Raw genomic sequence first — 115,823 nt, forward strand, 5'->3', positions numbered from 1 at the left:
TGGGAGCATGGGGTAAGGATTTTACCTTGAGCCACATCTAGTTTGTTAAGATTTAGTTACTAGAAAGCATTTTATCTTTATTTCTCTTGTAACCATTTCTGACTTTAGTGCCTTATGTACTCACCTAAAATCTCTTTGTAGTTAAATAAACTTGCTTTATTCTTTAATCAAAACTAATCCAGTGTTGTGTTTAAATGGAATTGCTTGGTGACTCCAATTAAGATAGCAAACTGGCATATTGATCCCTTCCAGGGGCAACGGACCTCTAATATCTGAACTGCCCAGGAGAGGGCCGGACAGTGCAGAACACAAGTTTTGTTGAAAATTCAGGACTAAGAGTATGTTGGGGTCATAGGCGCCAACACCCTGGGTGCTCCAGCCCTGGAGCACCCACAAAAAAACCCCAGTGGATACTCAGCACCCACTGGCAGCCCTGCAGGTCGGCACCTCCCCCTCTCTCCCAGCGCCTCAGGAAGAGGTGGGGTGGGGGCAGAAAGAGGCGAGGGGTATAGCCCCACGTGGGCTGCAGCCCACCCACTTAGCATCCAACAAGGCCCAACCAAGTCAGGGCCAGAGCCACCCAAATCCACAGGTTGAGACTTCCAACCCTGGCTCGGTGTCTGTCTGCCTGGCTACGTCCTCCTCCTGCCAGCACTGCATGCTGCTGCCCCGGTCTGCAGCCCCAGCACTGAGTGTGTGCCTTGTGGGGGTGGGATGGGGGCTTGGAAGAAGGGGTGGAGTGGGGTGGGGTCTGGGCGGAGCAGGGGCAGGGCCTGAGGCGGGAAGAGGACTTGGAGGAAGGGGTGGAGTGGGGGCAGGGCTGAGGGGTGGAGCAGGGTTCCAGCACCTCCTGGACTCCTAGGTCAGTGCCTATGGTTGGGGTCACCCTGCAAGTAGTAACGAAGGCTGATGGAAGCCAGAGTGTGGCTGGTGCATTGCTGACAGGCTGCTGGGGTCAGTGTTGCTGTACCAGGGTTGTAGCTATACACACTCAGGGTGTGACCTGCATGCTCTCTGGCTGTTTGTGGGCAGTCCAGAATGGGAGTTAGAACAACAAAGCATTGTGAGGCACCCAGGTTGCAGGGAGAAGATGGTGACACCACCCCTCACGAGTCTGGATTGCACCCCAGAATGTGATAGATGAATTCATTTCCAATCCGCCTCACCCACTTGCCTCCCCAAGCCTCGATATGGCCTTCCCCGGAGCTGCTCACTCAGGAGATCTGGGGCTAGGGGTGTCATAAATATAAAGGGAAGGGTAAACACCTTTAAAATCCCTCCTTGCCAGAGGAAAAACCCTTTCACCTGTAAAGGGTTAAGAAGCTAGGATAACCTCGCTGGCACCTGACCAAAATGACCAATGAGGAGACAAGATACTTTCAAAGCTGGAAGGGGGGGAGAAACAAAGGCTCTCTCTGTCTGTGCGGTTTTTGCCGGGAACAGAAAAGGAATGGAGTCTTAGAACTCAGTAAGTAATCTAGCTAGATATGCGTTAGATTCTGTTTTGTTTAAATGGCTGATAAAATAAGCTGTGCTGAATGGAATGGATATTCCTGTTTTTGTGTCTTTTTGTAACTTAAGGTTTTGCCTAGAGAGATTCTCTATGTTTTGAATCTGATTACCCTGTAAGGTATTTACCATCCTGATTTTACAGAGGTGATTCTTTTTACTTTAATTAAAATTCTCCTTTTAAGAATCTGATTGCTTTTTCATTGTTCTTAAGATCCAAGGGTTTGGGTCTGTGTTCACCTATGCAAATTGGTGAGGATTTTTATCAAGCCTTCCCCAGGAAAGGGGGTGTAGGGTTTGGGGAGGATTTTGGGGGGAAAGATGTTTCCAAGTGGGCTCTTTCCCTGTTATATATTTGTTAGACGCTTGGTGGTGGCAGCAATAAAGTCAAAGGGCAAAAGGTAAAATAGTTTGTACCTTGGGGAAGTTTTAATCTAAGCTGGTAAAAATAAGCTTAGGGGGTTTTCATGCAGGTCCCCACATCTGTACCCTAGAGTTGAGAGTGGGGAAGGAACCTTGACAAGGGGCAATGTGAGCACCTGGGGAGCAAGCCTGTGCAAGATGCAGTTTCCTTCCCGCACCTTGCAGAGCACCTGCTCTGAGCCTGTCAATATAATTAATGCAGGGCAGGCCTGAGCGTCTGGCTACACTGCAGCTGCCTTGGGCTCACAGAGTTGTTTAATTGCAGTGTAGATATTCTGGCTCAGTCTGCAGCCTGAGCTCTGAGACCCTCCCACATCACAGGATCCTAGAGCCTGGGCCCCAGCCTGAGTGTCTATACCACAATTAAACAGCCCCACAAGCCCGAGTCAGCTGGCATGGGCCAGCTGTGGGGTTTTGTTTGCAGTGTAGACATATGCTAAGTGTCCTGACTCTTTTAGGACTAGTTAACCCTTTGGGGCATGGGCTCAGGGTGTCCACAACACAACAGCAAATGTGTAGAGCAAGTAGTTTGCATGCAGTGCTGGGTTTACAATGGCCCCAGCTGGCCCCATGCTCAGAAGGGGCCCCAGCCTGCACTGCACTGAGCCCCAAGACCCCACTCCCCCCGCCCACCAAATGCTCCTCTTGGCCTGCCTGCCGGCTGGGTGGGAGCTCCTCTCTGGCCCCACTCCCCTGCTCCTCTCTGCCGGACCCCAGTGCACATCCAGCTCCAGGCAGTCTCTGCTTCCCACCACCTGTGGGGCCCCGCCTGTCTCCCTGGAGCTGAGCCGCCTGGGACTGGTGCAGAAGCCTGGACAGTCTCAGCCAGTGGGGGGCAGGAACAGAGTGTAGGGGGCTTAGTTCGGTCCCTCCAGGCAAGTGGTCTTGAGGGAGCCCAGCCGAGGCAAGCCCTGGTCTGGCTGATCTTGCCTCAGTTGCCTCCCAGCAGGGCGGGTGACTGCCGCCAGGAGGCAGAGTGTGGGGGAGTTTCTTGGTGGGGGGGTGGGTACTGGGCTGTGAGAGGGCAGGGAAGATGTGTGTGTTGGGGCACTAGGGAGTGGGGGTGGGGTGCCGGGCAGTTGTGGTGGGGCTGTGGGCAGGGGTGGTGTTGTGCAGGGTGCTGTGCATTTGTGAGGAGGGGATCTGGTGGGGCGCTGGGCATAGTGGGTCAAGCGGGGGCTCTGGTCATAGGGAGTCGGGGGGGTGTTGGGCAGGGGGGCTGCGTGGCCCAAGCTGCGTGCTGCCAGCATGCCTCAAGGGGAAGGGGCATGCTGGTAGCACAGGGTCGGGCGGACCACTGGCTCTGGCAACTGCCAGTGTATAAATAGTGCCCTCGCACTGGGCTGGGGCCGTCCCTGCCATGCCTTGCCCCTGGCTGGCCCCTCGCTCTGGGGACTGACCTCTCCCCGCCATGCTCCATTGCCTCCATGGGGGCCCACAAATAGGTTTGGCGCTGGGCCCACAAAAGTTTAATCCGGCCCTGTTTGTATGGGATGTTTGGAAAGTCCCGATACTAGTAGTTCATGCTGGTGCCGTAGGGTTAAAACTTGCCCTGACAGCCTTTGAGGCTCGTCTCGCTAATTTCAGCTGATCCTGCCTGTGCTCCTCTCCCTTAAACCTCACTGCAAATGGTGGCTGCATTCCTGTCACAGATCAATTCCAACTTAAAGCTGGCTGGCCTGGGATGTGAGAAGCCAAGCAGCAGCCTGTCACTTCAGTCTGTCCTAGACAGCAAAGCCCACAGCTTCAAAGATAGTTAGACACCTAACTCCCTTTGAAATCAAGGAGCATTCGGTGCCTAGGTACCTTTGTGGATCTGAGCCCTTTACTCCTTTATGAAGGAAATGCAGGTTCTCTCTTCAAAAACTGAAAAATCCCATGAAGTTTTTACCTCTTTCAGGAATGTAGTGCCACTCCAGCCCTATCCGGGTGCTCTCTTAGTATAGTGCAGGCAGAGATCTCACGTGCTCCTTGGACTCCTTTTTGAATGGTTCAAAAACAACACAGGACAATTGTAAAGCAAATGCCATGAATTTATTTGGTGTTGAAATAAATTACAACTGTAAAGCATAATTTATTGCATTAAAAATGATCTGCTTTTAAAGGGCATTAAACCAAATGTAAACAGAACAAAGACAACATTGATTGAGCAATTCATTCATTTTAATCTTTATAAACATTCTATACCCTATATTGTTGAAACCTCTGGACATAAGTTTATAAAAAGACTTGCACATGCACAAAGATAAATTTGAGTTTACCGAAAGGATATTATAGAATTCTAATCATTTTAGTGGCTTTAGGGAGGAAGTTACTATTGCAAATTCTCCAGTCCTGCTTTCCTTGTGCAGACACAACTCCCTTTGATTTTAATGGAGTTTGATCTATGAGAATAGAATCCAACCCTAAATGATGAAATTAGCATAGAACCAAAACTGATCAGTAAAGCAAACATTCATTACAGTTACAGTGTTACTAGCCAGAGAGCAGAGACTGTTTTTAAACATGTTTAAAACAAAAAAAACCCCCTGACCTTCAATGAATTAGTTTTGCTGGATAATTTGTATTTTAAATTTTTTTCCAGATAATATAATCTCAGGAATGGGGAAAGGTGTTAATTCTGCTCAAGGCCTTTTCTCCTGTAGTAGTCAGATCCTGTGAAGTGCTGAGTACCCTGAGTTTCCATTAATTTGAACAGAGTTTGAGGGTGTTCACAGCCCACCCAGAAGTGCTCTGCACAATCCAGCATCTGGCCCTGGTTCCATTATGATTTTAGCACATTAAATTCCTTAAACCAATGAGCTCAGCTGTGGCTAGCTCTGCATGGGCGTGCAAGGGGAAAAATAGGCAAAAGGGCCCGGTCCCTTGAAGATATGTAGGCTCCCACCTTCCAGAGAAATTAATGGAAGTTAGGAGCCTAAACACCTTTTGAGAATGTGGGACAAGGAGGGGTCTTCTGCACACCCTGGTGCTGAGACTAGACACTCATGGCGTGAAATGACTCTGAAAGGGCAGTGCCCATAGAGGCAGAGACAAGGGGTGGGGGGTCATGTATCATTCCTGCCTCCTGAGCTAGCTGGCTGGCTGATCTCGCTGAGGGTTCAATTCCCTGCTTATCCCACCCTTCCTTTGGGACCTTGAACAAGTCACACTGTCTTTTTGTACAATGCACTTGTCCCCTGCACAGGGTGTTGTGAGGCTAAGGATATTACAGATTGTGAGTGGCTCAGATGCTGCAATCTCTAGGTACAGATAAATGTCTGTTAGGTGGCTGCGTTGCCACAAAACAACAGCCTCTCTTGAACTGTGAAAAGTGGGTGGCGCTTACCAGAAATGGGGCACAGTCAGGATGGCGCTGGAGTCCTCTGTGGAGCACTAGCAGGAATGTCTCCTCCTGACAGAAACCTCAGCTAAGGGCAGTGGCAAACTGCTGGCGTTTTGGAGTCTTTTCTAGCACAAGCGTATTGAGCTTCCGTCTCTGCGACTAATGTCAATGCAACTCCAGTCTGAAGTACCCCATGGAAGAGCTAGCAGTGAGTACAGCTAAGCTAATGGCCTAAACCCTCCCTGAGCCTTAATACATCGCCTGTGTTTTGCAACGGAGCTTTGTCAGCCTGCAAAGCACCGGTCACACAGCAATCCCCTAACAATTAATTGTTTTTCTTTTAAAACAGACCCACCAAACTTCAGATCCAATTTCTCTCTGCTTAGCCTCTCTTGCTTCCTCAAAGCAAACTAAACACTTTCAAAAGCCGTCCCTTCCTATTCTACCTTCCAGAGCTGTCCATTATGAGTGGCCTGTTGTACCAGAGGGGGAAGGGATCATTGCACATTTCTGGACTTCACTCTCTCTTCATCCTGTCTCATCTGCCCTTGTGCTGCTGTCAAGTAAAATATGGATGCAGCAAACCTTTTATCTGGAAGGTCAGAGGCACTGTGTTCTCGAGGAACTGGAACTTGAGAGCGCTTCAAATCTATTCCTGTCTCTCACCCTGACTCACTGCATGTTTGGCCTTGAGCGAGGTACTAAGAAGGTCAATGTTTCCAGAAGCATGCTGCATTTGAGGCACCTTTAGGCTGACTGTCAAGGGGTTCAGAACAACCACAGCTCCCACTGAGGTAAAAAACAGGTGCACATACAATTAGAGACTTCTGAAAACATGGCTGCAAACTTGTGTGTTCTCCCATTTGTAAGTGAGGATAGCAATGTTTACTCACCTTTCTGAGGGGCTGTGGGCATTAACTGATGGTTACACAGGGCTGTAACATTTTAAAGAACTCTAATTGCTGGGCATTTTTATTATCAGGGTGGTAGCTCATGAAAACTAAAGGGTGCATTAATAAAAAGACCTGGATCTTAGATAGGTCTTTTCATCCATCGATCACAAAGTGCCTTACACTGGTGGGTTGTCTTATCCTCTTTTTATAGATAGGGAAATGAGGCAGAGAGGGGTAGTGACTTGCTCGAGGTCACAGCAGGTCAGTGGCAGAGCCAGGAACAGAACCTGAGTCTCCTGACTCAGGATCCAATGCCTTGCCTACCAGAGTATACTGTATAATGGGCATTCGCATTCATAATCCCTTGAAAGGTTACTAGGAATTAATGTACATGTCCTGAGGAAAAAAGGCTTCTTAAATTATGCATTGTGGCACTCTGTACTCTACATGTGTATTATCTGTCTTGTTAAAGCCCTGTTAATTGGTTGAAAGGACAGTTGGATGGCTGCTGTTATGACAGTTATTTTCTGGGCTGCCTGTCATGTTGTTATTTCCTAGGGAAATGCAACTAACAACATGCATACAGCTCAGCTGAGGAACAGATCAGTTTCACATAGACAGGAAAATGTTTCCTTGTACCCAAACTAGATTTTTGCATGCATGTGCATACTCACCCAAAGCCTGCCTTGCATTGCTCCATGCCGCCAGATTTGCTTTGTTTAGCAGGCATATCATATGCACAGGGCATTCTGTCATGAGAGCACATTCTGCCCATCAACTCCCAAGCAAGAATTCACCAAGCACATCTAACTGTGCTGGTAACAAAGGTGAATTGGGCTTTCACTAGGAATTACTGTAAGCTCTCATGACTAATCTTGTACACAGTGCATTTGCTGATCTACTTTTCAGGGTTCAAACTACTTTCTTCCTTAATACCAAAATGCTAAAATCTTATAAAGCCCTATTTTTTGCTGACTACGTTTTTCTATGCTCTAAGCCTACCACAATGCATGCAAACAAGTGTTGTTAAATTTATAAAGCTTTTAACTAAAAATAATTAAAAATATCAAACATAAATTAAGATATTTATTCCTCTTTATCCATTGTTTTAAGCACTGAATCTTCTCCCAAGATTTTGCAAAGTTCATTCAGTCTCTGCTGCATTTCAGGAATTCCTGCAAGCTGGGATTCTAGTCTTTGTTTTTCCTCATTGAGTGATAAGCGGATAGCAGTGTCCAATTGTTCTAAACGCCAGCCTCCTTCTCCATCAAACTGTAACAAGTGAGTATGGTACTTCCTGCAGAAGAATTTAAAATATTAGTAATGGCTTTAGGGACATTTTTGTAAGTAAGGTTTGAGATTCCTGGGTGTTAAGTGCCTTAAGGCAGACTTTGAGCAAAGCACTTTTGTATAAAACATCTTCACACTGCAATACCACCATGGCTGAGAATGGGCTGTTTTTACAGTCACTGGGAAAAGCTTTTAAAAGCAAGTATGTGACTTGGAAGCCTAAGTCCCATTTTCAAAAAGACTTCAGCACTTTGTAGCCTAAGTCTCTTTGAAAGTCACTGGGACGTACCCTAAGGCCTTGCCTACACAGGGATTCAGCAGTTGCTGGTCAGCAGTCTACGTAGCTGCACTGGTGCTGACCCCTGAGTGTAGACAAAGACAAGCCACGGTTTGCAGCAATTGAGCCCCCCGCCCTCTCAGAGCTCCCTGCTGAGGTGGTGCTGGTGGGCGCCCTCAACTGGGTTATTAGGGGTGCCACCCCAGGGCCTTTGGCTTCAGGGGGTGGAGGTGGCTGTCCCCCACTTCCTGGCTGCCCAACAAGGAATGGCAATGGCGGCTGAGGCTGTGCTGCCCTAACAGCAGCTGCCAGGCAAAGCCCTGTTTCTTCAGATACTGTAACAGCAGCAGCATCTGGGGCTCTGTCCATAGGGGAATGGCAGCAGGGAGCCCCCTTTCCTGGCTGCACTCACCAAAGCAGCTGAGACCTCTACACCTCCTCAACCAGCCAAGGAAAATCCTTCTCTCCTGCCCACTCACCCGAAGAGAATCGGCAGCTGCTCTCTATGTGCACTTACCTGAGCAGAATGCCTCATGCTGCAGGGAGTCCCCTTCACACAAGGACATCACAACTCCACAGCTATGGGACCTCTACACAAGCCCAAGCCCCCATGTATACAAAATGACCCCTTCCACTCCACAGAATGGAGAGAGCATATAGACCATTTAATTTTATTTATGTTACTTTCTATGTGATATACCTTCCTACCAGAAAGTCCACAGGTCCCAATATTTTGCAGGACTGGGTGCATCAGAATGCTATTGGTGCGACTGTATTTATTTTATGTTGCATGTCATTTTTCCTGAATTTCAAGCCCTGACTGTAAGCTTTGCCTGTCCAAACGCTTCAGTTCTCCAGTGTTCCTTGATTTGCAAGTAGTGGGAAAAAAAACAACAACCCAGCACAGGTGTCATAGATCTTTCAATCAGCAGCAGGGCGTGTGCTCAAAGAAATATTACAAGATTTGCACATTGACTTTTTCAAGACACTTAAGAACATGGGGGGGCGGGGTTTCCAGCAGATGCGCTGTTATGAGCTGGGTAATTGAAAGTGAAGTTTATTGATGTTGAACTACATCACAAAGTGGTGATTATCAAAGTCATGTAATTCCATAAAGGAGATTTGATAAATTAATAAACTTCCGCAGTTTGACATAATCAGCAGATGAGATATAATTGTATCATTATAATGACCACTTCACATGCATTTTTCTGTATAGCACAGATTGTTTAACCAATCCTCTTATACCCACTCCCAAAAGTCACAAATTAGAAAGAAGACACTGTCCTGAGAAGAAAATTGGCTGCTCTCCCAGACAGCATTAATCAGCCATCTCAGACTATCTGCTGCATGAAACATAAAATAACTGGTATTGTCCAGTGTTATCCTTGAGGAAGAGAGAACAGTTCATAATCTGATCTTCTGTCTCTGCATGGCAATACCCTGGGAAGCATAGCTGAGTTGAAGATGTTTTAAGTCTAAATCTCAGAATTTGGTACTTCCTTCTTCCCATTCAAGACCAATACACACAGTGTATATTCCCCACAAGTCTATGAAATGGATGTATTAAAATTTGTCTCTCTTGCTATCAAACGATCAGATCAGTTGATAATTTTGACAAACAAATGGAGATTACAAGAGGAACTGGAAACCTGCCTGACCAGCAATAATTATCTGAAAACAAGTAAAAACAGTGGGGACGTAGACCTCCAAAGACCTTCAGTCCAAACCGATACATAGAAGCTCCCTCTGGAGTCTCACTCTCTTGTAGGCTAGACACCTCTCCCCCATTCCCATATTTAACTAGATACTTGCTTTCTTATCCAGTGATTTTAAAATAAGCTTGCCCCTTTTTATATTTAAATCGTTTTTTTATTTTTAATGTAATCTAATCTCTTTTAGAAATAAGTGGAATATGGGAGCTGAGCTTGTGGGTGGCAAACATCTATTTTTCCAGATTTCCTGTCATTTGCGTTTTTTTCATAATTTAGGCCCCAATCCTACACATGCTTTACTTTCTGCTCTGTGACTAGTCTCACTGGCTAGGGAGGAATATGGCGGAAGCAATCCTTTTCTCAGAGAAGCTAAGGGAATGGGACAGTAATACAGCATATTTCAACTGTGAGGTCAAGAGGGCACAAAGCCTTTTGTCACAGGATAAAAAAAGGTGGCAGTGGAGAACTTGGACTTGAGACTTAACGGTTCCCATTTAGTAACAGATTTCCTGCTTGGGGGTGCACTGAGAGGTAAAAAATATTGCAGGATTAGAATGCATAATTGATGCTAAAAATGATGGGTCTATTCCTCCTTGTGAATAGGGTGACCAGACAGCAAGTGTGAAAAATCGGGACAGGGGTGGAGGGTGATAGGAGCCTATATAAGAAAAAGACCCAAAAATCGGGACTGTCCCTAAAAAAATAGGGACATCTGGTCACCCTACTTGTGAAAGACAAAGGAGGAGATTATTTTGGTGACATATTGGCCATCTTCTTCCAAGCAATGGACAACATGCCTGAGAAGTAGCCATTCTATTTATCTTTTCCCTTCGTGTTTACAGAATAATATGGTGATATTTGCTGCAGCTGTGACATGATATATTAATTAATTGGCTCTTTCGCTATCTGCATGTTGCTATTAAGAGTGAAAAATTCAAATGCATTAAAAAAAGGAAATAAATAGGTGTACATAAAAGGGAGAAAATCAATGCTAAATGCAGTTCCATGTCTATTGTAGTCAAGTTATCTTAAAAGGAGCATAGATATTGATTTAACAAGTGTACTGGAGCACAGAAGAAAAGTGAGTCTATCATCTGGTAGAAAGCTAAAAATAACCCCCCATTGTAAGTACTTGGATATACTCACCAAAGAGAAGGTCTGTGTGTGATAGAAAGCAAGGATATCCCAGAACCTTTTGCAGCTTGGAATATCTTTCCTTCAACATCAATGCTTACAGCACTCGTACATTCATCCAACAATGCATATTTTGGTCTTTCAAAAGAAAAGAAAATGTGTTCCTTGTTTAGTTTTTGCACAACATTCCTATACACTGCATACAATGCTTAATTTAAAGAACAGAGATGATGCTTGTTGGGTGAGATAACTGGTTTTCAGAGACCACTGTGACTCATCTAGTACTGTAAGCTAGTATGCAACAGCACAATGGCCCCACTCCTCAAACCCTTACTCAGGTAAAACTGCCTTGGTCTTTAATTATAACCCACTAGTGCATGGGAGTAGAGTAGAGGCTTCACTCTACATGCAGCAGATTAGTGAGAAGTTTGCAAATGCTGTACAATATCATAGAAGCTCCAAAGTTCTAATAAAAATACATTAAAAGCCCTTACCTAGGAGCCCAGCTTGGTGGATCAGTGATAAAGCATTGCTCTGCCATTCGAGAGATCTAGGCTCAATCCCAGATCACACTCTCTTACCCCCCAGGCCACAATGGAAGAATACAGCACCTGAGGGAAGGGAATGCTTTACGCTGCTTACAGGTAGCCATTCTGGCTGACAAAAGAATATAGTGGGCAGCTACTCAAAATAGGTTGATATTAAATTACACACATGAGGCTTATACCCTAGAACTACTACACTACTGCCTTTGGAATGGAATAGACAGACTACCATCGAACAAAATCATCAGAGACAGAGATGAACATGATAGGTTGGGGGAAGAGTCAACACAGCTTGTGTAAAGGGAAATCATGTCTCACCAATCTGTTAGAATTCTCTGAAGGAGTCAAACAAACATGTGGACAAGGGTGATCCAGCTAATATAGTGTACTTGTACTTTCAGAAAGCCTATGACAAGGTCCTATGTCAAAGGCTCTTAAACAAAGTAAGGTAAGAGGGAAGGTCCTCTCATGGATCAGTAACTGGTTAAAAGATGGGAAACAGATAGTAGGAATAAATAGTCAGTTTTCACAATGGAGAAAGGTAAATAGTGGAGTAACCCAAGGATCTGTACTGGAAGCTGTGCCGTTCAACATATTCATAAGTGATCTGGAAAAGAGGGTGAACAGAGAAGTGGCAACATTTGCAGATGACACAAAATTACTCAAGATAGTTAAGTGCAAAGCTGACTGTGAAGAGTCACAAAGGGATCTCACTAAACCCAGTCATCCACTGAGTGACAAAACAGCAGACAAAATTCAGTGTTAATAAATGCAAAGTAATGCACATTGGAAAAAATAATCCCAACTATACATACAAAATGATGTGGTTTAAATTAGCTGTTGCCAATCAAAGAGATCTTGGCATCATTGATAGTTCTCTAAAAACATTCGCTCAATGTGCAGTGGCACTCCAAAAAGTGAGCAGAATATTAGGAACCATCAGGAAAGGGATAGATAAGAAGACAGTAAATATCATATTGCCAGTATATAAATGCATAGTATGCCTACACTTGGAATACTGCATGCAGATCTGGTTGACCCATCTTAAAATATATACACACATACTAGAATTGGAAAAGGTGCAGAGAAGGGCAATCAAAATGACTAGGGGTTTGGAAAAACTTCCATCGGAGGAGAGATTAAAAAGACTGGGACTGTTCAGATTAGAAAAGAGATGACAAAGGGGGATATGACAGAGGTCTATAAAATCATGACTGGTGCGGAGAAAAAGTGTTATTTACCCCTTTGCAAAAGGGAGGTAGAGGTCACCTGATTAAATGATCAGGCAGCAGGTTTAAAACAAACAAAAGGAAAGGCTTCTTCACATAACACACAATCAGCCTGTGGAACTCATTACCATGGGATGTTCTGAAGGCCAAAGATTAACTGGGTTCAAAAAAGAATTATATAAATCCATGGAGGATAGGTCCAGCCTGACTAATAGCAACCCCATGTGCCGCTGTCCCTGAACTTCCAACTGCCAAAAGCTGGGACTGGATAAGAGGGGATGGATTATTCAAAACTGCTCTTTTCTGTTCATTCCCTTTGCAGCATCTGGCACTGGCCACTATCAGAGAGAGGGGACTGGACTAGATAGGCCACTGATCTGACCCAGTGTGGCCATTCTTATGTTCTGATTAGATAAAATACCCAACAGGGAATCTAGGTTTGAATCCCACGCTGGGACTGTTATTTGGTATCGGTGTGTACAGCACCTAGCACAGTGAGGCCCATACCTGTCTGGCTTCTAGGCAGTACTGCAATATAAGTGTTAATGGCTTTCGCTTCCTGATCTTGCTCTGTGCATGGTGGTGGAACTTCTGGGTGCAGGGCTGACCTTGTATTACTCAGCAGTGTTAATGTATCAGAAAGTAACTAAAGAGCAACTCAAGATGCTTCTATCCCTCCAGGTGCTGAGTGTGTTGCCTTTGCAGCGTTTCCAGCCTCAGGTGGTCTAAGAGTAAAGGTCCAAAGGATAGGTCTCAAACTCACATCCCCCGTATGACGATATTTCCCACGATATTTCTAGGATTTCTCCAATGTGATCATTTTTGTTCCTGATGCTAAGGAGAGTAATGTCTGGAAAACGCAATGCTTTTGGTGACAAATTAAAGCAGAAACAAGAAGCATCACCCAAACTAAAAAGCAGATCTCATACACACACCTCTTACAAACTGTGAAGTCTCTTTTCCTGTGCAACTGCCAATCAGTACTGTGGGGGGGTATAAAGACTATCACTGCTCAAACCATTTTTGCAAGCCTCCAAAGCTTGGCTGCCTGAAGAGCAAGTGAATACACTTACTTATGATAAAACATGCGAGCCATGCCCATCCTCTGCTTTTCTCCTCCTGATAAGACATCTCGCCAGTCCATCACAGCATCCCAGCCTTCAAAAAGATACAAACAAAACAGGGAACCACAGAAAATTAAGTTCCTGCAGAAACAAAATTCCCAGTGGTGTGGTAGAAGAGGTAGATCAAGGTGCTGGGTAAAATTTTCCAAAGTGCCTAAGACACTTATGATCCTAAATCCCATAGTCTTATTTGAAGTAGGCTCCTAAATCCCACTTCAATTTTGAAAATGAGATTTGGCTCCTAAGTCACTTATGCACTTCTGAAATGTTTACATGTCACCGCTGACAAATGTATTCTTTCAGCTGGGTAAATCTATTTCTTTTTTTTTTCCTGACATGTTACTTTCCCATGGGATAATGCGACACTTCCTTAAAAGTTGAATAAGAATTTCAAATTATCAACCTACAGGATAAAGAGAAAGGAAATTTAAGAAAATAAATGAGAATTCAATGAGTCAAAATATAAAACTATAACAGTTACAGAGTGACTCCCTTGCTATTTCAGGTGAGAATGATGTCCGCTCAGATTTTTGGTGACCCAGTTAGAAATGTCACCACATGCCTCTGCACTGTGAATGCAGACTGTATGCACAAATGGGCAGCTAACACAAACTGGGTACCTGTACAGCACGTGTGCGCACACAGATTTTTTTTTTGCATGCAAACCTCTCCACCCCTTTAATAAAAAGGTAACCCACAATTTCTATAACATTTGACACTGTTTATATAATTAGATTTTCCCATAAATCTTTTTACCATCTCTTCCTCATAGAAAAATCAGTAAAAAAACCCTATTCGAATGCATTTTATTTGCTATTCTTATTATTGTGGAATTGTGTTTATGTCAGCATTATGGCATACTCCTCACATTATACAGGCTACCTTATTAAAATTAAGATTTTAATAAAATTAAGCTTGATAGAACAGTGCAAAACAAGAAATTTTTAAAAGGGAGAAACTAGGGTAAGCACATTTCTCCCAATCAGTCATTTACAGAGGAGAGAGACAGACTGTCTGACAGGTGGGAGAGGGGGTGGAAGAGGAGGAGGATATATTTCCAGATCAACCCAACACCACTGAAACTAGAGGAATAAAGAGATCCACAAAGACCTTTTGCTGCTTCCGCTGCCTGATCAAAAATGAACAGTTGCCAGATAACACCATAAACAAGGTCAAGTAAGCAAGTTAGGCTGTGTCATTTCTTGGCTTTGGTCTATGGTTAGAAAAGTGCAGGCAGGGTTTTGCAAGGGTGCTGTAGGCTTCTGACTACACAATGGCATTGCTGGAATTGTGCCAGGGCCCACCAGGGCTGTGCCTTTGTAATTTAAGAAGCCTCAGTAAGTCTCCTGATGGGAAGTCAAGCTAAATGAAAATGGGAATCAGTAATGCTGTGAGCTGAATTCCTGGAATTTTCTCTCTACCCGATTGTAAAATATATAGTAACACAATGACATTATTCATATATGTACATGCACGTAAATGACAGAGAAATACAACTTTTTCAGTCCTAGGTTCTGTTATTTCTTAGAATTACATTGGACTCAAATCTGGAGGATCTATCTGGCTCTCAGTATATGGCGTGTATATTGCTTCCTATCAGCGGATTTCCTTTAAAGAAAGTTGCTTAATTGTCTCCCTCTTGAGTTACCATTTGGGTGAATTCTGCCACTGGTGATAACTGAATGTGGGGGATCTTTGTGACAGGGTGTCCCAGGTGCTACGACCGAGCACAGCACTGAGATGGAGTGCTATTCTGCAGACTCAGCCCAGATGCCATGGGTCTGGTGACCTCCAACCAAGGGGAACAGAAGTTTTGGTGTGTCTGTTTAAGACAAGGGGAACTGGGGTAGGGACAGAGAGTAGTAGCCATGCGAACAACTAAACTCAGGAAGTAACTGAGGCTGATGCTTATATTCTCTTTCCTTTTACATTAATAAAAAAGGGAACCCCAGGAACGTATTGGGATGGATGTTCTGGATCCAAAGTGGTCTCTGTGTGTTCGCATGTACTAAGAGAGGGGACTGTGCCCACCTACAGCCTATACCAGATATGGTACAAGAGTGGTGGAAGGCAAAAGAGAGGAAAGGTTGCTGGGAAATGGAGGGAACGTGCCCTGTTTAGTAAACTCCCCCTATGGTCCCCTCCAAAAAAAGATGTGACCTCCATTTATCAAGGCAAAATTGCCAGGTTTGATTCTGCTTTAACTTATACTTTAACTGTATACTAGTATTTTTGTTTGTTTCCGCTGCCCTATTCCCTCTAATGCCTTCCTCATCCATCCCCTCCACGAGACTTAGAAACGTAAGGATTTAATAATGGTTAGGGAACATAATATAAATGTTACCTGTTGGGTAAATTTAAAATTAATGCTAATTTCTAATGCTCTGATTTCTTCCTCTGAACAGTCAGTAGTGTAGCTTGCAATAAACCAACTTCACAGTTTATATCTGCAACAATTGCATGTGGATAAACCCTTTGCACTTACATAGCACCTTTCAGCAAAGGATCTCAGTGCTTTGGAGACTTCAATAAAGCTTACAACACCCGGTGACACAGGCAATTATCCCCATTTTACAGATGAGGAAACTAAGGCAGAGAGGTTAAGGACCAGATCCTTATAACTTCCCCTTAGTCTCTGATTGCACAACACAGGTGTAAAGAATATTGAATATTGTATATATATATTCATTTTAGAAATGGCAGGAAAACATCTCTCCAAAGTTGTTTGTGAAAGGAGAACTGTGGGATTTCAGAATGGATTTAGAGACATTTCACAGTTAAAAGGTTGGTTTAGTCACATGACAGAATATATGTAACAAAGCAATCAAGCAAAAAAAAATAACCAGACTATCAGAATGGCACATGTTTAATATGTTTAAGCCTGGGTGCTCTTGGCCAGAGTATCGTAAGTGGAAGCTCTTGTCAAAACTACTCTCAATTTGATTGCAAAACCAATTCAGTTCCTTATACAGGCTCCTGGATCATCCTCTCCCACTTTCAACAACAAAAAGTAGGCATTTGTTCTGAGCACATCTGGTAAAGTACATCCCATGAGTCCCGTCTACATGGAAAGGATTGTACATCCCATGAGTCCCGTCTACATGGACAGGATTGCACTCTGCTACCGCAAAATGGTCAATAGACAGTCACATGTTCTTCTGAAACACTGAAAAATAGGCAAATTGAGGATCGGGGTGGAGCAGCTTCATTGACAAAAGCATAAATAGAACTATAGTTATCAGACTGAAGTCTTTGGAGCATATGCCAGGTCTGTCTGTATGTCTATATAGTGCCGAGGCCTATGGGAACAAGTACTGAAAAGGCTCCTGGAGCTACCGTAATGCAAAATAATAATGCTGCAAAGTCATGAACTAGTTCCACCTGCTTAGTAGTTCATCAGTCCCTGAGCCGACAAAACTGGGCAAGCACTAGGCAGGTTACAACAGGTATCTGGGGATTTTATAATGTAATAAACTGATCAGTGTGCCCCAGGCTGCAGTGCTACTGACAGTTGCTAAATATGTACACATTTTGACCCAGGATGGGGAATTAAAGCTCTACAGATCCATATTTACTTTTTTTTTTTTAACTCTTTAATCTAGATTACTGGCCATGTCTTTTCAACATCAAATGTTAACCATGGCTTTATTTATTATTTTTAATATATTTTATGTTTCTATTCATTTATTTTATTGTAAAATTATTGGACAGCATCCTGAGCACCTTCACAGTGTTGTAGTGTGGGCTTTATAAATAAACACAACATTAGGTTCCCCTAGCTGAGTAGACACTGTCAGTGTCCTTTTTGTGGATCTGGTACCAAATCCAGCAGTAGTATAAATTAACTGGCTATTATAAGCTGGTTGGAAAAAATCTGATATGTGAGGCAAACCTGCAGCCAGGCCAGGGTAGCTCACTCTTTTTGTGGATACAGACTAACACGGCTGCTACTCTGAAACCTGTCAGCTGGTCCTGACTCACTGCTCCAACAGAACCTGCAGTGACTCACCACTCAGTATGCTGCAGCAGCCTATCCCTGAGCAAGACCCAGGTCAGATGACCCCCAGGCACAAGTATTTCACTGACCCTGCAGAGCTGCAAGTCAGTCTGTGCAACAGCACTTCCTGGTCAGGAACCCTTCTGCTGCTTTGCAATATTACTTGGGCCCTACCAAATGCATGGTCCATTTTGGTCAATTACATGGTCATAGGATTTTAAAAATGGTAAATTTCACAGTTTCATATATTTAAAACCTGAAATTTCACAGCAGGCTGGGGTGGAGGGGGGTGGTCGCAAGGCTGTTATAGGAAGGTCATGGTATTGCCACCCTTACTTCTGTGCTGCTGCCTTCAGAGCTGGGTGACATACCATACCAGGCTGTCCTCACTTCTGCATTGCTGTTGGTGGCTGTGCTGCCTTCACAGCTTGGCTACTGGCCAGCAGCTGCCGCTCTCCGGCCGCCTAGCTCTGTGAAATCTGGTCTCCCCTACAATAGCCAGATTTCATGGGGGCGATCAGATGTCACGGTCTAGGACATGTTTTTCACGGCCATGAATTTGGTAGGGCCCTAAGTACTACAGATTTCCTAGGCTTCCAGCCTGCTCTTGATCTGGCTCCTGTTCCTGCCCCCCAGCCTTATCCCAATCTACTTTAGCCTGGTTCATGCCTTGCCCTGACCCCGCTCCAGGTTTGCATTAGCCTCCTGACCCCCAGACCCTTGGACTGACTCCAATCTGGCATCAACTCGTTTTCTGACTGTGATCCTGATTTGGCTTGTCCATGGACTCTGACCCTAGTTCTGACCCACAGCCTGTCCATGGGCCACGGTTTCAAAGTGGCCCAATCCTAACCCCACGTCCAGCTACCATGTAGAACCCAGAGCCTGACAAGTTGGTGTGGAGAACAATGATATGGATAGCAAATTCAGCCCCTCGCTTAAGGGAATGCACCTCACACTGGGAGTTGTCTGCTGGCACCAGAGCTGAATTTGGGTTTAGGAATGTTCAGATTCGATCAGCATAAATTAATTTATTGGGGAGGAAAAGACCTGATTTTTCTTGTACCCGCTGGTTAGTTGAGTTTCCTGTTACATCCTGCTTCTGCCCCCATAGAGAGTAAGTTACATGTGGATAGTACATCTATTAAATGCCAAATCTGGGCAAGTTATTTTTCGTTCTCTTACACCCACTTTGACTCATTTTAGGCCAAATCTTAGACCCGGTGCAGTAAAATGGAATTTCTGCTATTGGCTATAATGGGAATAGGAATTGGCCTCTGGGAGGGAGTTTGTGTGCAGCAGAGGGTGCAGGCTACGAGCTTACATCACCACTGAATATGGTCCAGAGACTTCCACAGCAGTTGCACCCTCTGGGCCAGATTGTGATTATATTTATACTGATGTAAATCTGAAGTAACTCTACTGAAGACAATGGGATTATTCTGGTATAAATCAGATCAGAATCAGGCTTGCTTACTCTAGGCTGTATTTGGCTCTCAACCCTACCTCTAGGGAGTGGAGCACAAATCCTTACAGCACCTTATTATGTGTACCCAGCAATCAGACGATTAAAATATAGACAAACTGTAAACTCCTCAGGGCACAGCCCTAACAGAGACATAATACAGCAAGGGATGGGAAACAAAGGGAGTGGGATGTGAAAGACAACAGCAAACAATGAGAAATGCTGTTTGTTATAGATATACATCTTGCTCCTTTTCTTAAGAATAATAAAAACATGTAAATTGTTTAAATTGCTTGCAGATATTCCACAGATGTTGCTAGAAATTGGCTAAACTAATAATGGTTACATGAGGGCCTGTTGGGTAAAGTAATGTGTATTTTTAAAAAAGGTATATAATGTCTATTAACATGCACATATGCAAAATGTATGTAACGCATATAAAAGTACACATATTTTGATTGCCATCCTTCTCCTGCACCCTTTGTATGTTGCTTGTCTTGTGCAGAGGAAGGAAGTGGGGAAATGGAACAAACAAGCTGTGAGTTTATCATGCCTCTGACTTTTTTGCTGGTATGTTATAACCCGCTCCTGGTCCCTTTGTCTGCTTAGATTGCAAACTCTGGACAGGGACTTTTCTTACCATATGTTTGTGAAGCACCTTGTGTAGCGAGGCCCTGACCCTGTCTGGGGCCTCCGAGTACTCCTGCAATAAGACTAATTATAATATTGTCATTTGAATTATTTGTATAAAGCGTGTGTTCAAATCTGAGGATAGAAAGTCAGGCAGGAGAGCAGGAATAGAGGGCAGTGATGAAAGGCTGACTGAAAGCCCTCCAGCCTCAGAAGCAAGAGACCAAGACCTTGATTCTGGGTCTTCCACTTGGTAGTATATAGCACTATCGGTAATGGCTGCTCTTTAGGTGCAGCATGGTTACTGCTTTATTATGGTTTATTACAACAATCTGTAACTCCACTAGCCCTCCCCCCATTTTTTTTGGTCCTGTGACTGCAGAAGTGTTAATGGGCCACTCCATTTGAATAGTCCCTTAGAACAGTGGTTCTCAAACTTTAGCAACCAGAGGGCTCCCATTGTCATTTAAATTTTTTCAGGGACCCTTAAGCACCCCCACTCAGTCCTTGCCCTGCCCCAAGGCCCTGCCCCCTGCTCTCCCCCACCCTCACTCACTTTCACCAGGCTGGGGCAGGAGATTGGGGTGCAGGAGGGGGTGAGGGGTGCGAGCTCTGTGAGGGAGTTTGGATGCAGGGTGCAGGCTCTGGGCTGGGGCAGGGAGGGGGTTAGGGCTCCGGCTCCCAAAAGCAACCAGCACATCCCTCTCTCATCCCTAAGCATGGGGGACAGGAGGGTCTCCGTGCACTGCCCCTGCCCACAGGCACTGCTCTCGCAGCTCCCATGGGCTGCAGTTCCCAGCCAATGGGAGGCGTGGAGTTGGCACTCAGGGCGGGGGTAGCACATGGAGATCCCCTTTCACACCTGGGGCCTGAGGGATATGCCTTCGCCCTGTGCGCTGCGGACTTTTAGCGTGCAGGAGGTGCTGGGAGGGAGGGGGAGGAGTTGATCAGCGGGGCCCCAAGTTTGAGAAACGCTGCCTTAGAATATGCGCTAACTACCGATGCTAAACAATCTGTTCCACCTTGTATTTAGCTGTGAGGCTCTAAGTAACCTTCCCAGACCTGAAGAAGAGCTCTGTGTAGATCAAAAACTTGTCTCTCTCACCAATGGAACTTTGTCCAAGAAAAGATATTACCTCACCCAACTGGTCTCTAATTAGCTGCATGTGTTCAGATAGAGAGCAGCAGGCAATTCATACTGGTGCATGCAGAGATGATGCATGGGGGGGGGATGCGGGGGTGAAGTACCCCCCAGATTGGCCTGCCGGGAGCAGGGAGGGAGAGAGGCTCTGTCCTGATCTCCTTGCGCCTCCCCCTCTTCTGCTCCCCCTGGCATGTTTGGCTGCTCTCCCTGGCAGCCAGAACTGGGCGGGGAGCAGGACGGAGCCACTTCTATCTGAGAGAGCCTGGCTGGGAGGCAGTGGCAGCCTGTTCCCTGCCCGGACTCGGCTGCTGGGGACAGGGGCCGAGCATGCTGCGTGGAAGAGGGGGATCCAGCTTGCTCGGTCCCTGTCCCTGGCAGAAGGACCCGGATGGAGAGCCAGGCTCTCTCAGGCAGAAGCGGCTCTGTCCCACTCCCTGCCCAGCTGCCAGGTAATGTGGGGAGAGCATGGCGGCCCTGGGCTGGGCAGGGTGTGTGTGGGGTCACTGGGCAGAGGAGACTTATGGGACGGTCACATGTCCGCCCCTTTACATTGTGTCCCACCGCATACTGGGAGGCATGAGTCATCTATGGTTGAGGCCTTCTTTCTCTTCCACAGACCTCAGGAAAGCGTTGGCACCCTATGAACATACACCATGCGATGGCTTATTGCTATTATAGCACAGATGCTTGATATGAAATGTCTTTCTTTAGAAAATATTTCTAAAACTGCTATTTGGAAAAAATGTCTAACATATCCTTCCACTATGAAAAAGAGTTCATAGTGGAAAGATAGCATAAAAAAGCAGGGGAAAAACATAGATCCATCCTTCGTATTCAGCTCTGACTTTATTTATTGTGTTTTGGGTTTATTTTTAAATTACTTCCTCCCCACCTCATCCCCAGGGTCCATTCTGCTGCTGCCCATAACAGCCACAGCTTAGCTGCTTTCACTGCTTCGGTTTTTGGTCCCACCTTCCATTAAAGAAGGTAAACTGAGACTTAATATAGTTATAATTTTAAATTCTCAATTTAGTTAATTGGGCCCTCTGACTCTTCTGCATCTACCTCTGGCTAACAAGTTTTGTCTTCTGGTAAAATGTTTCATGCTGTGTGTTATATTAACAGATGTGAATGTTGAATGTGAATGGAGATGAAAGTAAATTTGATTTACTTTCATTTTATTTTCTCATATTTATCCAATCAGGGCAATGTCCCAAAAACCCAAAGGGCAGAACCATCATGGCTTTTAGGTCAGTAGGTCACACAATCATTAAATTCTTCACATGGGAAATGTTAACCTAGGTAAAAATATGAGTGCAGGATTGTGGATTGGGAAAAATGGGATAAGTACAGAAAATATTACACACATGGACATAAGTGATTACTAATGTTACACTCAGGAACTATTACTATCCACACTCCACAGTGCCACAGAAAGTCACCAATACAATGTTTTTCAGAAAGAAACCAATATCCTGGTCTTTTAGCAGAGTAATGGACTCCCAGGCAGGAATTGGAATTCAAAACTAGGCTTCAGTTTCCTACTGCCTGAGCCACTGGGGATGAACTACGCTGTGAGAATGATACAGTTGGTCTCCGAGAGCATGAATTACGGCACCTAAAGTACCTCCCCCTAAAGGAGCACCAACTATAGCTGCACAACCTGCTCTCGTACAGCCTCCTCCTGAGTATCCTTCTGCTTTTTTAAACGCTAGTAGTTCTGTCACAAATCAGTTACTAACGCACACTACAAAGGGAGTCAATTCAAACTACAAATAAGGGATCGGTGGGACCAGAACTATGAAAATAATCTATAAGAAAACACAACAGAACAAAAAACACATTGACACCAGTGCTCCAGCTCCCTAGATACAACAGGAGACATTAATATCTTGACATTTACTGCGCTGAGGTATTTACAGTGTCCCCTATTCTTAGAATGATGAATACTGGCAATACCATGGTAACTTATACTGCAAGTGGTAAACATGATGGTTCTAAGGGCACTCACTGTAGTTTAGTTACTTTTAACTAGGTCAGTCTGGGGATGCTTGTAGAAAATACTACTTAAAATATGCCTGCTTTGATCAAAGCCATATAGGAGATATAACTGATAGTTGACAATGAATTTAATTCTCCTTTCACTTGCATCTTGTGGAGTCAATGGTGCTGCAACGTTTTAAAACAGGCGTGAGAAGGAGAATTGGGCCCAATATTTTCATAATATTACACTAAAATCTATGCCTGCGAAATGTTCAATTATTTACTAAAATATAGGATTTACCTCCTTCTCTTTGAACTATGTGATACAGATGAACAATGTGCAGGATACATTCCAGATCCTGGTCTTGGTATCCTTTTTCATGCATGTCTTCCACTGAGTCCGGATAAATGACTTGATCACGTAGTGTTCCAATGGACATGTAGGGCCTGTAAAACAACAAAATGAAACTAGTAATCTACACCAAGTCACTTCTCTGCCCTGCTATTTAGTACATCTTGCTGACGTTCTGTGAGCAGGGTATAATGCTTTAAACACTGTTTCTAAAACTGTAATTATCTGTGTATACACTGTGGGTGTATGTTTCTCTAAACTCACTCTGGGGACAATGCACTGTTTACATAAAAACTGATTACAGTGCAGCAACATGCATAACATTAGCCTGAAAACAACATGATAGTTAAAGCAGAATAAACATTTCATGACCTAGTCTGAATCCATGTTTTAGGGGGCGGGGAAAGATACTTCACACTGTTTTGCATATGATTTGGTTTTAGATTTTAAAAGTTTAATTCAATATATATATCTCAAAAGGAAACTACAATAAAAACTTACCACAGGTGAGATTCTGTGCTGTATCTCTTAGAAGTGAAACACAGAATTCACAGGCCAGAGGAAAGGTGCCACAAAGTCATCTTTTCACCCTCTCTATCCTGAACTGGTTTTGAGGATGAGGAACAGCAGCCCCAGGCAGAGGCAATGGATTCTTCCTAAGAGTGGGGGGTCCACGAGACCTGCCCCCCACCCTTGCCCCTCTTCTTCCCCCCGAGGCCCAAGAACAGCCCCTGGCCCATGTTCTCTCCCCCCAGGTCACCCACCCAGGGCAGGTGGAGGGTCTGTGGCTCCTCAGAGTGGCCCACGCAGTTCTTACCCCAACCCAGCTCAGCCTGGGGGCGGGGCCTCAGTGGCCAAAGAGCCGCAGCCAGGCCATGGTAAGAGCTGTGGGAAGCCACAGACCTTCCATCTGCCCTGGGCAGAGGACACGGAGGGCAGGACATGGGCCAGGGGCTGCTCTTGGGTCCCCCCATCCTGGGCAGGTGGAGAGTCCATGGCTCCTCACAGCTACCCAGGCTGCTCTTTCCAGGGCCGGGCTCCAGCTTCTGGCCGGCTGGGGGTTGGAGCCTTGGGGGGGGGGGGGGGGAAGAGGAGGGGCAGGGGCCAGGGCCTGTGGAGAAAAGTGGATGGGCCAGGCCCGTCCACTTTCAAAAGTGGGAGGGCCGTGGCCCCTTGGCCCCCATAGCCCCAGGCGTAACTCAGACAGCTGTGGACACCTGAGCTAGTGCTGACTCTTTGGAGTGGCCTAGGGGCAGGTGCCCGTGCTGCCCAGAATCTCTGCAATGCTTTGGTCAAGGGTTGCCAACCCTCCCTGATTGGCTGGGAGTTTCCTGGAATTGGCATCAATCTCCAGGTGACTACTGAAAGCAATCTAGGAGATTTTAATAGGATATTTTAAGAAAATAAATTGATATAATGAATGCACATAATTCAGACAGAAATTTCATTCATTGTTAAAACATAACGGTGTCATCTCACTGTGTTTTTCCTTCCCTTGGCAGCGTAATGACATAATACGTAATGTAAACCGGTAGTACTACCATAACTGCGCACATGTACACTCTTAAAAGTTGCCTGTTTTTTCACTGCATTTCCCGACTGAGCACTAGAAAAATTACATTAGCTATTTAGCTAATAGTTCAAAGCAAAAACCCAAAACATAAATGACAGTGGTGAGGGGACAGTCGAACAGTGGCTCAGTGAAAAGAAAAAGTATTTTTGCTGTTTTAATGACCAATGGTGCAAAGAACATGCATTCAAAAACTGGCTTCACAAAATTGACATGGTTGCAGCAGAATGCATTCCGTGCTGGCAGCTTTAAGGTAAAATTTAATTATAATTAATTATTTAAGTATGAAGGTTTAAAGTTTCAAGCTATTCCTTGTTGTTGCTCTGTAGCTAGCCTGATATTGTGAATGGGTTAAACAGTACAATTAATGACATTACATCACGTTGGGAAAAAAATTCTCCCATAATAGCTTCAGTCAGAGTTGGCAAAGTGTGGCCCCACTGCTGATACACCACCACTCCCATTCCCCCCACACCCCTTAAGCTTGGATTTATACGGGGGTTCTCAGAGAACAGCCTTACAATTGTCTCTGCAGTGCCTATGTTGGGAGAATCCTCCCCTACATGGATTACTAGCGTTCAGGGCCCTTTTATGCTGCTCCTTCAATTTTATCTGGTGTAAAAGAGCTGGAGCAGGGGTGAGCATTTCACCCCATATCATGGGTGTAGCTATGGATGGGCTATGGCCCACCCAATTAGCACCCAGAGCCACCCAAATCTGAGCCTGTGGAAATGCCAAACTTAAGTAAATTTATTAACATGCTTTTAAAAGATGTATTTATTTTAACCATGCACCCTGAAGGCAGCAGCTCAGATATTGAACAAATATGCTATTTTAAAAATATGTAGTAGACTTTGGCCAATCAAAGACAAAATTACTGTGATGCAATATTTGGGTGGGATCTTCCCTCTTATACAACAAATTATGTGCAAGCAGCATTTCACTGAAAGGTTGTGGCCATGTGGTGCAAATCTGTTAGAAGTTCCAATTGTTTCCATATACCAACTTTATTTTACATGTACCAACTGAAGAAACTTAAGGTCTAATATAAATGATTTGCTCTGATTTCAGACCTTTATTCACTGCTTGTCCACTATAAGTAGGGGCCCACCCAAATTTCCATTTCTAGATATAACATTGCCACACATGTACAAATGCAACCATCAGATTTGTGTTTGGTATGTAATTGTTACAACAACATTTGAAGACTAAAGGAAAATTACATAACATGTTGAAAGGACAAGTATTTTCTTATGACTTGTTTATTTTTGATTCGTCACTGACAGTCTTAAAATACCCATTCTGTTTTTGGAGTGCTGCCCATTCTGATTAAGGAAAGTACTTATGCATGTGCCTAAGTTTAAGCACAAGGGTGGTATTCTTGACCTCAGTGGGACTGAGTCAGGTGCTTAAGTATCTTCCTGAATCAGGGCTATAATTGTTTATTGCAGCCATCTATACAAGTCCCATCACTGTACAATTTGGCTGCACTGATTGTTGCTTAGGAATGAGGCAAAACAATTCCCATTTGGAAGAAGTTGCCATACAGAAAACGAGAAGCAGAAAATATTGATTTTCCCCCCACTATAGTGACTTATGAAGAGCAAGCTGATATAGAACCTACTGCCCATTGGTATTTCCTCTCATAAGCACAGCGATGATAACAGTGCTGTTGGCACACTGCAAGGAACAGTTTGTTAGTTAACTAGAATTCCCCAAACAGCTGGGCTCATATGATGATCATATTATATCTACTCAGGTGGCTTAGGTCCAGTCCTGGATCCATTGGGCCAGATCCTCCAGTGCAGCCAAGCTGTGATCAATGCACACTGGGGCAGGTTAGTAAATATAATTTTGAGCCACCCTGCTTGCAGCCTAAAGGTTGTTCTTTGCTGAGCTGTCCACTGTCTCAAGGATTGCAGCAGTCAGGGATGCCTGGTGACAGGTCCATGCAGGCCAGGTCTCTTTGCTGGGGGACCAGGATAGGTGGCATCAGTTCTGTTCTGGGGAATCCTCAGCAGACTGTATCCACTGGGTTTGTGCTACCAGAGGATTGCAAAGCCCAAGATCTGACCCTTTGACTTCAATGGTACTCAGATTAAAAAACCTTTATTATTCTGTCTGTAATGAGTTTCTTCAGTTGGTTGCCTTAGTACTGAGGCAAGGCTCATCTACCTCTAGTTCATGGAACCAACCTGAGCTTCATTCAAAAACATTTACTGCCTTGTACAGACACTGGTACAGATTAGATTGATATTAATTGGGCCATATTGTCCTAGCAAATGCACTTGTAGAGGGCTGATATCCCCCTGCCTGCCTGCCTATCACCATCTTCTGCTCTCTGGGATGTTGTTGACGCACCCTGTGGGTGATCTATGAGATATTTGGGGGTGCAGGCAGGGTCTAGTGAGCTACAAAACACTGTCCCCTGCATTCTGTGTAGAAATCCTGAAGGAAGTTGTTATAGCTGGGAGCTATATTAAACTCCCTCTGGGTCCTCTTTAGCTGCTGCTGCTGATCTGCCAAAATCAGTACAGTTCCTGTTAGAGCTGTGGTGCCAGAGGCAAGAGGACCCAAAGGAGCAGTGAGGTGGGGCCAGCAGTAATGAGCTCCAAGTAAACATCCCTTGCCTCTGTGGATTGCTGTTAACTGTTAGTTTTACAGTGCCCAGAAGTGTGGGCAACCCCTTCTCTGCAGACTCCAGGATCTATGGGGCTGGCAAGTCTCACCCAGGCAAACTCAATGGACCCCACATGGCCTTTAAGGAGAAAGTTTACAGAAAGCTGCGAAGTTATTCTTTAAAAGTTTTTCTGTCTTCATGGCCTCCTCCCATGGGAGTCTTTTCAGTAGGGGGTGGTCTAACCCACTGATAGGATGACACTGATCAGACCACACTGCAGGGTAAAGGGAAAGAATTTTATGACACTAACAGTTATCGACTTCCAGGACTAAGGCCCTGTATAGTTTTACATTTATTAATGGTATTGGCCTAGGCCTCAGTTGCACTTTCTGTAACAGTGCTGGCAATGGTGTTGTCCTGTTTATACTAGTATAGCAGTTCCCAAACTGTGGGGCGCAATTCCAAATGGGGTCATGACCTCAGCAGATGGGGTCATGGCCATCCCTCATGTGTGGAGGATGCCAGTTTGCCTGTAACAGCGTGACCTTGTGTAACGCTGACAGACCCTAGTCATCGGCGGGCAGGTTTGAACCTTGGACCTCTGAAGCTTAGTGCATGAGCCTCTACTGCATGAGCTGAAAGCCAAATGGCTGTTAGCTAAGGCTATAGAGCACACTCATTCTTCTCTCTAAGTGGTCTCAGTACCACTAGCTGGGACAGAACACCACACCCAGAAGGTGCATGGGTTACACTTGCATGTACAGTGTATATGAGCTCACAATGCATGGAATATATCACTTAAAAATGGCAACCTCCACACGGCATGATCTCACATGCACTGTAGGTAAAGATCATGCTGAGAGGACACCACCATGTTGTAGAGCAAAATGGCTAAGTCACATGCGGGTCCCAATTTGGTAGGCCCCCTCAGTGGCATGACCTCACACACACCATATGTACGAGGTCACACTGCTCTTCAAAATGGCATCCTCTGTGCTGTCTGGAGTCATGGGAGGAAATAATTAAAATGGGGTTGTGTCAACAAAAATTTTGGGAACTGCTATACTAGCATTTAGTGAAAGTTAGTGTTTTCAGCACCAGCTTTTTGGAGTGGGGGAGGCAGGGAAATATGAATTGCTGACAACCACTTAGTCATTTTCCTACAAAACCATTGATGGTATTTTCATCCTCTGGATAGAGGACTTAAACTGCCTCATAGGTTTCCACCACAACTTCAACAAGCACCAACCGTCCATTAAACTCTCTCTGGAACACTCCCACACTCGCATCAACTTCCTGGACACGACAATCAGCTTCAACAATGGAACCCTACGGACAACGATATACAAGAAACCCATGGATCACCACACTTATCTTCATATATCCAGTAACCACCTCAAACACACCAAGAAATCTGTTGTCTACAGCCAGGCACTCAGATACCACAGAATTCACTCCAAGGAGAAAGGCCGGGATATACACTTTAACACACTCAAAGCCATGTTGACCAAACAAGGACACTCCACCAGAGAAGTGGCTTGTATCATGGAATGGGCAATCCAAATACTCTGAGAGAACCTGCTTCAATACAGAAAAAAAAGCCCCTAGCTGTCATCTACCACACCACACTACACTAGAACCCATATGGGGTATCAAACAACTACGACGTATACTTGATGGGGACCCCATCTTGAAAGAAATCTTTCCTGAATTCCCCACGTCTGGCCTTCACACAATCCCCAAGCTCTTCATCAGAAGCAAGCTCGCCACAGACCAAGGCACAAAAACTCAAAGCCAGCACCAGACCCTGCCAGAACAATAGACGTAAAACCTGCAGACAAATCTCCACTGTTAGTGATCAAAACCACCACAACACACCTTTCAAGATCCATGGGTCCTACACATGCCTTTCACAACATGTGGTGTACCTCATCCAGTGCACTACATGCCGAAATAGCAACCATGTGTGTGAAACCATACAATCACTATGCTCTCAAATGAGCTCACACAGGAAAATGATAAAAGACAAAAACACCATGTTAGGATATAGATATTCAGGCCTATCTGTAAAGGCCCATGCTCTAAGAATTTAGGTGTATTCTTATCACTTGGCTAGTTACAGAGATATAAAAGAAAGACTCAAAATCACTGTCTGCCGGTGTAAGGGCCTTCTCTTACCGTGACAGTCTGAGGCGCTGTGCTTAGGCTAAGGCCTTTGGCTAAGCAACAGAGGCAGCCATAAGCTGGGAAGCAACCGGTCACATCCTCACATTCCAAACTAGTCACATTGAAAGAAGGTGCTATTGGGCTGTTAGGAATACAATCCTGTCCTGATAATGCCTATCACCTCCAGAGAAAGGGAAGTGCCTAGAAAATGTAAAAGGAAACTTACTTTGATAGCATCTTGTCTGGCAAGAACTCACTTATCAATAGCTGGGATGTGAAATCCTCACTTCTGTATTGTTTTGTCATTATAGTTCCCACTTTGCTATTGTTTGTCTGTATAATCTCTGTCTGCTTCTGTGATTGTTTGTCTGCTGTATAATTAATTTTGCTGGGTGTAAACTAATTAAGGTGGTGGGATATAATTGGTTACATAATCATGTTACAATATGTTAGGATTGGTTAGTTAAATTTCAGGAAAATGATTGGTTAAGGTATAGCTAAGCAGAACTCAAGTTTTACTATATAGTCTGCAGTCAATCAGGAAGTGGGTGGGTGTGGGGAGGGCGGGAACAGGGAATGGGGGTGGGGAAATTGGAATCATGTTTGGCTAAGGGCAGGAATGGGAACAGGGACACAGGTGGTGTCAGAGCTGGGAAGGGGGACACTAAGGAAGGAAACTAGAATCATGCTTGCTGGAAGTTCACCGCAATAAACATCGAATCGTTTGCACCTTTGGACTTCGGGTATTGTTGCTCTCTGTTCATGCGAGAAGGACCAGGGAAGTAAGTGGGTGAAGGAATAAGCCCCCTAACACACCACATCACCTGTGGGTGAACACTTTTCACAAAGTGATCATCACTCTGTCTGACCTATCAGTTCTCATCCTCAAAAGGAAACCTGCACAACACTTTCAAAAGACTAGTCCGGGAGCTTAAATTCATTACTCTGCTAGACACCAAAAATCGTCAACTGAACAGACACTGGATTTATGGCTTATTACAACAATTGGTTACCCACTAACCAAAGGTGAAAGTAAGCCAGTATGGGCTGGTACAGCATACTGGTAAGAAAGTAGCCACCGGTAAGGGCCGGTACACAGCCGATGTTAAAGCGCTGCCATGGTGGGGGGGACATGGCGCTGATGGGGGGGCAAAAGGGGCAGCTGCCCCAGGACCCAGCAATTTAAAAGGGCCCAGGACTCCCAGCAGCGGCCGGAGCCCCAGGCCCTTTAAATCACTGCCAGAGCTCTGGGGTAGCAGTGACGGTGGCCGATAGCCCAGCGCTACGGCAGCGGTTTAAAGGGTCTGGGGCTCTTGGCTGCTGCCAGCACCCTGAGCCCTTTAAATCGCCACTGGAGCCCCAGGTGGCATAGGCCAGGCAGTGCTGAAGGGCTGGCTGGGGGAGTCTGGCCCCAGCCCTGCCCCTTCCATTCAAGGTTCCACCCCTTCCAGGAGCCCAGAGCCACCCCCACCCCCACCTTGCCCAGGACCCTGGCTGCCCTGTGTACCGGTAAGTACCGATGAAGTGAGCTGTAGCTCACGAAAGCTTATGCTCAAATAAATTTGTTAGTCTCTAAGGTGCCACAAGTACTCCTTTTCTTTAAGTTCTTTAAGTTACTTTCACCCCTGCCACTAACCCCCTCTTTTTGTCCTATAACTGCAGAGGTGTTAACAGGTCACTCTAGCTTGAATAGTCCATTATAATATGTGCTAACTACTGCTGAATTGGAATTAATTTGCAAACTGGATACAATTAACTTAGGCTTGAATAAAGACTGGGAGTGGATGGGTCATTACACAAAGTAAAACTATTTCCCCATGTTTATTCCTTCCCCCTCCCCCCACCCCCGCTGTTCCTCCCAGGTTCTTGTCAATTGCTGGAAATGGCCCACCTTGATTTTCCCCCTCCGCTCTCCTGCTGGTAATAGCTCACTTTACCCGATCACTCTCATTACAGTGTGCATGGTAACACCCATTGTTTCATGTTCTCTGTGTATATAAATCTCCCCACTGTATTTTCCGCTGAATGCATCAGATGAAGTGAGCTGTAGCTCACGAAAGCTTATGCTCAAATAAATTGGTTAGTCTCTAAGGTGCCACAAGTCCTCCTTTTCTTTTCACTTACACTAAATAATCTGTTCCAATTTGCATTTTCCTGTGAAGCTGGGAGTTCCTTTCTCAGACTTGAAGAGCTCTGTGTGACTCAAAAGCTTGTCTCTCACCAACAGAAGTGGGTCCAATAAAAGATATTACCTGACCCACCTTGTCTAATATCCTGGGACCGACACAGCTACAACTACATTGCATACAATGAAAGACGTAGTTAACTATATGCATTTATTTGACTATTATATAACAAATTAATTAAAACAATATATAAGTTTCCTAAGTAATATTGTGTTACACTTGTATTGCACCTTCCATCTCACCATCCCAAAGCAGTTCCTGGAATTATTTTACGCACTCCTGAAATGCAACCATCTCTGGGGTTGAACACATCAACAGTACCGGGGCACAGCAACAGAACCCTACAGTTTAGATCAAGAAGTGAACAAGAAAGTTAATTAATTAAAAGTGCAGGGAGGATTTAGGTAGGTAGAATGTAATTAGCCAAACTATATATATGGCTAGGACACTGGGGATAATACTCTAATCTTGCAAATAATGCCAAGGGATCTTTAATGACCACAAGTTCTCAGGGCTTCAGTTTCAACTCACACCTGAATGACTGCATTCCACACCAGGACACTGATCTCAAAACATCTAAAGTCTAAGTTTTACACTATGCATGAGGGTGATGAAATCTTAGAGAGGGGACAGGATGAGGAAGAACAAAAGATGCAGCAACATGATTACTCAGTTTAGACTTATCTTCATTTTTTTTTAAAAATACTGCTTGCATTACTGTTATGCACAGCTCAAAAAGACACTGTTTGTAATGGCTACTGATCTCTCCAATCACAGGGTTAGCATATAGCTGCTGTGTTACCAAAGGAGGAGTAATGCTGGTCCATAAGGTATGACAGGATAGAAAGGCTTTACTCCAGTCCGACTGTATTAGCATTTTCTAAGTCACTGTCTTGAAGTGTGGAGGGCCTTGTCAGCATAGGTGTTGTCAGGGTAGCAGGTAAAGAAAATCCATGTTTGGATGCCTGGAAATTCCTATTCCAAACCAGAAAAAAAACCAACCCATATCTTCAATACCACATTTAAAAATACTTCCTGAATGTATTCAGGTTTTTTGTTTTTGCTTTACATGGAAGTTCAAAACAGTTTAAGGTAAGATGTGCTTATAGAATGGATTAAGTATTCTAAACAACCACAATCTTACCATAGAAAATTGTGATTATTGATAATTTCTGAGATAATCTGAATGGTTCACAGTCCTAATTAAAAGCAGCATGCAGTAATTAATGCACTTAAAGTATATTTTAATTAAGTGGCTTGTACTGGAGTGTGACAGAGCTCATTCCAAATGAAAAGCTAGAGCATGCAGGAGACCTGATTTCAGAAGTGATCAAGATTACTTTACCTTTATTGGCAGGAGCTGCAACCGTCACAGAAATGCTCCGTCTTGTATGGGGAAGAGGCAAAAGCAGCACAATTTGCATCATTCTGTCACAACTCTGTGCAGCTAACTCAGATCGATATAATCTTGGATGCGTTGGCTAGCCATACGCCATCCATGAGTGATTGCAACTATGACATCAAATGCGGGCTGTTGCTCAGAAGGAAGGATTGGGTTATACAGGAAAAATAAAGGGGATGTAAAAGCCCAATAAACCCCGCCCGGATTGACGTAGGTTTAAAGTTTCTGCCTCAACATGGTAAGAGACCCCCTTAACATAGGGGTAGGGCAGGGAGAGACTATGCTGGGATCTCAATAAAAGAATTACGGGTGGGATTTTTCAACAGAGTTCAGCGTTGGCTTAACTCCACTCCCTAGTGAAATCTATTATAAAACTTCCACTGATTTCACTGGGAGGCCCAGACCCACAAAGGTACTTAGGCACCTAAACCCCAGACTCAGGTGCCTAAATCTCAGATTTAAATCTCTGAGATTTACTCATCTAAGCCCCAATTTGGGCTCCACTGCAATCCATAAAACTCCTGTTGAACTCTGTAGGTGCCTAAACTCACGCAGTGAGCAAGTTTTCCACAGTAAAAGTTCCCTCAGTGCCTATGCTCCTGCCTCTGGGCATGTGCACTGCTGCCTCCCTCTAGGCATCTGCCTGTGCCCCATAGTGAGCCACACACTGGGAGAAGACAGCTGTTCATCCTCCTAAGTCACACGCAGAGCCCAATCTGGTAGGCCTCCTCAGTGGCAGCCTACCAGATCAGATCTATTCAAAAGCAGGCTGGAAGAGGTGGTAGTGCTGCTGACCTTAGAACTTTATCCCAGGGATCTGAGTACTCGCCAGGAATGTGGAAGACCCATGTTCAATTTCCCCCTCATTCCCAGAGAGGGAGAAAGGATATGAATATGGGTCTCGCACCTCTCAGGAGGTTGCTCTCACCACCGAAATATTTTGACACGGGATTCCCTCGATCTCTCCTGTTGAAGGTGTTCTTCTGTGGATAAATAATGAAGCAGTAATTGGAGGAGGGGGACTGGCCCGAGGGTCTCCCACCTCCCAGGTGGGTGCTCTAACCACTGGACTACAGAGTCATTTTCTCTGTCTCTCTGGCCCGAAGACTCTAAGGGCCCAGTCCTCCTGCTCCATTCGCTGTTTATCCACAGTGGAATGGCTTCATCGAGAGAGACTGAAAGAGCGCCACATCAGAATTTCCCATGGCTCACTGGTGACAGCACACTCACGAGAAGTGGGAGACCCCTGTTCCAATCTCCCCCCTCGAGGGGTGGGGGAGAGGAATTGAACCTGGATCTCTCACATTCCAGGTGAATACTCTAACCACTGGGCTAAAACTTGTAAGGTGTGCATCACCTCCTCCTCCAGCTGTTTTGTGATTGCCACTTGTGAATCACTAAGCAGAGAGGAGCAGGGTTTAGCACACACCTCTGACATCAGTATCTCCCATTGGCTAGCTTAGGCAGCTCCCCACCAGAGTGCTGTCTTTTGTGGATTGCATTCTACGGTGCCTATCTCTCCCCATTCATTGTACAGGGAGCCCAGGTGCCTAACTCAGGCTTTGTGGGACACAGTGTTGTTCCTGTGATTTTATGGGTGCCTAAAGTTAAGCATTGTAGCACTAAGCATTACAGCATCTAAATCCCTTTGTGAATCTGGGCCAGAGCACATTAGAAAATCCCAGCCTACAGCTCTAAAGTAAGGTGATGTCTGTTCCTATTCAACTCTCTGCTGGGACTAATAAGGTGAACAAAGAACAATCACAGCAGCACAACACAACTAAGCTTTTATAAAGTTAGAGAGTCTTGAAAGAACATTAATTATGTTCCACTGCAGACACCAATCCTTGCATAGAAAAACCTGGCGCTATTTAAAAAGAAAGTAAGATAGCGGAAATGAAGATTAGTTAAATGGAGTGTTATTTAGAGAACAGTAGCCTTGGTTCATAATATATTTGATTCTACTGTATCTCGTTGAAGGGTTTAAGGGCCAGCTAAAGTTTCTACAACCCTTCTGAAGTTATAAATAATTGATCTGTGCTTAAAATATCCGACACTAAACTTTCCTCTCCACACATACAAAAGCTATCCAAGAACATCTTCTAAATATTTCAGGTAGATCAATTACCAAAGCTGAACGTAATTAGCTTACACCCACTAACTGTTTACAGGGTACGAAGTATAGAGCACAAAAGATATTTTCACTCTTGGCGCATATAATTAGAATCTTCTATCAAAGGCAGAAAAATCACAATAATGATTCTGTGCTCTCTCTATAGAAAGTGCAAGCACATTACAGTAGAAAAGAACCTGGGAAGAAATAGTAACCAGGATTGTAAATGCATGCCTTAATTATTACTGACTTGCTGCTACCAATTAGGGGTTTTCAAGCTTCATTGCACCATGACCCCCTTCTGACAACAACAACAATTACTACATGACACCAGGAGGGGGAACTGAAGCCTGAGCCCACCCAAGTCCTGCTGCCCTGAGTGGAGGGGCCAAAGACAAAGCCAAGGGCATCAGCTCCAGGCAGGAGGTATAACCTGAGCCCTGCTGCCCAGGGCTGGAACCTTCAGACTTCGGCTTCGGCCCCGGGCAGTGAGGCTCAGGCTTCGGCTTCAGATCCGGGCCCTAGCAAGTTTATGCCAGCCCTGGCAACACCGTTAAAACAGGGTCATGACCCACAGTTTTAGATACATTCTTTAACTACCAATTCACCATCACCAAGATCACTTACATTAAAACTAGCTATCATGAAATAGCATAAAGAACTTTCTGTTAACAATTCACCAAAACTATTTTTCCATTTGGCCTGTTCATGTATGTTTATGTAAATGTATACCACAAAAGCACCCAGGTCAACCTCTAGGTTCTTTAACCTAAAACACACCATATCCATATAAAATAAAGACAGGAAATGCAGCCTGAAATTACCCCAGCTTTACATGACAAGTCACATTAATCAAGCAGACAAATGAAAAAAATATCCCACTTCTCTTAAGCAAGCAGTCTTTCCATGCCTCTCCTCTCTCCCTAATAGTCCAGGAAAATAGATGTGCCTAGTCGTAGATCATGAAGGTGAACAAATATAAGGGGTACGGAGGAGCAAATTCCAAAGTTAAGGACCCTTCATGGATCAGTGTCATGTGAGCCATCCCCTCCCATTTTAAACAGGGATGCTCCAACTCAAGGGCCTCTGCTGCTCACTATGTGACACAAACAGTCACTCTGAGTTACGCAGGTCCCAGGATATTAGAGACACAAGATGGGTGAGGTAATACCTTTTATTGGACCAACTTCTGTTGGTGAGAGAGAGAAGCTTTCAAGCTTACACAAGATTGTTCTCATCATGCAACACAAAATGATTACTTGTTTCAGCTCACGAGAGTCTCCAGGGTATGAAGCAGGGTTAACTTAACTGCAGGTGAGGATCGATCAGCTCATATTCTGCAAGTCTATAAGCAATCTTCTAAATCCATTAATCACATGAAAGTTATCAACATAACACTAGACATTTTTCCTCATTTGACCGAATCTTGTCTTACTCCAATTCATATCTCCTCAACAAGGGGACCTTTGATTTATGCAAAGAACTTTAAAATATAAACCCCAGTGCAGCATACTGAGTGTGGTTTACAATCTGATTTCCATAGCTCTTTGCCTACACAAAATAAAGTGCTTGTAAGCCCTACACTAATTAGTAGACTCAGTGTCTGGGTGGTAGTCAAGGCACTTTGGACAGCTTGAGAGGAAATAACAGCTAATCCAGAAAGCCAATTTTCACTTCTGGAAATGAGCCCAGATAAATCTTACTCATTTTGCAAGTTACCTGCTGATCATCCGTGTTCAGAAACCATGTGCAAATTAAAATCCTTTGAAGTTCACAGTTCTAAGTGAATCCTTGATAGAACTGGGCAGATCTTCCACTGACTCAGACAGGCAAAGCCCTTAACACATACCATAAAGACAAGGCCTCTTCTGATCTAGATAAGACAAGATGGACCTTTCTTTCAGGAGGATGGGGTAGAGCAAAGCATCTCAACATAGAAGGTGTCCTCTATTAATTCAGATGAAGCATAACCTGGCCTGAACAGTGTCATTTGAGAACTCCTCAGAATCATGTTTCAGATGACATTGCGAAGGCTGTGTCCTAGTCGATGGACATAGCAACAGACCTAATGAACAAAATTTCTCATTTTTATAGGTCAGCAGAAGCCCTGTCTGACCTTAGTGTATTTGCTTCAGAAACTTTTTTTCCCCAAAGCAACATTCAAATAAACTAATAGCCAATTATCTACACTAAACCTAGTTTGAAAAGGCATGTGTCACTCAAAGGCTATTTCAATAACATTTAACAACAAGGCCACCATTAGTTTCAAATCAGACTACTTCCTCCTTGGCTTTAGAAATTCACCTATTTCTTTTTCAATATACACTAATAATGGCTGCTCAAATAAGGATGCTAATTTATATCAGCTGATCAATTACATTCCTTTGGTTTTCACATCTCTATTATGGATGATGACATTTAAGGACAGATATTCTTACAGAGAGTACTATGAACACAATGAAAATCAGCCTGATAAACAATGTCATTGATGAAAACTATGTTCAAAGGACTTAGTTTTGTGTATGAAGTGACCTGAAATAATGGCGAAAAGCTGGGAAAATAAAATAGGTGTGGTGGGACATCACTATTCACAAGTAGATGGGACAATGGATGATGTTAACATGGTGCTGGAATTCAGAAGAGAACACTACATGGAATAGTCAAAGCCAATGAACCAGTTAACTCTCTCTACCCACAAAATGAGTCACAGATTTAGCAGAAGATGTCAAGATTAGGTGACAGATGCTTTAGAATATTAAACACTAGTGAGTCAGATGCACTTTTCACTTGTTTGCAAGAACTACAGTATATAAAATAGTGGACCTGAAACGAGACAGTTTGTGTCAACATGATAATACATGCTATAAAAAAAACCTGACATTTTACATGTCCATACGCTAATGAAAGAGCAAAACAAGATTTGACTTATATAAAATAAAGAGGTAGATAACCCACACAGTTGCCCACTTTACAACTGTCTTCTTAAAGTTGTTACCTCATCATGACATTTTGTAATACTCTGATCCATTGCCACACAAAGAAAAGCAGATAATCCAATATCTGTCAAAATATAGTGAGGATGGACTGAAATGATTGTTTAGATAATTAAGAATTGTCTGTAAAATAGCCATATTTTACACTTACTGACTACCTGTATACGCAAGGTAACACTGGGTCTTGCATTATAATTCCATGCTTTTAACTTTCTGAAAAAGTTATCTTTTAAGTCTGAAATTGTCCTTGCTGAGTCTCATCCAGGAGGTGAAATTTGGAGCTATTTGAGGAAAAATCACTTCAGACATCTGGGTTACTCTTTCTTCTGTCCTAAACCCTTCAGTATCTCGGTAGTTGATGCAATTTTATTTAGTAGCCAAGGAGAATTTTAGAAGGAGAAACACCAGGGAACAAAGGCTTGTCATGGAAACCAAGATAACTCAGCAGAAACAGAAAAGCAGGAAGAAGGGACATAAAAGTTTCAAGAGGGCTCTATGGAACAGAATGGGCAAAATGTGCTATACTGATTTATAAGACAATAGCAAAATATAGGTATGTAAACCTGATGAAAGATGAAAGATAAGTAATGTGGACAATACTATCGGTGAATCTTTGGTTGTTTCCATTTTAAAGATTTACAAGCCTGGTGTTGAAGGAAAAGGCTTAACATTAGAACACAGATCAAATTTCTGATTATCGCCATCTTGCTAGAGAGGTACTGGAGGAAGGGAGAATTATGGAAGTGGACTCTGATGCCGATGGATATGAAAGTGGTCATGTAAAGTTTCTATATAATACCAGAAGACTGTGCACAGTGAAAGAGGGGATATATGTAGTAATGAAGAAACACATTCCTCATATAAAAAAGGCCTGATTTACACTGGAAACTACGCTGGATAGGAGACATAGTAGCACGGGATGTGAAAATCTGAGCCTAACTGATTAAGAGAGGTCACCAAAGGGTAGTCTACGTGCTCCTGGCTGGGTGTGGGGGACAAATGCTTATCTCGCTCTGGTTGGTCGTGTGCAGATTGAGTATTGTATTGATCACAATGAACATCCATTTACAATCTGAGTAAAATGCACTCTATCTCTCTATATGTATATAATTCGTCACATATTTTCTATACAAACATCTCACAATGATTACGCTGATCAGTGTGACATAGGCTTTCATTAGCGACCTTATGTGACATTGTTTTGGTGAACCCAAGGAATCCTTGTATCTCTATATACTCCTTGCCATCTGATGCTTGGCATTGAAGAAGTCCTTGTGTCACAATGTTAAATAATGTATCCATTTTTAAATGATAATACTTATACAAAAAGAAAAGGAGTACTTGTGGCACCTTAGAAACTAACAAATTTATTTGAGCATAAGCTTTCGTGAGCTACAGCTCACTTCATCGGACGCATTCATTCAGTGGACTTATACAGTTTATACTTCCACAGAAAAGGGATTTCTGAGTGCTAAATCTGTAATTTTTGGTCAGTTAACCTCTCTGCCTCAGCTGTTTTAATATTCTGTATTGTGGTAGCACCTAAGGTCCCCTCCGCTGATAGGGGTCAGTTGCGCTAGGTACTATACAAGCACATGGGAAAACATTAAACCCTGCCTTGAAGAGCTTACAGTCTAATTAATACAAGATGCAACAGATGACTACAACAAACAATTGGAGAGAAGGGAGGAAGAGGAAGATGGTAATAAATTCATGGCAACGTAGGCTCATATGGTTACTAAGACTTGATTTGTGGGCAGTTAGAAAACTTTTTTTAAAAAATTATCCTTTGAAAGTCCCCTATTTAAACCTGTGCTCTATCATTAACATTAGTGCCACCCTCCAGCACTGCTAACTTTGTTCTTAACATGTCTTCCTCCAACATCCAGGACCTTAACTCTCCTCTTCCCCAAATTCCCCTCCGCTTTGGGATTTTTTCCCCACTGGTGGGGCAGAAAGGTGTGAGGGGGCGGGGCAGGGAAGAGAAGTCTCCTCTTGTTTCCTCGGGTGTTCTTGGGGCTAGAAGAGTGTTTTTACCCCAGTGGCTCTATTCGACATTGGTGAGGCCTCATCTGGAGTACTGTGTCCAGTTTTGGACCCCATGCTATAAGAAGGATGTGGAAAAATTGGAAAACGTCCAGCGGAGGGCAACAGAAATCATTAGGGGACTGGAACACATGACTTATGAGGAGATGCTGAGGGAACTGGGATTGTTTAGTCTGCGGAAGAGAAGAATGAGGGGGGATTTGATAGCTGCTTTCAACTACCTGAAGGGGAGTTCCAAAGAGGATGGATCTAGACTGTTCTCAGTGGTAGCAGATGACAGAATGAGATGTAATGGTCTCAAGTTGCAGTGGGGGAGGTTTAGGTTGGATATTAGAAAAACTTTTTCACTAGGAGGGTGGTGAAACCCTGGAATGCGTTACCTAGGGAGGTGGTGGAATCTCCTTCCTTAGAAGTTTTTAAGGTCAGGCTTGACAAAGCCCTGGCTGGGATGATTTAATTGGGGATCGGTCCTGCTTTGAGCAGGGGGTTGGACTAGATGACCTCCTGAGATCCCTTCCAACCCTGATATTCTATGATTCTAAGAATGTGGTTCTGAGAGGTAGTTTGTGTAGTGGTCCCTTGCTCTTGAGTGGGGAGGGAAGCCACTCCGTCTCACTACAGGCAGACTGCAAGTCACGCTTTGTAGGGGAAACTCTGGCCCTCTGCAGCGGGCTAGGGTTGCCAACATTCTAATCATACAAAACTGAACACACCTGCCTGCCCTTCTCTGAAGCCCCACCCATGCCCTGCCCCTTCTCTGATGCCCCCCAACCTGTTCCATCCCCCCTCCCTCTGTTGCTCACTCTTCCCTACCCTCACTCACTTTCATTGGGCTGGGTCAGGGGACTTGAGTGCGGGAGGGGGTATGGGCTCTGGGCTGGGGGTGCAGGCTCTGGTATGGGGCTCAGTATGAGGGTTTTGAGGTGCAGGACGGGGCTCTGGGCTGGGCCAGGGAGTTGGGGTGAGGGGGGCTGCGGGGTCCCGGCAATGCTTACTGCAGCTCTGGGGAAACGACCGTCAGGTCCATGTGGCCTCTAGGCAGAGGCACGGCGCCTTCGCACCCGCAGGTACCACCCCTGCAACTCCCATTGGTTGCGGTTCCCGGCCAATGGGAATTGCAGAGCCAGTACTCGGGGCAAGGGCAGCATGCAGAGCCTCCCAGTCCCTGGCCGCGCCAGCGCCTAGGGGCCACAGGGACCTGAGAGCTGCTTCCAGGAGCGGTGTGGAGCCATGGCAGGTAAGGAGCCTGCCTTAGTCCCGAGCACCCGCTCCACCACCAACCAGATATTTAACGGCCTGGTCGGCGTTGCTGACCGGAGCCACCAGGGTCCCTTTTCAACCGGGCGTTCCAGTTGAAAACCAGACACCTGGCAACCCTAGATGGGGCAGAGCCACAGTGTATAGCCCAGCACCTTCTGGCTGGGGCTGACAGTAAGCAACAGTCTACAAGGGAAGCTCTGGCCCTCATGGCAGGGCAGAGCACAAACTGCCTAGGGCTCTGGCCTGCAGTCAGGGCACAGCAGCAAAGGAATCTATAAGCCCAGGCCTTAGGCAGGATGGGGCACCAAATGTCCTTATCTAGCAGGCCAACAAACTCAGGCCTCTGGGCCTAAAGGTGAGGAGGCTACCACCCCAGGGGTGGGGAGTAGGGGTAGGGGGGAACCCAGACCCACCAGACTCCACCGGGTCTCAGCCCAGGGGGCTAACAGTGGTGGAGTTTTCCACCACTGGCATCAGCAGGGAGTTCAACTGCAACACACTAACTCACACTCCGGCAGCTGAATTGGACCAGACTCTGGTTCCCCTGGGCTACTTCCTACCGCAGTCTGGGTGTAGGGCTCTGTAGTCCAAAGGTCCTCTGTTTTATCAGGGTACTCTGCCAGCCGCAGTTCCCACAGCTCTTCGGGGCATTCATCTGATGGCAGTCCTGGCAGCTCCACGGGGTACTCATCTGTCTCCTCAGACTGCAGGGCACAGCTCCACTCAGGGCCTAGTCCAGGATCCGGTTGAGATCCCAGCTCCCTGGAAGAGCAGTCTACTCCCTCTGGTGTTCCAGCCCCAACTGAGCTCTAGAGAACTCCTTTTATACTTCCTGTCCCACCCTGGAAGTTCTGGTGAGGGGGTGGGGCAGATTTAGCTCCACCCACTAGGGGGAGCATAGTGGTCCCTCACTCTAGCTCAGAGGGATGCCGCTCTGCCTCGCTACAATCTGTAAGAAAGCTAAAGGAGCTAATGCTGGATGTTTTAGGAATGTGCTGAACTAGGAAGATTGTGAAAAACTGGAATAGAAGGTCTGACTGATCAACATGGACTGAATGATAAATTGCCCAAAAACAATGAGATCCTGTTACTAGAAGCAGAGTATGGTGAATAATGAACATCAGTAACCCTAAGAACATTTATGCTGACATGAAAATCTACAGGCCGGAAATGTTCTAATGAATGACCCTGTGGCATTGTCAAGGTAACCCACTGGGATGTCGGTCTGGGTGAGAGAGAAAGAAGTCAGAAACAAGATGGTCTGAAGGAAGCTGTGTTTCTTTACAGCTGAAGAGGTTTGGAAATTGTTTGGAGGTTTTGGATAGAAAGTGAGGAGAAGAAGAGTGAGCACTAGGTTCATCAAAATAGGAATGGAATTCTAGAGTTCATTAGTTCAACAAAGAGCCAGAGCCAGAATATTCTCCCAAGACCAGGAGAGAACTGGGGGAGGGCAGACTGGGCAAGTCAGGTTACCCTGCGGCACAATTGGTATGCTTACACAGCCTGCGCCAGTGAGCCTCCCAGCCTGGGACAACAGCCTCAGGCTCATGGGGCTTGTGCTCCCATACTAAAAGTAGCTGTGTAGATGTTGTGGCTTGGGCTGGAGCTCAGGCTCTGAAGCCTAGGGATGGGGGTGGGCTTCAGAGCCCAATCCCCAGCCTGAGTCGCAACTTCAAAGAGCTGGCTACACAGCTATATTTAAAAAGCTACCACAAGCCCTGCACACCCAAGTCTGTCAACCTAGGCTGGGAGGCTTGCTGCCGCATGTTGTATACACACACCCAATGCTGTTTTAGTATGGAAGGAGTGAGATTGTTTCCTTAATTCTTTCAAGTCAAGGACGAGTTCCATTTTCATATATGTAGAGTTAATTCTCATGTTGTCCTGTGCAAGCTTTTTTGTTTTTTTAGTTTTTAAAAGTCTTTCTGGATTTTTTTAAACAAGATTTTCCATGTTCCCTTAAATGTTAAATGCATTCATCTTTTGCTTCACTACCCTCTTGACCATTGACATTCAATGAAAAGGGAATGTAAAAGGAATAAATAGACTAACTTTGATACACCCTTGAAAACAAGACACAGTTAGGCTTAGAGTGACCCTGGCCTTAGCAGAGGAAAAAGAGGAAGTGAAAGGAGCCTTTCCTTCCCTTCCCTTCCCCATTATACACCTACTGAAGCACGAGGACTGTTGCAGACCCTGTGCTTCATGGAGCACTTGAACTGCTCTCTCTATGGGCCCATGCGGGTGAAGACTGTCTGATTAGCATTAGTGAGAATTTTTGCTCGATTAAGGACTAAGCGCTGCAAGATTTAGCGCTGTATTTGGAAAAAAATTAATGGAAATCTCATAGTGATTTGGTAGACAGAGAACTTGGAAAAGAGAGATGTTGACAACAGCCTAATTAATATTAAGCAATCTAGGAGATAGAAACCAGGGAGTCTCAGGTGATGCACTGTTTTAAAATCTAGAAATCACTAAGTAAAGCTACTGAGAAGTGTTTCCACAGCAGCAGAAACTTGGTAATATAAAAGGAGATAAATTGACCTTTTTATAATGTGTACTTATGTGTTCAGCTTTGAATTCAACCAAGCCAGCTGACCATGCATTTTTGGGACTGGACATTACATACAAAATCAGCGATGAAACAGGTTTCAGAGTGGTAGCCGTCTTAGTCTATCAACAAAAACAACAAGGAGTCCTTGTCGCACCTTAGAGACTAACAAATTTATTTGGGCATAAGCTTTTGTGGGCTAGAACCCACTTCATCAGATGCATGCAGTGGAAAATACAGTAGCAGGTATAAATTTGTTAGTCTCTAAGGTGCCACAAGGACTCCTTGTTGTTTTAGCGATGAAACAGTAATCATTCCATTCAGCCCCTCTTTACTTTGGTGTTTTTGTGGTGGTTCATCTTTTGCCTGCCTAATATCAGCAGAGATTCTTTTTTTATTTCTTACTCAACAGTCTGATGCACAGCTGATGGTCTCACCTGTGAGAGCACTGACTATATTGGTCTGTGCCAAAAAAAAAAAAAAGCTGACAGAGAACCACATTCAGCCCTAAGCAAGCAAGTGTGGCTCCCATTGGTTTCAACAGGAATTGTGCCCATTTATTGAGGGCTCAATAGGACCCTGTGATGGGATATGCAAACCCTACTTCGGGCTGGAAGGTGTTCAAGGATAGTACTGGGCCCAGGTAGCCCCCAACCCTCCAGCCCTCAGAGCCTGTTCCAACTGGAAAAGGGGTTGAAAAGGTACCAACCCAGCTCAGAAGTAGGAGGTTGGGGAGAGGAGAGACCTGCCCTGAAGGCTCCTGACAAAGGTGTCAGAGAAGCGTCCCTGAGGGACTGTATGTTGAGCCTGGTTGGGGCTGATGGTTTGGTGGCTTCTACTTTTTCTGTTCACCTTATATTGGACTGGAAGCTGGGGGAGAACAGCAGATGGTAGGAAGTAACCCAGGGAGGGTAAGTTGGAGAGCACTTTTGGGGGCCAGACACTGTTGACCCTCCTAGGGCCCTGGGTCAGAATCTGGTGGAATGGACGGACCAAGGCTCCCCTACCACTGCCCAACTCACTGCATCCCTGGTTAAAAGAAGACTGGGACTGCAAGACCTGCCCACTGAGAGGCTTATTACAAGCCCATATTGAAATGGAGATATAAAAGAGATTCCAAGTATACTCTTGCGCTTCTTTAACATATTGTAATTTATGGGAGAGCTGTAATCTGATAAGCCACCCCATGTTTCATCCACTGAACTCACTGCACCACCAACATACAGCTGCTTGAGGGCATTCTGCTATGCAATGCATTTTTCTTATGTGAGCAAATGAAAATGGTGATCTAAATAAGCGAACCATAGTCATGCAGACCCTCTTTAGTGGCCTACAGCCTCCTTAAATCATCTAAGATTGATACGTAGTCATGTGTCTGACTTAAAGGAGTTTTATGGAAAACCTGACATCCCCTCTCCAACAGATCCTCTTCAGGAAATCAGGCAGGTGGACAGTGTGTTACCAAGTCTGCAATTTTTGAATTATTTAAACAAACAAATAAAAAGGTCACTCTGACCATGCAGCAAATTGTAACAGGCTAATAAGTCAACTGGTTCCCTCAGGCTAGATTTCCCAAGACAAGTAGTGATTTGCTTCAATTGCACAGTTCTAGCACAATTTAGAATCTGCCAGGGTTATTCTCTGCCTCTTATAGTCAGGAACAAGCTAAATATTTAAAACACAATATACAATTCATGTAGGAATACAAATACACACTACAAAAAAGGAAGGTTCAACAGCCTTCAAACCCAGCAAAGACTATTAAATTATTCCACCCTTAGCTATAGTCAGAGTCCCCTGAATACTTGGCTAGCATCCCACCTAGGAAGTAACACCATTCTACTGGCCATGTTCATTCCAGGGCTCTCAGAAGAGTAAAGTAAATCCTGTCAGGTTCATATGGACGCTGCTCTGAGATCTTGAAAAGATTTGACCATAAATGTGGTAAAATAACTTGATGGAGAGGAGAGGGGGAATTTTTACCCAACAACCTTCAAAAGTTTTAATCCCACAGTCCTTTTTACAAATACAAGCTACTTGTTGGCTGAGGGCCAAAGCTTCTCAGTTTTAAGGAATTAATATCCCAGAGAGCTGGACTTTCCCTTTCCTCAAAAAGAGGACTTTAAATCCTTCAACCAATAAGACAGAGAAGCTTTCTATTCAGACTTTAGAAGGGTCCTAAACTCCATCTCTCACTTTCATCCCATTCTGAAGTAGAAGACCTTAATGGGGCCACCTGAACTAAGATGGAACTTCATCAACTGAGAGCTCTGAAATGGACCTGGTAGCCAGGAAAGACAATAGTCTCATTGATGTGAAAATTCCCTCCTTCTGGGGCAAGAGACACCCCAGCACACTCCCATAAGAATACTAAGGGCAGCCTTAATTGGGCATATCCTAAATTTTGAATGCTTAACCTTATTATTATATATAGACTATCATTTGAGCTACTTGTGTGTTAAGCTTGAGAATCTATTTTGTAGTGTGTATGCAACGAGTAGTCTATTTTTCATAAGCAACATACTACAGTCAACCTGGTCCTGGCTCTCATGATTTTTGAAGATGGAAGAATAGGCAACAGTGCCCAAAGGCCCCCTGTCATGGTGTGAGACTCACCCCTGCGGTGCCTCCTGCTGGTCTCTCAGGGAATTAGCTCTTCCAGCCTCCGGAGCACCCTCTGCAGGCCGGTGTCCTGCTTGTTGCTGGCCCCTGTGTCCCTCCCGGACCCCTGTGCCCCTTTTACTCAGCATGCTGCCCCCTGGCAGTACCTCCCCAGTCTCTGGGTCTCCCCTCCCTGGGAAACCCCCACCCACTATCCCCACCTCACCTCAGTCTTTGGCTACTGCCAGTCACCATTGAGTCCCCACACACTGGGGCGGACTGCAGTGTATAAGCTTATTGTCACAGGCAAGGGGGAGCCTGGACCTGCTGCTTCTGCCTACCTTTGGGCTGCCCCCTGCAGCCCCAGTACCTATCCGGCCTTACCCTAGGCCTGTAGCCTGGGGGGTTTCCAGGCTGGAGCTCCCCAGTTCCCTTGGCCTTCCCCCAGCCCTGCTCCACCTCAGGTACTCTGGTACGCTCCTCAGCAGCCAGGCCCATCTCCCTCCACAGCTAGAGGAGACTCTGTGTGCTCCTGGCCCACTGCCCTCTTATAAGGGCGAGCTGAGCCCTGATTGGGGCATGGGACTGCTTGCTCCCAGCCACAGCCCTCTCCCAGGGCTGATTTCAAGCCCTTTAAGACCAGAGCAGGTGACCACCCGGCTACACCCCCATTTGTCCTACAACTACTCGTACGCTGAAGGAACAGTCTTATTTTGCAACAGTCATGGACTCTGTTGCCCTTGTTTTTACTGAACTCAGTTTGTTATAGAGTTTTGTTATGTTTTGTGACCAGGCTCTTTCATCAGTTCATTTATTTGTAACTATATAGAAAAAGATAATTATAGAGTAGCCAGCACGTTAAAACACCATGCTTTATGCCTTAATGCCAACATGCCTTGTGAAGTACATTAGACTATGCAGTATCTTTCTATATTACATTACATTTCTTGCTTAGACTTAACCATCATAAAATATTTATGCAAGCATATCTCAAAAGCAGAGATTTTTGATATGCTGCTTGGGGATTATAAATGAGAAAGGGCGAGAAGGGCTAGTAGTAAGATGATGATGAGACATATAAGCCCCTTTCTAGCACCTATCATATTCTAATTCTAGCAAAAGCTTGTTTATATGGTAGAGTTCAAAAAGCTCCTAGCAAAGAAATCTTTTACTTTGCAAGTAGTGAGAGATGTTGTGAACAGTGCAGGGGCAAAGGCATTAACGCTAAAAAAAAAGAGACCTCTTTAAAAGCAAGGAACATACAAATGTTCACCTTTCACCTCCGTGTCACAGTTACAATCAAGTGCTATGCAAGTAGTGACTGAAAGTGATAGTATCTGATGGCTACTTAGTGGCTTATCTGAAATGAACTGATGGCTTCAACTTACTTCCAAGAGGACATCTATGCACATCACAAAACCATAACCACAACTGGTACCTCTGTTTGCTATCTCAGCAAGGAGGGCAAGAATTCAGTGGCTAAGGAGCGTGAATTACTCTCTCCCCTTTAGAGGTGATCCCGTCAGGTCACAGCTAAGGATCACTTGCAGAGCAGTTTGTGGGAAGCCTTCTCCAAAGACAGAAAAAGAGACACTGAACACAGAAGTGGCTCCTCCAAGCGGAGTTTCAGCCTCACTAGTGTCTAAATCTCTAGCACAGTCAGAGGGAAGTTTAAGATGTAACCCTTCCTGACTCTTCTAAATGTTTCAGGTGGAGCCAGGAAGGAAATGGGGAGGGTGGCTTTTTCTTTAAAATTTGTTTTCCCCTTGCCTAAAAAAGTCCCCTACAGTTCCAAGTGCCATTTCCGTCATTGCTTCAGATCTCTGGTTCAAGGGGAGCTGGAGGATTGTGATCACAGGACCTTTATTACCAAGCAGGAAGACTACTAGCAGCCTTGGACAATGGGTGCTTCTTTTCCAAAATGGCCTATTTTCTTATTGCAGCTCTGCCTGGCTCCTGACAGAACTGTATTCACACTGGAGGATAATTATCCTTTGCTATTTCTGTTAAATAAGCTGATTCTTGAGTTGGCTTTTAAAATCTTAAATAGAACATTAGACTTGCCATGCTTATTCAGAGTAATGGCTTATCTAGTCTAATGCTGTGTTTCCCACAGTGGCAAGAACCAGATGCACTGGGTAAAGGTGCAAGAAACCCCTGAAGCGAGCAATTATAAAATAAACTCCCCATAAGAAAAGTTCTTCCTAGCCACATCTGTAACAGATTGAGTAACATGCCCTGAAGCATGACAGTTTATATCCCTTCCAAACGTCTTTTTTTTTTTTTTTTTTTTGCTTTTTTTAATCCTTACTAATGTAATGGTGGGTGCTCATTATCCATTTTTTTTTAATCCTGCTAAACTCTTGGTCCTTAATAATATCATGTGGCAGGGAGTCCCACAGGTTAATACTGTCATGTAAAAAGTAGCCTATTATCATTTTTAAATTTGCTGCCTTTCAGTTTCACTGAACGTCTTCTGTTACCCTTTCTCATAACAACAAGAACCAGAAGTGCCTGGCTTACATTCTTTATACTGCTCATCATTTAAACCTTTCTTTCCAGGTTAGAAATCAATGGTACACTCTCTAGTGATGTAACCGTTCCCCAGAAGTTCTGAGAAGTTCCTCTTGGTATTGTTCAACTCCTCACTGCCTTCTACTCAGTACTGAGCTTTAATGACACTATCTAGTTACAAAATACTCCTTTGCGTTATTTGCACGCATGCTTTTTATGTTGTTTTGAAGGCTCTGTTTAGTTGCAGAGAAAAATCTATCCGTCACTTAACAGCTTCCACCCTGCTTTATCACTGGTATTTTTTAAGCAGAAACACATTGTGAACATTTACTTTTACCCAATTATAGAGGGTGAACTACAAAAGGCAAGCAAAGATTTTCAGTGCTTGATTTAGCTTTTGCAAAAACATCCAAGTTAGAACTCTAAAGAGAAATATTGGAATGTACTGGATTGTATTGTTTTCTGGGAGGCCTGTAGATTACAAAGGAAACATTCAAAACACCATACTTTCCTTGGCAAAATGAACACAGATTTAAAAGCGATAATGTAAAAGTAATGCTGGATTTGGTTTTGGTTTAGTATTGAAAAATTTAGGTTTTTTAAATTGTAATTCAAATTTGGGGAAAAATAATGTTCCCCACATGTGATACTTTATTTCAAATGTATTTTAAAAACAAGCTCTATTTGGCCTATTTCAAGTTTTGCTTGACAGAAAAGGAAACTATGTCCCAAAGCCTAAACTGTCCCCCAGTGTTCTTCAGTCATCCAGCACTCTTTGGTGACTGGCAATGGGAGCTCTCCCCCTGCAACTGAATGTGGCAGCAATTCTTCTGCACTTTCCAGTAATAAGAGGTGAGGGTTACCATCTTCTAACCCAACTTTAGATGCCAGGGGTTTAGAAAATGGACCAAATCTCACAAAACTGGGGAAAAAGTATTTCCAATGTAGGCAAAGCACGTACCTTTGTGGGATATAGAACATGTGCTGGGGAGGTGGTTTGTAGAGAACACCATCATAGACTGGCCACAGACCACTTAAAATTCGGAAAAGAGAACTCTTTCCACAACCATTGGGACCAGTGATTAAAAGATGCATTCCTTCCTGTACCTAAAATAGTCATGAAAACGATAAAACAACCACCTTTCAAAATATATCACTTTTCACCATGAAGTCATGGTGTATAATGACACAATCTAGCACACCCCACAATGAAACCACCTAAGCATTTAGTTTAAGGAAGTACAAATTGTGAAACTGGCTACAACTCTTATTCAGTCTCTGTTTGAAAAACTGCATTTGCACAGAATATGTGGAGTCAAAGAGCAAAAGCAAAGGAACCAGAAGAAATCATATTTACTAGCTCCAAAGATGCAATTTAGATGTGTTTTTTCTAATTTAGGAAACAATCCAGATGGCTATGCTATTACTTACAAAAGGCTATTTTGTGGAGGGGCATGAGTCATTAGCACTGAAACCTTTTTTAATATTTGGGCACTTTGTGTCTTGGATAAAATCTAACTGCATTCATTTGAACATGTAGCAAAATTAGACCCTAGTCACAGAGAGTTGGGAAAAACATGCCCAAATACCATATGTCACTATCTATGATGAATCTTGATTTCAATATTCATTGTACTGCATCTACAAATCATATTTAGAGTCAAATATTCCCCTCAAGTACTTGAATGCACTGACTTCAATTTGAGGGAACTGTAAGGAGTTAAGGACACTCAGTACCTTACAAGCGTTAACATTCCTATAACTACACTAAACACCATCACAGTCTCATTAAACAGCGTATGGTATTTTTTATACAGGGGAATTAATTGCAAAGGGGTGAACTTGCAAAGCAGTGAATAGGGATGTGTGGCATGACCTTAAGTGAATGAATTGAAGCTGCATGAGCAAAGCCCAATGACTTGGAAAATAAACCTCAAAATTCCATTTTTGCTTATATAGTGTCATTTTTATGCATTTCTTTATTTATACACACACACACCTCTTTGTTTATTCACCCAATACACCCCTATACTTCCCCCCACCCACCCACACATTAGCACTGTTTGTGAATTCTCTCTATAAATCTACTAGGTAAAGTGTACAAACATACAGGTATCTCTGCCTGAATGTCAATCCATCATTTTATAGCGTTAAACGAAATACATTTAAAGTAGCTGGGAGTTTTGCCAAATTAAAGGCCCTATTCTGCCAGGTGCTGACTATTTCCTTAAAGATGCTCTCTCTCTCTCTGTCTCTCGCACACACCCAGTATACAAATACAGAGGTAACATAAGCAATTAGATGCATAAATGAGGTAGTGGAAGTTCTCATGCAACTTTCCAATGCTTTCACCTATTTCTATATAATTATTGCACTGACAGTCAGTATTGTGACATATTTTGGAGTCATTCAAAAAATGAAATGCATTAACAGTGTGATGCCAATAGGAATCAATTGCTATTTGCAATAAATCACTGAAAACAATGTGTGTTTTTACTGAGCAAAGATTGTAGGATTGGACCTGCAGATTATACTGTCAGCTGTTAGTTACTATTGCTCCTTGGAGTGGTCAAGTGAAGTTCCACAGACTCACTGTTTGCTCTAATGTTGTGGACTTGGATGATTTTTAAAGCATCCCAAAGGTGATAAGCACCTCAGTCCCCTAGAAATTCAATGGGAGTTGGATGCAGAACTCCCTTAAGCAATTTTGAAAATGCAGCTGTAGTTTTTAATCTGACAATGACACAAGTCAAACCATTCCTTCTCCTCTCTCTCCATTTAATTTGAGCAGGATACACTGTACATATCTGATGCATCCGATGAAGTGAGCTGTAGCTCACGAAAGCTTATGCTCAGATAAATTGGTTAGTCTCTAAGGTGCCACAAGTACTCCTTTTCTTTTTGCGAACACAGACTAACACGGCTGCTACTCTGAAACCTGTACATATCTGCCTCTAGTGAGCCGCTATGCCTACCTTTCTTGACTTCCCCTCTTCTCCAAGTATTTAACATAGGGTACATGAACTCTGTGTTGTTTTGTGTTAATGTGATGGCAACAATCAGAAGATTCTTGCATATCATCTTACTTTGAAGTTTAGTCTGGAAACCACCACATCTCCATTTGGGGTAATAATTGGAACATTTTCACAAACAATTCCATGATCAACATCAATAACTTTTCCTACAAGTTAAAAAAAAAAAAAGTTAGTGAAACATTCAGGGGGGCAGTGAGATCTAGTAGTCCAAGAACAGGGCTGAGAGACACGAATTTCTGGAGTTTATATGTCCCTTCATGCTTCGATCACCATTCCAGAGGACATGCATCCATGCTAATGATGGGTTCTGCTTGATAACGATCCAAAGCAGTGCGGTCCGACGCTCGTTCATTTTCATCATCTGTGTCAGATGCCACCAGCGAAGGTTAATTTTCTTTTTTGGTGGTTCGGGTTCTGTAGTTTCCGCATCAGACTGTTGCTCTTTTCAGGCTTCTGAAAGCATGTTCCACACCTAATCCCTCTCAGTTTTGGAACACACTTCAGATTCTTAAACTTTGAGTCGAGTGCTGTAGCTGTCTTTAGAAATCTCACATTCGTACCTTCTTTGCATTTTGTCAAATCTGCAGTGAAAGTGTTCTTAAAATGAACAACATGTGCTGGGTCATCATACGAGACTGCTATACCATGAATTATATGGCAGAATGTGGGTAAAACAGAGCAGGGGGCATACAAATGTCCCCCAAGGAGTTCAGTCACAAATTAAATTAATACATTATTTTTCTAACGAGCTTCATCAGCATGGAAGCATGTCCTCTGGAATGGTGGCAGAAGCATGAAGGGGCATGCGAATGTTTAGCATATCTGGCACGTAAATATCTTGCAACCCTAGCTACAAAAGTGCCATGTGAACTCCTGTTCTCACTTTCAGGTGACATTGTAAATAAAAAGTGGGCAGCATTATCTCCAGTAAATGTAAACAAATTTGTTTCTTTTAGTGACTAGCTGAACAAGAAGTAGGACTGCGTGGACTTGTAGGCTCTAAAGTTTTACATTGTATTGTTTTTAAACTATTTGTAATAAAAATAATAATATAAAGTGAGCACCATACACTTTGTATTCTGTGTTGTAATTGAAATCAATATATTTGAAAATGTAGAAAAACATCCAAAAATATTTAATAAATTTCAATTGGTATTCTATTGTTTAACAGTGCAATTAAAACTGTGATTAATCGCGATTTATTTTTTTGAGTTAATCGCATGAATTAACTGTGATTAATTGACAGCCCTACGTATTTTGTTAAATCTTAAACTAATCCAAATAAAGAAACAATTAAATACAGGATTGTTACAGGTAAATCTGGTAGCAGTGCCTATAATTAAGGTTGCCTTACGCTTTCCATTATAAGGCCCTGTTTTCAGTTGCTTATAACTTTACCAATCTGTAACTATTTGGGCTGAAATTTTCCATGTTGGGCATTTTCCTCAGGCTGAATTTTGCAAAGTTTCAGCTAAAATATTTTGGTGATTTCTGGGAATGAGATTAGGATTGTTCTTCTCATCTTAAAATAGTTCTTACAACCACTTAGCTGAGAAGCTCTGTTGCTTCCAAGCTCTGGAGCAGGGACTTGAAATTTGGCAGACAGGTCACCCCGATGTCAGGGATGTGCCTTATGCCATCTCCATGAAAATTCATCCAAATTTGGCCAAGTTATAAGCCTCTGAAAAAAATCTGAACATAAAGGGGTGTGAGAGTTTGGCAGCTACATTCTCTGAATATTCCATCTGTTGCCTGCCTCATTTGTCAGAGAAGTTGGAAAATGTGTAGTGAAGGAGGCAGGAGACCATCAGAAGAGAATATATAGTCTTACGGTTAGAGAATTAAAATGCTATCCTGGAGAACTAGATTCTACTCCTTGCCTCTGCCATATGATGCTGGACAAGCCATTTGAACTAAAATGATCACCATTGGCCACTAACTGTGCGTTCCTTATTTTCTAGGTGCCTGACCTCAGACAGCTGGGACCAGATTTTCAGGAGTGCTCATGACTGCAACAGAAGTCAAAGCTGCATTTTGGACACATAAGGTGTTATAAAAATGCTAAATAATCTGAAACACCTAGTCATCTCAAGTTGGGTACCTATGACATATTTGTCCTTAATTTCTCCATGTCTCAGTTCCCCAGCTAGAATACAGGGATAATAATACCCTCAAACCGACCTTGTGAAGATCAATTCATTAACAGCTGTAAAATATGCAGATATTGTGGTGAGAGTTGTCCAGGCAACATTAATTCTGGGATTTCCTAACATTTGAGTGCTTGACTTTGAGACCTTAAGGTTCTCTTAATGGAAGGGGGTGGGAGGTTGTTTGTTTTGTTTTGTAAGGTAATGAGGCATATAAATTGATAGTACTGCTACAAAAATAAAGTGATGATCCTTTTTATAATTCTGAATGATAAGATAAGGAATGACTATAGTAAAGTAATATATTATTGTTATTTGACTAAAGTATTTAAAAGGTTGTACGCAGGGTAGTTGTAGCCATGTCGGTCCCAGGATATTAGAGAGACAAGGTGCGTGAGGTAATAACTTTTATTGGACCAACTTCTACTGGTGAGAGACACCCGCTAAAGAGCAGCTCTGTGTGGCTCGAAAGTTTGTCTCTCTGACCAGTACAAGTTGGTCCAGTAAAACATATTACTTCACCCACCTTGTCTGTTTAACAGGTTGTCATTCTTTCTTGGCCTACGCCAGTACAGTTATGGGCTGTAGTAAATACAGAGGCTAATAGAACATTAGTTGGTGGCACAAGTTTATACTGACGATTAAAGAGGAAATAAGTGGTGTGGGGCAATGCAAAAAACTTGCCTTAAAAGACAGTTTAAAATATGGATTTTTCTTTTAATAATATGCACACTTACATGCGTGCACACATGTGCACAGATACCCACACACACACACATACCCCTCCACTGTTATAAATTCCTATGCAGGAATTTCTGAAATTATGAAGGCTGAAAGAAAGGAAGAAAATGTTATTCCAGTGGAACTTCTGATGGGAGAGCCTCCGAAAATGTGTTTCCACTACAGTTGCAGAGGCTACAAAGTCTTGGTATGGGCTGAAGGAAAAAGAATGGGATGCTATACCACATTGAAACGTCAGCAGGGTTCTCAGACCCAAGCTGCAGTCAGTCTTTAACATAACGAGGTAGCCATGCTAAAGAACAATGGCCTGTGGGCCAAGTACATTAATTTACTACTTTATGGACTAAAAAACCCTTTTCTCTACTACATTACAAAACAGAGTCTATTATAAAATGTGGTTTATTTTATTGGTAATCACACATTGTTGTGTCCTACAAGGTCAAGAAATCAGTTAATGCTTACAGTTAATGTTTTTGCCGCCTCAGGGTGTTTATTATGACCCTGTTGAGAAATCTGTGCTGAAGGGCAATAATGTTGTAAGAGAAGGAAAAAAAATGTTTCATATATTTAGCAGTTTAACTCCTTCACCTCTGAATAGCTACATTTTTTCCTGTGGGGGTGGGGAAGGGATTTGGTTTGTCAGCAGCAGCTGGGAAACAGGAAATGGAAGGTGTTCAATGTGGGTAATCAGGAAGAGTAAATGGCAAAAGGCCATGTGAGGGGACTGAGAAAGAAAATGGATGGGGGCGGGGGATAGAGACAGAAGGTGGTTAATGGGGCACAGTAAGAATTCAGTCACAGAGGACACATACACAGACCTTAGGTGGAGACAGAGGGGAAATGACAGAAGGTAGAGGGTAGGAGGAGCAAGGGGAAAGGCAGGCAGGAGGGTTGGAGCTGATCAGAAAATTTTTCAGCAGAAAATTGCCTTTTTGTTGAAAATATGAAAACTGAACATATTTTGGTTTTCAGTGCCTGAAGTTTTTTAGGCCAAATCCTACTAAAAACATCAACGTTTTTCTCTTTTCAGATGAAAAATTTCAGGTTTCAGTTTTCTAATGAAAACTAAAAAAATTTAAAGGAAAGCAGATTCTTTCTGGGGGAAAAAAGTAAAAAAAAACAAAAAACAATTTTCTGTGGAGGTTTTGATGGAGAATTTCCAGCCAGCCCTTGTGAGAGTACATTGGGAAGGAATCTCAGGGCTGTCTGCTGGGGGGCATAGAAAACTGCAAAGAAGTGGGCTAGGAATATGCAATGGGAGGGGAGTTGATCTGAAATAGCAGCAAGGGTTGTGTAAAGAAAGGCTTTGTTTATACCAGTAAAGTTGCATACTAGGCTGAAGGGTTTAACAGGGTTTAAAAGAAAACTGGATAAATTCATGGAGGTTAAGTCCATTAATGGTTATTAGCCAGGATGGGTAAGCAATGGTGTCCCTAGCCTTTGTTTGTCAGAGGATGGAGATGGATAGCAGGAAAGAGATCACTTGATCATTACCTGTTCTGTTCACTCCCTCTGTGGCACCTGGCATTGGCCACTGTCGGTAGACAGGATACTGGGCTGGATGGACCTTTGATCTGACCCAGTATGGCCATTCTTATGTTCTTATGAAGAGTTTATAGAGAAAAGTATCAAAATGTGAATTACCCACCCTTGATTTCTAAGGGGCCATCAATACGTAGTTCTGCTTTATCTTCATTCTTGCTGTTGGTTTCAATCTCTTGAACAACAGCAGTTCTTTTGTAAATGCCCCTTTTCACTTCATCAAAGACTGAAAACATATTGTACACTCGAGCTGTATAGCCTGCTAACTCGGTGACCTGAGAAACAACAAATAATCTGTTTAAATTACATAATCTGGAAACTGGAAATTATATACTTTCTCTAATAATTTATGGATAGCATTCCCAATCATTTTGACTCAGTACTACTTTGATTTCATTCTGGATTAAGAATAAAAGGAAATTTTTCCTCACCAATTAATTTTCTTTCTTTGAGATCTTCTCTGACAGTCCCCCCAGATGCACATGTATTGTTCCTATCCGCCAGCAGATGACGACATTATGTTGAGGGACAGATCCTAAACTGATGTAAATTGGCATAACTCGAATGAAGGCCTTAAGAATTTTTAGTGCTGTCATCACCAGCAAATAAGGGAGCTGCTGGCTCCCATCTGTCAGCTGAATCCCCTAAAGCAGTTCCTACCATTGCAATTTATTGTGCAAAATACACCAGATGCAATTTTTAGACCTTGGAGTCCTCGTATAAAACTTGTTGTTTGAAAAAGTCTGGAAATTTGCAGAAGATAGTGCTAAGCTCAAAGGGTGGAGGCCTGGGCTGGCAGAAGATATCAAAGAAAGAAAATTTAACACATAAGGAAAATTTTCCTCTCTTTGATTTTCTGTGCCAAGCCAGATGTTTGGCTACCTCCAAAAGCAAAGCAGTGCCATTCAGTAGGGACTGATTATACCTCATGAAAGCTGCCTTCAGCGCTCTCACCAAATGATGAATCAGCTCATGCTTGAAAATTACATTTGCTGAACACTACAGGTTAAATAGTGAAGGACATATACCCCAGGTGGCTGCCTTCCCTATCTCCTGTAGTTCTGTATACACCTTCCAGGCCACGATGCATTTAACTTTCTAATGCCACGCACTCTGAATGCTTCTGGGACTTCCTTGCTGGCACTGAAGCAACTTTCCCTGACTAGAAACTTCATTCTCTTGGAAGGAATGGATTTGGATGCTGCTCACTTTGTTTTTCTCTCTTTCTTCTGTGGCACTCATGCTGCTGTTGTGAGGCTCTGAACTGCTGAGCCTTTTTGCGAGATTCCTAACACCCATCCTGGGTCAATGGGGAGAAAAGCATGCCAGTGTACCATTCTATTTAATTGCTAGGCATCTGGCTGCTAGAATTCATATCTCTAGTCCTGCTGAAATACTTCTCTGCTGTTCTGTTGGACTCTGTGGCAATCTAGTCTGTTTAGGTCTTCTTCTATTGTGACAAATTCTCTCAAAAAACTCACTCCTCTTTTCCACTCTCCCTAGCATATTTAGGATCTGTTTGGCTAGTCTGCTCTGTTGCATACTCTGACTATGGGAATAACAAATAGGATGGCTAAGGAGGAATGGGGGGCTGCTTTCAATACCTGGTTTTCCTTGGCCATATCTTTGCTCCAGGTCGGTTTATTTGAGTGAGAGATGGTGGCTGTTCAGTGTACCCACACCAAAACATTTTTCAGCATGTGGTGAAAGTGCAGAGGAACAAGTCCAACTGTTCTCCTCTGGATATGACAGACAGTTTTCACTGACAGAAAGGTAGGAATCTACTACGGGATCATGGCGTACCCCAGGTGTACTCCCTTCTCTACACACTGGTATCTGTACTCAGGATTCCATGGGTAGGCTGAGGCCCCAGAGCAACTGAGACTCAAATGAGAGAGGTATCTAAAAATGCAGGGAAGGCTCTCCAGCAGACCCTGGCAAAGGTCCCATGAATCCTCCTTTGGATAAAGATCTGCTCTTCTGCCTGGACCTTGGACCCCCTGCAATTAAGGGGGCCGCTGGGGGACAGGGCTGACAGGGTCTTGAGGAAGGGTCTTGACCTGTTTTATTTTTACCTCATCATCCTCTAACTCAAAGGAGAGGAATCCTGTGGGGTAAATCTATTTTTTGTGTGAAAGCCAAGCAACATGGGCACTTCCTACTCCTGAAATGACTGCAGCAGTTAGCCATATAGTACTCATCTGAGGGCTAGCTCATTGCACTCCTCGCTGTCTATGCCTCTTATGGAGCCTCATATTGGTGCATAACTGGAAATCCTCCTAGACCTTTGATGCCTGCTCAAGGACTTTCTCCTTTGTTCAGGCCTGTCTCCACAGCCATTGAAGATACTGATCCTCAGCCTGCTGGAGACAGAAACAAATGAGCTCTAGGACCTGGTAAGCCCCTTATCTTGCAGGTGATGACCTCACCAAATAGTCTCAATGTACTGTTTGCATCTGCTGGCAGAGAGTAATTACACCCAAGCATCTGCAGTAGTATAGAACAGTGCTACTCAAAGTGGTGATCCGCGGACTGGTGCCGGTCTGCGAGCCATCGGCTGCTGGTCTGCACGCACATTGGAAAAAAAAATTGCCGGTCCCCCACATCAGATAGCTTGAGAAGCACTGGTATAGAAGACTGAAGGGAAAAGTATTATTCCTAATATAAACTGTATGATTCCCAGATTCAGAAAACACAAATTCTGATGTCGAAAGCTAGGAGAGAGGCAAAAATAGCAGGACAATTAGTATAAACGTGCGTCTAAACAGTATGCTTCTTTCTGCGGCATGCAGAGTACATACCGCGTAACCATCCTGCCCAGCACAGGTATAAATAGCACTGTAGACAGTCAGGCACGACTTAGGCAAGTAAAGTAAAGGGGGTGGGTATGTATCGAGTACAAACCCTACACAGCTCCAACTTGCCCAAGCCGTGTCTCCTCGTCTACACTGCTATTTCTAGCAGTATAGTGTCACACTAACTCCCCATGGCCGAAGCCTTTTCCTGCCGCAGGAAAAGACGCAACCAGGGGGGAGACAGAGGGGAAAGGTTTTGCCAGCTCCTCATTGCTGGAGTCCTTCCCTGCCGTAGGAAAAGACTCCAGTAGAGGGAAAGGCTCTGACAGAGGGGAGCTGCTAGAACCTTTCCCAGCTGCCTCCCCCACTGCCAGAGCCTTTCACTGACACATGTAGCAACACGCCACAGCGTGAATGCAGCATGCTTTTCACTGTAGCATGTAGCACACGTATCTTACACGCCACCAAAAGTGGTGTGTCATTTACACATAGCCTTAAAAAACAAACAAATTAGCTAGTTGTAGTAAAGCATTTAGAGGTAGCCAGATCCAAACCTGATGTTAGAAGACACCTCTGGTATAAGGAAGTGTAACTCTAGACAAGTCCCATAATTGCACAAAATTAAAGAACAGCTATTTGTTATGAATTACAAGGTCCTGCTCTCAGCCATGGTTTTATAAGCGTATAGGAGTTTATAAGGAGAACATTGCAAAACCCATGATAATTATCAAAGGTTTCAACTCCATGAGTAAGCCTAGACTGTCCTGCATTGGCAGTTTTTTGTCTCTAACACTTGTGAAAAGAGTTGTACTGACAGTATTTAAGACTGAAGATCTCCTGCTATCAGTACAGCAGGTGCAACGTGGACAGCAGCAGGACAGCCTTTCCACATTGTCTCACCAGTGTGCCCTCCATCCTGACCTGCAATGACCACTTCTAAAATATGACAATGTAATTCAGCCTCCAAGCCTATTCAAGGTCTGATCCAACTCCCACTGAAGTCATTGGGAAACTCTCCAGTGAATTCAGTGGGAGTTGAATCAAGGCCTCAATCCTTGGCCTCTGCTAAGACTTCAAACCAGCACTCCAAACAGTGTTCTCTGCTACAGTGATATTTGTGATACTGAACGCTGTACCCTATGAACAAACCTCAGAGCATCATCTCAACTCTCAGGCTGCAGGAAAGCTAACAGGTGGTAACAGTTTCCAAAGCATGAGCCTGTAGACTTACCCATCAAAACACTGAAAATCTGGATTTACACCAGTGGGCTACAGACAAAAAAAAAAGAAATCTCAAAAAGCCAAACATTGCCCATCTTACTAACGAGGTCAGTTCCGCTGACCGATACAGGGCTGCTCGTGTAAGAAAAGGAAGTGGGATTCTTACTTTATTACCATAAAATATTAAAGTTCACAGGAAGCATACTACCATTCTATGGCAATCACCTAAAAGGAACTTAGAATAAAATATGAAGTTGTGGTATCCCAATACTTCTTTGGCAAAATTTTAAGTATAAAATTAAGATGGAAGCTCAGCTCACTGGTCTTTTACTTCATACTCTCTGAATTAAAGTGTAATTGTGTTACAAGTCAAATCAGTTTGCTGTCTTTCACCTATTATTTAGTGGCTATTTTTTCTGTGTCATAAAGCAGCCATGTTTGCAAGGCGCCATGTAAATTTATAGCATTATACAAATGATTTTAACACTGAATGCGAATAGTAACACCTTCACATAATTGGTAACCAGGCATTCTCTCTACATTGTAGGCCAAGTATTGAAACAGATGAATCAAAAATCACTCAGTCTATTAGGAAAACTGCTTGAGAAGTCTGCACAGTATCTGGCTCTAGTCTAGTAAATGCTGTCATGGTTTATGCCAGGGGTAGGCAACCTATGGCATGCGTGCCAAAGGTGGCACATGAGCTGATTTTCAGTGGCACACTCACTGCCTGGGTCCTGGCCACTGGTCCAGGGGGCTCTGCATTTTAGTTTAATTTTAAATGAAGCTTCTTAAACATTTTATAAACCTTATTTACTTTACATACAACAATAATTTAGTTATATATTATAGACTTATAGAAAGAGACCTTCTAAAAATGTTAAAATGTATTACTGGCACGCAAAACCTTAAATTAGGGTGAATAAATGAAAACTCAGCACACCACTTCTGAAAGGTTGCCGACCTCTGGTTTATGCTCATGGGCCACAAATTATCCCCACATTAAAATACTAGCTGTACTTAAGTTACTAAGGGACAAATTCTGCAGTCTTCACTTCAGAAAAACTCCCATTGATTTAAGGACTGCAGAATCTGCCCCAATATCCTTACAAAAGAAATTTAAAAAAAAAATCTTACATTTGCAAATTCTGTTTTATTTTCATTTATTTCTCTTTTCAGTTGTATACTACAAATGACACACAATACCTCTTTGTAAGAAGACATAATCCTTTCAATGGCATCTGCTCCAGAGACCAACAGATTTCGTGAAGTAGTAAAGGCTTCTGTTCGCTCACTAACCATTGCTTGTTTATGGCCATCTTCTAACTCTAAAAGCAAAAAATGTTCTTCTGTTCAAATATTCTTCTGAAAAATATCTCTACAAATTAAATTATGGTTAAAATGTGAGCCATTATTAAAATAGATATTAAGTTAAGAACACTAACTCTATGAAGACAACTTTCTGAAAGGAATCAGAAAGGCAAGCAATTAGCATAAAACTTCTAGTAACAAAGAAAAAGTGGTAGTATGAGAAATTCTTCTTACACAAATCATCCTTTTTTCTTTTTAACACTCATCAGCCTCTTTTTCTTTTTAATATACCATTACTCAGTCTGAGTTTTACCACAACTGTAATGAGTCAAACCTAAGTAATGTTCTAAAACAGAATTTCAGTTTCATTGTTTTGTTTTTACTAGTACTGCTATTACTCATTTTCAACCTTACTTAATTCTTCAACTCCACTTAAAAAGGAGCATTCATACTGATGCACATTTGGCAAAATTAGAATATTTTATAAGAATGCAATTAACTGTCAGTAAGTTTCTACATTCCTCTTGGTAGTAGTAGAGGGATCTGTGTTTGAGTAAGAGCATTCTTTCTCACACCCAGTTTCTCTGTCTGTCTGATCCCATAATGAAGTCATAATTCTTTGTTTATAACATTGTAACCTGTTAGCATGAAAATTCTTCTGAATCAAATAAGAGCAAGAAGAGATGTGTTGTGAGAAAATACCCTGAACAACTGACAAAGGCAAAAATGGCAGCTGAAACTAGAGAGGCCATGGGAAAAAGAAACACATTTATGTTTTAAGTATAATATCTTCACATGAAGTGTTTGTTTTTACCAGAGTAACATTCATTAAGTGTTTCAAGCCTGGAGTCCAACTCTGCTACTGTGATATCTCTTGCCGTCATCACACCCACAGAAACTGCTATACAGCATGGAGCCAATCTGTAATTTGCTCCTCCACAAAATCATCAAGATAATAATGTAGCTGAATTTTTTAAGAATGAATAATGTATAATCCTTAATATCTGCAACTAAGCAAATTAAGATGACAATATATGGTCAACCAAATGTAAAATTTTAGGTTGCAAGAGGGGTTTGGGGATGATATGCAGATTGGAGCTTCTGTCTTTCTCTGAAGTATGGCTACTGCCAGACACTAGGCAAGGCAGACTAGTAGGCTGATCCAGTATGCCAACTCCTATATCAGGAATTGTTATTAATAACGTCTATTAGGCTGGCTCAGTGCTTTTAGTTAAGAAAATCTGCGAGCAGTTTCCTACAGGTGTAATATGATGGTCATTTTATGTGCTGTTCTATGGCAGGTAATGATAAAGCAACATAAGCAAAATTTTCTTATGTAGCGAGTGGTTCTCTCACTCCATGACAAGGTCAGACTCTGCAGTGTTTGAAATCCCGTACCATAAATCTTGTACCAAATCTCATTGTACCTGTCTGTATCTTCCTTTTGCTTTTGAAGCTCCTGATACCCAAACACTGGTTTGTTTTAATTTATCAAGTCACCAAAAAAAACCTGGATAAATACATCCTTGGTATAACTCCACTTACATCAATGAAGATACACCAGAGATAAGTATAAACATTTCGGGACAAAAATATTATATAGAAAGTTACTGTCATATACGTAAGACTCCAATTTGTCCTCCCTTTGTCTCAAAATTCAATTTCTGAATTATTTAAGAAAACTGTGGCTATTCAGATTTTTTAGTTTAAGTTATGCCAAGTCAATAGTGTGTCACCCACCACACTGGGATATACACATCTGGTACACAATGAGAGTCATGCCTTTCTAAAAAAGGACAGAACCTTCCTCAGTCAGGGTGTGATCCTAAAACCCTCACTCATATAGACAGTCATGTAAATTGTCACATTTACTCCAATTAGAGGATTCATGTGAATAAGGGTCTCAATAGTGTTGCCAGTTCAGTAGTACAAACTAAAAAAAAAAATCATTATAACTTTTTCTTGGCAGATAACCAAGTTTTACTGATCTAGCCAGCATTTTAGATGTCATTGTGGGTTTAAAATTGGGTAAATTTGAGGAACTATAAACTGTTCAAGAACACAATTCTCCGTTATTGTATGACTGAAATCAAACCACCAGACCTGCCCAAAATAACTTTTCTTGATCATTTTCTCCAATATTTTTCATATATAGGCTTTTCCTTCTGTGTTAGAGGAAGTGCAGACTTTACAACAGACTGGGCCAGTCTAGTATCTAACCTCTGTCAGTAGTTTAACATGTTCCCCACTTATAAAACTTCTTAATCCCATTTGTTTTATGGAAAAAACATATTTATTGTGCCTAATGAAATTTAAGTCTCATTATCATTAATGTTTAATTTCCAGGGAACTAACTACATTCAAGATATTTTGGTGTACTGGTATTTTTTGTATGATTCCTTTTGCATACTAGAGTACTATAAAAATACTTACAAAACGTATATACTGTAACAGCAAACGGATATCAGAAGAGGTAGCACTAGCTGTGATGTGTGTGTGTGTGTGTTTTAAATACATACAAATACACAATGTTTTTTTTGGCAACAGTGAAAAGGCTATTGCTGTATTGATGCAATCCCTCCTGTCTGACGACCATCTATGTGAACAGATGTGATTTCAGGCATGGTCATAAGTTCTAAACACTAGCTATTTTGATCTACTGGTATTTTTTGTATGATTCCTTTTGCATACTAGAGTACTATAAGTTCTAAACACTAGGATATTTTGGTCTACTGGTATTTTTTGTATGATTCCTTTTGCATACTAGAGTACTTAGAGTACAGTAGAATATTGGGGGTGGGGGATAGCTCAGTGGTTTGAGCACTGGCCTGCTAAACCCAGGGTTGTAAGTTCAATCCTTGAAGGAGCCATTTAGGGATCTGGGGCAAAAATTGGGGATTGGTCCTGCTTTGAGCAGGGGGTTGGACTAGATGACCTCCTGAGGTCCCTTCCAACCCTGAGAGTCTATGATACTTACAAAATGTATATACTGTAACAGCAAACGGATATCAGAAAAGGTAGCACTAGCTCTGATGTGTGTGTGTTTTAAATACATACAAATACCCAATTTTTTTTTGGCAACAGTGAAAAGGCTATTGCTGTATTGATGCAATCCCTGCTGTCTGAAATCACATCTATGTGAACAGATGTGATTTCAGGCATGATCATAAGTTCTAAACACTAGCTATTCGGTTCCAAACACTTCCTGGATTCTAATGGGTTTATTCATCAATGACAGTTCTAGTTTCCATTCCTGAGATTTTAACCAACTTCATTTGCCTTCCACACTTGATCTGATTGGATACAGTACTATTTCTCCAACTAATTTGCCTTCAGCGGTGAGCCGCACTTGTTGGATTTTTAGCATACCTGGTTTACTTCTTACCACTTGATGGGGTCAATTTGTCACCATTAATAATGCATTTCTGATCTTGTCCCTGTTCTTGTAGAATGCCTCAGGGCTCTGTAATAAGTTCTACACTTTAACATTTTGCTGTACCTCCAGGCCTATCACTGATTTGGAGAAGACAGATTTATTTTTCTGACCTTCTGCTCTTTCCACATTTTAAACATATTTGTCAGAGGTCCATTCCTGGATGTCAGAGAATGATATGGGTGAAATATTGCTCCTTTCCTCTCTACACCTTTATAGCGGCTCTCTCTTGTTAAAGGACACCTAACCTATTTCTGATTCATGGGTGAAGGGCTAGGGAGGAGACATTTACATTTTGTGGTTAAATAATCTCTTTATCAGTTAAGGGATTTTGCTGAGCTGCGCTTATTTCCATTTTAGCAGAAAGTACATTAAATTGGCTAACATCATTTCTGTTACCAAAGTACTAAAACACTGTTATCCTTCACTGGTTGTTGTGTGTAATATGGACCTGTATAAACTCCTTTGTTTAGAATATGATAACCAAATTTCAGAGCAGGTGAAATTTGTGCATATTGTCTGAATTTGATAAGGAATTTGGCAACTTGGTTAAATCTATTGGATTTAAAATTGATCTTTTCATATACAAAGCATTACAGAATATTTGCATGCTGAATCTTATCGATTTTTTAAGATTTCTTTTGATTCCAGTCATGTATATGGAGATTTGTTGAGCCAACTTCAAAGTCAGTTTTTTGCTATCCATTTATTTAGCTTAGGTATTGCTAGGATACCTATCATTATAGTTTCTAAGCTCGAATATGCAGTATCTAAAAATGTTAAACAGGAATTTTTAATCGTATTCTTTTTTTGTGGATTTATCTTCTACTGAAGTTAGTATACACTCTCAAAGTACAGCCTCAGAAACAACTCTGACATCATAATCAAAAAGGCTGACAAAGGAGGTGCTGTTGTCATCATGAATAGGTCGGAATATGAACAAGAGGCTGCTCGGCAGCTCTCCAAAACCACTTTCTACAAGCCATTACCCTCTGATCCCACTGAGAGTTACCAAAAGCAACTACAGCATTTGCTCAAGAAACTCCCTGAAAAAGCACAAGATCAAATCCGCACAGACACACCCCTGGAACCCCGACCTGGGATATTCTATCTACTACCCAAGATCCATAAACCTGGAAATCCTGGGCGCCCCATCATCTCAGGCATTGGCACCCTGACAGCAGGATTGTCTGGCTATGTAGACTCCTTCCTCAGGCCCTACGCTACAAGCACTCCCAGCTATCTTCGAGACACCACTGACTTCCTGAGGAAACTGCAATCCATCGGTGATCTTCCTGATAACATCATCCTGGCCACTATGGATGTAGAAGCCCTCTACACCAACATTCCACACAAAGATGGACTACAAGCCATCAAGAACACTATCCCCGATAATGTCACAGCTAACCTGGTGGCTGAACTTTGTGACTTTGTCCTTACCCATAACTATTTTACATTTGGGGACAATGTATACCTTCAAATCAGCGGCACTGCTATGGGTACCCGCATGGCCCCACAGTATGCCAACATTTTTATGGCTGACTTAGAACAACGCTTCCTCAGCTCTCGTCCCCTAACGCCCCTATTCTATTTGCGCTATATTGATGACATCTTCATCATCTGGACCCAGGGAAAAGAAGCCCTTGAGGAATTCCACCATGATTTCAACAATTTCCATCCCACCATCAACCTCAGCCTGGTCCAGTCCACACAAGAGATCCACTTCCTGGACACTACAGTGCTAATAAACAATGGTCACATAAACACCACCCTATACCGGAAACCTGACCGCTATTCCTACCTACATGCCTCCAGCTTTCACCCTGACCACACCACACGATCCATCGTCTACAGCCAAGCTCTGCGATACAACCGCATTTGCTCCAACCCCCCAGACAGAGACAAACACCTACAAGATCTCTATCAAGCATTCTTACAACTACAATACCCACCTGCGGAAGTGAAGAAACAGATTGATAGAGCCAGAAGAGTTCCCAGAAGTCACCTACTTCAGGACAGGCCTAACAAAGAAAATAACAGAACGCCACTAGCCGTCACCTTCAGCCCCCAACTAAAACCCCTCCAACTCATTATTAAGGATCTACAACCTATCCTGAAGGATGACCCAACACTCTCACAAATCTTGGGAGACAGGCCAGTCCTTGCCTACAGACAGCCCCCCAACCTGAAGCAAATACTCACCAGCAGCCACATAGCACACAACAGAACCACTAACCCAGGAACCTATCCTTGCAACAAAGCCCGTTGCCAACTGTGCCCACATATCTATTCAGGGGACACCATCACAGGGCCAAATAACATCAGGCACACTATCAGAGGCTCGTTCACCTGCACACCCACCAATGTGATATATGCCATCATGTGCCAGCAATGCCCCTCTGCCATGTACATTGGTCAAACTGGACAGTCTCTACGTAAAAGAATAAATGGACACAAATCAGATATCAAGAATTATAACATTCATAAACCAGTTGGAGAACACTTCAATCTCTCTGGTCACGCGATTACAGACATGAAAGTTGCGATATTACAACAAAAAAAACTTCAAAACCAGACTCCAGCGAGAGACTGTTGAATTGGAATTCATTTGCAAATTGGATACAATTAACTTAGGCTTGAATAGAGACTGGGAGTGGCTAAGTCATTATGCAAGATAACCTATTTCCCCTTGTTTTTTCCTACCCCCCCCCCCCCCCCCCCCCCCCCCCCCCCCCAGACGTTCTTGTTAAACCCTGGATTTGTGCTGGAAATGGCCCAACTTGATTATCATACACATTGTAAGGAGAGTGATCACTTTAGATAAGCTATTACCAGCAGGAGAGTGGGGTGGGGGGAGAGAAAACCTTTTGTAGTGGTAAACACCCATTTTTTCATGCTTTGTGTGTATAAAAAGATCTTCTATACTTTCCACAGTATGCATCCGATGAAGTGAGCTGTAGCTCACGAAAGCTTATGCTCAAATAAATTGGTTAGTCTCTAAGGTGCCACAAGTCCTCCTTTTCTTTTTTTGAAAGTACAAAGAGTTGCACATGTTTCAAGTACATAAAAGGTTGTTACAAGGAGGAGGGAGAAGAATTGGGTTTAAACTGCAACAAGGGAGGTTTAGGTTGGACATTAGGAAAAACTTCCTGTCAGGGTGGCTAAGCACTGGAATAAATTGCCTAGGGAGGTTGTGGAATCTCCATCATTAGAGATTTTTAAGAGCAGGTTAGACAAATACCTGTCAGGAATGGTCTACATAATACTTAGTCCTGCTATGAGTGCAGGGGACTGGACTAGATGACCTCTTCAGGTCCCTTCCAGTCCTATGATTCTATGTAACAAGCAAATAATTTTTTTTTTTGCTTGTTACTACTTCTTAATTGAACACATTCCCCTTGCCTCCTGCTCTGCCAAACTGCATTTTTTCCCTGACTTTTTTTAAAAAAAACCACATTTCAAGCAACATTAAAATCAGGGCCTCACTTCGCTCTCATTGCTGGAAGATCTGGACATGATCTTCAGAAGACCTGAATAGTTCTGTCATAAAAGCCTATAACCTGAGCTTCACATCCCTTTCTGTACTCTACTTGAGGTGAGAGGAGATGCTGATTCTTACACAGGTCAGCACAAAACAGAATAAATAAATATTAATTAATGTTTGTGAAGCACTCTGATACTAAGGTGATGAGCAAACGCCACAGAAAAACCACTAGATAGTCAGATAGTATTTAGTAATATAGCAGCAGACATTCTGAGAATTGACACACCTTCCCAGCCTTGGTTGGGGCGTGAGAGCTACAGCTAAAGTTACAACTTGATGAGACATCACTGCTTAGGGCCTGTGAAGAGAGGAAAGCCAGCATCTGACATTCTTGATATTGCAAACATAAAAAACAAGATTTTATTTTAAAGTTTGTGAGAGCATCTTCATACATCAAAAAGGGCAGTAAATGGTTAAAGTGATATTTATAAACTGTTTCTCCACAATTCACCATGGCATCTTATTTGAAAAACCTATCCTTTGATTCAGAATGTATTCTGTTTGTCAGGTTTAAATTCAAAGACATGTTTTTTGTCACTGATATTTCTTCAAGTGGTTTGTTTGTAAAGTTTAAACACATCCCAGGAGCTACCCAAGGATGAGGCATGCATGGTGTTTGGATATTATAGCGCGGCAGCTATAAATGGTATTAAAATGAAATGTAGTCTTCGTACGTGACTACTCTTCTACACTAATATCTTTAAACAAACATTTGAAATTAAATAAAAGTCTTATTACCGCCATCTGCAAATCCTGTTGCTGTGATGATAGGTACCGCCACCATAATCAAACCACAGCTACTCCAGACGTACTTCATCAGGAACTGCTCTATCATGATGTACCACAAACGTTTAGACAATATGAGGTTCATTTGGTCTGCCAAAGCCTTGTAACTTTTCTGTAGTTGTTTCATCTCCACCTATAGTTAAAAAAATGTAAGTACTTACACAGAATAGTAAATATTAATATACACATATAAGTACAATACACACACACGTACTTATAATCAAATGACCAGTGTTCGGATTTGAATTCTTCACTATACCTTGCAATCAGTACTGCAAGCTATGTGGTATCTGTTTACACAAAGGGCCACATTCTCAGTGTAAATCAGCATAGCTCATGGAACTCACTGGGCCTGATTCTGATTTACACCAATGCCCCTTTACCCCACTCTGGCAGTTTTCCACCCACTTCACAGTACCAGAGCAAAATACAAGTGAGTGATAAAAGCTGTTCCTTACCATCAAAGTAAAACTAGTTCTACATGTTTAATGAAGAGGATTTTGAGAACTATACACTTGTAAGTTGAAACTGCAACTCCATGAATAGGCAACATTTGGGGACTCAAGCCTGCAAAATTCCAATTTATTCCAATGAGAGTTTTGCCTGAGTAAATCTGCAGAACCAATACCTCGAATTGGTATTTCATGTCTTTCAGCAATGTGCCAAGAGGAAGTGATAATCTACATCAAGGAAATGAGTCAAGAATAGTGACAAATCAAAAAGAAAAGGAGTATTTGTGGCACCTTAGAGACTAACAAATTTATTTGAGCATAAGCTTTAGCTCACTTCATCGGATGCATTCAGTGGAAAATACAGTGTATTTTCAGTGTATTTTCCACTGAATGTATCCGATGAAGTGAGCTGTAGCTCACGAAAGCTTATGCTCAAATAAATTTGTTAGTCTCTAAAGTGCCACAAGTACTCCTTTTCTTTTTGCGAATACAGACTAACACGGCTGCTACTCTGAAAAGTGACAAATCAGTATGACATAATGCAGTCAATTTGAGCCCACACAAAAGTGGGAATCAGAAAAAAAGTGTTGAATTTAATGCTTATTTGAGCTGCAGTTAATGCAGTGCTGCAGACAATTTTTGGTGCTCATTGCTACTATAAAAATTAAATGTTTATGTTGTCTTATTAATACTTTTGACTGAAAGGGTAGTATGAAATTTTGCCATTTTCTTTTTCACATTATGTGAAACTTTTTTAAAAGCCATTTTAAACACAATGCAGTCAAAATTCACAATATAATTTTGAAAATTTCTTCAACATGCTGATTTTTAAATTATGTTACTTTTATGTAACTGATAACCCAAATACTGTACTCTATTTCAGCAACTTTAGGACTGTAGTGACACAATTTTCCTTAGCTATCTGTACAAGACAATGTCAAAGACTGCGTTGCCATCTAAACTATAGCAAAGTTTTCTTCTAGATTACTGTGTGCTACTGATTTTTGCATTTAGAGAAATAGTATTTCTGTATCATTAAATATTCTTAGTTAATAAATAGGGGAGAAATAAGAGGCAGGAAAGGTTAAGAGCTAGGGCACCTTTTGGAAACGAGACAGAAAAGGGAAACTAAAATTTACTAGAGAAACGTGATGCTGCTCAGAAGTAGGAATACTTTAAGAGAAAAATAAAATGGGGAATACTCTATACTTCTGTCTCTCTCCAAACAATGTGGGAGAGTATATATCGTAAACAGGTTTAGGAATCAGAGGAATTCATACCCCTCACAGAGGAGCGGGCGAGGGCACATGACCACCATTACTACAGTAGATCAACATCTAGTAGTACAGCAACAGTTCTGAACCATCTCAGATTTTAGTCCTTGCCTTTATTTCCATTTTACCTTGTGTCCTCTGTAGAAGGCGATCTCTTCCACATTGGCTATAATCCGCGAATGGACGTACCGTAGATAACCCTTTCTATGAGCTTCCTCTGCCACCAGCTTACCAAATTTGGGTGAGCAAGCTTTCAGTACTCTCGCCGTGGCATACACCACAAGCCCTGCCAGCAGCGTAGGCCCGATGGGGTTTGCTCCCCTGGACCTGGCGGTCTGGATAAGACTATAGGATGTCAGCACCACATCCAGGATGGGTTTGGTCAGGTTGGAGTACAGATGTGCCACCGACTGGGAGAACATCATGATGTCCTCGGTCAGGGACTGGTCAGGGTTCGCCAGCCTCCCATCCATATTGATCACCTTATAGTAAGTTTGATTGGCAAAGTAGGTCTCATAGGCATGATCCACCAGGCGGGTACGGAAGGCTAGGGCCAGCTTGCACTCCAGGTACCGTATGGCGCTGTTCACGAAAGTGGCAGGAATTGCAATCATGAGCCACTTGATTAATTTGATGGCAAAGCTCCTGGGCTTCTTCTCCACGATGCTCTTGACGATCTTCCCATCCAGCCCGGCCACGTAGATGGAGAGGAAGGTCCGGGAGACCAGAGCCACCGAGTGGAGGCAAAGCCAGCCCGATTCGGTGCTCACAAGCTTCGGGAAGAGGATCTTACGAAGTTCCAGCAGCTGCCTGAAAAATTCCGCATTCACTGCCGGGGAGGCTCTGCCCCGGATCCGGCTGCAATGCAGCGGCTCCTCTCCCCCTCCCGCCCGGCAGGCAGCCTGCAAGCCCTTTTCGCAGGCTGTCTGCTGCAGGCGCTTGCGGAGGACGGGATAGAGGATTTTCAGCCCATATGCCGCAGCCACCAGGCACGCAGCCCGCTTGGCCGCGCTGGATCTGGTCCACTTCCCTCGCCCGGTTGCGGCACGCAGCAGCTGGGTCATGTCGCACAGCCGCAGGGACCGCCGCGGAGCAGGGATGCTCTGGCGCTGGGTCATGCCCAAGAGGAAGACCGCCTAGGAGGGACCTTCATGAAGCCCGGGCATGCCCCATGCTCTGCCGCGGCGCCCTCCCCGCCGCCCTTGCTGTAACAGAGGCGGGCGGGCGGACGCCGGCTCCCACGGCAGGATGGTTCCCTCCAATGCACCGAGAGCTGCCGCCCGCTGAGATCCGCCGCCGCCAACTCCGCCTCCGCCGCCCGCTCATTGGCTGCGAAGAGCTGGGGAACCCACCGCTTCCCTCTGGACCTTTACCAGCCCCGCGCGGCGCGCTCTGAATCCTGCGCCCGGAACAGGGCCGGTCCGTGCTGTGAGCACCCGATTCATGCCCCTCAACTTGGGCTAGGTATTGGCCTTGGCAGGAGCCTCGCTAGACACTGCGAGGACCACCCAGGAGGCGCATCAGAGGTTGAGGGGGCGGGGAAAGAGTCACCAATGGGCTGCTGATTTTGCAAGTGCATCACTTCTAAATTTACCTCCAGAGAGAGGAACAAAAGGGGAACTGAAGGGGGGAGGGAAGGTACTTATGAGCTACGTAAACTCTTCAGTAAAAGAACTAAAAAAGAGCCACGGTGGCTTCACAACTATGTAAAAGAAGCAGTGAGAGATAAAAAGCCATCTTTTAAAAAGTGGAAGTCAAATCTTAGTCAGGTAAATAGAAAGGAGCATAAACACTGCCAAATTAAATGTAAAAATGTAAAAGAAAAGCCAAAAAGGAGTTTGAAGAACAGCTAGCCAAAAACTCAAAAGGTAATAACAAATACATCAGAAGCAGGAAACCTGCTAAACAACCAGTGGGGCCCCTGGATGATCCAGATACAAAAGGAACACTTAAAAATGATAAAGTCATCACAGAGAAACTAAATGAATTCTTTGCTTCAGTCTTCATGGCTGAGGATGTTAGGGAGATTCCCAAACCTGAGCCGTCTTTTGTAGGTGACAAATCTGAGGAATTGTCACAGATTGAAGTGTCACTAGAGGAGGTTTTGGAATTAATTGAGAAACTTAACAGTAACAGGTTTCAGAGTAACAACCGTGTTAGTCTGTATTCGCAAAAAGAAAAGGAGTACTTGTGGCACCTTAGAGACTAACCAATTTATTTGAGCATAAGCTTTCATGAGCTGCAGCTTACTTCATCAGATGCATACTGTGGAAAGTGTAGAAGATCTTTTTATACACACAAAGCATGAAAAAATACCTCCCCCTACCCCACTCTCCTGCTGGTAATAGCTTATCTAAAGCGACCACTCTCCTTACAATGTGCATGATAATCAAGGTGGGCAATTTCCAGCACAAATCCAGGGTTTAACAAGAACGTCTGGGGGGGGGGGGGGTAGGAAAAAAGAAGGGGAAATAGGTTACCTTGCATAATGACTTAGCCACTCCCAGCCTCTATTCAAGCCTAAGTTAATTGTATCCAATTTGCAAATGAATTCCAATTCAACAGTTTCTCGCTGGAGTCTGGATTTGAAGTTTTTGTTGTTGTAATATTGCACTTTCATGTCTTTAATCGCGTGACCAGAGAGATTGAAGTGTTCTCCAACTGGTTTATGAATGTTATAATTCTTGATATCTGATTTGTGTCCATTTATTCTTTTACGTAGAGACTGTCCAGTTTGACCAATGTACATGGCAGAGGGGCATTGCTGGCACATGATGGCATATATCACGTTGGTGGATATGCAGGTGAACGAGCCTCTGATAGTGTGGCTGATGTTATTAGGCCCTGTGATGGTGTCCCCTGAATAGATTTGTGGGCACAGTTGGCAACGGGCTTTGTTGCAAGGATAGGTTCCTGGGATAGTGGTTCTGTTGTGTGGTATGTGGTTGCTGGTGAGTATTTGCTTCAGGTTGGGGGGCTGTCTGTAGGCAAGGACTGGCCTGTCTCCCAAGATTTGTGAGAGTGTTGGGTCATCCTTCAGGATAGGTTGTAGATCCTTAATAATGAGTTGGAGGGGTTTTAGTTGGGGGCTGAAGGTGACGGCTAGTGGCGTTCTGTTATTTTCTTTGTTAGGCCTGTCCTGTAGTAGGTGACTTCTGGGAACTCTTCTGGCTCTATCAATCTGTTTCTTCACTTCCGCAGGTGGGTATTGTAGTTGTAAGAATGCTTGATAGAGATCTTGTAGGTGTTTGTCTCTGTCTGAGGGGTTGGAGCAAATGCGGTTGTATCGCAGAGCTTGGCTGTAGACGACGGATCGTGTGGTGTGGTCAGGGTGAAAGCTAGAGGCAGGTAGGTAGGAATAGCGGTCAGTAGGTTTCCGGTATAGGGTGGTGTTTATGTGACCATCGTTTATTAGCACTGTAGTGTCCAGGAAGTGGATCTCTTGTGTGGACTGGACCAGGCTGAGGTTGATGGTGGGATGGAAATTGTTGAAATCATGGTGGAATTCCTCAAGGGCTTCTTTTCCATGGGTCCAGATGATGAAGATGTCATCAATATAGCGCAAATAGAATAGGGGCGTTAGGGGACGAGAGCTGAGGAAGCGTTGTTCTAAGTCAGCCATAAAAATGTTGGCATACTGTGGGGCCATGCGGGTACCCATAGCAGTGCCGCTGATTTGAAGGTATACATTGTCCCCAAATGTAAAATAGTTATGGGTAAGGACAAAGTCCAGCCACCAGGTTAGCCGTGACATTATCGGGGATAGTGTTCTTGATGGCTTGTAGTCCATCTTTGTGTGGAATGTTGGTGTAGAGGGCTTCTACATCCATAGTGGCCAGGATGGTGTTATCAGGAAGATCACCGATGGATTGTAGTTTCCTCAGGAAGTCAGTGGTATCTCGAAGGTAGCAGGGAGTGCTGGTAGCGTAGGGCCTGAGGAGGGAGTCTACATAGCCAGACAATCCTGCTGTCAGGGTGCCAATGCCTGAGATGATGGGGCGCCCAGGATTTCCAGGTTTATGGATCTTGGGTAGTAGATAGAATATCCCAGGTCGGGGTTCCAGGGGTGTGTCTGTGCGGATTTGATCTTGTGCTTTTTCAGGGAGTTTCTTGAGCAAATGCTGTAGTTTCTTTTGGTAACTCTCGTGGGATCAGAGGGTAATGGCTTGTAGAAAGTGGTGTTGGAGAGCTGCCGAGCAGCCTCTTGTTCATATTCCGACCTATTCATGATGACAACAGCACCTCCTTTGTCAGCCTTTTTGATTATGATGTCAGAGTTGTTTCTGAGGCTGTGGATGGCATTGTGTTCCGCATGGCTGAGGTTATGGGGCAAGTGATGCTGCTTTTCCACAATTTCAGCCCATGCACGTCGGTGGAAGCACTCTATGTAGAAGTCCAGTATGCTGTTTCGACCTTCAGGAGGAGTCCACCTAGAATCCTTCTTTTTCTAGTGTTGGTAGGGAGGTCTCTGTGGATTAGTATGTTGTTCAGAGGTATGTTGGAAACATTCCATCAGCCACACTATCAGAGGCTCGTTCACCTGCACATCCACCAATGTGATATATGCCATCATGTGCCAGCAATGCCCCTCTGCCATGTACATTGGTCAAACTGGACAGTCTCTACGTAAAAGAATAAATGGACACAAATCAAGATATCAAGAATTATAACATTCATAAACCAGTCGGAGAACACTTCAATCTCTCTGGTCATGTGATTAAAGACATGAAAGTGCAATATTACAACAAAAAAACTTCAAATCCAGACTCCAGCGAGAAACTGTTGAAATTGGAATTCTTTTGCAAATTGGATACAATTAACTTAGGCTTGAATAGAGACTGGGAGTGGCTAAGTCATTATGCAAGGTAACCTATTTCCCTTTGTTTTTTCCTACTCCCCCCCCCAAGATGTTCTTGTTAAACCCTGGATTTGTGCTGGAAATGGCCCACCTTGATTATCATGCACATTGTAAGGAGAGTGGTCGCTTCAGATAAGCGATTACCAGCAGGAGAATGGGTTTGTGTGTGGGGCGGGGGTGAGAAAACCTGGATTTGTGCTGGAAATGGCCCAACTTGATTATCATACACATTGTAAGGAGAGTGATCACTTTAGATAAGCTATTACCAGCAGGAGAGTGGGGTGGGGGGAGGTATTTTTTCATGCTTTGTGTGTATAAAAAGATCTTCTACACTTTCCACAGTATGCATCCGATGAAGTGAGCTGTAGCTCACGAAAGCTTATGCTCAAATAAATTGGTTAGTCTTTAAGGTGCCACAAGTACTCCTTTTCTTTTAACAGTAACAAGTCACTGGGACCAGATGGCATTCACCCAAGAATTCTGAAAGAACTCAAATGTGAAATTGTGGAACTATTAACTATGGTTTGTAACCTGTGCTTTAAATCAGCTTCTGTAACCAATGACTGGAAGATAGCTAATGTAACGCCAATATTTAAGAAGGGCTCTAGAGGTGATCCTGGCCATTACAGACAGGTAAGTCTAACGTCAGTACCGGGCAAATTAGTTGAAACAATAGTAAAAAATAAAATTGTCAGACACAGAAGAACATAAATTGTTGTGCAAAAGTCAACATGGTTTCTGTAAAGAGAGATCACGTCTTACTAATCTATTAGAGTTCTTTGAGGGGGTCAACAAACATGTGGACAAGGGGGATCCAGTGGACATAGTGTACTTAGATTTCCAGTGTGAAAGTAGAATGAATTATATTGAAATTATAATTCATTAAAGAAATGCTGCTTGAAGAGTTTGTTGAAATATAGTTGTCAGGAAGAGAAACGTTAAGGAGTGTGAGACAATGGGTCCTCAAACTAATTAACTTAGAGCTCCTACTGAGCTAGGAGATTGGTAAACGTTAGTATGCAAATAAGATATGTATGTATATTTGTCAGTTTCTGCTTCCTTTTGTCTCCTATGTTAAATTGGCTTTGGCTTCTGTATAAATAAGTTAGCTTGAGCTTTTGCAGGGGGCTCACATATATCTGGGTGCATTGGCAAAGCGCTTTACTAATAAACAGAGTGGTCTGACAAATTCTGTGAGCCTTGAAACTGACTTTGACAATTTGGAGGTTCCACCGAGATGGCAACCGTCTTCACTGGGGCCGTGTGACTCCTGTCTGTTCTTAGGACGGCCGTGGCAAGCTGGGCATTTGGCCCGAGCGGTCCTCCGACAGAACGGAAGGGTGCATGACCACAGTGAAGTCTACGCCATCGAACCTGTTGGTTCCCACTCTGTTCTGGTAGGGATCCCAGGATCTGACATCAGGAATCTGGTCAGGTAATTATTTCTGTGTTTTGTCCGGACTGAGGACTGTCTTGTCTCTGTGTCTATCCGTCCTCCCTGTGGTGTGTTTGAATCTGGCCGCTGTCTCTGTCCGGGGATCGACTGACCAAAGGGTTCCTGTCCCCATGGTCTGAGTGAGTGAAATCTGCACAATCACAGCCGCACCGTGCCTTGGGTAAAACCCTTGGTGTGAAAGCAAAGGCGATTGAGGCAGTAACCTGTGGGCTCCTTTTATGTGTTGCACTGAGCATCGCTCTGATGAACCCGACTTTCCTTCTTGTGTGATTGGTGTGTAAAGTTCTCCCGTATGGGTAACCAGACGTCTAAGTCGAGACAGTTCCCTAAAGGAACGCCGGCTCATTTTATGTATTTTAGGAAGGGTCCGGACTCCTGTAAATTTTTGGAAAAATGGTCTAGGCTAACTCAGGAGAATCCCAAAATTCAGTGGCCACTGTTAGGATCTTGGGACAAAGACCGAGTAGACGTCTTAAAAGACAAACTCGACCAACCTAAAACTAAATTGGCAAAAGGAGAGGTCGATTGTTTCATGCAGTGGTGGGAAGAGGCAAATCATAGGTGGACAGAATCAAAACTTGCCTCTCTCAAAGATTCTGGCTTCTATCCCACCAGATGCAACTCATTTTACTGTTGTTGATTTGTGCTCTGCTTTCTTTTCTGTCCCGGTTCACCCTGACTCCCAGTTCCTGTTTGCCTTTTCTTACAAGGGGCAACAGTACACGTGGACCACACTGCCCCAGGGGTATACTGAAAGCCCGTCATATTTTTCCCAAGCATTAGCACAAGACCTTGCTGACCTTGTTTTCCCGTCCAGGTCCACACTAGTCCAATATGTAGATGATCTACTCCTCTGTTCCCCTTCATTGTCTGCCTCTGAAACTGACTCTTTAGTGCTCCTTACTGCCCTAGCAAATAAGGGTCACAAAGCTTCTCGCTCTAAACTACAACTCTGTCAAGCTTCTGTCACATAACTTGGCTTTCTCCTCTCCCAGGGTTCCCGTGCACTTTCTCCCACCCGCGTCCAAGCTATCCTTAGCTTTCCCCGACCCCGCTCCCCACGCCCGGAAGTTTTTAGGCATGGCTGGATTTTGCAGACAGTGGATTCCCCAATATGCCTCCCTTGCAAAACCTCTCCAGGAACTCACTCGATTCTCTGTGCCTGACCCCATGCCATGGCCCCCTAAGGCCAATTCTGCCTTTGTTTCCCTCAAACAGGGTTTGGCTTCTGCCCCTGCCTTAGGGCTGCCTGACTATTCTAAGCCTTTTACCCTTTTCTGTCACGAACAATCTAGGTGTGCACTTGAAGTTCTCACTCAGATGCACGGAGAAAAGAACCTCCCAGTGGCTTATTTCTCTGCCACTTTAGACCCTGTTGCCCAAGGCTTATCCCCCTGCCTGCGTGCTGTGGCTGCTGCAGCGTGCCTAGTCGAAATGTCTGATTCCCTTGTTCTCCGCTCTCCTCTTACCCTCCTGGTCCCTCACTGACCTCACCCTGCTCCAAGACTCTGCCCCAGAAACCAAGAAAGAATCCTGGGTTGCCCAAGCTTGCTCTCTACATCCCGATTCTCTTTGGCGTTCGCCTACTGGTGCCTTTGTAGCCCCCTTTTCACTCACCCCTCTCTGGCCGCCCTGCTACATGGTGTTTCGCATGTCGGAAAGGAAGGGACAGTCTCTGCTGTAACTAAGACAGGATGGTGGGCCCCCCATTTTAGCTCTTTTGCAGCCTGCCACTGTGCAACCTGTACCATTTGCCAAAACCATAATATTGGTAAACCTGTAAAAGTGGCCCAGGGGTTCCGGGGTCTGCCTCAAGCACCGTTCTTGCATTGGCAACTTGATTTTGTACAAATGCCTAAGTGTCAACAGTATGAATTTATATTGATTATGGTATGTTTATTCTCTGATTGGATTGAAGCCTTTCCTTGTCGCAAGGCTGACTCACTGTGTGTTGCCAAATGTTTGTTAAATCATATTATGCCTACCAAGGGAATTCCTGCTACTCTGTCCAGTGATCGGGGTACACATTTTACTGGACAACTTGTTCAACATCTGGACCGTATATTGCATATCAAACACCTGTTGCACTGTCCCTACCACCCACAGAGTGCAGGTGCTGTTGAAAGACGAAATGGTGTACTTAAGAATAAGCTTGCTAAAATTTGTGACTCTACAGGATTAAGCTGGCCAGTAGCCTTACCATTAGCCCTTATGGACATGAGATCCACTCCATCCCAAAGGCATAAATTAAGTCCCTTTGAAATTGTTATGGGACGCCCTATGCGAGCTATGACTACCATTACTCCCATTCCAGATTTGAACTTGACTCACAGTGCGCTCCTTCAGTATTGCAAGGGACTAGTGCAAGCTGTAAGTCACTTCCATTCACAGGTTCGAGCCGCCTGGCCCACGGAACCCACCTCTGACGCTTGCCACAACCTTGAGCCAGGTGATTGGGTCTACGTATGGCGCCATCATCGAAAGCACACCTTGGAGCCCCGGTGGAAGGGTCCTCATCAGGTACTGCTTACTACACAGGCGGCTGTTAAACTATCTGGCATCGCAGTGTGGATACATGCTTCACAGTGTAAGAAGGCACCATCCCCAGAGAACCAATCATCACCTCAGGACAACGCAGAGTCAATTTTGACTCCAGAAGAAGACGTAGAGGAACAGTCTGCAATACCTTACAATCTATGCTCTCGTAAGGGTTGCCAGAAGCAGACGCTGTTCCTCGGCTGCTAGTATCTTACGGTCTGGGGAGACCACGATGACAATTCTTTTATCCAGCCGCAGGTGTGGATAGCTCAGACCCTTAATATTTCTAATTGCTGGGTCTGCAGCCACATCCCAGCCCACTCTCAAACTGGTGTTCCTGTCCTGGCTATCCCACTCACTGGAGGGCCTCGTCCGTTTAACAAAATATGGAACAGCAATGACACTTGGGAAGCGGTGGGAATAAATGCATCTAAATGGATAAGTGTGGTGGAGGGAAAAGGTCATTGGTGTTGGGTGTGTAATGGGACAGGGCTGGATCTGGGGAAAAGCTGTTGCCTTCAGCATATTGTGGCCAATGGTGTATGGGATTATTCAAACAAAACTAAAAAGTGGCGAGCCGGGTATGGAGATATGAATTTTTTTTCTCAACCTGGGATCAAACAGAGAAATCAATCTCATGTTCCCCCTACAGTCATGCAAATAACACCACTCCTCGTAAGGAGAATTACTCAGTACCCTTTGGGGGTACTCCTCCTCCTTTGCAAACACCTATATGACAAATGGGTGCAACTGACCCTTCCTGGCCTTAATAGGCCATCACTGGGTGTGTGGGACCAGAGCTTATACCGCACTACCAGCTAATTGGTCAGGAATCTGTTATCCCGCCTGACTCTTCCCACAATTCCGAGTGCTAGGAACCTTCCCTCGAGAACACCTCCTCAATTTCAGGCGAAAAAGAAGGGACTTAACAGATGCCCAATGGTATGTAAATAACATAAGCCTCTTAACCTGGGAAGAGGCCATTGGCGGTTCCTTAATACCATTAGGGGGAGTAATACACCATGCAAAAAGGCTCCTAAAGTTACAAGCAATAGTTGAAATAATGGCAAATGAAACCGGAGAAAGTTTAAGAGCCCTGGCCAAAGAAACAGGGGCAATCCGACAGATGGCCCTCCAAAACCGTCAGGCATTGGACATAGTGCTGGTGGCAAAAGGAGGGACTTGTGCTCTCATTGGAAAAGACTGCTGTGTGTGTATACCAGACAGCACCAATGAGGTAATAGATCGTGCTAGCCACTTAGAACAAATCGCATATCTTCCCCACGAAGAGCCAAGTTCTTTATGGAAGTGGCTAAGTAACCTTTTCAATTTCTCTGGCATAGGAAACTGGTTGTTTCAGGGAGCCCTAACTCTCCTGTTTGGAATCCTAATAATTTTTGTATGTTTTCAGTTACTTTCCTGTTGTATCCAAAATTGCGTCAGGCATGCTACACAGATAGCTGCCCCAAACCAGAGTGCTAATTTGATGATTTTAAATATCACTGATGAACAAAGAGATAAAGAACGATTGATATGTGGAACCCAGTCATTATTGGTCATTGCGTAGCTTGACCGAAAGGAGGGACTGTGAAAGTAGAATGAATTATATTGAAATTATAATTCATTAAAGAAATGCTGCTTGAAGAGTTTGTTGAAATATAGTTGTCAGGAAGAGAAACGTTAAGGAGTGTGAGACAATGGGTCCTCAAACTAATTAACTTAGAGCTCCTACTGAGCTAGGAGATTGGTAAACGTTAGTATGCAAATAAGATATGTATGTATATTTGTCAGTTTCTGCTTCCTTTTGTCTCCTATGTTAAATTGGCTTTGGCTTCTGTATAAATAAGTTAGCTTGAGCTTTTGCAGGGGGCTCACATATATCTGGGTGCATTGGCAAAGCACTTTGCTAATAAACAGAGTGGTCTGACAAATTCTGTGAGCCTTGAATCTGACTTTGACACCAGAAAGCCTTTGACAAGGTCCCACACCAAGGACTCTTACATAAATTAAGTTGTCATGGGATAAGAGGGAAGATCCTTTCATGGATTGAGAACTGGTTAAAAGACAGGGAACAAAGGGTAGGAATAAATAGTAAATTTTCAGAATGGAGAGGGGTAACTAGTGGTGTTCCCCAAGGGTCAGTCCTAGGACCAATCCTATTCAAAAATGATCTGGAGAAAGGGGTGAACAGTGAGGTGGCAAAGTTTGCAGATGATACTAAACTGCTCAAGATAGTTAAGACCAAAGCAGACTGTGAAGAACTTCAAAAAATCTCACAAAACTAAGTGATTGGGCAACAAAATGGCAAATGAAATTTCATGTGGATAAATGTAAAGTAATGCACACTCAAAAAAATAACCCCAACTGTACATAAAATATGATGGGGGCTAATTTAGCTACAACTAATCAGGAGAAAGATCTTGCAGTCATCGTGGCTAGTTCTCTGAAGACGTCCACGCAGTGTGCAGCGGCAGTCAAAAAAGCAAATGGGATGTTAGGAATCATTAAAAAAGAGATAGAGAATAAGACGGAGAATATCTTATTGCCATTTATATAAATCCATGGTACGCCCACATCTTGTACACTGCGTACAGATGTGGTCCCCTCATCTCAAAAAAGATATACTGGCATTAGAAAAGGTTCAGAAAAGGGCAACTAAAATGATTAGGGATTTGGAACAGGTCCCATATGAGGAGAGATTAAAGAGGCCAGGAATTTTCAGCTTGGAAAAAAGGAGACTAAGGGGGGGATATGATAGACGTATATAAAATCATGAGTGGTGTGGAGAAAGTGAATAAGGAAAAGTTATTTACTTGTTCCATAATATAAGAACTAGGGGCCATCAAATGAAATTAATAGGTAGCAAGTTTAAAACAAATAAAAGGAAGTTCTTCTTCACTCAGCGCACAGTCAACCTGTGGAACTCCTTGCCTGAGGAGGTTGTGAAGGCTAGGACTATAACAGGGTTTAAAAAAGAACTGGATAAATTCATGGAGGTTAAGTCCATTAATGGCTATTAGCCAGGATGGGTAAGGAATGGTGTCCCTAGCCTCTGTTTGTCAGAGGGTGGAGATGGATGGCAGGAAAGAGATCACTTAGAATCACAGAATCATAGAATATCAGGGTTGGAAGGGACCTCAGGAGGTCATCTAGTCCAACCCCCTGCTCAAAGCAGGACCAATCCCCAATCAAATCATCCCAGCCAGGGCTTTGTCAAGCCTGACCTTAAAAACTTCCAAGGAAGGAGATTCTACCACCTCCCTAGGTAACGCATTCCAGTGTTTCACCACCCTCCTAGTGAAAAAGTTTTTCCTAATATCCAACCTAAACCTCCCCCACTGCAACTTGAGACCATTACTCCTTGTCCTGTCCTCTTCTACCACTGAGAATAGTCTAGAACCATCCTCTCTGGAACCACCTCTCAGGTAGTTGAAAGCAGCTATCAAATCCCCCCTCATTCTTCTCTTCTGCAGACTAAACAATCCCAGTTCCCTCAGCCTCTCCTCATAAGTCATGTGTTCCAGACCCCTAATCATTTTTGTTGCCCTTCGCTGGACTCTCTCCAATTTATCCACGTCCTTCTTGTAGTGTGGGGCCCAAAACTGGACACAGTACTCCAGATGAGGCCTCACCAAATAGAGGGGAACGATCACGTCCCTCGATCTGCTCGCTGTGCCCCTACTTATACATCCCAAAATGCCATTGGCCTTCTTGGCAACAAGGGCACACTGCTGACTCATATCCAGCTTCTCGTCCACTGTAACCCCTAGGTCCTTTTCCGCAGAACTGCTGCCTAGTCATTCGGTCCCTAGTCTGTAGCTGTGCATTGGATTCTTCCCTCCTAAGTGCAGGACCCTGCACTTATCCTTATTGAACCTCATCAGGTTTCTTTTGGCCCAATCCTCCAATTTGTCTAGGTCCCTCTGTATCCTATCCCTGCCCTCCAGCGTATCTACCACTCCTCCCAGTTTAGTATCATCCACAAATTTGCTGAGAGTGCAATCCACACCATCCTCCAGATCATTTATGAAGATATTGAACAAAACCGGCCCCAGGACCGACCCCTGGGGCACTCCACTTGACACCGGCTGCCAACTAGACGTGGAGCCATTGATCACTACCCGTTGAGCCCGACAATCTAGCCAACTTTCTACCCACCTTATAGTGCATTCATCCAGCCCATACTTCTTTAACTTGCTGACAAGAATACCGTGGGAGACCGTGTCAAAAGCTTTGCTAAAGTCAAGAAACAATACATCCACTGCTTTCCCTTCATCCACAGAATCAGTAATCTCATCATAGAAGGCGATTAGATTAGTCAGGCATGACCTACCCTTGGTGAATGCATGCTGACTGTTCCTGATCACTTTCCTCTCGTGTAAGTGCTTCAGGATTGATTCCTTGAGGACCTGCTCCATGATTTTTCCGGGGACTGAGGTGAGGCTGACTGGCCTGTAGTTCCCAGGATCCTCCTTCTTCCCTTTTTTAAAGATTGGCACTACATTAGCCTTTTTCCAGTCATCTGGGACTTCTCCCGTTCACCACGAGTTTTCAAAGATAATGGCCAATGGCTCTGCAATCACATTCGCCAATTCCTTTAGCACTCTCGGATGCAACTCGTCCGGCCCCATGGACTTGTGCACGTCCAGCTTTTCTAAATAGTCCCTAACCACCTCTTTCTCCACAGAGGGCTGGCCATCTACTCCCCATGTTGTGATGCCCAGCGCAGCAGTCTGGGAGCTGTCCTTGTTAGTGAAGACAGAGGCAAAAAAAGCATTGAGCACATTAGCTTTTTCCACATCCTCTGTCACTAGGTTGCCTCCCGCATTCAGTAAGGGGCCCACACTTTCCTTGGCTTTCTTCTTGTTGCCAACATACCTGAAGAAACCCTTCTTGTTACTCTTGACATCTCTTGCTAGCTGCAGCACCAGGTGCGATTTGGCCCTCCTGATTTCATTCCTACACGCCCGAGCAATATTTTTATACTCTTCCCTGGTCATATGTCCAACCTTCCACTTCTTGTAAGCTTCTTTTTTATGTTTAAGATCCGCTAGGATTTCACCGTTAAGCCAAGCTGGTCGCCTGCCATATTTACTATTCTTTCGACTCATCGGGATGGTTTGTCCCTGTAACCTCAACAGGGATTCCTTGAAATACAGCCAGCTCTCCTGGACTCCTTTCCCCTTCATGTTAGTCCCCCGGGGATCCTACCCATCCGCTCCCTGAGGGAGTCGAAGTCTGCTTTCCTGAAGTCCAGGGTACGTATCCTGCTGCTTACCTTTCTTCCCTGTGTCAGGATCCTGAACTCAACCAACTCATGGTCACTGCCTCCCAGATTCCCGTCCACTTTTGCTTCCCCCACTAATTCTTCCCTGTTTCTGAGCAGCAGGTCAAGAAAAGCTCCCCCCTAGTTGGCTCGTCTAGCACTTGCACCAGGAAATTGTCCCCTACGCTTTCCAAAAACTTCCTGGATTGTCTATGCACCGCTGTATTGCTCTCCCAGCAAATATCAGGAAAATTAAAGTCACCCATGAGAACCAGGGCGTGCGATCTAGTAGCTTCTGCGAGTTGCCGGAAGAAAGCCTCATCCACCTCATCCCCCTGGTCCGGTGGTCTATAGCAGACTCCCACCACTACTTGTTGCTCACACTTCTAAACTTAATCCATAGACACTCAGGTTTTTCTGCAGTTTCGTACCGGAGCTCTGAGCAGTCATACTGCTCCCTTACATACAGTGCTACTCCACCACCTTTTCTGCCCTGCCTGTTCTTCCTGAACAGTTTATAACCATCCATGACAGTACTCCAGTCATGTGAGTTATCCCACCAAGTCTCCGTTATTCCAATCACGTCATAATTCCTTGACATCACCAGGACCTCCAGTTCTCCCTGCTTGTTTCCAAGGCTTTGTGCATTCGTATATAAGCACTTGATCATTACCTGTTAGGTTCACTCCCTCTGTGGCACCTGGCATTGGCCACTGTCGGTAGACAGGATACTGGGCTAGATGGACCTTTGGTCTGACCCAGGATGGCCATTCTTATGTTCTTAGTGGGAAGAAGAGAAAAAAAATCAGGAATAACTCCAGTGAATTAACCCCCCCCACTGTAAATAGGGTTGCCAACCCTCCAGGATTGGCCTGGAGTCTTCAGGAATTAAAGATTATGTCTGGTGATTAAATCTCTAGGTATACATCCAGCCAAAATTGGCAACCCCAACAGTAAATGAAATCAGAATCTTGCTCTAGATGAGAGCTCCAGGTATGGCCCCAGCATTGCAGCTAATTCAGAATGCAATCAGATGGGGGAGAAGGCAGAGAGGAAGAATAGGCCCCAGGTGAGGGAACTTAATTAGCTCGAGGTTTTGAATTCTAAATCTAGGTAGGCAGTTGGGACAGCATGAAGGATCAGATGGTTCCCTCTGGGAATATTTTGAAAAATACATTTAAACTGGAAATATTCCTCCCCCCATGTATCCTGCTGCTGCACTACTACACACAGTTTATTGTATTGCCAATCATGGGATTCACTCCCCAAAAAAGATTTGAATTCTTGTTACCTGAATCATTAGCACCTATAACATATCATAAATCCACAAAAAAGAATGACAATACAAACATGTTTCTCTAGCCATTTTTCATTTCCCTTGTTCCCCCAATCCCATTATTTCAAGGTATATTGCTTCGTAAGAGTATAGTATTTAGGACTCAGAAGGAGAAAAGAAAATGTAAAAAAGAGCAATTAACTTTTTAAAATGTGAAATATGCTCAAGTAATGCAGCCACTATAGCTATAAATGCAATAGTTCTTCCCCCATTTGGTGGCAGAGGGTAAATCAGAGTTTTGAAAATACATTATTCGAAATAACCATAAGACTAATATAACTAAGGATCACAAACTTCCATAAGAAATATTCATTAACATAAGGCCACTGAAAGGTGCATGACTCAACTATTCTATAAATAAGCTTATGCAGAGTAAAACTAGCTAATATTACTGCTAACAATAGAGTTTTTATGTAACGATGACATTGAGGAAGCATTTTACTCTGGATGATTCAGAAATACGAAACACTATCTTAGCTTTGTGAAAGTTAGAATTGGAAAAAAAAAATCTAATCAGGCACCAATCTCTGTAGTGTGAGAGCCCCCTAAACAAACCCAAAACAAGACAAGGTCCAACAAATCAGCTATTTTTCTGCCTCCTTCCCTAACAGGGTTGCAGGAAATGTTTTTCATTGTGTACCCTTTGTTGATTGGAAGAGTTGCGTAGAACGGATGGAAATGTAAAAACAATGGAGTTAGAATATTTGTAATTCTATATATTGTCAAGGGTGCCTAGTGGCTTGGATGGGTGTCTTTTTATCTTGTTACTTTGCAAATCAAAATAGATAAAATAAATTAAGCATAGAAAGCAGTTTTGTTGATATATGAGATAGCTGTACTCTGTTCTCTTTCACAGCTGTGCTTCCCCATTGCACTAGTTATTATTTTGTCAGTAAAATAACCAGAAAACATGTAACTCAAAGATACACAGGAACTAGACATGTTGAGTAAGAAAGTACCTAGTTCAGACACACACATTTTTTTTAAATCACAATTTCCATTTGATGACTGCATATTTGTACTGTTTTGTGCACTAGGCATAACATTATCTTAAAGTTGGTTTGCCAAGCCACAGTTACTTGCAATGTGCCCCCGCCCCAGCATTTTTTTAAAAATAGGGGAAATGTTCATAGATCCCTATTTCACTTCTGCATATCTGCTGACTTTTGGCTGTACCAGAGTCTGAAAAACTGAAGCTTTCAGTCATGCGGGGCCTGTGGGAACGTTAAAATGAAACAAAAATCTCCTGACCATACAGTACTGTAATGAATAAGAGCAATGCATTGTATTTTTTTGAGAACATGGGAAAAGCCTGAACTGTCAATTGAATTACCCACTTTCTTCTGTTCTTGCTGTCTTGAGATTTTTGTAGTCACTCTCTATAACCTGTAAACAAAATACATCTTTTGTGAAATGTAGCCTTAGTTGTTAGAATTTTTGGAATGGTTGTGACTAGTGATTTTATCACTTCATAATAAAACTACTCAGGCAACACTGATGAAACAGTTACCAAAGCTGTAGTAACATCTATCGCAGATTGTTTTTAACCTATGGGATCTGCCCAATTTCTAACAACTGATTTTATTTAAAAAACCACAAAAAAAAAGTGCATTCAAATAAATTAGAATAATTGACACTGGAAAGGGGGCACTGTTGTAATTTCTGTCATGCATACATGGAGATCCAAAGATATGCATGTGTTTGATTTTTAAAAGTAATTTGGCTGCTTTTTTATTGATAAAACTGGTTTCAAACAAATAAATTAAAAGTCACTTGTATGCACTTTCTGAATGGAAGAACAATCCTAGAGAAGGAAAAATAAGGAGGATATGAATGACTTCTAAAGGCCAAGATGCAAGCAGGACAAAGTGCGCTGTAACCATAATGTTGCTCCATGGAGATCTAATAGATTCTCCTTTTTCCAAACAGTAATGTTGTGATGAAGGAACGAATAGAATCATTGCATATGGAAATGGGTTGTATTCAGGTAACATTACATTCTTTGGAACATAAATAGAGGAGATTAATGTTAGGTTGGATAAGTTCTATGAACACATGAACATTTAGGAACTAGAATGGAGAGTGCATGAGAATGTCAACTGGCTCCTCCACCACTATAGTGGCCTGCACTACTTGTGGACATTATGCAATACTAGAGCTGAAATATAGGGGACAGTAAGAGAATCATTTAATGATATCATCCAGCCTTCACAATTTTTAAAAATTCTTTTATATCTTTTGAATAATAATATAAAATGCAAAATTTGAGGCAAAAGCCCACTTACCTGATCTCCTCTAGGCCGGTTCCATGGGATTTTTTGGAGTCTGTAACAGACATGGGGGGGTTCAGAGTAGCAGTCGTGTTAGTCTGTATCTAGAGTGCCACTTGAGAGCTGGCTGGTGTGACACTGGGGATTTGAAATGAAAGTCAAAGGTAAATTTAAAATAGATAGATACTGTATGTCTCATAGTCTTGCTATTTTGTGCTTTCAACATTTAAAATACATTTAATTCATATATGTATATATTTACACACACACACACACCATTGATTTCAATGGGAGTTGAGTGGCTTAGCCTCTTACACAATTGGTCCATTAACATCCACTTTAACTAGAGATTTTTCTTCTTTATTTCTACAATATGCTGATTAGAGGATTATATCTCTTCATTTTGGATGAATTCTTAGTATTTCTGTTGCCCTTGTGTAAACTAGGTACTGTGATGTTAGGTTGTACAAATATTTTCTTCTTCTGTTTGTATTAAGAACTACCTAATTTAATATTAGACTTCAATTGTAAATGATTTCTAAGATATGCAGTATATGAGTACATATCATAGGGTCCCTAGTATTTTGTGACCATGCTTTTTTTTTTTTAATTTCACTCCATATGATTATATACTATTGTAGCAAAGATCAGCTTTGATCTGAGCCAAAAGAAATAGTGCTTGATCATGCAAATCCTTATTCCCATGAATACTTCTACTCATAGGAGTAGTTCCATTTAATTTAATGTGACAACTCGCACAAGTAGGGACTACTCTTGTAAGCAAAGCTTTGCAGGATCAGGCCTACTTCCAGTCCCAAAGGCCAATGTCAAATTAGGCCTAATTTGACAGCCTACTTCCAGTCCCAAAGGCCAATGTCAAATTAGGCCAAGAAAGCATTTAAGGAGCCTGATATTTGCTCTGAAATGTTGTGTCAGCAGCAAATACTTGCTCAATATAACTCCTGCTTTTGAGAAGATACTGGCTTATAATCATGTATACAAAGTGGAATATCTAGAATGTGGAGATTTGAGCCAAACAAGAAGCACCAAATACCATATGGCAGATGTTGAAATAGAGTTGAACATTGATTATTGCGGTTAGACTGCATTGTACTGATTTTAAACTACTGAGCTGCACTGTGCAAAAATATATTTTGGTAACAATTGCTTTGGTCCTGATAAATCAATACTGTACGAAAGTTGACTTGTTGATTATGGGACTTGTGCCCAACCCAACAAGTGATCCTGGGGATACCATAGTTAATGACAAATTGATCATAAATTGTTCAGAACCACAGACTATTCTAGAAAGAACTGTAGGTTCTTTTCAGAGTGGTAGCCATGTTAGTCTGTATCAGCAAAAAGAACGAGGAATGCTTGTGGCACCTCAGAGACTAACAAATTTATTTGGGCATAAGCTTTTGTGGGCTAAAACCCACTTCATCAGATGCATGCAGTGGAAAATACAGTAGGAAGATATATATATGCAGAGAACATGAAAAAATGGGTGTTGCCATACCAACTCTAATGAGACTAATCAATTAAGGTGAGCTATTATCAGCAGGAGAAAAAAAAACTTTTGTAGTGATAATCAGGATGGCCAATTTCAAACAGTTGACCAGAAGGTGTGAGTAACAGTAGAGGAAAAATTAGCATGGGGAAGTAGCTTTTAGTTTGTGTAATGACTCATCCATTCCCAGTCTTTATTCAAGCCTAATTTAATGGTGTCCAGTTTGCAAATTAATTCCAGTTCTGCAGTTTCTCATTGGAGTCTGGTTTTGAAGTTTTTTTGGTTGAAGAATTGTGACTTTTAGGTCTGTAATTGAGTGTCAAGGGAGGTTGAAGTGTTCTCCGACTGGTTTTTGAATATTATAATTCTTGACGTCTGATTTGTGTCCATTTATTCTTTTGCATAGAGACTGTCCGGTTTGGCCAATGTACATGGCAGAGGGGCTTTGCTGGCACATGATAGCATATATCACAGTGGTAGATGTGCAGGTGAATGAGCCCTTGATGGTGTGGCTGATGTGATTAGGTGCTATGATGGTGTCCCTTGAATAGATATGTGGATAGAGCTGGCAATGGGCTTTGTTGCAAGGGTAGGTTCCTGGGTTAGTGTTTTCCACTGTATTTTCCACTGCATGCATCCAATGAAGTGGGTTTTAGCCCTCGAAAGCTTATGCCCAAATAAATTTGTTCGTCTCTAAGGTGCCACTAGTACTCCTCGTTTTTTCTGTAGGTTCTTTGTTATCCCTTTACTGAGAGAGAAAAGAGTGATTTCTGAGATGTAGATTTGTCTATCTGCTGAACCTGCTGCAATGAAGAATTGAATGATCACATGTTTGTATCAAATACTTGTGTTTTTAGAGGCTAAGTACTGACTTCTCTGACTTTTTTCAGGTACATTTTTACTGGTGAAAACCTTGATTTCAAAGACAGAGGCATAAACAAGGAAAAGACATACAGACAATTCCACCTACAACAAACTGCATAGTTACAGATATTAGCATGGGAATTATTCATGACTCTTTTAATCTTGTAACTGTCACAAATTTATTGCATAATTTGCCTTAAATCAGTGACATTGTAAAGTTCTGTTTTCAGATCAGTAGCAAGAACTAGACTTAGACAAAGATTTGCTAACAATTCTGAGTTAATAGTTTACTCAGCAGTGATGTAAACAATGGTATAAGGTAACATGTCAAGTGCAAATTGGTCATAAAATGACAAAGTCATCTAACTTGAACCAATTTAGCATTCATTATGGAGAAAATATAAAGAGGGCCCTTCCCACAGTGGAACCAGCTGTTTCCCTGTGGCAAAAGGGAGACAGGATTATAAGAGGTTTTCTATCTTTGAGAAGATAACCGATTTTTTAGACGAAGGAAATGCAGTAGATCTAATCTACCTGGATTTCAGTAAGGCATTTGATACAGTTCCACAAAGGAAATTATTAGTTAAATTGGAGAAAATGGGGATTAATATGAAAATTGAATGGTGGATAAAGAACTAGTTAAAGGGGAGACTACAATGCATCACACTGAAAGGTGAACTGTCAGGCTGGAGGGAGAAAAAACAACGAGGAGTCCTTGTAGCACCTTAGAGACTAACACATTTATTTGGGCATAAGCTTTTGTGGGCTAAAACCTACTTCATCGGATGCATGGAGTGAAAAATGGGACCAATCTCATTTAACATTTTTATTAATGACCTTGGCATAAAAAGTGGGAACGTGCGAATAAAATTTGCAGGTGACACAAAGTTAAGAGGTATTGGCTATACGGAGGAGGACTGGAATATCATTCAAAAATCATAGAAGATTAGGGTTGGACGAGACCTCAGGAGGTCATCTAGTCCAAACCTCTGCTCAAAGCAGGACCAACCCCAACTAAATCATTCCAGCCAGGGCTTTGTCAAGCCAGGCCTTAAAAACCACTAAGGATAGAGATTCCACCATCTCCCTAGATAACCCATTCCAGTGCTTCATCACCACCCCTAGTGAAACAGTGTTTCCTAATATCCAACCTAGACCTCCCCCACTGCAACGTGAGACCATTGCTCCTTGTTCTGTCATCTGCCACCACTGAGAACAGCCTATCCTCTTTGGAACCCCCCTTCAGGTAGTTGAAGGCTGCTATCAAATCCCCCCCTCTCTCTTCTCTTCTGTAGACTGAATAAGCCCAGTTCCCTCAGCCTCTTCTCATAAGTCACATGCCCCAGCCCCCTAATAATTTTTGTTGCCCTCCGTTGGACTCTCTCCAATTTGTCCACATCCTTTCTGTAGTGGGGGTCTGTCATAAATATAAAGGGAAGGGTAAACCCCTTTGAAATCCCTCCTGGCCAGGGGAAAGCTCCTCTCACCTGTAAAGGGTTAAGAAGCTAAAGGTAACCTCGCTGGCACCTGACCAAAATGACCAATGAGGAGACAAGATACTTTCAAAAGCTGGGAGGAGGGAGAGAAACAAAGGGTCTGTGTGTCTGTCTATATTCTGTCTTTGCCGGGGATAGACCAGGAATGGAGTCTTAGAACTTTTAGTAAGTAATCTAGCTAGGTACGTGTTAGATTATGATTTCTTTAAATGGCTGAGAAAAGAACTGTGCTGAATAGAATAACTATTTCTGTCTGTGTATCTTTTTTGTAACTTAAGGTTTTGCCTAGAGGGGTTCTCTATGTTTTGAATCTAATTACCCTGTAAGGTATCTACCATCCTGATTTTACAGGGGGGATTTCTTTATTTCTATTTACTTCTATTTTTATTAAAAGTCTTCTTGTAAGAAAACTGAATGTTTTTTTCATTGTTCTCAGATCCAAGGGTTTGGGTCTGTGGTCACCTATGCAAATTGGTGAGGCTTTTTATCCAACATTTCCCAGGAAAGGGGGGGTGCAAGTGTTGGGAGGATTCTTCATTGTTCTTAAGATCCAAGGGTCTGGGTCTGTAGTCACCTAGGCAAATTGGTGAGGCTTTTTACCAAACCTTGTCCAGGAAGTGGGGTGCAAGGTTTTGGGAAGTATTATGGGGGGAAAGACGTGTCCAAACAGCTCTTCCCCAGGAACCAGGATTAGTTTGGTGGTGGTAGCGGCCAATCCAAGGACAAAGGGTGGAATATTTTGTACCTTGGGGAAGTTTTGACCTAAGCTGGTAAAGATAAGCTTAGGAGGTTTTTCATGCAGGTCCCCACATCTGTACCCTAGAGTTCAGAGTGGGGGAGGAACCTTGACAGGGCCCAAAACTGGACGCAGTATGCCAGAAATGGCCTCACCAGTGCCAAACAGAGGTGATAATCACTTCCCTCGATCTGCTGGCAATGCTCCTACTAACGCAGCCCAATATGCCATTAGCCTTCTTGGCAACAAAGGCAGACTGTTGACTCATATCCAGTTTCTCATCCACTATAATCCCCAGGTCCTTTTCTGCAGAACTGCCGCTTAGACAGTCAGTCCCCAACCTATAGCAGTGCATGGGATTCTTCCATCCTAAATTCAAGAAGAAGAAGAAGAAGATCTTCACAACCTTGAAAACTGGAGCAATAGAAAGGGGATGAAATTTAATAGTGCAAGGTAATGCACTTAGTGATGAACAACAAGAATTTTTGTGATAAGATGGGGATTTATCAGTTAGAAGTGACAGAGGAAGAAAAAGACCTGGGTGTAGTGGTTGATCACAGGATGACGATGAGTGGTGGCTGCTGGCTGGGTGCCCTGCTCTGAAGGCAGCGCTGCCACCAGCAGCAGTGGAGAAGTGTCTGTGCTTGATCTTTGCGCTGGGAGGGGTGGCTATGGGGGAGCTAAGGCAAATTTTGGGGTGGCTATAGCCCCCTCAAGCCCCCACTAGCATTGCCCCTTTGGCTAATAGAAGTAGTTATTACTGAAAGAGAAGTGTGCTGTCTCTGTTATGTACCATGGGGTTCCCTTTCTGTTGATAACCTCTCTACTGTAGTCAATCTTGGGGCTGAACTTTCACAGATTAAAGTAGGTGTAAACCCTCACTTTAGGGTGGGTAATTGGTTAAAGTAACCCAAAAGCTATAGATAAGGCTACAATCTTTGTAAAATGCCCTTTATTACCTCCCATTGTCAGTGACTTTAGACCACTTTGGGCAGAGGACACATTACAGCAGCAAGTAAAATAATTTTTTGTGCTAATTAGCACTCATTGAAACAGCACAGAAACTAATTTTCTTGCCCCTTTTTGAGGCAGGGATTGAGGCACATAGGCAGGGAGTGTTCGCTCTGTTTTGTAGCTAACAAAGGTACTTGAATCACTAGCGTTAGCAAACTAGTACTTTTACTTGTATTGAGACTAAATTTTTCAGCCATAAGTGCCTAATTTTCGGTAAATAAGTTAATATCTAGGCATTTAAATAAATGTGGCCTGATTTTCAGAAGTGCTAAATACCAACAATCTCCACAGAATTCAACAGAAGTATGGATCCTCAGTGCCTTTGAAAATCAGGCCAATTTTATTTAGCTATCTAAATATGGGTTTAATTCAACATATTCATAAATGATCTGGAAAAGGGGGTAAACAGTGAGGTGGCAAAATTTTCAGATGATACAAAACTACTCAAGATAGTTAAGTCCTAGGCAGACTGCGGAGACCTACAAAAGGATTTCACAAAATGATGGGGTCTAAATTAGCTGTTACCACTCAAGAAAGAGATCTTGGAGTCATTGTGGATAGTTCTCTGAAAACATCCACTCAATGTGCAGCGGAAGTCAAAAAAGCTAACAATGTTGGGAATCATTAAGAAATGGATTGATTGATAAGACGACAGAAAATATCATATTGCCTTTATATAAATCCATGGTACGCCCACATCTTGAATACTGTGTGCAGATGTGGTTGCCCCATCTCAAAAAAGCTATATTGGAATTGGAAAAGGTACAAAAAAAGGGCAACAAAAATGATTAGGGGTATGGAACAGCTTCTGTATGAGAGCTTAATAAGACTGGGACTTTTCAGCTTAGACAAGAGACGACTAACGGGGGATATGATAGCGGTCTATAAAATAATGACTGGTGTGGAAAAAGTAAAAAGAACTAAGGGTCACCAAATGAAATTAATAGGCAGTAAGTTTAAAACAAACAAAAGGAAGTATTTTTTCCACACAGTGTACAGTCAACGTCTGGAACTATTTTCCAGAGGACGTTGTGAAGGCCAAGACTATAACAGGGTTCAAAAAAGAACTAGATAAGCTCATGGAGGATAGGTCCATCAATGGCTATTAGCCGGGATGATGTCCCTAGCCTCTGTTTTCCAGAAGCTGGGAATGGGTGATAGGGGATGGATCATTTGAGGATTACCTGTTCTGATCATTCCCTCTGGGGCACCTGGCATTGGCCACTGTCGGAAGACAGGATACTCGGCTAGATGGAGCTTTTGTCTGACCCAGAATGGGCATTCTTATGTTCTTATATTTAATTGACTAATGTTTGATGACAGGATTGAAAATTCTGGCCAAACAGAGTAAAAAAAAGTGTGTTAAATTAACACACACAAAAGTTCAGTAGTAATAGACTTCATCTAAAGCCAGCTGTGAGAGTCTTCAGATTTTATTATACAATCATTTGCTAAGTAAAGTATTTAGGCACTTAAACCCCAGATGCAGGCACCCAAGTCTCTGAGCCAGAGAGAAAGTGAGAATGACTGTAGTCCAGTGGTTAGGGCGCCCACCTGAGAGGTGGGAGACTCCAGGTCCAGTTTTCCTACCCCAATCACTCATTATTTATCCGCAGTGGAACAGTTTCAGGAGAGATTGAGGGAGCCCCACATCAGAATATCCAATAGCTCAGTTGTTAGAGCACCCCACTAAGAGGTGAGAGACCCCTGTTCTAAAGTTATAAGGTAGGAACCTCCTCGTCTGGCCATTTTGGGTGGAGCACAACATTCCTGCAAGAAATGCCTTAGACACTTAAGCAGCCTAGAGTCAGGCAGCTGGTTCCTGTTCTTGGGTCACTAAGCAGAGATAGCTGCCTCCCTGCTGCCAGACTTAGGCGCTTATCTACGCAAGAGGGGCAGGGTTTACCACCCATGCCTCTCACTGGGTACCTTACATGAGTTCCCACCTAGCATGTGACTTTGTGGATCACATTCTAAGGTGCCCATCTCTCCCCATTCATTGTATAGAGTGCCTAACTTGGCTTTGTGGATCGCAGTGTAGTCCCTGTACCCCAAAGTTAGGCCCTGTGATGCTCAGTGTTGCAACAGCTTTCTGGATCTCACTCCTCCTTTACCATAACCAGTAACAGACTGAGATCACTTGCTCGGAAGGAACTATAAAATGAAAGGACTTATTAAGAGACATAAGAATAATTTATAATCATGGAGAAACAAAGTTTATTTCTAATAAAATTAGAAAATTCAGTTTTTCTATATCTTCCTTTGTAAATACAGGGTTTTACATTAGCTGTTCCAATTCACTTCCCTCCACATGAGACAGTCCTGCTGAAGGAAAGCAGAGAGCTGGAGTCCTTATTGATCAGAGACCATAGGCTCTGTCAGTGCTCACCTCTACAACAAATTGCTGACCTGACTGTGCCCAAGAAAAAGCAGCAACTTTAGAACCATACCTTCCCTGCCCCCAAGTATTTCTGGCAAGCGCCACTGAGCATTGGGGTGTGGGGAGGTGCTTGACAAATGAATCCAGGGCAGAATTCTATTGTTTGATGAGGTGGCTATAAAAAAAAGTTACCAAATAAGTGAAGTCTTCAAGGCTATTTCTCCCATCAGGTTATTTCAGTTTCACAAACAGAGGAAACAGGTTTGCACTGTACTTCACTACAAAGAAAGCCAATTGAAAAAAAAAATCATGAAACTCAATATCTCTTCCTTCCAAAAATGAATAAGAATAATGGTGTCTTGCCATTCTTTGTATATGTGACATCATCCCATACCTGAGCCCACTGTCTAAAAGCTTTCAAATGTTGACAGTAAAAACATATTATTTAAACATTAGAAATCCTGGGTCAAAGTCATCCCTGGTATTACTCAACGACATTAAGCTCTGAAGATTGGACTTGAGGTCAGGAGGGGACACTGCCCGGTCATGGACTGGCAGCGACCATGCAGTCACCCACAATTAACCTGGCTGCACCAGATCAGTCATAATCCTGTGGAGCTCTTAGATGCTTGGAATAAAGCCATAGTGTGGTCATGGACACTGTGCTACATTTCTCCACTGTCTAAGCATATTGTTGTTGTTACTCCACTGACTTTACACTAGAGATAAATGTGATTCCTTATATTAAGTTGGTTTGAAATAACTTTTCAGGATTTTGGTCTCAAAAACACAATTTGGGGTGGGGGTGTCAATATTTTTTACACTAAAAGATAATCAAGTAATTTAAATCTTCATTCATGACAATTTTCCTTAAGTACCGGATCCAGTAAATGAATCAAGTGAAAAAGTTGCTTGTGGTCTTTTTTCCTTTGATTCAAGGTAATACCACAAATTAAGAATAATTAAGAACAAAGGTGGTATGGAAAATATCAAACCTCTATGACCAAATTCAACTCTGATATAAGACAACACATTTGCCATTAAAAGTTGGGTTCAACCAGGGGCAACGTGGAGAAGCCTTTGGGGACCAGGGACAGCCTGTGTGGAAGGGAAGCTGGTAGCTTGTTGGCAGGGAAACGAACAAGATCCTGGAGCCGACCCCCACCCCCGCTCATTCTGCCCCATCACGTTAGCCTTCTCCTGTCTCAGGGTCTATGAGAAGGGGCCTCCTTCATCCTCCGTCCCCTAAGCCTGTCACATTCCTTCCCTGCTGGTGCCCCTGGCAGCTACCACTTCTTTCTTCTGCTCCTCTCCGAGCAGTCCAAGCTGGCTGGCTGCCACTCTGCCAGCAAGGAGAGCACAGGGTGAGGAAGAGGAGGGACAGGCTCCCTGCTCTCAGTGCCAGCAGTCCCGCTGGTTGCGAGCCATCGCTACAGAAGAACCTCTGCTCAGCCCCAGCTGCAGCCGGCCTGCAGGCAGGCTGCCTTGACGTGGGTGGTCATTTGCGAGACCCTCACCCTCAGCAGACCTCCAAGCCCCCTGCACTCGTTCTCTCAGACAATGAACTGGGTTGGTGGCTCCCGGTGAGTGACGCTCATCCAGGGCCTCACTGTTAAGGTACAACCAGGCCCCGAGACAGTGTGAGGCTTCAACCCCCACCCCAGAGCGCACAGCCTGGAGCTGTGCGCAATGCGGCCTACACACTTCCCCCACTCCCAGACTGGGCAGCCTGGAGCTGTGCACAATGGGGCCCACACGCTTCTCTCACACACACACAGGGCAGCGTGGGGCTGTGTGCGATGGGGCCTACACACTTCCCCAGCCCAGATTGGCAGCCCGGGGCTGTGCACAATGGGCCCTACATGCTTCACACACAGACACATACATGGCAGCAGGGGGCTGTATGCGCTAGGGCCTACACATTTCCCCAGCCCAAACTGACAGCAGAGGGCTGTGCACAATGGGGCCTACACACTTCACTCACTCACTCACACACACACACACAATGCACGACAGCGTGGGGCTGTGCACAATGGGGCCTATGCACTCTTCCCCCACCCCCATCCAGATTGGGTAGCATGGGGCTGTGCACTATGGTCCTCCCCACTTTGGAGCTGACACAGTCGGACTGTTTGAAAGGGCCTCCCTTCCTCGGCCTCCCCCACAGACCCCCCTTATTTGTGCAGTGCACAGGAGTCTCTTCCCAGGACTGGGTAAGGTGGGACATTCAGAAAGGGCTTCTCTGCACGTACTTCAATCCCTACTTTTTGTTTGGGCAGTGCAGGGCTATCTGTGACGTGACCTTCTCCCACTCCTCCAGGACTGGACAGAGTGGGGCTGGGTGAAGGGGCCGTAACAGAAAGTGTTACTGCAGTGTCATCTGACCTGCATTTACTACACCTGTATGAATGAAATGTGTATGTTGTTAACTGGAATGGGTATTTTTTTTTTACATTTTGTTCAGCAGCATCATGATACTATCAGTACATGGGGCTTCTATACAAAATTTTAAGTTAGTTTCAGTCTATTATTACTTGTCGAAAGTTTTTAGTAGTATGGCATGTTTAACATTTGTACAACAAAGATGCATGCACTACTAATTCACAGAAAATAATTGATCTTTTTAGAAAAGGAATTAGGGGTGAAAAATATTTATTAGGTCTTCTAGTCCTTTCTTCCACTTGTGCGGGATTAATCTCTTCAGTGTATTTTGTCAAGCTATCTTCAGTTCTGATAGGAATTTAGCATTATTGTGCTTTCTCTGAACACTGATCTACTAATTCAGACTGCTACAAAGCAGAATCTCTAAATCTCAAATCAATAATTAGTAAATTATTCTTTTCTCTCTTTTAGCTTAGGTCCTCCTCAGAAAGAAGATAAAGGTAAAGCAAATTTGTTAGTCTCTAAGGTGCCACAAGTACTCCTCGTTCTTTTTGCTGATATAGACTAACACAGCTACCACTCTGAAACCCATCTTTGAATGGGCTTCCTTTCCTTCAAATTCCGATTATGCTTTAGAAAATTATCTACCACACCATTGTAGCTTTAGGGTAGAATTTTCAAGAAAGCCTAAGCCCCCTTAAAAAGAAAAGGAGTACTTGTGGCACCTTAGAGACTAACAAACCCCCTTAGGAACTTTTAAAAACCCTAGACTTATTTATTACTCTCAGTTTCCTTATCAGAAGGAGACAAAGTTCTCACTTCAGAAGATTGTTTTTTATCCAAACAAGAAAACAGTTGAAGAAATTTTTTTTCTGAACCTGGCAATTTAGCCAATTTTTAAAAACCATTTAGGTCTAAACCTGGATTCTGTGCACAGGGACAGGCTCTGCCCACATCAAGCCCCATTGCAGGATGGGGACTTTGGTCACTAGAATAGGTTTAGTTTAATTATAGACAACTGATTCTTTTACCCCTAATTATGCCATAAATTTTAAGTCATATACAGTTTTGACTGGACCTTCTTTGCTCAGTGTTCATTGGCTGTTTGCCCCCAACCCTCCCCCTCACTCTTCACTTGAGCTTCACTGCACACTTGACCATCTTCACCCCTGCCCTTCCTATTTGGCTTATCCCCTCTTATTATTAATTAGTATTATCATAGCACTTAAGTACCCCTTCCCCCCACACACAGAAAAAATGGAACATGACATTTGCTGCCATCACATTGTTCACTGTTTGTGTGTTCTACCCCATGTCTGTCTTGTATATTTAAACTATAGCCTCTTTGGGGCAAAGAGTCTTGTACTCTATTTGTACAGTGCCTACCACATGGGGACCCCATTCTCTAGTAACTACTATAATAAACATGATTAATCATACAATATTTTGGAAGGATGAAGAGTAAAAACTGAGAGAGAAATTTCCCCACCATTGTTTTAGCAAATATGAAAGACATGATGATGGCAGCCACTCTACGCTAGAGCTCCTTTCACTGGGAGCGCTGGTGGAGCTGCAGTGGTACTAGAGCAATGGTATGCAGTTTCCCTAAAATGGTCAGTGTGGGCAAGGCCTAATTGTCTCACTCAGAGATTTGATGGTCCAAGACATGTTGTAAACCTTCAGACTTCTTTTAAAATTTAAATGAAATTTAGAGAGCTTTTGTAACTTTACATTTCTGATTTTAGTTTCCGGGTCATTTTAACTTTGATGTTTTATATTTTTAAAATCCTAGCTGTAATAGAATCATGTTAATCAATTATCAACACATTTTGTTGTTCTCATTTTCTTGCAATTTGGGAACAGTTTCAAACTTTGTATTCTGCAACCTTCGTAGTCTGAATTGACTATAACCTTTTATTCATATCTACTACATTTCTAATCAAATTCAAGATCTTCCCCATCATATAAGCCAAATGTACGTGTCTCAATTATGAGAAATTAAAAGGAGACAAGCTCATCTTCTGAACATTAGAGAACTTTGAAAATAAAATGCCTACAATCAGTAGACCAAAGTTTAATTAGCGAGGAAACCTTCAGTGCCTTTTGCTCCCAGTAATGGTTTTAGTGACAAGATTGTTCATTCTCTTTCAACAGAAAAATTTGAAAGTTGGCAGTGTGTATTTTCTATTATCCTATCTATTTTTACATCAAGTTCTGGGGAGGCAGATGTGAAACTACTGAGCTGTACAGAAAACAGTAAAGTCACCACCAGCAGGTTTACTAAGCTTTTGATAACAAATGTTTAAAAAAAATTTTTTTTTAAATATAAAAAGCACTCCACCATCAATTCAAAAACTTAAAATTCAAAGGATTTCACCAGGCTTTTGAGGTTAGTCTTGCTAAACAATTTTGTAATCATCCTAACCATATATGGAGAATCAAACTAAAGTAATTCCAAATGCATAAGGAAGCCTTTTTGTAAGATTCAAGTTGTTCAGCGCTAAGTATGTGGGGGAAATTTCAGCTTGACATAAACATTGGCCTAAATGCTTGGGAGCACTATCCTGTACATATCACAAAATATCTAGGAGGATAACATTCATTTTGCAAAATGTATATCCCTTGTGTATTATTACGGTACCCACTACTGCTATTAATTGCATGTCAGAATTCCAGTGGTATCCTTAGGCAGCAGAAAAATTGCCTTTGACTAGGGCCCCCCCCCCACTGCAACTACATAAAATATATATTTATAAAGTGCTTATCCAACATTAAAATGTACAGTTCCATGGAGACATCCCATCCCCACCTGGTACTTGCAAAGGAGAGACCTCCATACCTCACCTTCCTATTCCCATAAACATTTCCTACTTGAGCATACTGAGGCCCCTCAATCATCAGCTGGTCATCCTGAAATCATCCCTCACCTAGATTCCTGTCCCATAATTACACTTAAACCTCCAGACAAAATATTAATTTTCCTCACAGCAATGTTGAGAAAATTGGTTGGTTTTGTACTGTGTCCTGAAATTAAGACTATGGGGAACCAGAGAGGGAAATCATCTCCTCACCAAGATACTCTTCTAGCAGCACCTGCCTCCATTTATATCAGGAAGGGATTGGTTGCTCAAGTATCTCAGGTGGTGTCAGCTACCATGTTAAAACAAGAAACAGAAGGCCCCTGTCACAGGTCCACTCACTGCTAGGGCAGCATCTCCTCCTGACTACTCTAGTGATTAACTTGATCCTGGACTGACACCCTCTTCTGTCTTCTCATTCTCACTAGGCCCCCCACTCAGTCTTTGGGACTCTACATATTTTCTCTTTGTGACTTTGCCTTCCAGACAGGAAACTGTACAGCCTTTCCAGGCTATCAAAGTGCCACTGGATCAGCTGTCTTCATCCACACCCCATCCAAGGCCAGGTCTTGTACCCCTTTCCCAGCAGCTGATGGGTAAGCCCAGGTTCCCCTACTACTCTGGGTTCCCAATCAGAGACCCTATGTACAACTATAATCTACTTGCTCCGAGACCCTGTTGTTATTTCCCTGGACTCCTTTCTAATTCTCTGCCCTCCCATCCTCTTTGGGTTGACTAACCCAAATTCCCTCCTCCAAGGGAGTGACTACTTAATTCTGCCATCATCATTGTTCCACCCACCCAGGAAATGACTACAGGCTACTACTTCTACAGCAATCTTCTGACTGCAGCTTGCTGGCTTTATACAAACTTTCTACCCCTGCCCAGCTGGGCTCAATCATCAATCAGCCTTTAAAGCCCTGGCTCTCCCTCAGGGGCAGCCTATCAGGGCAATTGACCTGATTTAACCTGCTCACCTTGTGTGAGGGTGGACACTGTATCACAGTATCACAAGTGGATGGAGCCAAACCATTAGAGGACTTCAAAAGTCAAAAAACCCCAACACTTTTAAAACTTCCAAGTAAATAAATGTATATGCTCTGCATAAGGCTAACCTTGAAATTCACCTAGAAGCTCCAGATAGCACTGAATATAATCACCTGCCATCTGAGTGATGCAGGATGATATGATCCCATAAAATCTGTAATGGCTACCACCTTTACTTTTGGTTTCAATTCAAAATGTGGGTTATAATTTGGAAGCCTAGAATGATGGGGAACTTGAGCTATACACATTAGCTTTTGTTTTTCCTTGCTCTTATAGCATCTGTACTACTGTTGAGCCATGGCATAAAAAGCAGAAAAAAGGCTGTTGAAAAACTGAAGGAATAAATATATTGTCAAAAATTTCTTGTATTATTCTAAGGATTTAAAAATAGATAATTACATAGCTCATTAGTCACTTAAAAGTTTGGACTTTTAGGCACACAGTGTGTTTAGTAGCCCTGGTTTAGAGACAGTGGGCCAGATCCTGAGACAGATCCCCAGACAGAGCTCAAATTGACTAGAGCTATGTTGTCTCACACCAGCTGAGGACTGGCCCACTGTCTCATCCTCAGAGACAGGGTTTATGCATTTAGCTCCCACTAGTGTTACTAAGAATTGCAGTCCTGCCTCTTCATGTCTCAACTTTAAACTACACTCTGCAAATAAATAATAATCCCTTTTTGAAGAACTAATTAGCTATTTGCCACCTTTCAGGAGCAGAATCATACTTAAACAGGAAAGGAGAAAGCAAAAGGTAAATTGTTATAGCTATTTATAATTATTTTACACAACTAAAAAAGGTTTAACATGAATTTCACATGCAGATAATTTTTCAAAGCAATTGAAGGGAGGTACAGTGCTATGGACTAGTGTGCATACCTTCAGAGTAATTTTTCAGGGCAAAAATATTTTGTCTAGGAGAGCTTCAAGCTGAATTCTTGATTTTTAATTATTATTTGTGTGTGTATTTCTATGCATAAACGTCCTGCAAAGTTTAGTAATTTCTTACCCATTACAAACATATGCCCGTTATACAGATATGACTGCAGGAATGGCCTGCAGATTCACAGTCCTCAAATACTTGGTCATTTCAACTAATAGCTAATTACATATAGATGGCATTCTTTCTGGGGTTAAACATAAGAATGTTTAAGTACTTTTTTCTGGCTTCCAAAGTGCACTGAGTGGATCAAATTCTGTCCTGATATAAGTGGAGGAAATGTCACACAATAGGCAAGAAATCAGTGAGGGAGGGTGCGTGTAACTATAATAAGAACAGACTTTCTTCCTTCTTGGTAGGAGCTAGGAGCAGTGAGGCAAGGTTAGGAAGCACAGGTAAGGGGCCTGCACCCACTCTGGACACAGAATAGATCATGGAGACTAGACTCCAAGTGGCACCTCTCACCAAGCCATAAAGGAGGAGGAAAAGTAGGCTTGTAGGATGTAGCCAGTCCCAGAAGCAGACTCCCACCAGTGGGATGATCCTCTGGGGTCCCCTTGTCGTCCCCCCCCCCAACACTCTCCTAATCCCTTGGATACACAAGTGATATGGGGCAGATCATTAAGGACTAATTGTGCTAATCAATAACATTACAAGTATGTAGTGTGCTCCAGCATGGTAGAAGTGGCTGGAGGGGGTCCAGGAGCTGTTGGAGAGGAATGTGACACAATAACTGTAAACAGTGCATTTAATAAGTGTGAAGGTAATGGGAAGAAGGTATATGGGACCGTATCTGGATATGTGCTGATAAGGGACAAGTGTGGGATTCTGAGGGTAGAGGCATTCAGAATATTCTTGTATGGTGAGAGGGAAAGAGATTGAGAGAGGGGATAAAAGTGGGAGATAAAGATTATGAAGCAGCGTTAAGAACGCTGAGGGAAATGAAAGGATTAAAAGAGGTGGACAGTAGGCATTGTGTTCACTTATGCCAGGGTTGAATTTGGCCCCTTGTCTTCCTAATTGGAAATAGCTTTATCTGAAGCATATATATGTTTTGCAAAGACCAATATCATAATAACTTGAAAGATTATTATACAATTGCTTATCCTGGAAAATATTTACCAAAAATTCATATCTGAAATCTGTCAGATATCACATGGGGGTGGTTACTAGTCTAGTCCAAAATTATATTCCCATGAAAAGCATTGCAGCATTTTGTAACTTGGCACAACCTGGAGTCTTTGATGTCCTTGTGGTGGCTAAAACGAACAAGTTACCATTGTTCTTATTTACTCATTCAGTATTATTTGCTGCATTTGATACTGATGATCTCAGGATGATTATTAATAATCTGTTCTCCTGCACAAAGCTTGTTCCCTGCATTGCTATGAACAGAATTCAAGGGTTAAACTGAATTGTTTACATAATCCATAGATTTTAGAAGTGTTAACCAGATCTGCTTTAGACTCTTGCCACATGAGGGCAGCTATGGGAGTTTTTTCTCTTTTTTTCATAGGACTGTATATTCTGTGCCAAGGAAGGCTATCTAAGAGAATGATAAGCTCTTTGCATCTTTGTGGATGGCCATGTGTATATAATCCTTGTTGATTTTCTTGCTGGTTTATAATGTGCATACAAAGTCTCAGCTCTTCAAATTATTGAAAAATATAAGTTGTTTTTCTTCCAGGGAGTCTGACACTTAAAAAAAAAATGCTATACAAAGTTTTAAATTGTTAATAGGTAGGTGAAGGTGGAAATGGTGAAATTTCAGAGACTGAATTTTCCCATCAGAACACCATCATTCATTTAGTTTTCAAAAGCAATTCAGATAATATTTGTACAAGAAATCTTTTTTTAAAGAGATGAAAGTGAATTTAAATGCTAGATTTGTGTGTATAGCGATTCAGCCATGTGATTTTATTGATATTAAAGGCCATTGTGCAGGTAAATCATGAATATGTACCACATATACTTCTGCAGTGCTCTGTAGTATATATCAAGTGGTTTATTGTTCTGTCTTTTGAAAATTATAGGAATTCTTTGAAAAGAAAAAACTTAGATCAAAGATGAAGCTGCTAGGAGTATCATCACCCCCTAAAAATTCAACAGTCAGTTTAGATCTCCTCAACCTGTATGTTGTTAACCAGATATCCACCAAGAAAGACACTGCTGGTGAGTATAATATAGTAATAGACTTTACAATTGGAAGACCCATTTACTGTAACCTATAACTGCTATTGCGTCAAGTCTTCTGTACTCCCTTGTAAGATTATAACTTGTAGTGTCAACAATTCAATTTATCTTTAATCAAAATCTAACTGAAAGTGAAACAACAGCAACGACACAAAAAAGTCAGAGGACAAAAGAGGAACCTAATAATCTTGGCTAGCAGCATAATTTCACCTTCAAGGCTGTGCTCAGCTCTGCACCTGGCTAAGTAGCATCATACATCCCTTTTTTGGTTCCTTGTGACCTTCTTTTCTTAAACACTCCATTCATATACTACTTCCACTTTCATGACTTCTTTCATGGGACATACTATCACTCTGGAATAGCCTGTCACCACCCCTACATCAAGTACTTCCTTCAAATCCCTCCTCAAAATCCACTTCCTTCACACTCTTCCTACACTGATCTCCTCAATAACGTCTCCATCTACCTTATGAACCTTAACTGTTGTACTGTATTGCATTTTTGTATGAATAAAACTGTAGAGGCCTTGCCTTTCAAGTTTTTTCATGGGCTGTGGGAACACCTTAGCCCTCAGGAACTAAATGAGAAGTGTAATAGAGCCTTGCAGTGCCCAAAATCTGGTGGATAAAAGAAGTGTATATTCTAATAGACTGTAAAATAGAGTTAATAATAAGCAGTTCAGATAGCGGTAATGGCGAATAAAGCAAAACGTATGTATTTTATATTGATTATGTAGAGTGAAGGGTGGGTTCTGCATTCTTATTAAAATTCAGATATCTCAAATCTCTCTGTGACATAGGTACTAACACTCTGAACGCTTTCATTACAGACAGAGTGAGAAAACCAGTCCATGTGGATCTGAACAGGGGGTTAAAAACTCCTACAAGGAGACAGAATATAGAATTTCCCATGTCACCACAATGCACGTCATCTAAAATAGCCCTAGATGACATACAGAACAGGTACTTGAATAATTATCGACACTGGTCAAACATTAATGAAGTTCTGCAAAGATAAGAGCTCCATGATGCCATTTCTTCCTTTTGATTTATAAAATATATATTCTAAAAGTGCCAATCCAGGCACCATCACAAAATTGAAAAATACAATCAGAACAAGAGTAAAACCAGCAACTTCCACAACACCCCCCCCCCTCCAAAGTCAGCCCTATAGATGCTCAATCCACACTAACAGCCCTTATTATGCTCCTCCCTCCCCCAAAGCCTGGCTAAATGGCTAGAGCATGCTGCATGGTCCCCTGGTCAAAGAAGTTGTGCTATTTCAGACCAAAGGGAAGGGACCGGGTCCCATGGCTGAGGACCCCTCACACAGAACACACTGCCAACAGACCCCTCTCTCTCTTTTTTTTTTTTTTAACTGAGATCAAACACTTCTGCTGATTGGTGGTGTGGCACTATAACTCTGGGAGAGAAGCAGTTTCTCAAGTAGGTAGTAGGTGCTAAGCCATTTCAGTCAAAACAAACACCTGAAATTCTACCTGCATCTACAGACAGCCTTTGCAGGTCTTGGGGCACTTGTGTCATGTGCTCTCAGCAAGATACACTCAAAAAGTGGATTCTGCAGCAGCTTCTGGTTTCACTTAAGATATGGCCTGATATGGAACACACTGCATAGTCTAATGTTGAGCTAACAAAGACAGGGATCACAGTAGCAAGGTGTGCATCCAGAAGAAATTATTGCAATCTCTTAGCTGGCGCAAGATGGAAAACACTGTTGCTATGTGATTGTTTAACAGCAGCTGGAAATCCAGCAACACCTCAAATAAATATAGGCCGTACTTACATAATAGGGGACTGTATCCTGGAAACAGTGACTCTGAAAAGGATGTAGACGTCATAGAGACAAACAGCTGAACAGAAGCTCCCAGTGTGATGATGGGGCAAAAAGCACTAATGCAATCCTTGGATGTATAAACAGGAGAGTAGTAAATAGGAGTAGGGAGGTGAGACTGATACTGGAATACAACATTCAGTTCCGGTGTCCACATTTTAAAGCGGATTTTGAAAAATTGGAGAGGGTGCAGAGAAGTGTTATACAGGATGTCAGATTAGATGATCTAATGGTCCCTCTGGCTTTAAAATCTCAATCTATGAACTGGCAGATATGCACCCTCCACAGAGGGACAGATACAATTCTCACTATATGTTCTTGTTGCTTTCCCCAGCCTTCCACCATCATCTCAGCCTTATCCAGACTGAGTTCTAGCCAGCTAGATTGCTTCCATGCCTCAGTCTCTTCCAGACATTGGGCCAGGTGCTCACCAGCACCAGATAGAAATTTAGAGATAAGGATGTCATCTCCCCATCGCTCATGACTGATCCCATGGGGAAAAGGCAGTTGGAGGATAGTGGGTGATTGGGAGCCTAGGACTGTTCTGGACTGAAGCGGGGGATCTGCTTTCGTGAGGAGGTATCTGTGTTGCCTGCGCTTGTAGCGGTCTTGTTACTCAGACAGTCCTGTCTCGAAAAGATCTTCTGAGGAAACGTCAATTATGAGTAGGAAAATAAATACAATATTTTAGGGTTGAAATAGTTTCACAGCGGTGCTTTAAGTTCCAATTAGATGGGTCATAAACATCTTTACCAATATAAAGGAGTTCGGAAATGTATTTTGAACAAACAAAAAGTTGTAGGTGAGGCCCTAGATTTTCAAAAGTGACTAAGGACTATTTCTTTACTCATGTAAGATCCTGCATGCAGTAGCTGTATCTAAGGAGCAGGCCACTGTATTCAAACATTATTTTGAATCTTCAGTCTTTCGGTGCCCAACTTGAGACATCTTAAAGGAGCCAGATTTTCAGATGGACCATGGTGGTTGCTCAGGACTCTTTGAAAATCAAGCCCTTTTAAGATCTTTCAAGTTAGGTACCCAAAATCATGAGTCTCTTTTGAAAATGTTGGCCAAGAACTCCAAATATCATAGGTTTTTCTTATACTTTGTTACAAGGATACAACAAGAAGTATTAGAGAACAGAAGAAAGCATCTTGCAGACAAGATGAAATACCAACCTCAGGTAAGTTAAATATACATTTATAACTTGACATCAGTTTTGTAAACAAATGACCCTTAAATTGTTTTTTAAAACAATGCCTAATCTCACAGATTTTGGTGTGAAGTGGAGCCTCTTTAAGGCTATGCTGCATCATTACAATTATTTTCCAAATTATTCTAGGTGGTTTCAAAACACTCAAGAACAGTCTCTGCTCTAAAGAGTTTACAGTAAGGACAAACAAGTACATTGAGGTTAGGGGAAAGGGAATGGGAACAACAAAAGGCAAACTATGTAAAATGTACATAAAGTCAGTTTGATTCACTGTGAGCAACATGGCAGAAATGAATCTTTAAATGTGGACAGGATATGGGCTGTGAGGATGAATTCAGAGGAGTGTACCACACACAGCAGGTCACGTGGAAGAAGACACAGAGGTCATTGTAAGAAGTTGAGAAATTGGCAGACAAAGCTGGGAGCACTGGCAGAGCCCAGGGGATGGGAGGCAACTTGACAATAGAAGATAAATAGGGAAAGGGCAGGGTTATACAAATCAAATCTGGTCCTCAGCTCTTTCTCCTAAAACACTTTGAAACAAATTCTGCTGCCACTACACCTGTTCAACTTGATGGTGTTTTAGGGGTATAACTGAGAAGAGAATTTGTCCCTGGAAAAATCCATTACAAGCATTTCCAAAAGTATATTGAATTTAGGGTAGATGTCAGTAAGCTATCATAAACAAATCTGTACAGTCTTTAAATGCATTTGCCAAAAAGATGTGGGACCACGGGGAAGCTATTATCTCACACATAGTTAAAGCATGGTTTGTTTGCATTCTTTTAGATGGACTGAAGGATGGTTTAGATGGTTTATCAACTTGCAACCCCCTGTACTGGTGGGTGCAGATGAGTAGGAGGTAGAAGGATAGCTTTATTATCCAGCTGGGCCTCCACAGGAGGCTCCCTGCTAGAAGACGCCCATGAAAGAAGCTGAATCAGCACTTCTCCAGAAGGCCTAGCGCTACCTCACCCCACTTTTGCAGCTCTGCTGGCCCACTCCCAGGCTCCTTGGTGTAACAGGGATTGCTGGCAATTCATGACACTGCACTCCTCAGACTGTCAACAGCTGAGAGCCTGGGTTGTGTCATCTTGCACCAACCAGAATTCATTAAGTGAATCGGGCCTATAGGTGAGACCATACGGACTTGTGCTCCACACAATTAGGCCCTTTGTTTCTGTCTAGGCTAACCGAACCATGTTGTCCCCAGTGTGTCACAACAAAGCTCCATCATCATTTTTGCTTTGGTAGTGTGAGTGTAAGGCCTTAGAATGCAAATATTGAAGTATTAGACCTGTGTAAATGTTACACTTCTAATAACTTTATTCAAAGGATGCCTTTCATAAAAACTATCAGCTGCTCAGATGCAGCTACTAAACACCAATTCTTCTATGAATAAAGAGATAAAATCTCTCTAGACCTAGCAATTAAGCAAAGTTCTCTACTGGCATAATCCACTGATTCCAGTGCAGTTATGCTGGTGGAGAATTTGATCCATTGTTCCTAAAGTCATGCAATTGGGCCAAGATTTTTAAACAAAGTAAGAAAGATAAACCTATTTGTACGATTAAATTCTTTGTCTGAGCAAAGGAGAATTACTTAGTCTAGGTTAGGTGTTTGGCTATGAAATTATATTTTACAAAGATCACAGCTTGCAATAAATTAATTTCCTATATATTACTTTAGTAAAAGTCTTCCACTACAGTTTTATCCCTCATACTGGTTGGAGAGAAAGAGGCCATTATTTTAGGTTGGTATAGAATGCCCAGAACTCATTGGGGGCAAATTGTCATCTGGGCCTGTGCCTGCTCTTTATATATGCAAAGACTTGCTAACACTGTGCACATACAAGTGTCAGGCTGGTTTGAAAAGTGTGCGCCAGCATTTGCACCTGCATGCTTGCTTGCATCCAAAAATGGAGGCACTGGGCTAAAAAAATATTAAAAATAAATAATTGCATTGAGTGACATTTTTCCATCCCCCACAAAACTTGAAAGTGGGATTTGTACAAAGTACTAAGCAGAGAGGGTGGGTCTGAAGATTCCTATTCTCCAGCCTATTGGCAAGCCATAGGATTGCAATGCAAAGGCATTGTCCATTCGTTTGAACAGAAGACCTTGCCACTATGTGTTCCTTATGCTGAGTGTAAGGGCAACCAGGATCTGTGTAGTTGCAGATCCCATAGCACTTCACCCAGTCTGCCTCCAAATCTCCTTTATATGCTGACTGGCTTGGGCCAACATAGCACCCTCCCTCCCACAGGACAGCTCTCCAGGCTACAGTAAAATAGAATATATTTTGTTAATTTAAGCCTCAGCTCAGCAAAGCACTTTAGTACATGTTTGTTTAAGTCCATCTCCATTCATCATAGCACTTAAGCACACGCCTAACTTTATGCATGTGCCTAAGTGCACTGCTGAAATGGCATTGGCAGAATTTTTTTTTTCTTTGTGAAAAAGTTTATATCTGGATAGGTCAAATAGGTTTACGTTTTTCTTGTAGTAGGTACATGTGTAATGTATTCTGTAAAATAAAGAATTTTACTGAAAGTGTAATGTTAAACCAAAATATTTTTAGATAAATAAAATGTCTGTTGTGCTTTACTTAAGTTATCACAAGTTATGGAATCAACTTGCACAGACTCTAGTCTTGAACATCTGCACAATCTAGCAGGAGACTGTAATTCCTATCCAGCATCCTCTTCAGTTTTCTGGTCTTCTAATTACAAACAATCTACAGAACAAGATTTCAAAACGAACCTAGCATGCAGCCCTTGGGAAGTGGCCTACAAAGAGGAGAAGCAGATCAAACAGGTTTGATATGTTGTCACTTCAGAGGAATTGTATTCAATGAAATTTTTTCTTTTGGGATAGGTCTAGCGCAGTGTTTCCCAAACTTGGGATGCCACTTGTTCAGGGAAAGCCCCTGGTGGGCCGGGCCAGTTTGTTTACCTGCCGCGTCCGCAGGTTCAGCCAATCGCGGCTCCCACTGGCTGCGGTTCGCCGTTGCAGGCCAATGGGGGCTGCGGGAAGTGGCACGGCGAACCGCGTGAATACATAACATACTCATGAATACATAACAATAGTGTAAAGGCTAAGCAAGCTCTATGGACTACACACAGATGCCGGCAAGTGCTCTGTGGAGAGCTGGCTGGTAATATGGTGCTGACTCTCCTGTTTCCCACTCCTGCATTGAAATAAAGACATCTAAAATGTATGAAATATTTTCCTAATATTACTCTGTACTTGCTTATGTGGGAATCTAATTTGTGATCACACAACATCCCCTTACACAATCTCTCTATTAAGATGTTGTCAATGTTCTGAAAAAGTTTGAGAACGCCTGCTCCAGAGGATACCTTTTAACTGAAATCAGTATTTTGATATACCATTTTAAGGCAATTAATGACAGTTGTTTATTCTATTTTGAAGTTTTATTTTGTTTTAAATATGAAAAATCATGTGGAAAAAATACAATAGCAATTATGAGGGTTTTTTCCTGCTAAAATATTTTTATTTTTTTAGAAAATAATTTTTTCACACATATGTAAACCCTTTAAATTCTATTAGTGATGGCATCTTAATGCAAGTTCAAGAAGTCAGAACTTTGTAGTTCTGATGGCACTGGATGCTAGATGGACATTTGAAGGCCTTCTGTTTGCAAGCTGGCTGACAGCCAGTATTTAAAATACGACCTGCACTGAAGTCAATTGAGACACTTATGTGAATAAGGTAAGCGGGATTTGGCCTGTTACATAGAGCAGTACTATGAATGTTTTCCTCCATAATGAATTTATGGAAATAAATAGCATTATTCCATTTTTTTCAATTGTATTAGAATAAAATCTTGTTTTTCCCCACAGAGATAGAAGGGATATTGTCTTGTTGAATTTTATTGTACAAAATTCAAAAGAATCACAATAGTTTATATAAATGTGAAATGTCCTTTTAAATATTAAAATTTAACTATTCTCTGTATTTAATATTTTGGCAGTTTCTACCATTTTCTCAGTCAGGAAATATTCTCTCTCAAGACCCTTGGGTTTCAAAATCCCAAAACAGGCAATGCATTTTCAGCAAGTCCAATACAGCAGGGCCATTGGGAACATTGTTTAGGAAATTGAATAGGTAGGCAGAGATTTTGTTTGTTTGTTTTTAAAAAAAAAAAAAAAAAAAAAAAAGAGTCACATTTAAAAAATAAGAAAGGACTTTCAAGACTCATCTGATTATTATTTTTTATTGTACTTCAATGCCCTTTGAAAATTAAGTTGGAATGAAAAGTAAATGACAAAAGTACCAGATTACTTACAAATTGCTGAAATACATCAAAATGGTTTAGTTCAATATCCTAGATTCAATTGTTCATTTTCTCACTACATTATTCAGTAGTGTCACTGAATTCCTCCATTACACATGTAATTTGCAGAACAAACAAAAGCATGCACTTTCCTCCTGTTGGTTAAATAATTCTTCTGGTTTCTTTTTTAATTAAGAATTTAATTTTTTTTCATGAAATCATTCCCTTTTCACAAAGGAGAAATAGAAACATGAAATAAATATATTTTGAAAAATGTGCCGATAAGAGAAAAACTTTACCTATTGACTGACTGCTTAGGGCCATACGCAGTTTATAATAAATATCTTATTTCAAGTTTGTTCCAGGGGTTCTCTGCATGTCTCTTGGGCTCCTAAGGAGTCTACTTTTCTGCCCAGTTTATTGCATCACTTGCTCACAAGTCCCTGGTTCGCCACCTGACTGAGGAGGGTGTCAAGGTTCCTCCCCCACTCTGAACTCTAGGGTACAGATGTGGGGACCTGCATGAAAAACCTCCTAAGCTTATCTTTACCAGCTTAGGTCAAAACTTCCCCAAGGTACAAAATATTCCACCCTTTGTCCTTGGATTGGCCGCTACCACCACCAAACAAATACTGGTTACTGGGGAAGAGCTGTTTGGACACGTCTTTCCCCCCAAAATACTTCCCAAACCTTGCATCCCACTTCCTGGACAAGGTTTGGTAAAAAGCCTCACCAATTTGCCTAGGTGACTACAGACCCAGACCCTTGGATCTTAAGAACGATGAAGAATCCTCCCAACACTTGCACCCCCCCTTTCCAGGGAAATGTTGGATGAAAAGCCTCACCAATTTGCATAGGTGACCACAGACCCAAACCCTTGGATCTGAGAACAATGAAAAAGCATTCAGTTTTCTTACAAAAAGACTTTTAATAGAAATAGAAGTAAATAGAAATTAAAAAAAAAATCCCCCCTGTAAAATCAGGATGGTAGATACCTTACAGGGTAATTAGATTCAAAACATAGAGAACCCCTCTAGGCAAAACCTTAAGTTACAAAAAAGATACACAGACAGAAATAGTTATTCTATTCAGCACAGTTCTTTTCTCAGCCATTTAAAGAAATCATAATCTAACACGTACCTAGCTAGATTACTTACTAAAAGTTCTAAGACTCCATTCCTGGTCTATCCCCGGCAAAGACAGAATATAGACAGACACACAGACCCTTTGTTTCTCTCCCTCCTCCCAGCTTTTGAAAGTATCTTGTCTCCTCATTGGTCATTTTGTTCAGGTGCCAGCCAGGTTACCTTTAGCTTCTTAACCCTTTACAGGTGAGAGGAGATTTCCTCTGGCCAGGAGGGATTTTAAAGGGGTTTACCCTTCCCTTTCTATTTATGACAGAGGGCAAGACAGAATGCCTTTTGGAATCCATCATCATGTTCCAACACTGACTAGAGTGATCGGGGAAGCACAATAATGGGAGCTCTTCTCAAGTACACCCAGTCTATTTGCTTGCCTCTACAAGAAAGGGACTGTAGATTTCTCACTTCGTGGCAGGCAGCACTAGCTACAGGAACACTGGACTGACCAATATCTTGATCACCATAAATTTAACTTATCTTTGTTTCTCACCTCTCCCACCTTTTCCCCAGCTATCTAAAATGCAGATGATTGAAGTCCTCTTCCTGTTCTCTCACTCGGACCACATCATGCCCACCCTTGAATCCCTTCATTTACTTCCTGGCCCTCATTGCATCACATTCAAAGCCCTACATAATCTTGCCTTGCCTACATTTCTGCTTTCATTTCCTCATGCCCCTTCACTTGTGCACTCTTTTCAATCCTCTCTTCTTACTGTTCCCCAGTTGTCTCCTTCTCCCACTCAAGGATTGTGCTTTAAGCTTGGAACACTTTCCTCCTCTTTGCTGAAGAAATGCTTCTCTCACTCCTTCATATCTTCCCTCCTCCATACTGGATTC

General features: G+C 42.8%; 2 protein-coding genes across 5 annotated transcripts in view; one reads left to right on the forward strand and one right to left on the reverse strand.

Annotated features, from left to right (window-relative positions):
- Positions 1–3,944: 3,944 nt before the first annotated feature.
- ABCD2 (ATP binding cassette subfamily D member 2) lies at positions 3,945–72,862 on the reverse strand. Its single transcript, XM_007056424.4, has 10 exons — positions 71,467–72,862; positions 69,565–69,745; positions 61,745–61,866; positions 56,629–56,797; positions 52,144–52,238; positions 50,019–50,164; positions 22,985–23,130; positions 13,414–13,498; positions 10,579–10,704; positions 3,945–7,447 (listed from the first exon to the last, which is right to left on the reverse strand). Exons 1-10 carry the CDS (start codon positions 72,454–72,456, stop codon positions 7,237–7,239), a joined length of 2,271 nt encoding a protein of 756 aa, XP_007056486.2. The 5' UTR covers positions 72,457–72,862; the 3' UTR covers positions 3,945–7,236.
- A 31,790-nt stretch (positions 72,863–104,652) lies between these two features.
- The window catches only part of C1H12orf40 (chromosome 1 C12orf40 homolog), a 20,796-nt gene continuing 9,625 nt past the window's right edge, over positions 104,653–115,823 (forward strand). The window contains exons 1-6 of one of the 4 annotated variants that reach the window (XM_043551351.1): positions 104,653–104,683; positions 106,322–106,460; positions 107,311–107,443; positions 109,449–109,515; positions 112,158–112,361; positions 113,542–113,675. In XM_043551351.1, coding sequence (XP_043407286.1) covers positions 106,355–106,460; positions 107,311–107,443; positions 109,449–109,515; positions 112,158–112,361; positions 113,542–113,675 — 644 coding nt within the window. In that variant the 5' untranslated portion in view covers positions 104,653–104,683; positions 106,322–106,354. Of the gene's footprint in view, positions 104,684–104,963; positions 105,052–106,321; positions 106,461–107,310; positions 107,444–109,448; positions 109,516–112,157; positions 112,362–113,541; positions 113,676–115,823 lie in introns of those variants that run through there. The other 3 variants (XM_043551347.1, XM_043551358.1, XM_043551355.1) reach the window with 3 other exon arrangements.

The sequence above is a fragment of the Chelonia mydas genome, chromosome 1, assembly GCF_015237465.2.
Source record: "Chelonia mydas isolate rCheMyd1 chromosome 1, rCheMyd1.pri.v2, whole genome shotgun sequence".
In the NCBI taxonomy this organism is placed as follows: Eukaryota; Metazoa; Chordata; order Testudines; family Cheloniidae; genus Chelonia; species Chelonia mydas.

What these genes read in the sequence shown, in the direction of transcription:
- ABCD2 (XM_007056424.4), bottom strand. Translation starts at nt 72,456, where the DNA reads ATGACCCAGCGCCAGAGCATCCCTGCTCCGCGGCGGTCCCTGCGGCTG. An exon ending in CATAGTTCAAAGAGAAGGAG is followed by an intron (nt 13,499 to 22,984) that starts GTAAATCCTATA and finishes ATCTTTTTGAAG; the next exon opens with GCTGGGATGCTGTGATGGAC. An exon ending in GCTCGCATGTTTTATCATAA is followed by an intron (nt 10,705 to 13,413) that starts GTAAGTGTATTC and finishes TTCTTTTGAAAG; the next exon opens with ACCAAAATATGCATTGTTGG.